At 43.7% G+C, this 101,996-nt stretch overlaps 1 protein-coding gene across 2 annotated transcripts; it reads right to left on the reverse strand.

Annotated features, from left to right (window-relative positions):
• Positions 1-827: 827 nt before the first annotated feature.
• CEP72 (centrosomal protein 72) lies at positions 828-69,710 on the reverse strand. 2 transcript variants are annotated; one of them, XM_061589743.1, is made up of 14 exons: positions 69,470-69,710; positions 62,094-62,221; positions 59,523-59,715; positions 52,744-52,858; positions 50,549-50,727; positions 49,598-49,701; positions 42,639-42,690; positions 36,575-36,790; positions 31,658-31,755; positions 27,859-27,976; positions 26,678-26,880; positions 17,023-17,149; positions 11,767-11,878; positions 828-2,276 (listed from the first exon to the last, which is right to left on the reverse strand). In XM_061589743.1, exons 1-14 carry the CDS (start codon positions 69,540-69,542, stop codon positions 2,126-2,128), a joined length of 1,869 nt encoding a protein of 622 aa, XP_061445727.1. In that variant the 5' UTR covers positions 69,543-69,710; the 3' UTR covers positions 828-2,125. The 2 variants fall into 2 exon arrangements, with proteins under 2 accessions (XP_061445727.1, XP_061445728.1); XM_061589744.1 differs by lacking the exon at positions 69,470-69,710 and adding an exon at positions 64,857-65,138.
• Between the last annotated feature and the right edge of the window lie 32,286 nt (positions 69,711-101,996).

The following is a 101,996-nucleotide window of genomic DNA, read 5'->3' on the forward strand; positions in this document are numbered from 1 at the left end:
TGCAGCTGGATTATCCAGCCTCTTCTTGCCTTCAAGATACTTGGCCTACACAAGGCATTCAAGAAATACTGTGGGACACTTCACCCACTCTCACATTTTACTTATTTCACATCAGGCCAGTTCCCCACAATTTGCAATGAAACCAGTATAATACTACAGAACTTGCACTTACAGCATTAAACTCTGGGTGGTTTAAGAAAGCCTTGTCTGAGGCCTGTCTGTGAAAACTCTTAGGAGTTTCTTTGTCAACAATTAAGAACAATGTGCTCTTTTGAAAATGGTTTAAGAGCACCCACATGACCATTAAACCTCTTTCACTCAGACAGGGTGGGGGAAAAGGAGGAAAGAACACAACATTGGTGCTTGACGTCAGCATCCGCCCAAATCCTGGCTTAGATCAGAACCCACAATCTACCGTATCTACTTGTAAAATTTTGGGTAGAGAGAAACTTCTGCTATAAATTGTAAGGGGGTGTAAGGACTGCTCTTCCTAGCACAGGACTTAACAGAGCCTATATGGGTTTTCCTATCCTTGGCTGAGACAGCACTGGCCTAGGATGTCTGCCATCTGTGGCAGGATTGTTGTGGCAACAGAGGGCCCCTGTCCACAGCTAATAGCTAAGGAATTAGCATAAAACTGGTGTTTGCCCATTCCTGTATTTCCAAGTTACTTTATATTCTTTATGATCCAAAAGACCTCTTGCAAAAGTACCACAGCAAACGTCTGTTGTTTAAACCTGACTTGAGCACAGAACCTTTCATTAGGAGGCCCAGCAGAGAAAGATCTTTATTTTTAAAACCAGGATATAATTGTAAGATGATCACTTCTTTAAAAAGTGTTTCAGTATAATTACAATACCTCAACTGGAAAACAAGGTGGGGAAAACCCTGTAGGGATTTTTAAAATGAAGAACATTTAGAGAGGCTTTTATCTGGTCCACTTACATTTCTCAAGTAGGAAAAGCACATATTGCATGGTTTCATTTTAAAAGACACATGCGTACACGGCATAATTAGTTGTCTGTGCTACATGCAAGATGGCAACGTGTTATTCCAACAGGAAACAGTACCATAGGATATACTTTTAAAAAAAGCAATAGCAACCAATGTGGGGGGTAATGGAGCTGTGGATGTAGCCCCACAGGGTTCCACTGGATTTGGAAAGACACACTGGATGGCAAATCCTTTACTTGCCATTCCATCAGCAGATACAAAATTTCAGTACAATGAAACGTTTACAATTAGCACTGTCATGATAGTTGCATTTCTTTTTTCAAACAAGATTTCAGTGGTTTTGAAATCCAGAAATAATTGTGCAAAAGGTCAAAGAAAACAGAATGTCCTGTTAATAACACAGCATACACCCACCATGGCAGTTCCCATGGATCTCAGTGAAGAATCAACCCAATAGATTGATGAAATGATATCAGTGAAGATGTGGACACTTGCTGGGACACACGTCGACAGCATCTTTCTTTTTTTAATGGATTATGGGAATAGCAACTCCTGATCCCACATGCTCAAAGTAAATTCTTGGTCAACAGCTATTGTTTTCCAAGTGTTGAAGGACAGAAGAAGTGAAGGAATAAGCAAGAGGTTTTTTTAAAGCACCTGCAAAAGTATAAGAATCCCTCATCCCTTCTAAGGCTGCAGTTCAAATAAATATGCATAGGATTGCACTGTAACTCACATTATTGCTAAATTTACTAACATGAGCAGAAGTGCTCAAAGTTTAAGATGTCTCAATGCCACAATTCTTCAGCTGTTCTTAAAGTATCAGTGCAATTTCCTCCCAGAACAATACCTCAATCAATTATTAATATGGCCCATATTTGAATAAGTTTATGATGAGGGCAAAACTCATACTAGAAGAGATCAATTTTCTTTCACTTAAAAACTTGACTCTCCTTATAAATTGCCATTGATCAAATAATGCATTAAAATCATTCAATAATTTTATATATTCAGTCATATATGCATAAACTTAGGGGAGGAAGTCTTAAAAAAATAATTACTATACAATTTAAATCAGCCACAGTGTTAAAAGTTGTTTTGTTCATGTAAATAACCCCAATGGTTACTCATCATTTATAAACCATTTACAGTGACATTCCTTTCACTGTTACTAACATCTGTTGATGTTGCTGGGAGGAAGTGCGTCCGTTGTTTTCTTTAACTGATCATAGTTCCAGTGTAGCTGCTCCACTTCAGCCTTATGTCGCGACCGGGCCTCATCCACTTCTTTTAAAAGACGCTCATTAGTAGAAACCAATGTTCTGCAAGAAACCATCACACTTAAAGAAAAAATCGACTCTTATTCCATTACCAAATAAACTATGACACCTTCTGGTGTGAAAAGCAGCCCTGCACACGGAAGCCTCCTCATGTGGCCCACTAGTGCCCTCCTCTCTCTCCCATTGGTGAACACACCACTTTCAAAGCCATGGCGTTACTCACAGGGAGACTGCCGTGTGCACACCATACACCATAAGGAGGGAACGGGAAAAGGCTTGATTGGGACCTACAACAGCCCCTCTGTGCACACATAGCTGCACTCACACTTGGAGGGATCACTGGTCTCGGACACTTAGTCCCTTGAAAGCATGCATTACCTGCTGCACTGTCAAAATGGAGAGCATGAGTTGCACACGCACCCTGCTCACATGACTGGTCTACAATAGTGTACTCAAATGAGCTTCCCCTTCCTTTCTGTGAACTAAACAACGGAAAACGGCAGTTTTCTATTTCTGTTTCACGGAATGGAACAGCCAAACACTGCAATGCAGTGTTGAGTAGCTGCAGGGGAGGTTGGTCTGAAGGGCAAAGTGGGGTGTAGCCCTCCCAAGATTCTGTACCCCCAAACCCCCAAAAACCTCCAAAGCCATAGGCCAGTCTTTCACTGGCACCCACAGTAATATGAATACATTTCTACGGACTGACACATTGTGCTCTCTATCTGCTGGGAGGGAAACAGTTAAAAAAACCCAAGCATGATTAGAGACCACTTTGTCAGGCAGGGCGGAGGACAAAACGGGCTCATCCATGTCCCCCCTCCCCCATCTTTTTTCTAAGCAGCTAATGGACCCAGTATCAAAAGACCCAGAAAATAAACAGAGGGAAAGGTGGGCTTGTATCTGCCCTTCCATAGCCAATCATTCTTCCTGTTCCCAAGTCTGCACCTTGCCAGTCATTCCCTTCCCTCATTTTTGGAAAGCTTGCAGCTGAGCTAAAAGATTTGATATGGCAGCAACCATTGATTTTACTCAATTTGTGTGTATGAGAAAGGAGAGAACTGACTGAGACAAATCAACTACAGGTTCCCTTGGATGAGGAGGTAAGCCCTTTGTTTTCCTTCCTTCTTGGTTCTTTCTTGAGGTCTGGGGACTGTAAGGGAGGGGAGAAACAGGTGTGTGTGTGTGCATATGTATCTGTGCATGCGCGCACACTGCTTTGTTTGGTGGGGAGAAGAGAGAATTCTTAAGGCATCTGTTGAATGCAAGTAGTGAGGTTACTTGGAGAGAGGGGGAAATTGTGGGGGAGGTTGGTGTTGCTGGGGGGGGAGTAATTTCCACTCTAGGAAGCAAGATGCTGGACTGGTTTGACCCTTGGCTTGATCCAGCATTATGTTCAAAGGGATTTCAACCCATGATTGCTTCTTTCTGGTTTGGTGGCTCTAGGTTTTTTTTATTTTTGCTAACCAGTGAACACAATGCATTGCTTCAAGAACCTAAGCAAACCCCACTATTCTGAAGCAGGACGATTAATTTTGCATACTATACAACTGACAGAAAAATAAACTATTTTACCCCACTCTTCAGCCTAAAAAAGTTTCCAGAGTTGCTTACCAAGATCAGCAATACTAGACAATCATAATCAGTAATACAACATTTAAAATCAAGCATCTCTTTTCCACACGCTTCTCACCACTGCATGTTAAGGTTGTACTTCTTTGTAAAGTGACAAAGTCTAACCCTGTTCATATAGGCAGAAACTATAAACTACTTCTCTACCCAATCTTCCAAACCTTTGGTACTGGTGAGGAAAGACCTAAAACATTTACAATAATTAAGGCTATACTATAATAGTTACAAACTTAAACAATTTTCTCCCTCAAACAAATTGTCTTGACAGGACCAGAAACCTCTTGGGGGTGGGAATGCAAAATGAAACATAAACGCACAACTGATGCCTGAAGAAAACCTTCTCTTACTGAATAAAGAGGACCCCCCCACACACACACAAAGACTGGTAGCTGAAAGAATAAAGAAACGTAAGGTTTATCACTACAAAGAGGTAAAGTCATACATATTGAAGCAGCCATGCAGCCTGCACTCAGGGAGTCATTGTTAACATAGAACAAAGACAGGAAGAGAAGGGAGGAAGCAGAAGAGCAAAGCCTGCAAAAACAACAAACACTTTAGAGGAGGAATCAGCAGAGAGAAGAATAGATTGCCTTTCTGTCTATTGCCCCTCACTTGGTCAGGTCACTTGCAACAAGCATTGGTGCTTTACTTCCAACAATAAGGAATGGAAAGACATAGCTGACTTTCCATGATAAACATTAGGTTGTCTGTGGGATTGTGTATGTGGAAAAGACTGCAACTGTGGCTGCAGGGATCCCTTCTGAACCAAGGTAAGACTTTTTTAGGTGTGATGTATTTGTAGAACTTCAGTGCCCACTGTTTCTTTGGAAGAATGGAGGATGGTGACCTCATAGGCATGACCTCATAGTGCCCCACCAGGTTTAAGTTCCACCAGCCTCCACTGAGTAGCTGGCTCACATGATCAGCATTTTTAGGGCAAACTGGCCTCAGCACAGCACCAAAACCACTTTTAGAATAGCGTTCCCCAAGCTGGTGCCATCCAGATGCTTTGGACTAGCCCCAGTCAGCATGGCCAATGTTCATGAATGAGACAGTTGTAGTCTAAAGCATCTGGAAAGCACCAAGTTGGGGAAGGATAGTTTAGAACAGCAGTTCCCAACTTTTTTGGTACTGCAATCCACAAGCCCATATTTACCTGGTATGGTGACGCATCGGTTTGTTGTCACATGAAGACCTTAGGTCTTCAACAGCTGTTGGGTTTCATGAATTTTAACTGCAGGTTTGCCTATTTAATAACCATTAGTTGAGGCATCCAAGCAAATAATTACGTAACCTATTAATGTGGAATTTGTTGAAATATTTATAATACTTACAAAATTACTCAATTTTTAATGGGTATGTAAGGACACCAATTATGTGACTGCAGGATGTTGCTTTATAAACTATGCAAATTATACAGCCACAAGAGTGGCTGTATACTATAGCCAGCATGGATTTTTCACATTCCTCCATGTTAAATTAAAAACACCCCCGTGCCATCCTGCTGCTTCCCATAAAATCCTTTCAAAACAAAAATTTTAAAAACATGTAGTCCTGAACTCAGAAACACCTGCTTAACAACCCTCTACGTTTTCATGGCGATACATAAAACTCTCAGAGAGAACTGAGAGTTCAAAGTGTGTATGTGGGGCTGCCCTTGAGGTTGGTCTGGAAGCTGCAGCTGGTGCAAAATGCAGCGGCGAGATTGCTCACTGGGGCAGGTCACTGCCAACATGTACCCCACTGCTGAATGAATTGCCCTGGCTACCAGTTAGCTATTGGGCCAAGTTCAAGGTGCTGGTTTTGGTGTACAAAGCCCTATATAGGACCAGGATACCTGAAAGACCGTCTTGCCCGTTATATACTCAGTCAATCGCTGCCCTCTGCAGGTGAGGGCCTCCTACAGATACCATCTTATCAGGAGGTCCGTTCCACACAACACAGGAAGCGGATCTTTAGTGTAGTGGCACCAAACCTTTGGAATTCCTTCCCCATAAATATTAGACAGGTGCCATCTCTGTTATCTTTTTGGCACCTACTGAAGACCTTCCTCTTTCAACAAGCCTTTAAGTAGAGACCTTATTCCAGTCTGTATCTGTGTTAGAATTGCTTTTAATATGTTTTTAAAGCTTTTTTAAATTAAAAAATATGTTTTTAAAGATGTTTTGTTTAATATGAAGGTTGAAGAGTTCTTTATTGTTTATAGCCATCGGCCACCACAATATAATACATTTAAAACAGAAAAAGAATAAAAACATAGCCAAATACTTAGACAGGTACAAATAATCAAAAGATATAAGGAGTTAAAATTAATTAAAACAATTTCTTCCAAATCTGAATAAAAATAGGAACCTAATACTGGACAGCTTCTAATTCCCCTTCCGGCGTTTTAGATATTTAACTCTAATCTTTTCCGCAGCCAAGGCAAAGGATGCTACTTGACAGATTAGACAGATATCATTGCCTGCTAATAGAATGCAAATTTGTTCCAGGGGGGGTCTGTATAATATAGGTTGAAGGATATGCGAGAGGTATTTAAACCTCATATCATTGTAGAGAGGACATCTCAAAAGATAATGCACAATGTCTTCTACTTCCCCGGTGTTACAAATACATAACCGGAGGTGAAATGGAGTCTTAGAATATCTTCCATTGACCAAAGCCGAGGGCATCGACTGGAAGCGGAGAGCCGTGAAAGATTTTTGCAATAGCGGGACGTTTAAAAAATTGAAGTATTGCTCCGTGGCAAAGGAGGTTTTAAATAAGGGGTACCACAATGAGAAGGCTGATTGAGTGGTGGCATGGTTTGGTATACCCATCGTTTGGTATACAGAAGAATTCTTTCTTTCAAAATCTGTTTCGCTCTCTTAGAGGGAGTGATGGGTAAGGAATCTATACTTATCCCATATGCGGCCAGCTTTAGTTTGGAACGACTAAGCCAGTTGTCGTGATTGACATTCCGGAGCTGTTCTATGAGGCATATTTTTGGTAAGCGGGAGTTGCTCATACAGGCAAGTCTAAGCCAATAATTGGCTAAGGCCGCATGGGCCAGGGACTCTATTGAGTATAGACCAGTCTCCATCCTCAAAAAGGAGACGGGAATGCCCTTTGGAATTGCCAGAATAGAACGGATAAAGGCATTTTGAATCTTCTCTAATGAGGTGATGTTTACATGTCCCCAGATCTCTGCACCGTAAAGGATCGTAGGAATTATTTTCCTACGAAACACTTCTAGGGCAGAGGAAACCAAGCTTCCTCCTTTAAGTTTGAAAAAACTGAGAAACACATGAATGGAGCGGGAGATTTTCAGCTTAGATGCTTCGAAATGAAGTCTCCAGGTAAAATTAGAACTAAAATTGAGACCCAAATATCAAAAATTACGGCTGTTTAATCAGTTTGTTATTTAACTTCCAGGCACGTGTTTTTTTCTTTTTCCCAAACACCACAACATTTGTCTTGGTGTAGTTAACCAACATATGTTCCCTATCACAAAATGCTCCCAGGTTATTTAACAATCTTCTCATGCTGATTTGAGTGACCGAGATTAGAGCTAGATCGTCGGCATATAGCAGCACCGAGAGCTTAACATTCAAGATCGAAGGGGGGAAGAAGGATGGCCCGGAGAGTTCCTATACTATGTTGTTAATATAGAAATTATGTTTTTAAGGATGTTTTGCAATACATTTTAAAGTTTCTTTTTATGAAGTTTTAGAGTGTTTTTGGTGCTTTAGTTTACTGCTCTGGGCTGCTGCTGGGAGGTAGGGTGGGATATAAATCTAATAAATAAATAATAAAATAAGAGAAAAAAATCCAGTTCCCTGTTGGACATTTTTTTAAATAGTCTCATAATTTGTTGAAATTAATTAAAAATCAGCCATGTTAACAAAGTACCTGTAATCCTATTACTGACCTTGCCCCATACTCTGACCTTCATCTTCTGCAGTTTAAAAGTTTTAAAAATGCATGGCTGATTTTTAATTAATTTAAAATCTATGGAGTCTATAATAGCACAGACATGCTCAGTAAGAACCTACTGTCAGTGTTCTAAAAGCCAGACTAAAAGCTGTTTGGCTTGGCTAACTAGGGGGTCACACCCTTGCCAGCCTTTTATTCCACTTTAAACAGTCATGGTTTTCCCCAAAGAATCCTGGGAAATGTAGTTTGTGAAGGGTGCTGAGAGATGTTAGGAGACTCCTATTGCCCTGACAGAGTTCCAGTGGCCAGAGTGGTTTAACAGTCAGCCCCTCTTCTGGTGATTGTATTATAATATAAAACAAACATTGTAATAGGTATTCATCATACCAGTTAAATACTAAAAGCAGTAATTATTTTGTGTTTAGATTGGGAAACACTGGTGTAGAAACATGTTTCTATGGAGAGCATGAAATTTGATTTTAAAATTCTAGAGAAATTCAAATGTTTCAATGATCTCATCAGAAACACCCCCTCTACTTAAATTAGATAGATAGTGAATAGAAATATTTTACATGAGCTGAAATGGGAGGTTCAATCTAGTCAATACACCCATGCTATTTAACACTGTCTCCTTTTTAAAAAAAACACACTCAGATGTGATCTATGGTCAATAAAGAAACAGCCCATAAATTAAAACAATGAAGAAGTACTGGACTCTCCACATTTACAGGCCTTTGATTACCAGATGCTTCAGAAAAACAAAAAAGGATTTCTATCCTCAAGCCTAGTTTGTGAACTTGTGAGATAGTGGAAGTCCCTGGTAAGTGCTGCAAGGACTGGGACCCCCTGCCTGACCCTGGCTCCAGAGAGAGGCTGCAGTGAATCTTGCAGCCTCTTGCACCAGCTCCTGGCTGGTCAGGAGGCATAAAAGCCCAGCTGCCCTTGGGCGGCGAGAGTGCCACTGGCGGGGTCACCACCGAGGGGGTGACACTAAGCCCGAGGGCTAGGGCGCTACCCTCTTCTATTTCTTTCTTCTTTCTTTTTTCCCCCTAACCAATCTGAGGGAGATTGGTAGTGGGGAGAGCGTATGGCCCATTTGTAGTTCCTGAGCAGGGTGAGAGCCTGTGCAGTGAACTGAATGAAAGTCACCAGATGCCTTCAGAGTGAGAGTCTGCAACTGGCAGAAGGCTGGCCCTTCCTGGGTGTGAGACAGGAGGGGAAGTAGATGTGCTCTGTGTGAAAAATATTGAGTGGGTCTGACTGTTCCCAATTCTTGCAGATAATTGGCTCAGCTAGGTTTTGTTGGTGGGCTCCTGTTGGGCCCATATCAGGTGCTTAGGAAGAGTCTTAGTAAGGAGAGATATGGGTGATACCACCCCAATTTCAGTGATCACGGGTAGAGGGAAGTATACCCATGGGGGGTGAATTACCATAGAAGACGAGGGCAACGTTATCTGTGCCTTCTTTCTCCCTCCCACTCCTCTCATGGATGGGTTCCTCGTTGTGCATCTGCTGTGCTCACTGGCCTGAGTGTGTTGTTGGTTAACACCAGATCGGTACACCATAACACCATACTCATCCATTATTTGATCGTGGATGAAGGTGCCGATTTGGTGTGCATTTCCGAGACCTGGGTGGGTGAGCTGGGAGGAGTTGAGCTGAACCACATTAGCCCACCTGGATACTCGGTGAAACACCAGCACAGGCTGCAGGGAGGGCGGAGAAGTTGCTGTGGTCTACAGAACTTCCATCTCTGTTACCAGGAAACCACTCTGTCTTGGAGCTGGCTGTGAGGGCCTGCACTTCGTGTCGGGCTAAGGAGACAGGAAACTAGGGTTGCTGCTGGTGTACCCTCCACCCTGCTGCCCAACAGTTTCTCTGACTGAGCTGGCAGAGGCCGTCTTGGCTGTGGTGTTGGAGGAGCCCAGAATAGTCCTGGGTGATTTTAATGTCCATGCTGAGGCTGCCTCTAGTGTTGCAGCTCGGGACTTCATGGCCTCCATGCTGACTGTGGGGCTGTCTCAAGTTGTCACTGGCCCAACACATAGGGCAGGGCACACCCTCGACTTGGTTTTTGCTCCAGATGGAGAAAGGTGTGTCTGGAGATGGGGGGGGGTGAATGTCACCCCATTGTAATGGTCAGATCACTTCCTGGTGAAGTTTAGACTGATGGCTCCGATCCTTCCCTGCAGGGGTGGTGGACAGATTAAGATGGTCTGCCCCCAGAGACAAATGGAATCCACTGGATTCCTGAATGCCTTGGAGGAGTTCCCAGTAGATAGAGCAGGTGACCCAGTTGAAGCCTTATCACGCTGTGGAACAACGAGGCATGTCGGACTCTTGACATGGTTGACCCCAAGCGTGCTCTCCGGCATTGTGGAGCCCAGTTTGCACCTTGGTACACCAGAGAGCTAAGGGCAATGAAACAGGCTGGATGATGGCTAGAGCGCAAGTGGTGAAAGACGTGCTGTGAGGCTGACTGGGCACAAGTAAAACATCATAACTGTGCCTACCGTGTGGTGGTGAGGGCAACGAAGAAGGCCCACTTCTCTGCCTCTATCACATCCTCAAGTAGCCATCCAGTGGATCTTTTCCATATTGTCAGGGGCCTGTTGACATCAACTCCAGGAAATGGAGTTTTAGACCCTTCAGAGGCCCACTGTTAATTGTTTGCCAGGCACTTTGAGGGTAAAGTTGCTTGCCTCCGTAGCAGTCTTCATGCCCCATCCACATCTACTGTAGTCCCCAATGAGGTGTCCAGTGCAATGTCTGCACTACAGTCCTCTCAATCACCTTCCCTAAGAAGTGGGTATTTGCAACTGGTCGGTAATTGTCACAGACCAATGGGTCCAGGGTGGGCTTTTTCAGGAGTGGTTGGATCACTGCCTCTTTCAGGGCGACTGGAACCACTCCCTCCCGCAATGATGCATTGACCACACCCTCGATCCACTTGGTCAGACCCCCTCGGCAAGCTTTAATAAGCCAAGTTCAAGGTTCTAGTTTTGGTGTACAAAGCCCTATACAGCTCAGGACCAGGATACCTGAAAGACCGTCTTACTCCTTACTCCTTACCCAGTCGATCACTGCGCTCTGCAGGTGAGGACTCCTGCAGATACCATCTTATCAGGAGGTCCATTCAGCACAACATAGGAAACAGACCTTTAGTGTGGCAGCACCAACCCTGTGGAATCCCCACCCTTTGAATATTAGGCAGGCGCCATCTCTGCTATCTTTTCAGCACCTACTGAAGATCTTCCTCTTTCAACAAGCCTTTTAGGTTGAGACCTATCCCAGTCTGCGTCTGTGTTAGAATTGCTCAATGTTTTTTAATAATGTTTTTAACCCTTTTTTAAAGTTGTTTTTTTTAAATGTTTTTAACGCTGTTTTGTTTTAATGTATTTTAAGATCTGTTTCTATGATGTTTTATAGTGTTTTTAGAGCTTTGTCTGCCACCCTGGGCTCCTGCTGGGAGGAAGGGCGGGATACAAATTAAATAATAAATAAATAAGAAGGGCAAGGGTCGAGAGGACACGTTTCTGGCTGCATCATCACAAGCACCTTGTCTACATCATCAGGCTGCATCAACTGAAACCATTCCCAAGAAGTTGCAGCAGACATTGCATTGGACATCTCAAGTTTCTGGAAGAAAGGTGGGGGGAGAGTTTGTGATTCAGACCCTACCTTGACCTTTTACTCAGTTTGTAATCTTGCACAATCATTTTTTTCCATTTAGGCCAGCACTTAATTTCCTCATTTCTCTCAATATCTAGCATTTAGCTGCTGAACATTGGAGGTTACATTTTGCTATGATGGCTGAGCAGAGCTTGGGGTGGACGAAGCTGAAAGGAGGTGTGGTGGAAGTAGCTTGGCAAGGTTAAATGGGACTTTTTGGAGTCACCACTGAATGTTACAAGAGCAAATTTTAAAATGGTTAAGCACCTGAAATCCCAGAGCTTTCCCTTGACTTTTAGTGCTAGCTCGCTTATACCTGTGGCTTTCCTGTAACATCTCTGTGAGCTGTTGCATCTTGTCAAAGTGCTGGAGACGTTGTTTCAAACTAGCATTTTCATCCGTTAACAGCTGGTTATGATTTTCAAGCTCTAAGAAGAGATATAACATAGTTAGGTAATGAAATGAATCTTTGCTCAGAGCCATAGGCTACCGCAATTAAACACATGTAAAAGGAAAATACAAAATACATATTAAAATACAAGTCATATTTCAACAAAACACAGTTCAACAACATACAGTAAAAGAATATATTTCAAATACAATTTCCTCTCCCAAGCGAAAGATACCCTGCCCCTACAGATGCTACAGTCATAATAGTGCTGGGGCACATCCCACTCACCCCACAAGGTGTTTTTGATACCTAGCTCTTACTTTTCCCGCAGCTAGATCAAATTAAATACAGGCATACCCCGCTTAACGTCGCTTCACTCAACGTTGCCTCGCTATAACGTACATGCTCCATACGTCCCCATACCTCGCTTAACGTTCGTGCGCTTTGCAATAACGTACACTTTATTGGCATGACGCCGCTGCCATCTAGTGGTGATTGTGTGCAGTACAAGTGAAGACAATTGCTTCACTTAAAGTTTATTTTCGCTTAAAGTATACTCTCCGGCCCCATTGCGAACATTAAAGCGGGGTATCCCTGTATAGTTAGGTAACTACCATACATAGAAAAGGTGTAACATTGTATGACAGGCAGGAATATCTAAAAAAGATGAGGAGAGATGGGAGTGCACAAGCAAATCCTATTTCCCTCTGAGCCATTTCAGACAGAGGGAATGGATTTTCCCAACTGAGCCAGGCTGTTGTGTGGGGCAGCTATGTGTCACTGGTCCTTACTAGTTGCTTGTGAGATGCCAGGCCCAATTCAGGGTTTTGGGAAAATATTTTGGGCCCTTACAGAAATGTAAAGAAACACCTCCCCCCATACCAACCAACCTATGCCTTGAGGTCTGCAGGGGAAACCCTGTTAGTAGTGCCACTGATGGGTATGGCCCATGGGGCAGGGATTTGGGACAGGGCCATCATCACTGTGGTGTCCTGACTTTGGAACTCCCTCCCCATGGAAGTGTGGCTGTCTCTCACACTGATGGCATTTAGACGTCATCTGGAAATTTATTTATTTGCCCAGGATTTTAAAATATGAATGTTGATATAAAATTGCAGCAGCTTTGAATCTGTATTTGTATAGGTCATAGTGATGTATTTGTAGGTGTTTTAATCTTTGCATGCATTGTACTTTAATTATGTTGTATACCACCCCAAGTTTCCATATCGGACCCCAGGGAGAGGGTGTGGGCTCCATAATCCAAATCAACTGATCACAGTTATCGTTTTCAAAGTCAATCAGCCACCCTAAGGGCATTTGAAATCTATTCAGCAGGCTTCTTCCAATACTACAGATGATCCAAGGGAAAAAAATTCTATGAAGGTGTTTCTGGACAGAAAAGGAAGGGTTCTTTTTACCCAGAAACAGCCATAGTATAGATTAAGTAATCATAATCAAAATAGGATGTTTAGCCAGCAAACAAATATTTTCAGAAAGTAATGTTAGAATAAAAATGGCCACCCCCACTCCCCATACTCATATTTAACATATTTCATATAGAGACTTACACCTGTCCATCTCCTGTACTGGCCAATCACAATCGTCACTACTGTTCCACCCCTCCTGTCTTTACGGGTGAAAAAGCCTGTTCCTTTTAAATAACAAATTGAAAACTCTTCCGGGAAGAGTGGCTTAGACTGGACACTGGACCCCTTTGTTCCTCCATCTCCTTTTCTTGATTGATGCATACGATTGTAATTTGTGCCAGTTGCTCTTCTGAGCCTGCACTGATTGTTCCCTGCTTTTGGAAGGATCAAGCTAAAAGAGCGGGCAGCATGACCCTTGCTAGAGGCACCCAGCTTCTAAAAATGTTACTATCATCAATGTCTCTGAATTTATTGCTCTAGTGTTCATCGCTTCAATATATTTTACTTTTTTAAAGGAGAGTGCAGGCAAACTGCCCCAAAAGCATGTTTAGCTGGCATCATCTTGTTCCAGGGTGTTGAAGAGGATCTGCTTTCTTTATTGGGGCAAAGGCTGGAAAGATTCTCGGCAGCCTACTCTTCTGTCTGACAGCAGCAGGCTGCCTTTGGGGGCCTTTGTTGCTGGGTTTAGCTCAATGGGGCTTTTGGTGTTGTCAGGGGTTGGGGAAGGAGGCTCTTGCCTGCTTGTCTGCCCGCAGGAAGCGGCAGCCATTTCTTAGCCCAGAGTGAGCTTTTGTTCTTGTCCTGAGGAATGGAGGCGGAAGAAAGATCTTTTCGGTGGTTGAGGGCATCTCTAGGCCCCAACTGGGCCTTTGTGTTGGGGATGTGAGAAGAAAAACATACTACTGCAGCCCACTAGTCCTTAAAGAAATATATTAGTGCCTCACTGGAGACCTATTTCACCTTTTGACTGGGGAGAGAAGCATAGAGGCTGGGAAAATGGTGCTGGGGCTTCCCAATGGTCCCGCTTGCATCCTCCTCATGGCAGTGGCACCAGGCATTCAACGGGGGCCATGAGGGCCTTCTTAATGAAGTAATTTGCACATGCACACATACTTAACACATACACTAACCCTGGGCGAGAGTGGAAAAGAGGAAGGATTTGCGTGTGCGAACCAGAGAGTGGGAACTTTAGAAGAGTAAGGGGTGGGGTTTTGAGGTTTTTTGTTTTTTTAGAATTCTTAAATTAGTGAAAATGCTTAGCTAGAGAGCTGAAGCGGAGAAAGAGTCTATGGGGAACCAAACGATATGTGAGATAAATACAAAAAAGCAAGAGGAAAGCATCTGTTAGCTTTTGGCACATTTGTTCTTGGTGGGAATTACACTTTCGGCACTACTGATAACCTCTCCTCTGCCTCTCTCTCTCTCTCTCTCTGTGTGTGTGTGTGTACTCGTGTGAGAGAAAGAGCCTCTCTTGCATGCTTATAACGCATGGGGGGGATTACTAGGAGCTTTGCTTTCATATTAGCTACAAATATATATGTATCCAAACTGCTTTTCCTGTTCCTATTGGGTTTCTGTGGAAAGTGTTATGTCAACACTGAGGTGGGTGAGTTGGGGGATAGAGAGGCAGGTCAGATGGTGGTTCTATTAGTTCAGGTTGCATGAAGGTATCCAGCCTCCTGCAGTACATTGTGGATGTTTGGATTTACTTCCTTTGTGCTTCCCACCTCTTCTGTTTTCTGCTGTAGGTTGTTGTTGTTTTACTCACTTTGAGAAAGTGAAATACCTTTTTTCATAGCAGCATAATAATTTCAGGAAGAATATTGGCTTATAGACCAGATGTGAGGAAAGCCGAGTAACACACGAGGCAAATAAAGAAACTGCAGGAGAAGAGCAAACATTTCACCCCCACTGTCTTCTGTTCTTTGCAATCTAAGCCAACGTATGCTAAGAGGTCCTGATGGGAGCAAGTTCCACTGAATTCAAGTACTTAAGCACGGGATTGCAACCTTACAGCGGAATCCAACCATGTCTACTCAGAAGTAAATTCTATTGACTTCAATGGGGCTTACTTTCAGATAATTGGGTTTAGGATTGCAGCCTTCATATAGCCTTGGGTTGCTGTTAGGCTATTCATCTGCTATTGGTCCTTCACTACAGATTTGTCTGTACCGCAACAATATGTTGGACAGTTAGCAAACCAGTTATGAATAAACTGTAGAGTGCAGCACCAATTTACCAGTATAACCAGTAGAGTCCAGTAGCGTTTTAGCTTGCTTATCAGTGCCAGTCGCCGACCGAAATAATAGACCATCAGCCACGTCTTTAAGAAAACGAAACTTTACTGGTTTCACACCGTGCTCCGTCTCTTGCTCACCAACCAACTCTATAATGCTTTCCTATTACCCCCACACCTCTGTGTGCTCATTGAAGCCTTTTCATTGCTGCTTCACTTATCAGTTACAGCCGCAGCCTGACCTTGGGCGTTTCTGCCAAGTGCTGTCAATTACCGGCTTCACTGTGTCTTTAACTCCTAACAGTCTTGTCTGGAACTGGCTGTGTTGCCCACCTAAGCCTGACATAAACTAGGTCTGATTTTATTGAAGCTGAACAGTAGAGTAATCTTGTTTGGATGTGCCGCTATTTGTTAACTCTATCACTGTAAGCAATATAGTAATAGGGAACTCTTATAAACATTTTTTATTGTGTATTTTTAATTGTGGCGGCTTTTGTTTTCTAGGCTCTCTTTATTTATTTATTTATTTGTTGCATTTATACCCCACCTTTCTTTTCATGATAGATACCCAAGGCGGCTTACGTATGGTTCCCAGATGGTCTCCCATCCAGGCACTGACCAGACCTGACCCTGCTTAGCTTCAGCAGGGCACTGGCCTCATGTGTCCTTAGACCATAGCCTGGGACCAGGGGAGGTAAGATACCAGCAGCATTGGGATGGAAAGCACTGGGATGGAAAGGCGTAGAATTGATAATTGCCACACAGAGAAAATTTAGGGAAAGCTGGTCGACATAACAAACATTTTATTCCCAAACTGAGGAAACAGCATCAAGTAAAACAATGGCATTAACGTATTCTTTACAAGAACCAACACTGATGTAATGTCATCGCTCTAATATCTACCTGAGAAAGTTGTACAAGAGCTGTGAGTTCTTCCCAGACATTTTTCAGGTACTTTTCGTGCATTCCCCAATTGGGCCTGGAGGAGTAACTAATTTACTCCACATATATTTTTCATGTGTGCAGAGTGGTTTGTAAACTGTACTTATGTGATTGTGTTCACTAATGGCAATGGGCTTGAATGTATGGTGTCAGTCCTGTTATTTGTTTTTTTAAAACAAAATCCAAATATGCAAGATAAAAGACATCACAGCACTACTTATGGTGACCCCCTTGGAGCCACTGCCACTTAGCTGCCTAGCCGCCCTACCGGGTTCAGTGGTCACCAGCTAGCACTGATTAAGAGGTTTTGCTCATTTCTCCCTGGAACTGTAGCAAATGCTACTCATAAGACTCTGCAGCAATTAGTGGAAAGCCCGGAAAGACCAAAATGTACATACACAGGTCCACATGTAATTCTTTGGATCTCAGCTCTAGATTTTGTTAATTTTTCAATGGCTATAAAATTACAAAGTTGTCATTTATTGGATTAAAAACGTATTTAATCTGTACCTGTTCAAACACACCTATGGATTGCTTTATTCAGATTTTTTTTTATAAAAAAAACACACAACTCACTGGTAATCTGTAATGGTACCACATCTGCAGTATCTGCACCCTGGATCTTTTGTTCCACTTTGGAATTGTGCACTATCAACGCTGCATTTTCTTCCAACAACTTGTCTAAACGTTGCTTCAATATATCCTAAAATGATGGGGGGTGGGGGAAGAGTGCGGAAGGAAAACCCAACAATAGAGACATGATTAGATTAACATAGTATTTCAGATTCTGTTAACTTGTTACCTGTTCCTATGAGCAGTTCACCAAGGCAGGCATTTATTGATTGCTCACTCAGATGAGGAGGATAAACTCATTCCCCTGCCCTGGTGCAGGGCACCATCTGACTTAGGTACAGGTAAAGTAGCTGTAGTAATAGGCAAACTTGCATGTTCCCTTGTAAAGGGAGATGTTCCCTTTAAGGGATATTTGGGGAAATATCCCATGTACCTGTTTACCATGATGTAACTTCCTAATGGGTGGGATTAGTTACCTGGCTTCCTCCTCCTTTGTCCTGGAGATTCCTGAATAATCTCCATTACTGATCTTTTTACCTCTGGGGGAGGCCGCATGGCAGATGCTCTCCTCAGAGCATCACTATCAAAGACTAAGATGGACTAAGACTTCTACTTTTTCTTTCATCTAAGCTAGAGGCTATGTTTCTGAACATATGAAAGGTCGTGAGTAAATATTCTTTATCTTTTACCTAAAAAGGTTGTGTCTGTTGTTATTTGTGCCTAGGGAAAGGTGTGGACTGGTTTACGTTCACTCTGCTGCTTGCATTTATATCTCTGCTAAGAAATAGGACCACGAAACTTAGTTCCTATTTCATTTTATATTTTTAAAATACCAAACAGTAGCACCCTCTTGATTCTGCAGTACTAGGGACTTTTGGAGGAGAAAGGAAGGCTTGGGGCATAGCCAAGTGAGGAAAAAGGAGTGGTGAGAAAGAAGAGAAAGCTGGACTTACTATGAAGTGTTGTTCTGAACAGAGGAGCATCAAGGAAAGAGTTAACTCCTCTTCAGAAAACAGGGCAAATTTCAAAGGAAAAACGTTTGCGGTAGCCAGCAAGAAAAGGAGGAAATGTCCCTCTAGTGGACAGCAGTGTGGCCTGGCCAAAACCACCCTACCAGTACAAAAATTCCCAATAAGGAATCTTTACATAAGATAGAACAAGGAAAACATTTGGAAGAAAACATATACAGTAAAAGAAAAAGTGGCATGGGAGGCCCTAACTGTGTTACCAGGAATAAACCATGTAAACGTGAGGCACACAGCCCACTTTATCCACTCTGGTCCTGGTTGAACTCAAAAGGATAGGGTTGCATGTTCCACTCTTTGCTGAGCAGAACACTTCACTCTAAGCCCAACTTTCCATTCTTGGTCAGCAGAGGAGCATACAGAAAATGGATTTACAGAAGCAGTAACCCTAGAATATAGGTGGGAGGAGAACTTCCAATCTCCTACAAAAGGCTGCTTCTGCTGAAGTGAATCCATCCACCGTGCAGTATCAAACAAAAGCGGGGGAGTCTATGTGGCCCTCAGCAGATGTCATAGCTCTTGTATGAAGGGCTGTCGTGGCAGGCACCCCTCTGACCAAATAAGCAGTGATGACTGAGGGAGGAATGAGATTCTTAGGTACATATACCATGGAGATGCATTCTCTGACTCATTTGCTAATGGTGGACCTGAACACCTGCTTGCCCTGCGCTCCCTGCTTGCAGGAGACAAAGAAAAATCTGTGCATCTCAGGTCCTTGGTGCAAGTCATGTACACTCACAGGGCCCTCCTTATGTCAAGATTGTGCCACCTTTTCTCCCTCCTGTGCATTGGGTTGGGCAGAAAGATTTCCTGTACCCTGTAGAAGGTGGAATTAACTGTGGGCACAAAGTCTGGTCTGAGGACCTCCCATACTGGATGGAAGAAGGGATCAAGGCAATAGTAAATGCATCCTTGGAAGAGGGTGCAATGCCATTAGCCTTCAAGGAGGTAGTCATAAAGCCCATCTTGAAAAAGTCCTCCTTGGATCCCCAAGAGTTGAATAACTTCCGCCCAGTCTCTAATTTACCATTTCTGGGCAAGGTGATTGAGAGAGTGGTGGCCAAACAGTTACAGACACACTTGGATGAAGCAGATTATCTAGATCCATTCCAATCGGGCTTCAGGACTGGACATGGAACTGAAACAGCCTTGGTCGCCCTGGTGGATGATATGAGGAGGGCGCTGGATAGGGGAGAATTCACCTTCCTCGTCCTCCTGGATCTCTCAGCGGCTTTCGATACCGTTGACCACGGTATCCTTTTAGATCGCCTGGAGGAATTAGGAATAGGGGGCACTGTTTTACGGTGGCTCTGTTCCTATCTCTCAGACAGGCACCAACGGGTGGCATTGGGGGATGAGGTTTCAGACCCTTGGCCTTTCAATTGTGGAGTGCCACAGGGTTCTATCCTCTCCCCCATGTTATTCAACATCTATGTAAAGCCACTGGGGGCCATCATCGGGAGATTTGGGCTGCGGTGCCACCAATATGCGGATGACACTCAGCTCTATCTCTCGTTTAAGTCCTCACCAGAGTTGGCTGTGGACACCATTTCCAAGTGCCTGGAATCCGTAAGTGGATGGATGGGAAGGAATAGGCTGAAACTAAATCCCGACAAGACCAAGGTGTTGCTCGTGGGAGACAGGGGCAGGTTGGGGGATATAGACCTGGTGTTCAATGGGGTAAAATTGCCCCTAAAAGACCAGGTCCGCAGCCTCGGGGTCATTCTTGACTCCCAGCTGTCCATGGAGGCTCAAGTCTCGGCAGTGAGCCAGGCAGCTTGGTATCAATTACATCTGATAAGGAGACTGCAACCCTACCTTCCTGCCCATCTGCTCCCATGGGTGATACATGCCCTGGTCTCCTCTCGCTTAGACTACTGTAATGCGCTCTACATGGGGTTACCCTTGAAAACGGTCTGGAAATTACAACTGATACAGAATGCGGCGGCACACTTGATTAAGAACTGCCGCCGCCGTGATCATATCACTCCGGTGTTAGTAGATCTACACTGGCTGCCAGTTGTTTACCGGGCCCAATTCAAGGTGTTGGTGTTGACCTTTAAAGCCCTATATGGTTTCAGCCCAGTTTATCTGAAGGAGCGCCTCCAGCATCACCAATTATGCCGCCTGACGAGATCAGCCACACAAGACCTTCTCTCGGTCCCACCAGTTAAGATAGCGAGGCTGGTGTGGACCAGAGAGAAGGCATTTTCGATTGTGGCCCCCACCCTCTGGAATTCCCTTCCTTTTGACCTTCGCCATGCCCCCTCCCTGATAGGTTTCCGCCGGGACTTGAAGACCTGGCTGTTCAGGCAGGCCTATGGGATATCTGGGGTGGGTTGTTTTTAATACCGGTATATTAATTATTGTTGTGGTTTTATCGATTCTTATTGTACTTTACCATGTAAATGTACGTCGACTAGAGTGGCCGTTAATTCGGCCAGATAGGCGACTCATAAATAAAATTTTATTATTATTATTAAGATGAAGAGCTCCTTGACTTCCGGGAAGGGTGACTTCGCCTGTGCCTGCTTTTGAGACGAGCTCTCGTCTCAGAAGAAGCTTTTTCAGTTTTAAAATCAGTCAGAACGTTCTTTTTGACTGGTAAAGATTTTCTCCCGAGCAGGGAGAAACGTAGAGATTAACCACAAAAGCCTGTGTTAGTTGGGAGGACTGGATTTCATTAATTTATGAGAGAAGGTTCAGCCAGCAATGCCGGACGGATTTTCAAACAAGCTCTAACTGATTAAGCGACACGTTTATCTTTTCCTCAAAGAAAAACGGATTCTAACAGGCAAGCACTCTTCTTTCTATTTTTTTCATCTGGTTTAAATTGTTGCAGCAAATAGAGATTTGTCAATGAATCAGCTATAAAGAATTTCTGGGTGAGTTATAACTCTTCTCTTTCATTCACGAAATTAAGGAGGAAAGAAATTGAAAAAGCTTATCTTTGTTTTGATTGCAAAAAGCTGACCTGGAATTGTGAATTTTAAAGATACAAACGGATGAGGGATTTCTATTCTGAGGAGATAAATAAATAAATTTGATTTATGAACTTTGGAGTATTTTATGTCTGGGACTATTTTTTTTTTGGTCTATTTCATTTTGACGAATCTGCTTGTTCACGACGCCACTAACTGTTCTGAAGCTGTGAACTAAATTTGTTTTGCATTCCTGAACATATAAGAGATAAGGCAGGCTGTGTTGTCTACACTGTGATGTCATCAGGCCTGAAATATTAACCCAATTGTTGCTGAAATAAGAAGTGGTTTTTCTTTTTTCTTCGTGGTTTTAAGAATGGCAATCAAGAAAGTGGCTGAGAATCTGGAAGTAATTATGTTTCAGAAAATAATGGATGAGATTGAGATAACGAAACAAACCCTGAGACAGGGTAGAATGGAGATGAAAATTGAATTTGGCAAAATGAACCAGGAGCTTAAAGAAATAGGGGATCTTGTGAGAGAGGAGATTGATGAGATCAGAGATGAGAAAAGAAAAAATAAAGAGAAGATGCAAGCCCTGGAGATTGGAACAAATGTGGAATCGGAAAAAGACCTGGATTTTATGGATATTAGAGATAAAGTTTACTGTCTGGAATTCAACGTTGTCTCTGAAGAAATTAATGAAGATATTAGAGATATTAATGTCTTGGATAAATTTTTGGACTGGAATGATGTGATGGAGCTTGACATAGAAAAAATCTATGGAATTAACTACAGACATGTGACAATGGACAAACTCTCAAGAGATGTGCCAGTGCATTATGTAAAAAAAAAAGAACACAGATATGACTTTACAACAATATTTCAGCAACATATTCAGAATTGATGGCAAGGAAATATTTGTGAGAAAGGAAATTCCCATTAGACTCTTATTATATGACTATGGCTATGACAGCAAGATTATTATGGGATACTGATAATGGAAGAATGGCTACTGAAATTACTGGATTTAACAGGATTATTGAAGATGGAAGATGGAATTAACATTGATAATGGAAGAATGGCTATTGAAATTATTGGACCTAACAAATTTGATGAGATGGATTAATCGATATGTTTATTTGGAGAAAAATTGATAGATATATTTCTCAAGGAAGTGAAACCTCTCTTTGACTTTTTGTGGAAAGAATAAAGTAATGTTTATGAGATTTGATGATTAACTAAGATAACTACTGGAGGAAAGTTATTTTGTAATATAATTTAAGAGACAGGATTGTTATATATTGTAGACCTATAACTGATCTGCGACAAATCGGAAGTCAACATTTTATTTTATTGTTTAATTATTTTTGTTTTGTTTTGTTATGTTTTTGAAAATTTGAATAAAAATTAATGATAAAAAAAAAGAGGAAGAGCTCCTTGCACACCGACAGAGCCTCCAGTCCTTCCACCCTCTTGGATGAGATGGCTTTGCACTAGGAAAACCACCTCCCACATGAGTTCTTTGAGACTAATGGCATGTACGAGTATGAAGGACGGCAACATGAGTATTAAGGTCAGATCCCAGGAGAGAAACTTATGGGTAACAGGTAACAATATCAGAGAGGCTCTTCTCAGGAAGCTCTCAACCTTCAGCAGACAAGATAGGAATCTGCCCCCCAGGACTGTGAACACACTGCTTAGGTCCACTGGCTATCTGTACTGCATGCTTGGTGCAAGCCCTAGGTCCAACCTGGCTTGGAGAAACTCTGTAACATCCAGGATGCCTGCAGGAGAAGACTGTAGGTGTGGTTCTTATACCTGCAATAGAAGGCCTTCCAAATCATTTCATACATTTGGTTAGCGGACACCCATCTGGATGCTAGAATGTTCTAGGTCGCTTTGGCAGACAGCCCTTCATCTAGGAATGCTGCCTGTTCAAGATCCAGACAGAGTTGAGGCCAGCCTGAGGCTAGATGTGGCATGGGTCCCTGGGACAGGAGATCCAGCTGCAAGGCTATGGCAACTGAGATCCACCAACTCTGAGAACCATGGCCAGCTGGGCCAGTGAGGTGCCACCACTAGGACCCAGGCATGAGTTACCATAGAAGCCTAAGGACCACGGGCTGACATGGGGTCAACTGCTTCCACTTCTGCATCCCAAAACTGCAACATTAATGTGTGAACTTTCCTGATCTGTCTGGTGGTGAAGAGGTCCATCTAGGTGGCTACCCACTCCCTCAAAATGGTCTGGAAGACTTCCTTGTATAGAGACTACTCTCTCTGGCTGATGAGGACTCCAGGGCATTGCATTCTTCCAGGGTGCAAGATCAGGTCTTGCAGAATTCCTGCAACCTGTCTCCACCCCACCTGCCCTGAGCTGGCATCACATGGATAGCTGCTTGTGATGTCCCTTGCCACCTCTGTGCAGTTGTGGGGCCCCTCCCTGGACTCAGAGTGTTGAGAGCTCCAGGCCCCCCAAAGGGTCTGGTTGTTCTCCACACAGAGGAGTAACTCTTGGACTGAAAGGGATGGTAAGTCGTTTTTGTTTCTGCAATCATCTTTTTTGATAGTGAAGAAAGGGCTTTTTTCTTTTCTTTGGTCTCCACCAGCACTGGATCCAAGGCTTTACCAAACGCCCCGTGACAGGAATGGCAGAGAGGTAGGATTTGGCTTGTTGGTCTACGTCCCAATGTTTCAGCCATAGGTTATACCTTGTAATCACCCCAGATTCCAGGTTCCTGACAATATATTGAACATAGAGGACTCTGCCATGAACTCAGCAGCCTTGACTAGTTTGTTTAATCTTTCCCTCAGGTGCTGTGCTTCAACCACACCCCTGGCATCAGGGCTATAGTATCGATGCTCTGGCCATGACTGAGTTGGCTGTAGCCGCTAATGGCCAAGGCCAAGGCTTTGTGCAGCCTCACTATTCTTGCCCCCCTGTTCTGACAGGGACTCCCCCACCCTGCAGGGAGCACTGATTTTGACATCAAAGCAGCTCCTTGACCATTCACTTATGGCAGCGGAAGCATGTCCACGACTGGAAAGGATATGCCTTCTTTTTGATAAGGTATGGCAGGCCCTAGGCTCGGTCGGCTCACCGCAGCCATCGCTTCAGACAATATACTGTTGAAGAACTCTTGGAAAGGAGTTCCAAGGCTAGGCCTCAAGGAACACTTCAGCGGATCCCTGACTCTGCACACCCTCCTGGTCAGGTTGTTCCTGCATAACATGATGGGGTACAAGGCAGGGCGACACCGGCATTTAAGCACTGGAGAGGAAAAGGAGCATCCTCTCCAGATAGGATCAGCGAGAGGGAGGGGGAGCTACTTCCCCCAATGAAGGATGCTGAACCCAGGAGTGTGCCTCCCCCAAAGTATGATGAAGCTGGGCACCCGGTATCTTCCCCCCTCTTGTGAAGTGTTGGGACTTAGGACGTCTCTTGATCTCCCCTCTATCTCCTCCCGCTGGGCTGCTAGACAAAGAGGTGAGAGAGGCAGACCAGGCCTTGGAGGAGGAGGTGGTGGAAAAGGGTTCTCTGCACCTACGCCTCCTGCTCTTTGGATGCCTGTCCTTGCCTCTGAGAAAGATGCTTAGCCAAAGGAGCAGCCGTTGCCCTTTCTACCTGCTTATTCTAAACCATCACCACAGGAAGGAAGGCTTCCTGATTCTTAGAGAGCCCAGGCCTGGGATCGGCTGGGGTCCCAGCATCCACCACCTCTCCCTTATGGCTTCCCACTCCCCTCAGAAAGGAACTAGAATGGCACCTGCCGCTCATGCCGGCATTTCCAGGGCTGCTCCGGTGCACTGGGATGCCCCCATATCCTCACCAAGAGACAGGAAGCTTCAAGGCAAAGTGTTTATAGGAGTCTGCGGAGGGCAGTGAGTGGAAGAATGGCCAGCAGAGGAAAACAAAATTAATTCTACAGGGCTGACCAATGGCTGATACAGGAAAAAATGTTGCACATCTTTACCCTCTTGTTATTATTGGTGGGGTCTGGGAGAAGGTCTGGCTGGAGCCTGGCTAAAAGTGTGCTTCCTGCCCCAAGGCCTTGCTGCTGGGGAGCAGGTGGTGCTCAAAGGCTTGGGATGTGGCTAGCTACCTCTTGCACTAGGAGGGGGTGTCCAGCCAGTCTGGGCTGCTTGATAGTGGTGGTGGGTGCGGGAGAACACTCCAGCTACCCCCCTTGATCTCCCTTGGACTCAGGTGGTGGAAGGAATAACGTCTTCATGGTCACTCAGTGAGTAATAATGACTAGGCAAGAGAAGTAATGCTTGAAAGGGCCCCTTTACCCTCCGTCCACCCCATGGAGCATACAGGAGCAAGGAATCAACCCTGTTCTCTTCTCAAAGACAAAGTTAAGACAGGAGGGTTGTTTCCTCCTCTTTTAGCTGGCTCCTGCAAACGTTTTTTCTTTGAAATTTGGCCCTGCCCTCTGAAGAAGAAGTAATCCTTTCCTGTATGCTCCACTCCTCTGCTGACGGTGAAAATGTAGTCTTGGGTGAGTGAGATAGAAGTACAACAACATGAGGAGGAAAGAGGGATTTGTAGTTACTAATTGGCTGGTTAGCCAAGATTATATTTCACCTAAGCTGCTGACCAGTAAATTGCAGTAAAATGAAGAACAAGGATTTCATGCATGTGTTACCCAGTATTTCAAGGTACTGATATCGGGTAAGTACATCAATAATTTTATATGGGGGCTATAAACCTTTCAATAACATGCCCCACAGAATTCTTAAGGAAGTAGGAAATCTATGTAAGTGAGCAAACGGTAACCTCATCCAGTTGGCAGTGTGAGTGCAACTGCTAAAGCATTTCTACTTTCAGATTCTCCCCAACAGCTGCTGCAACTACTGTGGGATCCCAGTGATCCTCAGAGCTAAAAGTAATCAGAATAGACCCCGAGAGTCAAGCAGCAGCTGCTGTAAAAATAACACCAGAGGACAATAACTAGAATGGGTCTGCATTTTTGTTCTGGCTTTATATTTTGAAGGGATTATAGAGATTCTAACAGTTCAGGCAGTTCTAAAAGAAAAGAAACCTGTAATTTACAAACAGGTTTAGAGAAATTGTGCCCTGCAAAACAAACCACTGCTGCCTGGAGAGATGAGATGTTTATTATGCAAGATTTGTACGTTCTATGCCCTATAATGTGGCTTTAAATTTTTTTAAAAATAAATGTTAAAAAATTCATTTTAAAAATAAAGCAACCTTCTAGCCCATTTAGACAAGCATAAAAGGATATGGGCAATGCTTGGTGAATCTTCAGAAACTAGAATGGATTCCCAGTAGTCACCGGAAGGTTTCTAGTACTCCTTGTTCCTCCCTGTGACTGGCAGAAGCAACACATTCATATGTGTTTTGGACGTACCGTAAGCTGCTGTTATTCAAACTGGCTTTTGATGAATAGGAATAGAGAAGAAATAGTATAGTGTCATGCACCTTAAGCCCTTGAGATGGGATGGACTGTAAGTCCAAATGAATTTTAAAAAAACACACAACGAATTTGATTCTTGCCACCTGGACAGTTACATGTTACCATTTCAAGATACAGCACTGTGTATATATATCATGCGTGCATATATATATATATACATATGGAAATGGAAATGGACTGCCTCCAAGTCGATTCCGACTTATGGCAACTCTACAAATACATATAGAAACACAGAAAAATCAGAGGTAGGAGGGTGCATTCTGCTCACCATATCTTTCTTGGTATTATTCAAATCTGACGTCAAACTACTGATCTTGGCACTGTACTGCTCCTGTTGCTCAGACAGATGCTTTTTCAAAGCTGCTTTCTCCAAAAGAAGGTTATTCAACTCTTGGTGCTCTGTAGGAGAAGGTTTCTGTTGATCTGTTGGCACGGGGTTCTGAATTGCAGACAAAACAGTTTCTGCCTGAGCTAGAAATTAAAAGAGATTAATCCAAGTCCATATTTAGTGAAGGAGAAGATGAATTATTGGGCACTGGGATCACCTACTTCCTCTCTTGCCCATTGTGCTTCATAGTGTGAAGAAAATGGATATGAAACAAAATGTGCAGGCCACAAGAGTGCCACAGCCACACACAACATGTCTATGGAATGCTCTCCCTAGGGAGATGTGCCCAGGGCCATTCCAGTCCGTCTTTAGGGGCCAGGCTAAGACCTTTTTGTTTACCCAAGCCCTTGGTCATTAAGTTGTCTCCTACAATGTGTTCATCTTTTAGCAGGGTGGGTAGGACTTGCCATATGTTGCTGGATGAGCATTTTATGTATTTTACATTATCCTGCTTTTAAATTGCTTTTATGTGCTCTATTTTACCCTGTCAAGTTACTTTGAGACTTTTATTGTATAAAGCAACTGGTAAATGTAATAAAAAAATAACAGTTTAGAAAGAAAATGCCTTTCCCCAGTAGAAGCTGTTTATATTGCTTCTCCTCTGGCTAACTCCTCCCATCAGCCTCTGGAGTTATCTACTGCTTCCCAGTGAAAGGGACATCTGTCAGGTGTATGAGAAGCAACAGCTTCCATATTGCTTCTCACATGAAGACAGGTGTTCATCCTAGCAGGAGTTGGGAGTTCTCAGGAAATGATACATGGAATGTCTCTTGCACAAAAACTGGCCAGTCTTCCCCTTGATCAAACTCAGAATGTCGTTAAGACCATGTGAGGTGACAATTTCTCAGGTATCTCTCCCAGTAAGAAATAAGAGCCTACCTCTAATTTCCCACTGATAATGCTTCTGCTGGGTGAAAAGTAGTGCACACCTATCACACCTGTTGCGAGAGCTGGAGAAGACAATTGGAGAAACCAGGCCATCATTACACCTGAGTCACCCAGGGGGGAAAGGGCCAAATCAGCATGGAGAAACACCCAGCCCAGACATTACCCACACTTACATAAAAACGTCTCATTGCAATGAAGCGATCTGCAACCATTCCAGTATTTATCCACCAAGTCTAGAAGACGTTCCATGGGTGCTGTTTCACATGGCTGAGCTGGCCCTTGAGGTATGTCCTTAAATATATAAATAAATTAGATTTACTTTGATGTGTTTTACATGTTTTTAGATGCTCTTAAATGTTTTTAATTGTTTTAAAAGTTTTTTTTTTAATACTATTGTTTTACCATGTTGGTGTCTGCCACCCTAGGTTCCTTTGGAAAGAAAATACAATAAAGGTTGTTTGTCATTTAAATAATGTACTGCACATAGAAAAATGTGAGCTGCCCCATCACTGTTGTACAAGATCTAGAAATAGCTCAATAGGAGTTGCATACAACTTTTGGCCTGGCACAGTGGGCAAGGACGTGCATTCCCATCTGCATGGCAAGATGGCTGTAACAATGTATTTTCACCTTAGTCAAAATGCATTGGGGTGGGAATTGTCCAGTACATCTTGCATGCAGATATGCACACGTCTTTCAATTTGCACATCTAGTTCCTAATTCAGCAAAGGATTCAAAGGACTCATCTTCAATGGATCAAGCAGTAGGCTATTTATAAGAAGTAAATGGCACGTATTAAAAGGCAACAGCTGAGATCCAAAGTGTTGTTTAACATTTTACTAGTTCTTCCTCTCTAGTTTGAGTACCTTGACCTCCATGCAAATTACAAACCATCAGCTTCAAATGCAGTTTGAAGAAAACAAGACCACATTCACACCATACATTTATTCTACTTTTGTACCACTTTAAACAGTCACAGCTTCCCCAAAAGAATCCCAGGAAGTGTAGTTTGCTAAGGACAGTGAGAATTGTTAGGAAATCCCTGTTCCCCACAGTTCCCACAGTTCCCAGGGAAGAGAGATTAATTGCTAAACCACACTGGGAATTGTTCTCTATGAGGGGAACAGGGGTTTCCTAACAACTTTCAGCATTCTTGACAAACTACACTTCCCAGGATTCTTTGGGGGAAGCCATGACTATTGTGGAATAAATGTACGGTGTCAATGGGGCCCAAGCATAAATCTTTAGGTTTATAGAACTAGTTTCACAGTTGAGTCCTGTCCAATGGAGTGTGCAGAATGTTTCCTTAGATGCATTCATTCTCTCTACCTTTTATGTTATTCTGGAATGACCTCCTCAGAGGCTCAGCAGGTGTGCATACTCTGGTCTTTTCAGAGCCAGGTCAAATCTTATTTTCCCAGGCTTTTAAATCTTAAAACTTTCTTAAGTTTTGTGAAATTTTAGGTCATTATTAGTTTTATTGTATTATCCTGTGTTGTTGGTTTTATGCTATTATCTAGATTTTATGGTTTAAATTTTGTATGTAATTGTTTTACTTTTATTGTAAGACACCTGGAGAACTGGGCAGCATGCTTGTGTTATAAATAACTATTTTTTTTAAAAAACCCTCAAGGGTTTTTTGTGGGTGTAGCCAATATGATTAACAGAGAATATTCTGAAGAACCATCTGACCCTGAGGAGATCAGATGAGAAACAGAAACATCTTGGGAACTGCCATCACTGAGCTTTCAGAATCGGTGCCCGAGTTTGCTTTTGTTCTCCTTCCTCCCTGACCCTTTCCCCTTGTGTGTTGTGTGGTTTAGACTGTAAATCTCTGGGCAGGGATTGCTTTGTATAAATTGATTGTATGTAAGCCACTCTGGAAGCCTTTTTGACTGAAGAGTGGGGTACAAATACAATAAGTATTTGGACTTTGAAAATGCCCTATCCCTAAAACTCAGGAAACAAAATATTCATTAAAAATTGAAATAAAAAGCAAACCAAAAGAACCTATGCTAAAAACCTACCCCCAATTAAGAGCTTTACCCTGAGTACTCAGACCCAGCCCATCACTCAGATCTTGCAACTTTTCAAAAAGGAGTTCTGCAATTCTGGGGCACCCACTAAGAATACCAGTCTATGAGCCGATGGTCAGCAGTGACTTCAAGCCTTGCTAGGATTGACTGGAATCTTCCTTTGCAGCACAGCTCAAGCTGAACTGCAAATGGGTCACCTGACATCATGGCAATGGAAGATAATAGACAAGTGAGGCTCTGCCCACTTATCAAAGTGGACCACCAGGAATGAGGGAGCTTAGGATCTAGCCCACCATTCTCTTTCTGGGCTGGCTTATTCTCTTCTCCTTTTGCTTTCTATTCCTAAATTAAAGTGTAATCTACTTCTTGTCCCCTTCCCTTATGGCAAGATGATTCCTCAGTAGCCTCCTAACTGTAAATTTCAAGTCCATCAATTTCAACGGGACTTGAAATTACTGCATCTTTGTTCCAGAGTGATCAACTACATAGGGCTGCCATGCATGACCATTTATGCCATTAGTTTGGAAATGATTATTCTTCTACCGAAAAGCTTGCAAATATAAAGACATCTACTACCTGGCCATTATCCCCTTAATCATCAAAAGTGTTAGGGTACATACAAATGAAGGAACATACAAAGCTGCTAGCAGGCAGGAACATTGGATCAGGGATCGTAGGAAAGTGACAAGGATGGAAGAAATGGACCAAAACAACAATGATGTGATTTATCAGTTAATTTTAAGTACATGGGGAGACTATAAGGAGGCAGATATCCAGCAGGCACAAACTTCAGGTTCACATTTGAGTCTTTGCTGATGGAAAAAGCAAAGGAGGGAGGTTAGATAAACTAAAAGGACTCAAACATCAGCATAATCCATAAAGCTGCAAGAAACAGAAGCAACTTGTTTTAGGGACTAAGACAAATGGAGCAAGATTATGAAAGAAAAATACCAGCACAAAATCCAAATGAGATGGAACCAAGGACCTTCACAGGCTAGGCTGAGTGTAGACCTAGTGTCAACCTGGGAAAGATGCCACACTAGTTAATTTAGATGCTTATTTTAAAGATCTCCCCCCCCCAAAATTATACAATGATCTCATTATTGTCTGCATTTGATATTTTACACACAAACACAAGAATGATACTGACAGTGCTTTTTTTTTTTAAAAAAGGTATGGTTGTCTGGCCTAGTGCCCCTTGTCAGAGATCTTTTCATAAACTCTTCCTGTTCCATTAGTAGCCCATGGCTAGTCAACTGTTCATTTATGGCAAATGAATCATGGAAGCTTTATGAAAATTCCTTCTTGCAGGTTACAAATTACTAACAATGTATGCATAAACTTGCACACTAATAAGCATTTTTCTGGGTTATTAACTTCTGAATAATTTGAAGATGACGAACTCGTGACTGGCTGTGGGCTTTTTTCACAATCATGTTGTATGTGTATAAATGTATCTGGGCACCCATGCATATCAAATAATTTTGAAATCAAGGAGAGGAATTTTCTGAAACATTTCATAAGATTACAAAGTAAGCAGGAATGGAAGAATAAGAAAGATACATCGTCTATGCCAAACTTTTTTGAAAAGAGAACAATTACTTCAACAAAGAGTTGCTGAATATGCACAGACACAGCTTAACTTGAAAAGAAGCTAGGATCCTGTTATGAAGGAGGAGCTGGCTACTAGGGTAAGGACATAGGAGGGAAAGTTAGTGCCTCTTTAAATAAAGTACTAACTGTCATTCAAAGAAACCAGGAAATGGAACGCTGATAAGGGGGAAAAAACCCATGCTATCTGTGAGCTCGTGCAGACACATAATCGTAGGAATATTAGGTGTTCTCAGTTTGTTACAACTAATCCACTAGAGAAGTTGGTTATATCTCAGATTGGCATATTTAAGACATTCCCCCATTCTTTAAGTCTGACACCTACACCATGGCTGGTTACCCCTTTAGGTTCTGGTCCCTTCCGATCGTGTTCCATTGTTGTCTTCTGAGAAGTAACTAATAGCTCATTTACTCCTGGTGGGGCTAGAAATGGAGAAACACGTAAGTATTTGAGCATAATGGCTTTAGTCTGGGTGGGAAAGACCCAAACCATGAAATTACATAGGCTCCTAGACATGTTATTTGGTGAAGACAGAAACACAGGCAGCAACTTTCATATTAATAAAGTAATCTCAATATAAGTTAAGCTATTTTCCTTTTCCAGATTTGTACATAATTTCTTGCAGTTACATTTGCTCCGTGGGTCTGTGGAAGCCACTTTCCTAACAAATAACAGAGAATTTTTCAATATGCATGTCCTCACAGGCCCAGTTCGCATGCAGTGCCAAACCAAATCATACATGAGCACAAAAGAACAAAGGCATTGGCTCCTGGAGAGGAGATCATGAGGACTTTGCTCCTACTTGGTTGTTTTGCTGCTACACTATGCCGCGCTAAGCCATGTTTTGGCTTAACATGTCACCAAAATCCAGGTTTGTGGTTGAGCTCTCTCCAGAGATACCATGGGCTGGTTTACAGCTCGTTCTTTATCTGTAGGGTCTACTGGTTAGCTTGCTGAGGAAGAAGAGATGGGTTTGGGTGACAGGATGGACCAGCTGTGAGGAGGCAGTAACATAACATGGCTTGAAGGCCAGCTGGCTGACAAGGAAACTCTGAGTATGCCCAAACCTGTCAGGCTTCCTTACTGCTGTACCTTCTCTTTGCACAGCTAGCCACAGGAACAGTGCAGGAACCACCCACAGAATTCATTGAGTTGATCTTCTTCCATCTCATCTCCATGTTCATTCAAGTTTGATGTTTCTTCACCAGGACTGAGATTTAGGAGTGCCACATCTTCCATGCTTCTTGCAAAAAACAGAGTGATCAACCATCAACTGCTGTGTGGGAAGGCAGTTGAAGACCACCTCAGCAACTGCCCCAGCTGGACTATCTCCTCACTAGTCACTACCATTAACCATGATATGGGAAGGATCCTGATTTGTTTTTGATATGTGAATATTTGTATTGTATTTTTAAAATATGTAACTGAAAACAGCTAGGTTGGTGGGGACTAGAGAGAGGGCATTTTCAGTGGCGGCCCCCACTCTCTACAACTCCCTCCCGTTCGATCTTCGCCATGCCCCTTCCCTGGATACATTTCGCCGAGCCTTAAAAACTTGGCTCTTTGGACAGGCCTTCGGGATCTCTGGGGTGGGCTAATTTTTCTGTGATTGTTTTATAATTGTTATGAATTGCCCTACATGGTTTTATACTGCTGCATTAATGTTGACTGCATTGTATTTTATTTTGTATTATATTGTATTTTATTGAATTTTAATGTGTACGTCGCCTAGAGTGGCTTTGGCCAGATAGGCGACACAAAAATTAAATTTATTATTATTATTAATATGACTTGTAAGCCCCCTTGGTAGGCATCCTGAAATGCGGGATATAAATAATTGTAATAAATAAAATAAATGGGCATGAGCCTGGATTGGAATGACACACTAAGTCAGAGGTGGTAACTGAATCCAGATCCCTAATTGTCCCACCCTCCACCTGATGTCAAGTGATTTGCACCTGTCAAAGTTCAAAGGAGGTTACTGTAACCATCAGTCAGATATCAGCAGTTATAAAGAGCCCCTTTGAAGAACATTTGGAGCAAGTAGCTTGGATTCAAAGTACTTTCTCCAACAAAGCATTTTTCTTCCTCTGCAGAGGAAAAAATTATCCACTCAGAGTAAGAGGTTTGGGAGAGAACATGCCCTCCTTGGCTGTACGACAGAGTTCCCAAAGGGAACTCCCTGGTGCAGCCAATTCCAGTGGGGCTCCCTGTCAGAGCTAATCAGCTGAGTGCCACTTGCAAAGGAAGAATCAGGAGCTCACTTTAAGTTCCCAATTGTTCCTTTGTAGTTGCATCTGTAACTATGTGTTAGATGTGGGCCAGGGGTGTGTGGTCTATGTGGAACGGTCTTGTGGGTCAAACTGGGATCTGTGGCCATGGGCCTTATTAGACCCAACAAAGATTCCTCCGCCATGGCTCAGCTCACTTCAGCTCAGTAGCGCAATGGCAAGAGGAGGAGGAGGAGGAGGAGGAGGAAAGCAGTTGCAATCTTCTCTCTGGGAGGCTGTACATTTGTTCATTCACACTAAGCCAGGCAAATGAGGGCACAGAATCAGAAAATGGTAGGGCTTGAAAGACTTAGAACTTATCTAGATGTGTGTTATTCAACTGATAACTTGTAGGTCCGATAGTGGTTGCCCCATCCAACAGGAATGAAAACATGGTTAAATGCAATTGGCCTATTCAAGAAGCACATTCATTGCTCAGAGTTTCTCCAACACATGACTTCATAGACTTCCACAACTCTTTTTTTCTTACTAGATTGTCTATGAGGGTCATAGACTTATGCCAGGGGTGGTGAACCTCTGGCCCACAGATCAAGCTGGACCCCCCCTCCGGCCTCTCCATTTAGTCGGCGAGGCTGTTTTGAGGAAGCCACGCCCACCCACCCTACACCTGATATCATACATGGGCTCTTTTTGCTGGAATGAGGCACGCTCCCAAGTAGGAGCATGCCTTGCTCAAGGAGATGGAAACCACGTCTTCCTTCCAGCACTGCTCTTTGAAGCTGCCCCACACTGATCCTTTGAACCTCCAATGTCTGCGGTTGAAAGGATCAGCTTCTTTCTTCCCTTCATTGCCCCCCTCCTGTTGCTGCTGATGCAGGAGGCCTGAAAAAGAAGCCTGCATTTTAAAATGAAATCTTCTTTCTTGGACTTCCCTTAGCAGCAGTGGGTACCTGGGAACCCCGCATGGGATTTCTGACAGGTGGGCAGGACAACCTGTCATTCATGTAATAACGACAGCATGTGATTGACAGGTGGTCCACCTGTCAAATTTGGCCCACGGAGCCAATCCCAATAAGGATCTGGCCTGTGGAGCCAAAACAGTTCCCCACCCCTCTGTTATGCAATCATAGCCCAATCCAGACAAACAGGCTGAATGGATAGTGGAAATATTGGAATCACGCCAGCTTACCTCACCCTGGAGGGCCCCGGCACCTGTTGGACATCTGCAAAACCGGTGTCTCATTTGCATGGTGGGGCCAACACACGTAGGTCCAAACCACACATACCATAAAAATTGTGTGGTTCTGGTTAACACATTGGATTCTATGCACACAGAGGCTCCACTGTGATGTCCAATGTGCAAGTGTTAGAGGGGCTCGAGTAGACAAACTGGAGGGAGTGGAGAAAATTGGTGCAATTCTAATTCCGCTCCCCTTTTGCATCCCTTCAAACACCTGCGTAGGGCTCCAGCAAGGAAAACCATCCTCCAGGATGACAATATGGAAACCCACGTAAATGGGCTTATCCCCCATTTAGAGCAGATCCCTGGAGCCAGATAAAGTCAAATGTTTCTGATAGATTACCCATGGCATAGATCAGGATAGCCAATGTGGTGCCCTCCCAATGATGTGGAATACACTCCCAACGTCCCTAAGCCCACTGGCCATGCTGGCTGGGGCTGAAGGGAGTTGTAGTCCACAACACTGGGAGGGCACCATGTTTGCTATCGAAGATATAGATAAATATAATTTGTCCAAGTCTTTGAGAAGAGCTGGAACCCAGAAGGAGAAAAATAAAGTAGAGGAATAAAAGACAATCTAGTTCTCCCACCCTGCACTGAAGGTGCCTGTGGAAAATTACAGCTTGGCAGGAAGAAAGATATAGCATGTTGGTTTGGAAGTACAGAGACAAGCAGAAGCTTGGAATGTAGCTGGGGGATGAAAGATGCAATACTGATACAAGCTGAAACTCTGGGTCTTATGAAAAACTTGTAAATGTATGGCCATAGGCGTAAGGAACTTTGGCACAGTGGAATCATACACAATGAACGGGAGAGGCACGCCAGAAATTCCTGGAGGACAAGGAAGAAATTTAGCATGACTAATCCAGATGATCCAAAGCAAGTTGGGCCATGTGTTACAAGAAGCAGCAAGGAAACATCTGAAAACATAACTTGTGCCTTGGACGGTCAGCCGATTATCTGTGGCAGTTGTTCAAGTAATATGAAAGGTATACGATGTTAACTGATTCTAAATTAATGTACTATTCCTTACCTCCAGTAAGAAAAAAATTAAACCCATTTTTTTTAGAGAAACAGGTTAAATTTAAGTTGGTTAAATGAAGAACATAAATAACAAGCGTCGTACTAAGATAAGCCACGTGGTGGCGCCATTATCATAAAAATTATTATAATAAATAAATAAATAAATCACCATTGAACACTCAGCAAAACACTTTCCAAGCTCTTTATATTTTGAGGCAGAGTCCTATGATTCAGCAAAACGCCTCAGCTTTACAAAGACTACTGCCTTAGCCAACACTGAACATTGAAACCTCGTTCACATTAAGAGACAGAAAGGGCAGAACCATTACAACTTTCAAATATTTGTGCACTGGGCTAGTAAAAACAGGTTCAGCTGCCAAGGTGGAGCTCATAACACATTGGGCCACACTAGATGCAATGAAAAATGTGTGGCTGCTGCTGCTGCTGCAAATAGCCGCCACACATCTAGCTCCCACATTCATCTCCATGCTATCTAGTAGAAGTCATTCATGTCCCAGCAGCGCAGTGTTCTGAGTTTCCCTGGCTGTGCTCCCTATCATTAGATGCCTCTGCTAGTGGGCAGGGAGTGCAGAGACATAGATATCGGGACACTAAGACACAGGGTAAGGTCTACAAGACGTTGCGGGGGGGAGTAGATGTGTGGCGGCTGCTTTTTGTGGCAGCCATACAATTAGTTTTACATCTAACATGGACTTTGGCAAGGCCATGACAACACTTAGAACACACCTTTATCTGGATGTGGTGTAAAAGTAGCGTGGGTTGTGATCTTTTCATACTTTTCAGCCTCGTTCTGGACCTTCAGATTAGGTTCTCTCTTGGACAGCTCTTGTGACGTAGGTCCTAAGAGTGCAACTTTAACACCAGTTTTCCTTTTCTCATGCCTTTGGCCAAGGGCACGGTAAGCAACTGGTAACGCTGGTGAAGTAGGCAAGTTTCTATATTCTGGGAGAGGGGGCAGGGAGGAATCACAAATTATTGCAACATATTCTGACATTTTTACTTTGTGATTTGCTATAGAGTAACACAAGTATATAAGCATGGAAACTAGAACATTTAGCATCCCGGTCTACAAACACATTCCTCAAGTCTAGTTTTATGTCCCTGAACGAAAGGGATCACACTGCCATCCAAACAGACTGACCAGTTCACATAAATCTGCAGAATCACATCGTAAGGCTTTTCCACTGAATCACTGCAGTCAGTAAGTGATTGCCAACAAAAAATTCCTTGCACATACAATATCTTATTTTGCAACATAAAATATATCTAGGGAAAGGATACAGGCACAATACGTACTTTACGCCATCATCCAACACAAATGCAGGCAAGATTAAGGTCATTTACTCCCAAAGTACTAAACTGTGAAGGCTACAATATTATACCATGGAATTAAGAACCACTGAAATCAATTATTATTATTAAAATTTATTACCCACTCCTCACCCAGAGGTCCCAGCAATTTTAAAACACATAATTCACTAATAGGCAAAAACCTTGCGGTTTAAGAATGTACCTATAGCCCACAGATATTTCTATCAAACTTTAAAAAGCAGGGAAATTGGGCAGCTATAATGAATGCACCACGGGAGCAGGAGACCTGACCTCCTCTCTGAGATACAATATAATAACAAGTGTAGTTAGTTAATGGTGCTGAGAGTTGCTAGGAGAGGCCCTGTTCCCCTCACAGAGCTTAAATCAGAGCGGCTGACTGTTAAACACCTCTGGCCACTGGAGCTCTGTCAGGGGACTAGGACTCTCCTCTCAGCACCCTTCACAAACTACACTTCCCAGGATTCTTTGGGAAGCCATGACTGTCTCAAGTGAAATAAAGGTCTGGCATTGGTGTGGCCCCCTGAATAGGCAAGCCCAGCAGCTGGGAGTCTGGCTTTTAGAACACTGACAGTTGGTTCTTACTGAGCATGCCCAACATTATATTAGACTTCAATGCTAAATTTCTTAAATTAATTAAAAATCAGCCAGGCATTTTTTAACTTTTAAACTGCAGAAGACGGAGGTCAGAGTATGGGGCAAGGTCAGTAATAGGATTCCAGGTACTCTGTGAACATGGCTGATTTTTAATTAATTTCAACAGATTATGAGAACTCTGACAGAAAGAAGTCCAAAACGGGGCTGGGTTTTTTCACTCTCTTTTTAGACTTTGCACTCTCGATTCTCTCTGAATGTTTTGTGTATTGCCATGAAAATTTAGAGGTTTGTTAAGCAAGCATTTCTGAGTTCAGGACTATAAGTCTTGTAAGGTTTTGTTTTGAAATGAGCCTATGGGAAGCATCAGAATGGCATGGGGGTATTTTCAATTTAACATTGCAGAATGCGAAAAATCCATGCTGACTATAGTATACAGCCACTCTTGTGGCTGTAAAATTAAAAGAGTTAAAAACAACTTAAAGAACATCACAGAAAATAGGGTGGATCCTAAAGATATACATCTTAGGTGTCAAAGGCCAGGGTAAAGAGATGCATCTTTAGCATTTGCCAAAAATGGTACACCGAAGTTGCCAGACGCACCTTGGTAGAGAGAGAGTTCCACAGCTTAGGGGCTGCCACAGAGAAGGCCCTCTCTTGGGCCACCACACCCAAACTTCCAAGGGTGGCAGAACTACCAAAAAGGCCCCCTCTGCTGATCTCAGCACCTGAGAAAGTCTGTGGGGAAGGAGACAGTCTTTCAGATATTTGGGACCTCAGTCGTTTAGGGGTTTAAACATGAGCACCTTTACCTGGGCCTGGAAATGAACTGGCAATGCAGCTCTTTTAAAACAGGTGCTATATGAGTTCTAAAAGGAAACCCTGACTGTAATTTGGCTGCTACATTTTGCATCAGTTGAAGTTTCCGAGTTTATTTATTTATTTCATTCAATTTATATACCGCCCACAGCCCGAGGGCTCTCAGGGCGGTGCACAACATGGATAAAATACAATAAAATCACAAAAACAGTAAAGTATACATTATTAAACAAGTAAACAACCTAATATACATTAAAACACAATAGATTAAAATGCCTGGGAGAATAAAAAGGTTTTGACCTGGCGCCGAAAAGATAGAAGTGTAGGCGCCAGGCGCACCTCATCAGGCAGACTGTTCCATAATTCGGGGGCAGCCACTGAAAAGGCCCTGGATCTTGTTACTACCCTCCGAGCTTCTCTGTGAGTCGGAGCTCGGAGGAGGGCCTTAGATGTTGAACGTAGTGAGCGGGTAGGTTCATATCGGGAGAGGCGTTCCGCTAGGTATTGTGGTCCCGCGCCGTGTAAGGCTTTATAAGTCAAAACTAGCACTTTGAATCTGGCCCGGAAACAGATAGGCAGCCAGTGCAAACGAGCCAGAACAGGTGTTATATGTGCAGACCACCTAGTCCTTGTCAGCAGTCTAGCAGCTGCGTTTTGCACTAGCTGTAGTTTCCAAACTGTCTTCAAAGGCAGCCCCACATAGAGCGCATTGCAGTAATCCAATCTAGAGGTTACAAGAGCATGCACAACTGAAGCGAGGTCGTCGCTTTCCAGATAGTGGCGAAGCTGGGCTACCAACCGAAGGTGGTAGAACGCATTCCGTGCCACCGAGGCCACCTGCGCCTCGAGAGACAGGAATGGATCGAAAAGAAGCCCCAAGCTACGAACCTGTTCCTTCAGGGGGAGTGTAACCCCATCTAGAACAGGTTGAAGATCCACCATCTGGTCAGAGAAGGCACTCACCAACAGCGTCTCGGTCTTGTCAGGATTGAGCTTCAGTTTATTAGCTCTCATCCAGTCCATTATCGCGGTCAGGCAACGGTTCAGCACATTAACAGCCTCACCTGAGGAAGATGAAAAGGAGAAATAGAGTTGCGTGTCATCAGCATGCTGATGACAACGCACTCCAAAGCTCCTGATGACCGCACCCAGTGGCTTCATGTAGATGTTAAAAAGCATAGGGGACAGAACCGATCCCTGCGAGACTCCACAATGGAGAGTCCAGGGTGTCGAACAATGTTCCCCAAGCCCTACCCTCTGGAGACGATCCACCAAGTAGGAGCGGAACCACTGCAAAGCAGTGCCTCCAACTCCCAACTCCGTGAGTCTCCCCAGAAGGATACCATGGTCGATGGTATCAAAAGCAGCTGAGAGATCAAGGAGAATCAACAGAGTTACACTCCCCCCATCCCTCTCCCGACATAGGTCATCATACAGGGCGACCAAGGCTGTTTCAGTGCCAAAACCGGGCCTAAAACCGGATTGAAACGGATCTAGATAATTGGTTTCATCCAAGAGCACCTGGAGCTGGCTGGCGACCACCCGTTCTAAGACCTTGCCCAGGAATGGAACATTCGCTACCAGTGTATAGTTGTTCAAATTATCTGGGTCCAGGGAAGGTTTCTTCAGGAGTGGTCTCACTACTGCCTCTTTTAAGCAACTAGGGACCACTCCATCTCTCAAGGAGGCATTTATCACTTCCCTAGCCGAGCCGGCTGTTCCAGCCCTGCCAGCTTTCACTAGCCAAGAGGGGCAAGGATCCAGTACGGAAGTGGTTGCACGCACCAGTCCAAGCACCTTGTCAACGTCCTCAAGCTGTACCAACTGAAACTCATACAATAAATAAGGACAAGACCGTGCTCCAGATACCTCATTAGGTTCAACTGCCATAATGCTGGAGTCTAAGTCCTGACGGATGCGTGAGATTTTATCTTGGAAGTGCCCAGTGAACTCGTTACAGCGGATGTCTGAAGTTGTCTTCAAGGGAAGCCCCATTTAGAGCACACTGCAATAATCCAGTCTGGAAGTTACCAGAGGATGGAGTACTGTGACCAAGTCATTTCTCTGTCCAAAAGGGGGTGAAGTTGGCAAACCAACCAAAGCTGGAAAAAGGCACTCCAGGCCACCTGAATCTCCAGTGACAGTGTTGGATCAAGGAGTATCCCCAGGCTGCAGACCTGCTCCTTCAAGGAAAGAGCAACCCCATCCAGAACAGGCCGTCTTCCCACCTCCTGGACATGAGAATTTCGGACATGTAACACCTCTGTCTTTTCAGGATTCAGCCTCAATTTATTGCTCCACATCCAATCCATCACTGCCTCCAAGCACCAGTTCAACACCTTAACTGCCTCTCCTGATTCAGATGGCATAGAGAGGTAGAGCTGGGTGTCATCTGCATACTGATGGCACCAAAGCTCCTGATGATAGCTCCCAGAGGGTTCATGTATATGTTAAATAGTACGGCAGACAAGATGGAACCCTGTGGAACACCAAAGGATAATTCCCATGATGCTGAACAGTAGCCTCCCATTAACTACTTTTTGGAAATGGCTCTGGAGGTATGAGTGGAAACAATGAAGCACAGTGCCGCCAACGTCGAGCATTGGCCCCCATAGTGGTGCGTTAGCAGCATACGAGCATGACGGCACAGCATACGACCATTCGTCTTCTTTTTTGGCTGAATAATGTTTCATGAGTGGAGGTGTTTCCATTACCTTTACTGACGAAACTGGTGGAGGGTCTTTCCTCCGGAGGAGTTTCAGGAGCACTATCCACAATGTCTTTTACTATGCTTCTTCGCTGTTCGGCGGTGCCTTTCCACTTTCCTTGTTTAATTAATTTACTTTTGATGGCAAAGTATTGCTTTCTGTTCCAAGGCATCTTGTTTACTCCCTTGCTTCTCCTTTCTTATATAGATCCCTTCTCCTGACACAGGAGCTTCTCCTTCCCTTGTGTGCGCCAATGGCTGTAAAGGGCACGGGTATAATTAGCCTGGTTGAGGTTGTTGAACGCCCGTACGGCTTTGCCGTTAAACGGGCGTACAACCACCGGGCTAATTATGTTCCAGAAGGATACCATGGTCAACAGTATCAAAAGCCACTGAGAGATCAAGGAAAATGAGCAGGGTTGCATTCCCATCTCTCTCCTGACAGATGTTATCAACTAGGGCAACGAAGACAGTTTCAGTACCATGGCCAGGCCTGAAGCCAGATTGGAATGGATCTAAGTAATCAGTCTCCTCCAAACATGCCTGAAGTTGGAACACCATCACCTTCTCAAGCACCATGCCCAAAAAAGGGATATTTGCCACCGGGCAATAGTTGTTTAACACTTCTGGGTCCAGGGAGGTCTTCTTAAGGAGGGGACACATCTCCCCCTCTTCCAGCAAAGCATTAATCACTCCCTGGACCCACCCAATCAAGTCCCCTACAGCTAGTTCTCAGCAGCCAGAATGGGCAAGGGTCAAAGGGGCAGGTGGTGGGCCACACTTCTTCAAGCAGCTTGTCCACATTCTTAGGCTGCAGTAACTGAATCTGTGGATCAGACAGTGCTCTGGACGCCTCCATTGGACTTGCTCTAACTGTGGCATCCAACTCTGTTTGAATCTGATCAATTTTGTCCCTAAAGTGCCTTGCAAAGTTCTTACAGCAGGCCTCCGAGGGTGTCAGAGCAGACTTACTTCTAAGTAGTCATACTGTAACTCTCTGTGTTGGATTCTGGTCATTAAGCAGGAAAAGATACAAACATAAAAACAAGTTATAGCGCAATTAATGGTACCTGTATTTGCCTGTACGATGGAGGAGTATTGCACATAAAAACAGAAAACTAAGGACGCTGCTGCTCATTGAAGCGTTTTGACTTCAATTGCTTTTCAGTAAAACCTGTCAGTCAGTATGGAAAACAGGAGCTGGAATCCTGAGTAACAAATGTGACTGAGAGACTCTCCCGTTTCTAAAATACTTTCACAAGTCTAAACACACAAAATCTTAAGTCTATGGTATTAATAACTGAGATATTTAATTAGCACAATTGTTTGTTATAAACATACCTTTATATGTTTCTGTGGCTTTCAACATATTTCTATTTTCTAACTGAGCAGCCTAGAAGAAAAATTAAGACTTTAAAGTATAGCTCTCTGAAAGGTCTCCTACAAATCTATGTATTTTAAAATACTAATTTCAAATGGCAGGTTTTACATAAGTAATCTTTCTGCTTTTGTTCAGTATTGCATTAAAAGTGGATTTTGAGCGCCTTGCAAAGGGCTTTCAAACAGCCCTGCATTGCAGTTTGAAGTTTAGACAATCAAGGGAGATCACTATGACACCAAGTGATTGGCAGGTGGATAGCCCTGGCCATCTGTCAAATTTGGCCTACCAAGGATGGGGAGATTACAACCTAGAATGCTTTAGTTGCTTTACAACCTAGAATGGTGCCTAATGCTGCCACTTGATTGTATTAGTACAAAAAAGGTGTGCCTTTTTTCCATAGTTCTTACACCAAGAAAGAAAGACTTTCCAGCCCATGCCATGCACTCTAATTAGTGGAATTCCTTCTTGAAGATAACATATTCAGTACCCCATCCAAGCATAGCAACCTCCATGGACAGTTCTCTTCTAGAGCATTTGTGCACTTTCCCTTCAAAGATGAGCAAGTAGGTTGTTATCCCTGAGGCTAACATGTCACAGATGTGCTACTAAGGCTGCAATGACTTCATGAACATTCTGGGTTTGTACTGTGAAAACAGAAATGATGGTATTTGCTGTGTCTTTTCCTGATCACGATAAAAAGGTATTACTTACAGTGGATTGTTCTATGGGGCTTGTTAATCTGTATCATTACAACTGAATTTCAGTGTTTCCATCTTGAGTTGTTTTATGCACAGTTGCTTGTTGATATCATTACTGTCCCACTCTCCATTGCTAATACCAAGAGCAGGTTTTATTGCTTGGATTACCAGCAGTTGTTGAATCACCTTGTGAAAAGCCTTATTTCACCACATTCGTAGATCATGGGGACACTATGACTTTGTTTCTTGATAGCCTTACTAACTCTAAGCAGCATCCTAAGGAGACTGTCTCACACCCCTCTATCTGTAGCGGTGGTCTTTCATTTGGGGCCTAGTGAAGTAGTCGCCCTCTGATAGCTACCTGGACAGGATAGTTCCTGGCATCATCATGCGAAGGCACTTTTCTTTATTCCTTTGTTTAATCGGGAGATACAGAATAAGAGGAAGCTGAGGACTGGGTGGATGACTTCTCTCATGTTTTGAAGATGCGGTTCCATTCAGGCTTGAAATGCACTCTAGGAGTGTACTTGCGGAATACTATATTTTCAGCCACCCTTCTTTGCTGGTAGGAGTGCCTTTTTTTGTCTCACATTTCCACCAGTGTGGCCTCTAGAGGATTTGTGAAATGTTAAGTTCCTGCAAAGGGTGTGCTAGCCAAGGATGCTTATCTGGGATCCCAAGTCAATGGCCCAGTTTCTCAGCCAGATGTTTTGTCTGACCTCTGTATTGGCTGCTATGGCACTTGCACCAAACTGGATGATGTCCAGAGTTAAAGCTGTCAGCAGCACCACTGTGTATGCAATATTCTTCATTTCCTCATTACCAGGCTTGGGCAGGACCAGCTAGATCTTCAGTTCAAAGGTTAAGTGAACATGGTGAAAACTGAGTAGCTGATGCTCTGAAAGCCACCCTCCTTCAAAACCTCTGGTAAGGCTGCCTCCAACCTCCTGTTGTAGGGACCTCTAGGTCCACTTTAGCAAGACTTTCCCATCCCCTTTTCTTAAGTTATCAAACAAGTCTAGAAAGGGATCTGTCATGGGTTTCAAGCAAGGGTGGAACTCTTGCCCATGGGCCTAACTGGGCAGCAAAACAGGCTCCAACTTGACCCATGAGGCTTTACCTCAAAATCATGCCCTCCTGCCCCACATCTAATGCCAGGACTGATTCTTACCACCTGTCCCTCTTTGGAGGGATACATAAGCCGGCTGGCTGAGGTGGCCTGGGAGACCCAGGCCCTGCAGGAGAAAGAAAGCATCGCCCAAGGGAAGGAGAGGCTGCTGCTCTTGCTGCTGCTCTTGCTGCTGCTCTTGCTGCTGCTGCCGCCGCCGCCGCCGCCGTGGGACCACCACCTCCACCACCCTTCCCAGAGGGACTTCTGCCTGGCAGGACCAGGCCCCGGCCTGATCCTGATCAGGGCGTGGACGTTTCTGTTGCTGCCGTTGGGCTGTCCTGGAATGTGAGTCTGAAGTGCTGCTGTTGCCTCTTCTGAGGTGTATGCCACCGTTGCTGCTGTCATTATCACCAGGTTGGGGGTCATTGCTGTCTATCGTTCTTGGGTCCCATTACATCAGCTACTACGGATTATCGGCTGCTGAAGCTCCTCGGATGCTGCTGTGTTGTCTGAATGTATGAGTGGGTTGTATGAGTGAGTGTGTGATTGTGTGTATATGCCATGAGTTTTATTATTTATTTTATTTTTATTATGTGCCTGGGCGAGAGGACAGTGTTGTGGGAGGGAGGACCAAAGGGGGCCCCTATTAGTGTAGTGACGGGTAATGGGAGGTATGGCGCTGTGAGTAGGACATGCCAGTTAAGGGGAACTCGCCCCAGACAACTGGTGGCTGTGACGTGTTCCGGTCCTCCTCACACCCACAGGATTGCTGGTAGTTCTATCAGCCAACCCTCGGATCTCCAGTTGCTGCTTTTTAATGCCAGATCGGTAAATAATAAAACCTCCCTCATCCATGACCTAATTGTGGATGAGGCGGCCGATCTGGCATGTATTACCGAGACCTGGGTGAGCGATCTGGGAGGTATTAATCTCTCCCAGTTGTGCCCACCTGGGTATTCGGTTCAGCATCTGGGTAGATCCGAGGGTCGGGGAGGGGGAATCGCTGTGGTCTATAGAAGTTCCATCCCTCTTGTTAGGCACCCTATCCAGATGGCTAATGGTCTAGAGTGTCTGCACATAACGTTGGGTCAGCGAGACAGACTGGGAATTCTGTTGGTGTACCGTCCACCCTTCTGCCCAACAGCCTCCCTAACTGAGCTGACAGAGGTGGTCTCGGATCTATTGTTGCGTTCCCCCAAACTTTTGGTATTGGGGGATCTCAACATTCATGCTGAGGCTGCTTTATCTGGAGCAGCTCAGGACTTCATGACCTCCATGACAGCCATGGGGCTGTCTCAATTTGTTACTGGCCCTACGCATGTGTTGGGGCACACTCTGGACTTGATTTTTGCCACTGGATTAGGGGATGGTGATCTGAGAGTGAGGGATTTTTCATCTATTCCTTTGTCATGGTCAGATCACCGCCTATTAAGGTTTAGACTTACACTGTTTTCTCCCCTCTGCAAGGGTGGAGGACCAATTAAGATGGTCCGTCCCCGGAGACTAATGAATCCTGAGGGTTTTCTGATGGCTCTAGGGAATTTTCCGGCTGATAGAATTGACGGTCCTGTCGAAACCCTGGCCATGCTGTGGAATACGGAAATGGCCCGGGCAGTTGACACGATCGCCCCGGTGCGCCCTCTCCGTTGCAGAGCTCAATTGGCTCCCTGGTTTACTCCGGAGCTAAGAGTGATGAAGCAAGAAAGGAGACGGCTTGAGTGCAAATGGAGGCGAACTCCCGACGGCTGTAATCATGCACTTGTGAAGCTCTCTACCAAACTCTATGTGAAGGCAGTGAGAGCAGCAAAGAAGCAATACTTTGCTGTCTCTATTCAGTCATCCCTTAACCGCCCAGCGGAACTTTATAAAGTTGTCCGGGGACTTTTACACTCTGGTCCCCAGGAAGCAATAACACCATCAATTGCCCGCTGTAATGAGTTTGCGCGACACTTTCGTGATAAGATCATGAACATCCGCCGGGACCTTGACTCCATTATTGTAGCAGTTGATCCTAATGAGGTATCCAGAGCACAGTCTTGTCCTGTTTTATTGGATGAGTTTCAGTTGGTACAGCTCGAGGATGTGGACAAGGTGCTTGGACAGGTGCGGGCGACCACTTCTGCTCTGGATCCTTGCCCCTCATGGCTAATAAAAGCTAGCAGGAATGGAACAGCCGGCTGGGCCAAGGAGGTGATTAATGCCTCTTTACGAGAGGGAGTGGTCCCACCCTGCCTGAAACAGGCGGTGGTGAGACCGCTCCTAAAAAAATCCTCCTTGGACCCTGATAATTTGGACAACTATAGGCCAGTAGCAAATGTCCCATTCCTGGGCAAGGTTCTAGAGCGTGTGGTCGCTCGCCAACTCCAGGCTCTCTTGGATGAAACTGATTATCTAGACCCATTTCAATCGGGCTTTCGGCCGGGGTTTGGTACAGAAACGGCCTTGGTCGCCCTGTATGATGACCTCTGTCGGGAGAAAGACAGAGGGAGTGTAACTCTGTTGGTTCTCCTTGATCTCTCAGCGGCGTTTGATACCATCGACCATGGTATCCTTCTGGAGCGACTTACGGATTTAGGAGTGGGAGGCACTGCTTGGCGGTGGCTCTGCTCCTATCTCGGGAATCGTCTCCAGAAGGTGATGCTGGGGGAACATTACTCGAGTCCCTGGGTACTCCAATATGGGGTCCCGCAGGGTTCAGTTCTGTCCCCCATGCTTTTTAATATCTATATGAAGCCGCTGGGTGAGGTCATCAGGAGTTTTGGAGTGCGTTTCCAGCAATATGCTGATGATACGCAGCTCTACTACTCCTTTTCATCTTCCTCAGGTGAGGCTGTTGATGTACTAGACCGCTGCCTGGCCGCGATAATGGGCTGGATGAGAGCTAATAAACTGAAACTCAATCCTAACAAGACTGAGATGCTGTTGGTGGGAGGACCCTCTGCCCAGATGGTTGACGTTCGACCTGTCCTAGATGGGGTTACACTCCCCCTAAAGGAACAGGTACGTAGTTTGGGGGTCTTATTAGATCCGCTTCTGTCACTTGAGGCTCAGGTAGCCTCGGTGGCACGGAATGCATTCTACCAGCTCCGGCTGGTAGCCCAACTACGACCCTATTTGAGCAAGGAGCATCTTGCCTCAGTTATCCATGCTATGGTAACCTCTAGATTGGACTACTGTAATGCACTCTACGTGGGGCTACCTATGAAGACGGTTCGGAAACTTCAGCTAGTGCAAAATGCTGCGGCCAGAGTTCTCACTGGGACAAAGAAATTTGACCATATAACACCTGTCCTGGCGCAGCTGCACTGGCTACCGATATGTTTCCGGGCCAGATTCAAAGTGTTGGTTCTTACCTATAAAGCCCTAAACGGCATCGGACCGCAATACCTGATGGAGCGCCTCTCTTGCTATGTACCTACCCGTTCACTACGCTCGACGTCGAAGGCCCTTCTCCGGGTCCCAACCCATAAAGAGGCCCGGAGATCAACAACTAGATCTAGGGCCTTCTCGGTGGTGGCCCCCGAACTATGGAATGCCCTCCCAGACGAGATACGTCTGGCGCCTTCTCTGTTATCTTTTCGGCGCCAGGTAAAAACTTACCTTTTCGCCCAGGCTTTTTAAATTTTGTAAATTTTTAAATATTTTAATTTAACATTTTAAACTTAATATGATCTTAATTTAATCTCAATGGCAATTTTATTAATGTTTTATAATTGTACTATATATATATATTTTTTCCACACTTGCTCATATTTTAATTGTGATTTTATTTGTTGTACACCGCCCTGAGAGCTTTCTGCTATAGGGCGGTCTAGAAATGTAATTAAATAAATAAAAATAAATAAATAATGTCATATGTGATCGGCCCCTGACAAAAGCAGAGTTTTAAGTCTGCATCTACCAGCTAATTGGCAGTGACTTCATGCCCCACCTGGTTCTTCCTTTGCATTGTGGCTTGCCATCTGGTGATTGGTAGGTGGGTGGCTCTGCCTATCTGTGAAAGTGGCCTATGGGGTTGGGGATACTCAGGATCTGGCCCACTGGCTGGAAAAGGTTTCCTACCCATTGTTTGGACTAGAGAGACCTTTTGGAAAAACATCCTAGATCTTTTAAGGGTAGCCTAGTTTGTAGAGCCTTCTGGCTTAGTTAGCTGAAGGGTATGATATGTCCTAGCGAGTAGGGTACGGAAAATATCTAACTGAAAGTTACCCTCAGTTGATTGAAATCTGAAAGTTTTTCTCCTTCCCTCTCATGTGAGTGAAGAGCTCAATCTCAGATAAAGGGCTGCCTGTTTTGCCAGTTTAGAGAAGCATCTGGAGCCCATTTTGCTCTCTTGTTGGCTTTGGGGCTAGTGGGGTGATATGTTCCCATGACAGGGATACTCATCCCTTCCTTACTCTGGCTCTGGTCCCCTGTTCACATGAAATCATACTCTGGAGCCTAGGTGTTTCTTGACCTTGCAACTCCAGATCACTCAACTTACTACACTCCAACTGGAGGTTCTGATGGCTGAACTCTGACGAGTCCCTGCAGCTAGCCATTTCTGGAGCTCTGTCTCATACCTATCCTCTATAGAGGGAAGAAAGTCTGAATGCTCCTGTGTGCTATGGAGGCTTCTATTGCCTCACACTCTCTCTTTCAGCTCTTCCCAGGTTGTTTGTAGCCAGGCAGACACCCATGCACCACCACATCTCATGCTGAGGTTACTATACCTCCAAAAATCTCCTGTGAGTCCTGCAGTCCCTACTGGATGTGTCAGGTGGAAAAACAACAGGGAAGAGAGAGGGATGCATAAAACAAAAGAACTTTTGTAATGAAGCTAAACAGCTGGGCTTTTAAGAGCTCCAGCTGAATCTGACCACTCTGCATGCCACAGGATCATTCTGGAAGGGGGTAGGGACCCAAAGATGTATCTGAAAAAGTGGATCATATCTATCTCTGCCAAAAGGGGGAGCCATCCAAAAGTAAAGCCCTCCCCACCCCCAGGAGCTTCAGAACATTAAAGGTAATCAGATCCCTATCTGGTTTGTTTCAAGAACTGCACACATCGTAGATAGTTTCGTAGCATGGGAAGAATGTATAATGTAGTCTCTTAATTTTTTTTATTTACCTTGGGCAAATTTTCTTGTTTCCATTTTTGCAATAAAACGAGCTGTGGAGGGGAAACTTCTGACTTCCAGTGCATCTTAGTTTTATGTTCTGTTTTGTAAATACCTCAAGAAATAACAGATTTAAATAGTTATTTGATCTATACAAACACGTATTATGTACTGAAGCATCACAGAAGACACCGATCTATAGAATCTATACATACTGCATGAAAATAAAGAGTTCCCAAGCTCAATTTTTTCCTACTCTCTTAATAATAATAATAATAATAATAAACATCCTGTGTGCTTAATTCACAAACTGTGTTTTAATAAAAGTGTTGTGAGTCAGGTTTTAAACGGTTACATTGTTGCTATTTTTAGTTTTTGTAATTAGATTGTTTTATTTATATTTTTAAAATTATTTTATAGTTTTAATTACCTTTAGTAACCTGCCTTCGGAGGGCTTTGCCCTGAAAGGCAGCATATAAGTATTTTAAATAAATAAGGGCTGTTCCTGCTGACAGGATTCCTAGAGGCATCTGGCGGGCTACTGTTGGAAACAGGATGCTGAACTAAAAAGACGTTTGACTTGATCCAGCAGGACTCTTCTTACGTCTAAATCTAAATCTTCTGACGTCTAAACCTTGAGCCAACACAATGCAACACACAATACAAAGGAGTTTTTTGTTTGGATGGCAGACTGCAAGAATGCATGTTCAGCTTATTGCAGCAGTATCACAGGATGACATAAGGCTCCGATGCTACCCTGTGATGTCATCACATAACATCACAATGCATATGAAAGAAGGGCTGTCTACCAAAGAAGAAATTAATTCCAACATATGCAATAGATAGGTCAGCATATAAGACAATGACACAACCCAGAAACCTAGGATAGTTTTCCACCCTGATATGAACTAGCCTGTTATTGAATACAGCATGAGAGAAGTCAAAATCCAAAAGCCACATACTGTTTAAATCGTGAAATTCAACCTCAGGGCCCCTTCTGGTTGATCCAGTTATTCCTGGAGATTTACTTAAATCCCATTCACACTTTGTAATGAGATTTAAGACTGCTTCATCATCTTCATCCATCATCAAGCACTTTTTTGACATGGAGTTAATGTATTCAACTCTTGGATGGGCAGAGCTGCAGCAAGAAAATATGGCGCCATTTGTATGCCTTGTGTTAATGCCACCTTTATTTGGTACCTGAAAAGTCGTATCTTAAAGAACAAAATAAGACATGAGCCCCCTTCAGGACTTTTTGCCCTAAAAGGTAACAGGTAACTGCGTGGATGTTAGGTTAGCCCTGCCCCCCAGGGCCATGTAAGAATCCAATGATTTGAGAGAGCTTCTGCAGTGGGGAGCCCTGTGTATCCATGAAGACTTCCATTATGATTGAGAAGCTAGGGTTCTCAATTGAGTGGGGAGTCTCCACAGATACAAGAGACCCTCCACCACAGAAGTTCAATCAAATCTCCCAAGTGGCTGGGATGACTTGCAAGGTCCAAGGGAACATGCTAAAGCTGTCTCCACAGCATGCTATACAGTGTTGCCTCTTAAGTTGGTACCACCTGAAGGAGGCTATGGAGAGCCCATAATCTAATCAACAAACTTTTGATAACAGACAGTAGATCAGTTAGCCTGATTAAGGATTAACTCAGAAGATCCAACTGCCATTTTAAGTTTTTCAAAGTCTTCCTATGTCACAGAAAGCAAAAACATGGTTGTAGCTGAAGCTGTAAATGAAATCCAAGTACTTGCATTTACACCATGTCTTCACAGCACAACACTACATTCCTGCTTTGCTTGAAGCAAGATAAACATGAGAAACGATTCCTGTTTAAACAGGAACAGCATAGGCTATAATGACTTGGTGCCACAGAACACTCAAGTGTTGCCAGATATGTTTAATTGCTGTAAACTGCCCAGGGAGCTTCAGCTATGGGGCGGTATATAAATGTAATAAATAAATAAATACTGTAGCTAACTTTGTCTACGGCACAGACAAACATGGGACAGGTCTGCTGCACAGTACGGGTTGCACATGAATCCAAGCACATCAGACTTGCACAAATCCACAGATGCATGTACTACCCGTGTTACCAATTATGCTTGGTTTTCAGAGGAGAACACACACAGAGCAGACAGCTTCTATTCTTTTGAATATTTATCTGCAGTTTAACTAAAATGCTTGGAAAACTATTCCCAATACAGTACTTCTTTCCCTTCTTGTCAGATGCTGCTAGTGGGCAGGTCGACTAAAAGGTAGAGAGGTTATGCATCCTCTCTCATGGCCATAAGCACCATAGAATGAGACCCTTTGCTGGACCCCTTTGGCCAGCCTTCCTCCAGTCTGGTATAGAGATGGAGAAATCCCAGCATGCGACAGGATTTGCTTCTGTCTAAGACAATCTTCCCTACCCAATGCCTTCCAGTTGTTTCAGATTACAACTCCCATCTAGCCAGCATGAATGATTGTCAGGGATGATGTGAGTTGTAGTAGAAAACATCTGGAAGGCACCAGGTTGGACAGACACAAGCAAATACGTTCACGTCTATGCTGAGATTTCTCTCGACCTTTGCACTGCAGCTCCTGTGACAGGGGCTACTCCCCAAAGTTTCCCCTGTCCTTCAATAGCTCGGGGTGGAGGGTACTACTTTCAGAAGGGGGAGCTTCAGAAGCTCCCCTGGACACATACCACTTCCTGTGCAGCCCTTGGAATTACTTTTCAAATTCAAACCATGGAGTTTCAAACTGGATGACGTCTGACCCTTACAAAGCCAGTTTGAGGCACTCTCTATACCTAAAATTATCCCAGACAGGGGCTCTTAACACTTAGGCAACTTCATGCATACTGCTCAGCCTTTCAAACTCAGGAGGTTAATTATTGAAAATACAGAGCCAAGATCCAAACCCAGAGCAGCACAAAGAGCTGCAGTCAGAAGCACTCACAGAAGCCCATTTTGTCTTCCAAAAATATCTCATCACACCATTATCAGATGCCATTCCAGAAGATCCTCTAGTCTGGAGTGGGTTTGGGGCAGCACAGCAATGGGAGGTGATATAAACTCCTCATGCAGCCCTTTGGACTACAATCAGTTTCCAGATATCTCCACAGTCATATGATTACAGCTGCATGAAGCCTTGTTCTGATCATACCTTTCTGCTTCAGTCCCTTTGGTTACAACTGCAGGCTTCTTGAATTTATAAGCATGATCCGTAGAGAAATGCAAAAGGGATGCTTTTCGCTCACTGTCTCTCACAGGACGATCATCTAAAAAAAAAATCCCCCCCAAAAGAGAAAACTTGTTTGCACACCATTGCAAATAGGATGAATATCTGCCAACCTAATTCTAGAATATTCCCAAATTTATAAGATGAACTTTTAAAAAAGAAAAATGTTTTAATTATAAGTGCAAAGTTCGACACCTAGGAAAAAGAAACCAAATGCACAGTTATAAGACGGGGAACACTTCACTCAGCAATACTATATGCAAGAAGGATTTTGGGATTATTGTTGATGACAAGCTGAATATGAGCCAACAGTGTGATGTGGCTGTAAAAAAAGGCAAATGTTATTTTAGGCTGCATTAATAGAAGTATAGTTTCCAAAGCACATGAACTATTAGTTCCCCCCAATTCACCAATGGTTAAGCCTCATCTTGTCCAAGTTCTGGACACTGCACTTTAAGAAGGATGCAGACAAACTGTAACAGGACAGAGAAGGACAACAAGGATGATCAGATGACTGGAAACATAGCCCTCAGGAGAGATTGAAAGAACTGGCATGTTTAGCCTTATGAAGAAAAGGCTGAGGGGAGATATGATGGCACTGTAAAGGTACTTGAAAGTTTGCCACACAGAGGAGGGCCAGGATTTCTTCTCAATCATCCCAGAGTGCAGGACTCGAAATAATGGGCTAAAGTTACAGGAAGCCAGATTGTGAACATGAGGAAAAACTTCCTAACTATTAGAACAGTGTGACAATGGAACCAATTACCTTGGGGGGGGGGGCTCTTCAAGACTGGAGGCATTCAACAGGCAGCTGGACAACAACCTGTTGGGTATGCCTTCACTTGGATTCCTGCATTGAGTAGGGGGTTGGACTCGATGGCCTTATAAGCCCCTTCCATCTCTATGAGTCTATTCACGAATACGCAAAAAACCCTTGCAGTTTAAGAACCAACAAATATTTCTGTCAAACTTTAAAAAGCAGGGAACCCCCTCACCACATTAAGGTGTGCATCCTAGAGGAGGCTTTGTTAGGAGACTCCTATTACCCTGACAGAGCTCCTGTAGCTAGAGTGGTTTAACAGTCAGCTCCTGTTCTGGGGATTGTAGCTCTGTGAAGGGAATAGGGCACTTCTGAGCATAATGGTGAATGGTGGCAATCAGGAGTGTAGCTCCAAAGATGGAGAACTACATTTTTTGTATGTTTGTTGGTATTCTTCTTACTTTGCTTCTTTCCTGTGTTACTGGTGATTCTACAGTGAATCTAACCTAGAAAATTATACTTCACTCGTTATTCATCCTAGAAGTCTGTGTCAAATTTATTTTTATTAATTTCAAAGCCTTTTTATTGGACCCAGCTGAAACAGTGAACAGGTTGATTGTGAGTGAGGGGAGGGACTTCAAGACCTGCAACACAGAGGCAGTGGTGTGCAAAGTGCCATGCTTAAGACTGCACTTTGAGTGGCAGAGTGAAGGAGCCAAAACTCTGCAGGTTAACCCAATATTTGAGCAGCACTTTACTCAACAACAAAAAAGGGAACCAACAGTGAAGCTTAAAAAGAGATGATAGATTATTAGAAGCAGAAGTGTGATGAGCTAATCTTACCCATGACACTGATTTAAGTCCCATGGTCAAAATAATACTTAGTTGTTTCCAATCATACCGATCAGACTTCATTAACTATGTTTGATTGGACCTTTGGATTGTTTCTTTAAGTAATGCTATCACTCTGACAAATCAATTAAAAAAACTTCCTGAATTATTCTCCTCAACTCCTCAAGACAGAAATGATAACCTCTTTTGTGATATAAGATATATGAACTGTGTAATAATATGAGAAAATCAATCACAACAATGTGCTCTCATCACCTCTAAAAGTCGACAGAGTGACCTAAAGATATTACAGCTGCGACATAGATTAGTACTGGCCTTCTTAGCGGAACTAACTGAACTATCCAAACTGAAAGATCAAACAAACATATATATGCAGCTAACAGTGTAGTTAATTAGATAGTCAGTGAATGTTGGTGCATTAGGGCTACTGGGGCACAGCCCTCCCAGGGAGAATATCAAGCAATTTTTAAAATCCCACCTCCATTGCACTCTTTCCTCTCCCACACTCATTTTGTATTTCTATTTGAACTCAGAGCAACTCTGCAAACATGTTTGTCAATCTGCTATTCCCTGGCCAGTCGGCTCTCTGTAACACCCAGTCAATCCTAATCCAAACGGTTAGCTGTGGCAAAGTGGTTTTTCCCATGTGTCTCTGGGCAGAAAAAAATATGAAAAATTGATTAGCAGGACTGCCTACTTTCCAGCCCAGTTGTGAAAGTTCCCCCTTCCTCCTGTTATGAAGCCTCAGTCAAGCAATATCTCAGTTAACAAAGTACATGTATTCATGGACATTATTTCTTTAACAACAGCTTTGGTACCAGAGGTAGGAATAACATGGAAAGAATAGGGATAGGTTCCTACACCACAAAAAATAAGAGAAGTTCAACGTATTTCAGCAAATGTGTTATTCAAAACTAACAATATGTATATCTGAAATGAAACAACCAGGTCAGGTAAGCCTTGCATACAGACCAGTTCAAGACCTCTTCCAAAATGCATCCAGGGATGCCTGCCTTGCCATTTTTCTTTTATCATGCAACATCTTGCTATAGCAATCTAATGCTTTGGGCACAGTTCTCCTCTGCATACACTAGAGCAGGCAGGCAAGGGGCAGCCCCACCCTGTGCCTGGTCTTTCTCTCTCTCTCTGCCATCCTCACCTACACTCAAGCAGATGCATCTGCAGAAGCACTGTTTACTGCAGAGGACCCTGCACCACCTGGCAAGGAGTGCCGTTCCAGCCACGTGTGAGGGAGCTGCCTGCAGCAGCCACAATCCAGTAGAAAAGGAGCCACATTTTGACGATGTCAGAGTGTGCACCTCCCACCTCCCAAAAAGACTTTGTTAAAAGTTAAAATGCCCAAAAAGACTTTGTTAAAAGGCGCCCCGGGCTCCTGCTGGGAGGAAGGGCGGGATATAGATCAAATAATAAATAAAAAGGGTTTCTTTCCTGGAGGATTTGTTAACTGCGGTATTACTGTATAGGCCTAGCAGAGCCTATACTGCCTCATGGGGCTGCCTCGAATGCCAGCATGCTCAGAGCTACTTCCTTGAATGTCACACCTCAAAGCACATTCTTTGTAGCCAACAAGAAAAATGTGGTTGCTTGTTTTTAAAATAATATTTGTTAAGAGATTGCAGTGGTGGACAGAGTGTGGGAGCATTTGCATTTATTCATATGAACAGGGGAGGAGGATTATAAGAGGAAAAATGGTGGGTGGCTTCTGTGTGTGTTGCAACTTTTAACACCTGTGTGTTATTGGAACTGCAGGGTTTATGTGTGTCTCTAAATTTGAGACAAGTACGGAGGTTTTGCATTCCTGTTTTTCTTTAGGTTTAAAAATGCTCTGTGCACCTGTGTGTTATATACATTTGGAACTGCAGGCATAAATGTATGTGTGTCTTTGGTTATATTTGAGAGAAGTATGGAGGTTATGTAGTCCTCTTTTTCTTTAGGTTTTTAAAAATGCTGTGTGTGTTTGGTTGGCTACTGTGAGAACAGGATGCAGGACTAGATGGGCTTTTGGCCTGATCCATTAGACTTTTCTAATGTGGTGACTATAAGATGTACTGTTTATAAAAATGATTCCTGTTGTGGGATCACCTTGTTAAATACAAGATGTAGTTCACTGGTGAGGCAGGTGCACTCTGTGCATGCTCAGGTCATTTATTTCTGAGGCTTATAGTTCCTAATCATGCCTCCCCTGCTCAAGTTTGTGAGAGGCTATGGTTTGCAGGGAGGAATAGGTGGTGCTAATAGTTAAACCCCTTAGGCTGTTTCACACACTGACTGTGGGGAATATTGCCTGCACATTTTTCTTCTCAGTAAGCCAATTGGCAAGAACCTCCTTGTCTTCTACTCTCAAAAAAAAAAAGCAGCGTACCAGATGATCTGGAGACTTAAGGTGGCGGACTCTTCTTCGTGAAGAGGTTTTTAAGCAGAGACTGGATAGCAGCTCATCAGGCATGTTGTAACAGTGGGTTTCCTGCATGGGCAAGGGGTTGGACTACATGATCTTTGAATCTTACTATTCTCTCCCCTCCCCCTGCATTCCTATGCAGAATTGCAGGCTGATCATTTCCAGTTAGGTATGCCTTAGCCCAATGAAATCAATTGGATTAGGTGCATTGTGATACTGCACACAACATGTAAATTACACACACTTACCTATTTTGAATATTATTTGGGACTTAATATGTTACTTTTGAATTTATTCTGCTTTACAGCTGTATTCTTTTAACTATCAATATAATTTCAAGTGTGGTACTATAACTCATGTGTAAAAGCAGAGCATAAAATAATCCTAAAAATTCAAAAACCTTTCCTCACGGTTGGGGAGCAGGGCTAGGGAGAATGGTACAACAAACAAGAGGATACAAATTTGCTCTCTTCATGGCAGAAGTCTATAAAATTCAAAAGATACACGTCAAAACAATCCCATGGTTTCCCTTCTGGATAATTATGAAAATAAACATTCCAAGGTAGCTCTTATAACACTGTGAACCATGAAACAGGGGATGGCAATGAGAGAAAGATGGGAGACTAATTGCATTTTTTAAAACTTTCACACCACAAAACAGGCATATGAGAAGCCTGCTCCACAGGGACTCGGAGCAGGACTTTCAGTGTGATTGCACCTGTTCAGTGGAACAGCATCCCTGTTAAGATACACAGGTACCCACTACCTATACTTTCCAGAAACAGCTGAAAGCTTTTCCAGCTGGATGCAAAGGTCTCTGCATTAGCTGTTCATTTTGTACTGTTTTTAAAACTATTTTAGCTGTTTTTTATATTTGTAAATCATCTTGGGACACGCGTAAGGGGTGATACATAAATACATTACTACTACTACTACTGTGCCTGCCACTCATTTGCTTATTCAGAGCAAAGTGCCGTTGTCCTTTGTGAAGACCCAGCCACACAGTTGGGGTGGGTGGAAAGAGAAAGAGGGACTGATCATCCTCACATCAAGTTGCTCAAAGGGTTTGGTTTCTGCTTCCCTTTTGCTTTACGGGAGCTGGCAGGACAGATTGATTCCTGTGCTTAATTTTCTCCTGAAGTTGTAGGCACAGCACAATAATGGCTGTGATGTTGCCAACATATCAAGTTCTGTGTGTCTCTCTGACTTCCAGCTCTCTTAAAGAGTCAATAAGACTGGATAAGCAAATGAGTCCTTTACATCCAGCTGGAAGAGCTTTCAGTTGTTTCTGCCATTTGCCTAGGAACTTCTCAAAATGGGAAGAGAGAACTGATTGTTTAAGGCAGCAAGCAATTGGAGAAGGGTCTCAGAGACTATCCCTAAGTAATTACTTGCAAGATTGCCAAGAACTACATGGGTTGGTGTAAGTGTAGATAAGTATCCCGTCAAGAGAAATTAAGCAGGAAACAAAGAAGAAAAAGCTATTTTCTTATCAAAGTATTTATGTATCTAGCTACCATGTAGAGTAAGGTGTATGCATTATGAGGGCATCTAATGAAATCACATTTGCAGAAAACTTTGAAATACAAATGTCAAATAGAACAAAGCTCCCGTTCATACGCAAACTACTATTATTGTGAAACTGTTCAAATGATTGTTTTATGGGCATGGTATGACTCTTTAATCATTCAAAATCAAGACTCTGTAAACTGAAGTCACCTTTCCCTTCCCATCCAATCCAGCTGTGCTAGCTTTTTCTCTTTCAAATGAATGGTGGAACTCACAGGGACTTTGATAGAAGAACCATGAGAGATTCCCCTACTCCCTTTTCCCCCCAGTCAAGTGTTTTTGCCATTTTTCACATGTGCACACTGTGTAACACAGAAAGTTAATCTCTAATTCTTGATGTTTTTCAAAGCTTATATGATCAGCAATTATCGGCTTGCAAGGGAAAAGGAACTAGGCTCTTTGTCAACATTCACCAGCCATCAAGGCTATCTGTTTCCACTTGGGATCTGGATTTCTGCCTCTTAGCCACCTCTCCTCTCTATTTCATGACTGGCAGTTACCAAATCCACCTTCAGTTGACAAATGTGGCAGAATGGTTTAAAGGCACTGAAGTATTGTGGGATGTGTCAGGACAGGGCAATAGAGATTAGGAAACAGGAATGGCCCCTTTAAGGGAATGCAAAAGTATTTGGATACAATTTACAAACTTCCCTATAAAAAGACAAAAATAGTACAAATGGATTTGGCAGGAGGTCTATTGGTTTTTCATAAAATGTATAGGATAAGAAGATACCGCACTTAAGAGAATTACTACAATTTGTTTACTTTAAAACAGACTTCGGGTTGTTTCACACAACAAAAAAACAAACAAACCCAGGTTGGCCACCAAAGATATACTCAACAAGGACAAGCAGCCAATCCTGGTTCTCAAATGAGTGTATGTGTATGATAAATGTGCTTTCAAACCACATTCACATTCCACATTTAGTTCTTTGCCTAAAAATGTGAACATGTGAAGAAGCCTTTGGGGACAATAAATACTTCCCATCTTTCGGGATGGTGGGCTACAATCTAAACTAATTCAGCCACTGAAAGAAAAATTCTTCTGAACACAAAGTTTCTGCAATTTATACTGGAATGGCTCTGCTGTGCCAGTCTACTTACCCAACCTCCTGAGATTAGGGAGCATGTGTACAACAAAAAGACGATAATCAGATTCATTTTTAACAACAGGATTCAGCCGGAGATCCACATCCTTGAGAGCAGTTAAGCTATGGAGTCGAAACACTTCTGACAACGAGGAAATGCAATTGAAGTAAAGATTGAGCTTTTCTAAATATGTAAGATGTTGAAGGCCCTGTTAACAGATAAAAGGTCAGAAAAGAGTTGTGCTTTTATTCCCACCTTCTAACTCCAAAAAACCTGTGTTTAAATCAATAACTATCTATTGCTTGTACCCATAGACCATTCCAAACAGAAGAAAACAAGTAAAAAGACTGAAGCACATTACACAACATGAACCACTAAGCTCCCCAATTCTTATTGAACATAAAAAAGCATTGCTAAAATAAATATTTTCAGTGACTACTCTCAGCTTACTAAGATTAGTGAATCACCTTTGCAATCCACTAACACTTTCATCAAGGCATTTCCTCAGATTTTCCTAGCTTCTGCTGCTGCAAAAAAATACACTACTTGTTAGAATATAAAAAAATGAAAAATGGAAATGGACTGCCTTCAAGTGATCCCTACTTATGGCGACTCTACGAATAGGGTTTTCATGGTAAGTGGTATTCAGAGGGGGTTTACCATTGCCTTCCTCTGAGGCTGAGAGGCAGTGACTGGCCCAAGGTCATGCAGTGAGCTTCCTGGCTGTGTGGGGATTCGAACCCTGGTCTCCCAAGTCATAGTCCAACACCTTAACCACTACACCACACTGGTTCTCTGTTAGAATATACATTCATATTAATCTAAAAGCAAGTATCCCACAGTATTCTGTATTGACAACCCAATCCATTGACACATATAGCAGCGATGGAAATTTCACTCCCCGCGTTATATAATGGACCAAACAATAAATAATGGACTAAGTCCTCTATGCAACCACCTCCACACATATATAATCTATTCCTTATATGAATATGTTGGTACATGCCTTCCAAATAAGCAGGTTTAATCTGAATAAGAGACCTTAAATAACCGTTGTAATTCTTACTTTTCTAGTAAGCCAACTGAGGCTCAACCCAGACAAGACTCAAATACTAGTGGTCTGCAGGCCTCACTGCATAGTGGCAATAGAGATACACATCACCAGTGAGGGTCCAAACTCCCAAGGTCATCCAGATTCACAGCCTTAAAGTGCTCTTGGGTCCATGGCTATACATAAGCCTTAGCTAAGATAGAATTTCAGGCAGGAGAGCTTTTATGTTTGTTGACTACATTGCAATGAATCCCTCTCTCTTCATTCACCAACCTCCCACTCCCAAACACACACACAAACACGGACTCCAAAACACACACTCAGAAATGTGCCCCCCAGGCACTTGTAATCACCCCCAGGTATCCCATCCCCTCACCAACCCCCCTTGCAATTCTCCCCAGTGTCTCCAAGTGTTGGGGTGCGCTCGCTGGCATGGGTCCACTAAGGCCTATTCCTGCGCTGCATCACTGCCCTGCACTGCTGCTTCCCCTTTGTCAAACAGCATCGCCACGCAGCTCCACACAGTGCGCCTAGGCCACCTCCACACCTAGGGTGTTTACCTGCGTTTTACCCAGGCTGCTGCCACCACCATTTACCCCACAGTCGCTCACCTTCCCCCAGCTGCTTGCCTGCTCATCTCACACCTTCCCACTCACCTTGCTCGCTTGCCCACCCCAGCCCCCAACTTGCCTCACTTGCCCTACACCTGGCTGTCCCACTCACTCAGTTGCCCAACCCCGTCAGCCATCCTTGCTTTTCTCACGTCCTCACCTCACTTGCCGCCATGATGCTGCATGACAGCTTAGAAAAATATTAAATAGTTAGACTTACACTGCGGAAACCAGGGTCCAATTCCCCAGTCAGCTATTAAGTTCACTGGATGGCTTTGAGCCACTCGCTACCTGTCAGCTAACCTACCTCACAATTTTATTTTGAGGATAAACTAGTACTGTGCATGCTGCTGTGAGATTCTTTAAAGAAAGAGGAATTAAATGTATCACAAATAAATATCATAAATCCAGAGACAAAAATAAGCATTCGGAGTGACTTCACCAAACTTATGGAAATAACTTATCTCAATGACTCCTCAAGCCCAAGCCTGAGCCTTTTGTGGCAGATTTTTAATTTGGTCAGTGTTTGCCAGCTAGTCAAAAACATATGAAGCTGCCTTATTATAAGGTCACGCTACTGATCCATCTAGCTCAACACGTCTAATCTGAATGGCAATGGCATCTTTCCTAACTCTGGGCCCTGAAAACCTAAGTGGAGATGCCATGGGATTGAACCTATGACTTCTGCATCCAAAGCATACGCTATGCCACTGAAATATGGCGCCTTCTTGAAGGATTTAAATATTATGGGTGTGCTTCTGTCTTTTTACAGATTTAAAGTTGTGAGCCACTCCAGGATATGGTAGAATAGCCAATCTTATGAGCAAATCAGGTGAACCATGTCTGAAATGTTAATTTGCTTATAAAATCATCTACTTCAATACATTTACACTGTAGATCTATAAAACCCAAAGGATAACATACCTCCAAGGTAGTCAATACGTTGCGGGAAAGGTCGAGAGATTTTAGACGAATAAAATTTTTCAAGGAATTTCCTAAATGACTAATCTTTTCATGGTAAGTTCCAGGAAGAGACAATGACCGGACATCAGCTAGAACGAGAACATTGTTGGGAGTTTAACACACAAAAATTGTTCCAATGGCACTCAAAGGATAATTTATTTCATGATAATGGCATGGATCAAAGTGTTTGGAAGAACAGCCCTTCGGAAAAAGGGATGGGGAGGGAGGGAAACAGCCATACACAGTGTGGACAAAATATTTAAGAGTGGAAACTGTATTTCAGCCTGCAATTGAACGTGGGTCCCAGTTCTGAAAAGGCTGAAGACAGATAATTGTTTTTCTGTTGGCTCCAGAGAATGAGACAGAAAATTGGTAAAGTGCGATCTACAACTAGACCAGATTTTTATTGAGGAAAGAGTATGCAAACTTTGAAGTTGTACAGAATCTTCTGTCCAATTCAAGAGCTGGAGCACTGATACCAGAAGAGATGCTACCAATAACAGCCTCTCCATGGTGACCAATCGTCCTCTCAACCAAACACAGATGCACAATATATGGAGCTCCATCGTCACAATGTACATTTCCACACTTGTTCCAGTATCCACTATGTGGAGGGTTGAGATTCACAACACAATGGTACAGGTATACGTAGCAAGTGCTTCCGATATTTATTATTATTATTTATAGAAATATTTGTATTTATTTATTTATTTTATTCAATTTTTATACCGCCCACAGCCAGAAGGCTCTCTGGGCGGTGCACAACAGTAAGTAAAATACAATAAAATCACATAAAAAACACTAAAAGGCAAACATATTAAACAATTAAACAATCTGGTACATATTAAAAGCTAATAAAATATATTAAAATGCCTGGGAAAATAAAAAGGTTTTGACCTGGCGCCGAAAAGATAGAAGTGTAGGCGCCAGGCGTACCTCGTCGGGGAGACTGTTCCATAATTCGGGGGCAACCACTGAAAAGGCCCTAGATCTTGTTACAACCCTCCGAGCCTCTCTATGGGTCAGAACTCGGAGGAGGACCTTTGATGTTGAACGTAGTGAACGGGTAGGTTCGTATCGGGAGAGGCGTTCCGCCAGGTACTGTGGTCCCGCACCGTGTAAGACTTTATAAGTCAAAACTAGCACTTTGAATCTGGCCCGGAAATGAACAGGTAGCCAGTGCAAACGAGCCAGAACAGGTGTTATGTGTGCGGACCGTCTCGTCCTCGTCAACAGTCTGGCTGCCGCGTTTTGCACTAGCTGTAGTTTCTGAACTGTCTTCAAAGGCAGCCCCACGTAGAGTGCATTGCAGTAGTCCAATCTAGAGGTTACCAGAGCATGCACAACTGAGGCGAGGTCGTCGCTGTCCAGGTAGGGGCGTAGCTGGGCTACCATCCGAAGATGGTAGAACGCATTCCGTGCCACCGAGGCTACCTGAGCCTCGAGGGGCAGGAATGGATCGAAAAGAACCCCCAGACTACGAACCTGTTCCTTCAGGGGGAGTGTAACCCCATTCAGAACAGGTTGGACATCCACCATCTGGGCCGAGAAGGCATTCACCAACAGCGTCTCGGTCTTGTCAGGACTGAGCCTAAGTTTGTTAGCTCTCATCCAGTCCATTATCGCGGTCAGGCAACGGTTCAGCACATTAACAGCCTCACCTGAAGAAGATGAAAAGGAGAAATAGAGTTGCGTGTCATCAGCATACTGGTGACAACGCACTCCAAAACTCCTGATGACCGCACCCAGCAGCTTCATGTAGATGTTAAAAAGCATAGGGGACAGAACCGATCCCTGCGGGACTCCACAATGGAGAGTCCAGGGTATCGAGCACTGCTCCCCAAGCCCTACCTTCTGGAGACGATCCACCAAGTAAGAGCGGAGTCACTGCCAAGCAGTACCTCCAACTCCCAACTCCATGATTCTCCCCAGAAGGATACCATGGTCGATGGTATAAAAAGCAGCTGAGAGATCAAGGAGAATCAACAGAGTTACACTCCCCCCATCCCTCTCCCGACATAGGTCATCATACAGGGCGACCAAGGCTGTTTCAGTGCCAAAACTGGGCCTAAAACCGGATTGAAATGGATCAAGATAATCGGTTTCATCCAAGAGCTCCTGGAGCTGGCCGGCAACCACACGTTCTAAGACCTTGCCCAGGAATGGAACGTTCGCCACCGGTCTATAGTTGTTCAAATTATCTGGGTCCAAGGAAGGTTTCTTCAGGAGTGGTCTCACTACCGCCTCTTTCAAACAGCTAGGGACCACTCCCATTCTCAAGGAGGCATTTATCACTTCCCTGGCCCAACCGGCTGTTCCAGCCCTGCCAGCTTTCACTAGCCAAGAGGGGCAAGGATTCAGAACAGAAGTGGTTGCACGGACCAGTCCAAGCACCTTGTCAACATCCTCAAGCTGTACCAACTGAAACTCATCCAATAAATGAGGACAAGACCATGCTCTGGATACCTCATTTGGTTCAACTGCCATAATATTGGAGTCTAAGTCCTGGCGGATGCACAAGATTTTATCTTGGAAGTGCCAGGCGAACTCATTACAGCGGGTTTCTGATGGTTCTATGATGTCCTGAGGACTAGAGTGTAAAAGCCCTCAGACAATTTTAAAAAGCTCCGCTGGGCGGTTGAGAGATGAATTAATGGTGGCAGCAAAATATCGCTTTTTCGCTGCCCTCACTGCTTCTATATACGACTTAGTAGAGGCACTTACCAAGGCATAATTGCATCCGTCAGGAGTACGTCTCCATCTGCACTCAAGCCTCCTCCTCTCTTGCTTCATCGCTCTCACCTCCGGGGTATACCACGGGGCTGCATGAGCTCTGCACGGGATAGGGCGCGCAGGAGCGATCGTGTCCATGGCCCAGGTCATTTCCGTATTCCACAGTTCGACCAGGGCTTCGACAGGAGCGCCAGTCCTATCAGCCGGAAAATCCCCCAGAGCCCTTTGAAAATCCTGAGGATCCATTCGTCTCCGAGGTCGGACCAACTTAATAGGTCCCCCACCCTTGCGGAGGGAAAGGGCCGCTGTAAGCCTAAACTTCAACAAGCGGTGATCTGTCCATGACAATGGAGTCGATGAAAAACTCCCCACCTCCAGGTCCAGTGGCGAAGATCAAATCAAGAGTATGCCCCGACACATGTGTTGGGCCAGTGGCAAATTGAGACAGCCCCATGGTTGCCATGGAGGCCATGAAGTCCTGAGCCGCCCCAGATAAAGGAGCCTCGGCATGGATGTTGAAGTCTCCCAGTACCAGTAGTCTGGGGGACCTCAACAATACCTCCGAGACTACCTCTGTCAGCTCAGTTAGGGAAGCTGTTGGGCAGCAGGGTGGCCGGTACACCAACAAGATTCCCAGTCTGTCTCCTTGACCCAGCACAAGGTGGAGGCACTCCAAACCAGTCGTCACCTGGACAGGGTGCTTGATGAGCGAAAGAGAACTCCTATAGACCACAGCTACCCCACCTCCCCGACCCTCGGATCTACCACAGTGTTGAACCATGTACCCAGGTGGGCAAAGCTGGGAAAGAGTAACACCTCCCTGATCACCCACCCAGGTCTCGGTTACACATACCAGGTCGGCACCCTCATCAACAATTAGATCATGGACGAGGGAGGTTTTATTATGTACCGACCTGGCATTCAGAAGCAACACTTGGAGATCCGAGAGCTGGCTGATAGGACAACCACCAGTCCTGCGGATGTGAGGAGGACCGGAACAGGGCACAGACACAACCTGTCTGGGACGAGTTCCCCTTATCTGGCAAGTTCTACGTTAATTGGGGCCCCCGAAAATCTCCCCGCTCAGCACGAAGTCCTCTCTCGCAGGCACATAATAACATGCACATAAATTCACACTCACGTACTCATATACTCACTCAGACTCATTCACACTCAACACAATCCACAGATTGACTACACATAAATTCAAATTAACACATTCATATACACACTCAAATTTCATTCACACTAAACACAATCCACAGTTAAAACAATAAACAGCAGGCGTGGAAACATTCAGCACTCGATAGGCGGGAGCAGCAGCGATCTGGCTTGGCCAAGATGGTATTAAGGCCAAAATGATGGCAACAGCCGGGGGTTGCAGCATTGACAGCAGCAACGCCCACATGCGCAATGTCAACAGCAGCAGCCTGTCCCACACGGGATGATAATGAGCAACAACAATGGTAGCGCACGCCCCGAAAGGGGGACCCTGCTGATCCACCCCCAAGCAGCAACAGTGGCGACGACTCGAACAGCAGCAGATGACAGCAGCGGCGACGACGGCGCGCACCCCAAAAGGAAACGACAACAGCGACCAGCCCCGCCGATCCACACACAAACAGCAACGGAAACAGCGACAGCGACGCCCGCACCCGGGCAAACGGCAGATGATGACAGCGGCCGCAATGATGACGAACAGCATCCAGGCAAACAGCAGCGCCCACCCAAACAGCAACAGTCACAGCAGCAGTCCCATGCCCCAGGGCGCTCCGGAGGCGGCCACGACAGTGCCCACGTGGCGACTCGTCCTGGCCTGCAATGCCGCGGCAACCAGCCGCAGCAGCAGCCGCACCCAGGCCGACAACCACTGCGGCAGCCCGAAACCGAAGCCTCGGCACTGAGGCCACGATGATAACAACAGCAGCAGCGCCCACACCTGGGCCCGGACAAGCAACAGCAGTGGGAACAACGCCAGCCCGACCCAGCCCGAACACAGCGGCAGCTGGCAGCATGAATGCTATTGCATTAAAAATATCAAAGTGGTTTACAACATGTTTAAAACAACAACCATAGAATTTATATAAAAAATTAAAAAAAAAAAAGGTCAATTGTTGTGAAAAAACCATGTTCTTAACTGCCTGCATAAGCCTGGCAAAACAAAAAGGTTTTCAGCAGGTACCTAACAGTTAAAACAGAAAGCACCTGTTGAATCTCTGTTGGCAGAGCATTCCAGAGAACTGGGCCAATGACACTGAAGGCTCAATTTCGTGTGGATGTTAAACGAGCTTCACCAACTTGGGGAACAACAGAGCTGCTCCTGCAGAAGATCTCAGGGATCAAGCTGGGATATAAGGGTTCAGGCAGTCCCTAAGATACCCCGGACCTAAGTTGTTTAGGGCTTGGTAAATTAATACAAGCACCTTGAACCTGGCTCGGTAGCAGATGGGCAGCCAGTGCAGATGTTTTAAAAGTGGTGTTGCATGTTGTTGGCTATATGCTTCCATCAGCAATCTGGCCGCCACATTTTGTACCAGCTGGAGCTTTCGAACCAGGGCCAAGGACAGCCCCACATAGAATGCACTACAGTAATCCGGCCTCAAGGTTACCAATGCATGGACTACAGAGGTCAGGTTATCCCTGTCCAGGAATGGCTACAGCTGATGAACCAGACAAAGGTGATAAAAGCCACACAGGATACTTGGGCCTCTAGTGACAAAATGAATCCAGGAGTACCCCAAGGCTAGAGACATGGTCCTTCAGAGGGAGTGCGACCCCATCCAGAATCCCCCTGTTGTAATCCTATGGCATTATTCAGTAGTTACTTCTGAATATGCAAGTAAAGTAATGCTGAAGATGCTACCACAAAGGCTCTTACCACATATGGAGCGAGAAATGCCAGATGTCCAAGCTGGATTTAGAAAAGGAAGAGTTACCAGAGATCATATTGCAAACATACATTGGATAATGGAACGGATCAAGGAATTTCTGAAGAAAATCACCCTGTGCTTTATAGATTACAGCAAAGCCTTTGATTGTGTAGAGATCATATAAAACTATGGAATGCTTTAAAAGAATTGGGGGTGCCACAGCATCTGATTGTCCTGATGTACAACCTATACTCTGCACAAGAGGCTACTGTAAGGACAGAATATGGAGAAACCAATTGATTCCCAATAGGAAAGGGTGTGAGACAGGGGTGTATTTTATCACCCTATTTGTTTAATCTATACACAGAACATATCATACGGAAAGCGGGATTGGACTAAGTTGGAGGTGTGAAAATTGAGGAAGAAATATCAATTATTTAAGATGTGCAGATGATACCATACTACTAGCAGAAACCAGTAATGATTTGAAACGAATGCTGATGAAAGTTAAAGAGGAAAGCACAAAAGCAGGATTACAGCTGAATGTCAAAAAGAGTAAAGTAATGACAACAGAAGATTTATGTAACTTTACAGTTGACAATGAGGACATTGAACTTGTCAAAGATTACCAATACCTTGGCACAGTCATTAACCAAAATGGAAACAATAGTCAAGAAATCAGAAGAAGGCTGGGACTGGGGAGGGCAGCTGTGAGAGAACTAGAAAAGGTCCTCAAATGCAAAGATGTATCACTGAACATTAAAGTCAGGATCATTCAGACCATGGTATTCCTGATCTCTATGTATGGATGTGGAGGAACGCTTTGTGCATGCCATGGACTGCGAAAAAGACAAATAATTGGGTGTTAGAACAAATTAAACCAGAATTGTCACTAGAAGCTAAAATGATGAAACTGAGGTTATCAAACTTTGGACACATCATGAGACGACATGATTCACTAGAAAAGACTATAATGCTGGGAAAAACAGAAGGGAGTAGAAAAAGAGGAAGATCAAACAAGAGATAGATTAATTCCATTAAGGAAGCCACAGACCTGAATTTACAAGATCTGAGCAGGGTGGTTCATGACAGATGCTATTGGAGGTCACTGATTCATAGGGTCGCCATAAGTTGTAATCGACTTGAAGGCACATAACAACTTTCAGAGAATATGGCTTTCATGTTCCAACAGTGACAGATGATACAAATGTTAATGCACTCTAAGGGGTGCCCTTTTGAACTCTAGTAAAAGAGTGTGCCTCCCCAGCCCCTGTATTTCCCAAAGATATAAAGGCAGTTTCTGCACCACCAAGGTATTTCCTAAGCCAGGGACAGCCAATGTGGTGCTCTCCAGATGTCACTAGTCTACAACTTCCATCACCCCTGACTATTGCCATACAGGCTTGGGCTGGTGAGAGGTGGAGTCCAATAACATCTGGAGGGCGCCACAACAGCTTTCTGTTCAAACCCGCTCTTTCCAATAACCACAGTCCCCTATTTATTGGAAAGAGTAATCCGTCAGTCAACGACCTCCTGCCTCTCCGATTGGACCCTGCATCTCTCTTGTCCAGCCCCTCCATATGTATGAACCAACCCGCCTATTTTACCGCCTGATTAACGGATTTAACAGCCAAATCAACAACGCTGAGTAAGGTTTGAAGGGTACGGCTGCGTGTCGTCGTACTCCTCGCCTTTCCTTTCCACCCCCCCCTCTGCCAGCAGCCAGTTGGTCACCGAGATTCTGGTGCGTCAGGTTGACTCTCCCTCGAACATCTTCCTCGGTCAGTGGTGCTCCGTCTGTGGCCATTGTTTTCAAAGCGGGTTCCTGCCCTCCACTTTATACGCTATCGCTCTGCGTGAGGGAAACCAAACCAATGGAACTACCCTCAGAGCTGTGCCTGTAGCTGCTGCCGTGATGAGAAAAACGAAGGCGGGTGGGAAGGAGGAAGAGAGCGCGTGCGCTGGATCATGCTAATCTCGTGCCACAAAAGCCAATCAGAATCTGCCTAAAGCAGAGCTTTCTTGAGAAGTTGCGGCCGCTCGAGAGCTTAGGACGCCTCAAGGCGGAAGTTGTAGCTCCTAGGCAACAGCCCGCAGAGATGTCTGCGGCGCGTGAAACGTAATTTGTCTTCAGAGCTCTCAACTCTTTGTCATTCAGAGTCAAGGCATTTTGGAGCCAGAACCCAAAAAAGGACCAGTAAGGAGAAATACTGCCCAATATTAATGCGCATGTGTTAATTTTAATAAACTTCTGCAAATTTAAAGTAGCTCCACTATCTATACAAATCAGTAAGGGCAACATAAAAGCCATAATCAAACACTTGATTACAGTCCTATGCTCATGTTGCATATAGCGGACTTATTTCTGAGTAAATACCCATACAGTTTTGCACATTTACACAATCTATCTTTACGGGTGTAAATCCCATTGAATTCAACAAAGGCTAAGACGGGTTTGTAAGTCTCATTAATTTAAATGAAATTGATCCAAGCACATTAACTTTTGTACTTAAACCAATGGGACTTAAAAGTGCTCAGCTTTGGCTAGAGTGTGACTAAACAACTGCATTAATTTATACTTAGATTAATCTATACTTTTAACTGCATTAATTATACTTTTAGACAAAAATTTAAATTATTGGTTTGATCTCTGTAATAAGAGGATTTACTGAATTTTTGTTTTTTACCATTGTGGTAAAATAATAATTTATGCTTATAATATTTGCATTTTCTCCTGACTTTTGCCTTTTTAAATTTAAATTTTTAGTATTTCAAAACTTTATTACCATAAAAATGCTCAAAACATAAAAATCACCTATACAAAAATGCAGTAAAATGACAGTCTAGAAATTAACACAGGAAAACAGATAAAGGACTGAACCACGATCAGAAATACATTACATCTAACACCTGCTTATATGAAATACATTTACCTTCTCACAAGTCTCCATGTTTACAATTATGATGTCAGGCAGTTGAATAATTGAGTTAAAATATAAATACATTAACATGGAGTAGCTGGTGTGAAGCTGATATAGTACAGTAGCTCCCAAGACTGATTTCCAAATGAGGAAATTCTTAGATTTGTTTGAATCTTGCCTCCTGCCATAAGGTCACTAGATGCCAAGGGAGACTTGTTTATGGTCCAACCTTTGAAACACAAAGAGTCTGATTCAAGTGTTCATAAACATTTTGCAGCAAGTACCTTTGCTTATGTCAGAAATCTCCAGTTGTATAAGATTAGCATTGAATGAATGAAACCCAAGAAGGCCCTTGGTGTTTTGGGCATAGCTGTAGGTAGCAATCCACCAACAGCAAGAGAACATTGATGTTGGATAAACCATAAGCTGTAAACAAATATATATACAACTTTCCTAAAGTGAAATTTTTACTGGCAGTGATGGCATGAAGAACAATCATATCACCGTTCTCCTGGTTGTGTTGATGAAGATAGTCTGTCATAGTTGCAAAGTTCTGTTGTTCCTGACACAACCACAAACTTGAGAAAAATACTAATAGACTTTGTTCAGCTTTTGTTTTGATGTGTGGGAGAAACTGATTCAACTGAATGTTATTGAAAATTGTGTTGTCAGCCATATAGTGCCGTCATTCCTTTCAGAGATACATACCTATCAAATATCACTTCATGATAGCCATTTTTTACCTGGACAAGACTTGCTAGAAAATATTTCAGCAAAATCCTTGCATGTTTTCATGTGATAGTTTTTTTGTGTTGTATTTTCTAGTGCCATTCCATCTAACAGTATGATCCTTTTCTAAGATGCACAGGTATTGGGGCATATTGAATAGCTGATGATTGGTAAGTGGGTAGTTTTCACTAATTATTCTAGGACGTTCACAACCATTGACTCGTACCATGCAAGGAACATGTTGCTATTGGGAGTCAAGAGGGATCTTGGGAGAGCTGAGAACTATAGGAATAGCTTCAAGGAGACTTTTTTCCACTGGGGTCCAACCTAGCTGCTCTGCTGTGCAGATTCTTTCATAAAGTAATGTTTCCTTTCAGCATTGCTCCAAGTAAATCCCTGTTAAGAATGTGATGTTGGATATTTCATGACATCACCACCTGTGTCGTTGACAACGTCACATGACTTGTAATGAAAGGGGTCTCCATGTTCTAGAATTATTTCCCTCATTCTTGAAACATTGGTGGATACCCCTGGGAATTTATGGTGCTTTTTATTTGTTTCTTGTACACTACTAACCTGTTCAATTTTTTCACCATTCTGGAGAACTTTGGAGCTATGAGAAAAAAGCTATCAGGGATAGCTTCTCATTGGGTAATGCCAGTTATTCCAGCTCTTTCCTGTCTCTTGTTGTGTTCTATTCTGGTGTTTTGGAGCACGTTGTTACCAATATGCAGATGACACTCAGCTCTATTTCTCCATATCACCTGAATCAGGAGAAGCTGTGCAAGTCTGTGGGGGGACAGTGATGATCTGGAAGAAGGCTAATAAACTGAGGCTGAATCCTGATAAGACAAAGGTTCTGTGGGTAGATGGTTCTGTTATGGAAATATGCAGAGATACTCAGTGATCTGAGCTGCATGTGTGCCAGTGTGTGTATTTACCTTGTTGTTGTTGTTGTCAGGGCCAGCTCCAGGCATGACGGGGCTCTTGTGCACCAGCGTGCCCTGGGCCCCTCCGCTCCCCTTCCGTGATCTGTGGAAACAGCTGTGGGAGGGATCGCAGGACAGGAGTTTCTGAGCCACCCGCCATCCCGTCCCATCCCATCCCCTCTGCTTCACCTACCTTTCCGCTTATTTTGCGACTGCGCGCACAGATTTGCCATCAATCAAGATGGCGGCCGAGGTTTCCCTAAGGAGCTGAAGCCTCTGCCGCCATCTTGATTGATGGCAGCAATGTGCGCGTGTAGCACGCATGCGTGCCATCAACCAAGATGGCGGCAGAGGCTTCAGCCCCTTAGGGAAACCTCGGCCGCCATCTTGATTGATGGCAAACCACAAAAAACAGCGGAGAAAAAGGTAAGTGAAGCAGGGGGATGGCGGGCAGTTTGGAAGCTCTTGTCCCGTGATCCACGGCTCCTGTCCTGCTTCCACAGATCGCAGAAGGAGAGCAGAGGGCCCTCTGTAGCTCCAGGGGCCCTTGGGCCAGTGCCCAACCTGACCACCCTTTAGAACCGGCCCTGGACTTAAAACGAGCAGCACACTCTGAATAGTCTGTAAAGGAAATCTGGATCCCGTGGACAAGAATCTAAGGGATGGATTATAAATGCATTTATAGTAGCACTTGATTATTCAGTTCTTCTTGACTGTGAGGCCTGATCTTCCCATACAGCAGAATAAAGCTGTACAATCCTGAGAGAGAGTACCATTTTTGAATGCTTATTTGAATGCACACCTTCAATTGTCCACTCCCTGCAGATGAGTGCTTCTTTCTAGATGTGGTAAACAGACACGAGGTGCCCTCTCATGACATCAGTTACATAGGCCTTTTAATATTTTTGGTGAATCCTCACTTCCTCAAAACACTTCCTTAGGCAAATCTTACATATAATAAAAAAGTAAAATGTCATCACTCCACTGTCCTCCACTGGAGGATTTGCAGTGCCACATCACAATCCCAGAGTTGCATGAAGCCACAGCACAGCCCCCATTGGAGATTTTCTAGTGCCCCATCACAATCCTGTAGTGGCATGAAGTCAGGGTGGGGTAGGGGAGCAAAAGAGGAGGCAGGTGGCACAACAGCAGTGGCCATGGCATGGGAGCAAGAAGGGAGGGACATTGACGGGGGAAAGTGGTGAGAGAGACAACAAGAGAGATCTCAATAGACTGGCAAGGGAGGAGGTTTTCACAAGGAGAAATAGCAGAGATGGGCACAACACAGAAGCTAACACAACAGAGCCTTTCCTAACTCCCTTCTTGCTATATTCAAACCCCTATATACTCTGTTCAAACCCCTGCCATCCTTTAAAACCACAATTTTCTCTGTTTCTCAATCCTTGCCTCATTTAAACTTCTGCCATCATTTGAAACAGCCATTTCCCCCCTTTAGTGTCCCTCCTTTCTCCCTGTACTCGGACGTCTCCCTCTTTCATTCCTTGGTTGCCTCGTGTGAGAGAGATAAAGGATGTGGGGCCCTCAAACATTCCACAGTACCTTCACACAATGTATTCCACTTCTGGTACCATATGTTGTCTTCAGCATGAAGTTCCAGATTTAATGTACTAATTTAGAACAGGCATTTTATTAACAAGCAAACAGCCATATAAGTACAACATCCATCGCCTGAACTTAACCTTCTCTAACTGAAGAAGCTAAATGACAGGCTTGCTCTTAAGAGTCTATTCATCTTAAAGATATAGTAACATATATCATTACGGGATGGGTGCAAAGGGAGCTGCAGCATAAGAGAGAGGGGAGGAGGCATGGGAATGGGGGTGGTCTGTGTGCCAGGGGATTTGAGAGAAGGGAGGAGGAAAGGGGGTGATCGTGAAAATGGGGGTTCAGATGGGGGTTGCAAAAAAGGAGGGAGGAGGCATGGGAATGGGGTAAAGATGAAAGCAGAGGTATGAAATGGGCTGCAGGATGGGAGGGGCTGATGGCGTCATAATTGGACAAAAGGTGGGAAAGGATGCTTAGTAGTTGCAATGTGTGGGAGAAGGAAGATGCAGGAGGTTACCCTGCGGGTAGTTCTGTGTGCAAGGGGGAGTTGCACAAAAGGAGGAGGAGGCAGGGACATGGGGGTAAATATAAAAACATGGGCACCAAGCAGGGCTGCAGAAGAGGAGAGAAGTGGCTTCAGAAATGGGATTGGGAGGATGAAAAGGAAGCTTAGTAGCAGGAAAGGGAAGCTCTGTGGGGTAACTGGTTAATTTGGGGGTTGGTGAGCGGAGTAATCTGGCACAGCCCTTAATCATTCATATTATGCCAGGGCCATCAGCCAGTTAAACATGTTTAACTAATACATTTTCAGTGCATTAAATCAAACTGATCAAATTTAAACATATTTGTACACTACCAAAACCTAATTATAGAGTCCTCTTTGTAGGTACTGAAGCAAGGGCATGATTTCTCACCAGTATAATACTTTACCATTTGACAAACAAAAGCTACTGTGCTATGTTAATATAATAGGTCACCTTTAAAGTTTTCTTTTTCATCAGTCTGAAATATGTAATGTTCCTATTGAAGAAGTACACCAGATTGTCAAAACGGCTTAAAAATGAACAAGCAGTCCTCATTGGCATTTTGGAAGATACAGATTTATCTACACTGGTTTTAACTGAGCAGTTAATCTCAGCTGCCCATGGCTCTTTTTGCTGGAAATATAACTAGGGAACAGCTGCAGCACTAGGGGACTGAAGAAGACCTGCCCTGGGAGTGAGTCTCTGAGCATCTGGGTGCAGGCTGTTCCCTTCTTTGGGTTGCTGTCCCTTGAGACAGCTGACGACCCTGGTAAGTGCTGCAAGGACTGGGACCCCTGCCTGACCCTGGCTCCAGAGAGAGGCTGCAGCTAATCTTGCAGCCTCTTGCATCAGTTGCTGGCTGGGTCAGGAGGCATAAAAGCCCAGCTGCCCTTGGGCGGCAAGTCTGCTGCCAACAGGGTCGCCACCAAAGGGGTTGCCTTTTCTTTTTTCTTTTTAATTTGTTTTCTTTTAGACCAATCTAGAGGAGATTGGTGGTGGGGAGGGTGTGTGGTGCATGTGTAGTTCCTGCACACGGTGGGAGCCTGTGCAGTGAACTGAATGATAGGAGAAAGTCACCAAATGCCTTCAGTGAGAGTCTGTAACTGACAGAAGGCTGGCCATCTCTGGGTGTGAGACAGGAGGGGAAGTAGATGGGCCCTGTGTGAAAAAGTTTGAATGGGTCTGACTGTTCCCAATTCTCGCAGAGGCCACTGGGATAATTGGCTCCAACAGGCTTTTTTAGTGGGCTCGTGTTGGGTCCATATCAGGTGTTTAGGAGGAGTATTAGTACGGAGGAACATGGGTGATGCCACCCCAATTTCATTGATTACGGGCAGAGGGAAATATAGCCATGGGGAGGTGGTGAATTACCATAGAAGATGACGGCAAGGCTATCTGTGCCTTGTTCCTTCCTGCCACTTCTCTCATGGATGGGTTCCTTGTTGCTCATCTGCTGTGCCCACTGGCCTGTGTGTGTTATTGTTTAATGCCAGATCGGTACACAATAAGACCACTCTCATCCATAATTTGATTGTGGATGAAGGTGCCGATTTGGTGTGCATTACCGAGACCTGGGTGAGTGAGCTTGGAGGAGTTGATCTGACCCAACTTTGCCCACCTGGATACTCGGTGCAACACCAGCAAAGGCTGCAGGGAGGGCGGAGGAGTTGCTGTGGTCTACAGAACTTCCATCTCTGTTACCAGGAAACCACTCTGTCTTGGAGCTGGCTGTGAGGGCCTGCACCTCGTGTCGGGCCAAGGAGACAGTAAAGTAGGGTTGCTGCTGGTGTATCATCCACCCTGCTGCCCGACAGTTTCTCTGACTGAGCTGGCAGAGGCCGTCTCGGCTGTGGTGTTGGAGGAGCCCAGAACGATAGTGCTGGGTGATTTCAGTGTCCATGCTGAGGCTGCCTCTAGTGTTCCGGCTCGGGACTTCATGGCCTCCATGACAACCATGGGGCTGTCTCAAGTTGTTACTGGCCCAACACATAGGGCAGGGCACACCCTCGACTTGGTTTTTTCTCCAGATGGAGGAAGGGGTGGTCTGGAGATGGGGGGGTGAATGTCACCCCATTGTCATGGTCAGATCACTTCCTGGTGAAGTTTAGACTTATGGCTCCAATCCTTCCCTGCAGGGATGGTGGACAGATTAAGATGGTTCACCCCTGGAGCCTAATGGAATCCACAGGATTCCTGAATGCCCTGGGGGAGTTCTCAGTAGATAAAGCAGGTGACCCTGTTGAAGCCCTTGTCACTCTGTGGAACCGTGAGGCGTGTCGGGCTCTTGACACGGTTGCCCCCAAGCGCCTCTCTGGCATTGTGGAGCCCGGTTTGCACCTTAGTATACCAGAGAACTAAGGGCAATGAAACAGGCTGGATGATGCCTAGAGCGCAAGTGGCAAAAGACGTGCTGTGAGGCTGATCGGGCACGAGTAAAACATCATAACCATGCCTACCGTGTGGCAGTGAGGGCAGTGAAGAAGGTCCACTTCTCTGCTTCCATCGCATCCTTAAGTAGCCGTCCAGCGGAGCTTTCCGTATTGTCAGGGGTCTGTTGACATCAACTCCAGGAAATGGAGTTTTAGCCCCTTCGGAGGCCCACTGTGAATTGTTTGCAAGGCACTTTGAGGGTAAAGTTGCTCACCTCCGTAGCAGTCTTGATGCCCCGTCCACACCTACTGTAGTCCCCAATGAGGTGTCCAGTGCAACATCTGCTGCAACTTCCTGGGAACGGTTTCAGTTGATGCGGCCTGATGACGTGGACAAGTTGCGGTGATGCAGCCAGCAACGTTTCCTCTCCACCCTTGCCCTTCTTGGCTTACTAAAGCTTGCCGAGGGGGTCTGACCGAGTGGATCCAGGGGGTGGTCGACGCATCATTGTGGGAGGGAGTGGTTCCAGGTGCCTTGAAAGAGACGGTGATCCAACCACTCCTGAAAAAGTCCACCCTGGACCCATTGGTTTGCGACAACTACCGACCGGTCGCAAATACCCCCTTTTTAGGGAAGGTGATTGAGAGGGTTGTGGTGCAGCAATTGCAAGTACTCTTGGATGAAACAGATTATCTTGACCCATCCCAGTCTGGGTTCAGGCCTGGTTATGGGACTGAATTGGCCTTGGTCACCCTGATGGATGACCTTTATCGGGAGAAGGACAGGGGGAGTGCGACCCTGTTATTCTTCCTTGATCTCTCAGCGGCTTTTGATACCATTGACCATGGTATCCTTCTGGGCCAACTTGGTGAGATGGGTATTGGAGGCACTGTTTTACAGTGGTTCCGATCCTATCTCCAGGGTCGCTCTCAGAGAATAGCATTGGGTGACTGTCTTTCAGCCCCCTGGCAGTTGTGCTGTGGGGTGCTGCAGGGTACCATCTTGTCCCCCATGCTGTTTAACATCTATATGAAGCCCTTGGGAGCAGTCATCAGGAGCTTTGGGGCAAGGTGTCAGCAGTATGCTGATGATACCCAGCTCTATTTCTCTGTAACATCTGAATCAGGAGAGGCTGTGCAAGCCCTGGACCGCTGCCTAGGCTTGGTGGTGGGCTGGATGAGGGTCAATAAACTGAGTCTGTATCCTAGCAAGACGGAGGTGCTGTGGGTTGGTGGTTCCCAAGTTCGGATAATTGGTCAGTTGCCTGCTTTGGATGCAGTTGTACTCCCTCTGAAAGAACAGGTCAGTTTGGGGGTGCTCCTGGATCCATCTTTGTCGCTAGAGGCCCAGGCGACCTCAGTGGCTAGGAGTGCCTTTTACCAGCTTCAGCTGGTAAGACAGCTGCGGCCATTTCTGGACCAGGATAGCCTGACCACTGTCCATGCACTGGTAACCTCCAGGCTGGACTACTGTAATGCGCTCTATGTGGGCTGCCCTTGAGGTTGGTCCAGAAGCTGCAGCTGGTGCAAAATACAGTGGCGAGACTGCTCACTGGGGCAGGGTATCGCCAACATGTCACCCCACTGCTGAAAGAATTGCACTGGCTGCCCATTTGTTCCTGGGCCAAGTTCAAGGTTCTAGTTTTGCTGTACAAAGCCCTATACAGACTGGGACCAGGATACCTGAAAGACCGTCTTACCCCTTATATGCCCTGTCAATCACTGCGCTCTGCAGGTGAGGGCCTCCTGCAGATACCATCTTATCAGGAGGTTCGTTCTGCACAATACAGGAAACGGACCTTTAGTGTGGCGGCACCTACCCCGTGGAATTCCCTCGCGTTGAATATTAGGCAGGCGCCATCTCTGCTATCTTTTCGGCGCCTTTTGAAGACTTTCCTCTTCCAACAAGCCTTTTAAGTTGAAACCTATCCCAGTCTGCGTCTGTGTTAGAATTGCTTGTTAATATGTATTTTTAATGTTTTTAACCCTTTTTTAAAGATGTTTTTAAAAAATATTTTTAACTTTTTTTGTTTTAATTTGTTTTGAGGTCAGTTTTTATGGTGTTTAAAAGTGTTTTTAGCATTTCTGTTTTCTGCCCTGGGCTCCTGCTGGGAGGAAGGGCGGGATATAAATCAAATAATAAATAAAATAAATAAATAAACTCAGATATTTGCTCCATCTTTATCCTTCTTCCAAGAATGTCACCCACCCTGTGGTTAGACTAAGAGGTGGTAACGGGCCAAATGTTACCTGGTGAGCTTTGTGGCTGACTGACGGTTTGAACCTGGTGCTAGTTCAACACGCTAACCACTACACTATGCTAACTTTCGGTTCGATGAAAAAAAGATCTGCTAGTTTTTTTACAAGCTGAAATGAAAGGTTTTTTTATATAATTATCTTTTATTTTATTTTTCAGGATATACAGAAAAATGAACAGTTAATCAACAAACATGGAGTACATGGTATACACAAATGATGTTGACAATCCAATCTTGTATCCAAACCTTAATAAAAACAAAATGGTGTTTTATAATTACTTTTCACCCATTGACTTTATTCTCTGTGCCGTTCTGTAAGTTTCTCTGTGTTAGTGTGAAAGATAGACCCTCTCCATAGCGAGACCTGGGATAATGGGGGAGAGAGTTTTGTTAATATAAACTATGAATGGAAACCACACATCGTCAAATTTGACTGTTTTTGCTATGCTGCAAACTTTTCTATCGTGTCGCATTAGTTTTTCAGAAAGTGCTATTTCCCACACTCGGCCCATCCATCATTCAGTTGAAAGGTTGTCTGCTAATTTCCGTTGAAGTGAGATTTATTTATTTATTTATTTATTTATTATGAGATTTGTTAGTCGCCCATCTGGCTGGTTGGCCTGGGCGACGTACACGTTAAAACAGTATAAAACAGTTAAAAGTTTAAGAACACAGTAAAACTAGCCAGTTCCAAAAGCCTGCTTAAAAAACTAAGTCTTCAGGGTCCGGCGGAAGCTCATTATAGACGGGGCATGGCGTAGATCATTTGGGAGAGAATTCCATAGGGTGGGGGCCACAATTGAGAAGGCCCTCTCTCGAGTCCTCACCAGTCTAGCTGTTTTGACTGGTGGGATCCAGAGAAGGTCTTCTGAGGCTGATCTTGTTGAGTAGCATCCCTGTTGATGCTGGAGGCGCTCCTTCAGATAAGCTGGGCCACAACCGTATAGGGTTTTAAAGGTTAAGACCAACACCTTGAATTGGGCTCGGTACACAACTGGTAACCAATGTAACTCCTTCAACACAGGAGTGATGTGATCTCTACGGTGGCCGCCTGTAATCAGACGCGCCGCTGTATTTTGTACCAGCTGTAACTTCCGAACCGTTTTCAAGGGTAACCCCACGTAGAGCGCATTACAGTAGTCTAAGCGAGTGGTGATCAGGGCATGTACCACCGGTGGGAGCAGATGATTGGGAAGGTAGGGGCGTAGCCTCCGTATCAGATGGAGTTGATACAGAGCTGCCCGGCTCACAGCCAAAACTTGAGCCTCCATGGACAGCTGGGAGTCAAGAACGACCCCCAGGCTACGAACCTGGTCTTTCAGGGGCAGTCGTACCCCGTTAAGCACCAGGTCTATATCTCCCAACCCTCCCTTGTCTCCCACAAACAGCACCTTGGTTTTGTTAGGGTTCAGCTTCAGCTTATTCCTTCCCATCCAGCCACTCACCGACTCCAGACATTTGGACAGGGTTTCCACAGCCAACCTTGGTGAAGATTTAAATGAGAGATAGAGATTTCCATGCAATTGCCCTGTAATATCCGAGATTTTCCCAAAAACCACATTCCAGGACTTCAGCGATTTTTGCACATCGGAGGAGGAGCTGGTGATGCACCCATAAGCTCTTTGCCCTGATCCAGCTGGGAACATACACTTCTTCCAGACGTAATATATCCTAAGTATACCCTAAGCGTGATGAAGGGGCCATGTGCAAAATGAATAGTACATAAGAGGGCTCAGACACTAAAAAGCAAACTAAAAAGTTACTGAACATCTCTTTGTGAAGAAACAACCTACTCCATGTGATTTATAGGGACTATTGCCCATGATCTGAGCAGGGTTACTGAATTAAACTCTTATGTGCCAGGAACTTCTGCACATATTCCTCGTTGTCACGATCCATAGAGATACCCATCACAGAGGATTTCCTGGTTTTCAGGGAAGGTTAGTACCTTGGAGGAAGATCAAGGTATGAGTTCAGGACAAAATATAGTACTCCTGCAACTGAGACCAAACATCCAAGTTATCTCAGCAGGGTGCTGGAACAACTGGCTGAGTAATATAGCAGGCCTAGCTGGTGATTGACTGGATGCCCCATCCCCTGAGAGCTACCTCCTGGTGAGTTAAAAGGTCGGTACCTTCTTTTGCTAGTGTTGGCTCCTTCAGGGTAATTGAACTTCCAGTTGTGGGAATCTCTCCTAAGGACACTCTTGATCCTCTGTGGACCAGCCATCAGTCTGGTGGCAGAGGTCTCTCCTCAGGCGAAGGGAGGTGGGCTCTGGTGCCTTTGGGCCCACATGAAACAGACCAGTAAGTGGATCTGTCTCCTCAGAGCTGCAGCAAGAGAAAATGAATTGCTCAAGCCCCCCCCCCCCCGAATCCTGGTATTTGAACTAATATTAATCAAATTTGTACCCTAAACTTTAGCAACTGGAACGCTAGACTGCATATGAAGTGCACTTGTAAATCCCAACAAAATATATGCAACAAAATATTACTTGAACTTCCTTTGACAAGAGTTAAATGTGCATCTCACCAAGATCAGTACGTTTTTACAGTAAAAGTACAAAATGGTGTCCCTTGTATTAAACAGTTAAATACTTTTATCTGAAGTATGTTCTATGGCTTTTGGCAAAGTAACAGAGTAATCATAGTTTTAGAATAATGTACGTTTTGAAAGAATGAGGATGAATCTTATTATGTGAAGCAAGCACAGAATAAAGTATTTGGATGTTCTGCCAGTTTTTAGAATGATCTTCCTTACCTTTAATTTTAACATAATAATAGTGTTCATAGACTGTTTACACTGCTTTTGTTAGGGTTTTACAGCAAATACGTGCAAGCCAAAAAGGCAAATCATTAAATTAAAAACTGAGACAGTAATTTCAGTAGAGCAGATTTTTCCTAACAGTAGTATTATATAACAAAAGTATATGGCAGTTCTTTCCAGCAGGTTGTAACTTTTCAAAGCTCTCTCCCCTTTGCGACAGTTCTCGTCCCTCTCCAGTTATTTTCAAAGCTCTGAATGCTTTGCATTTTGTTTGATTGCTTTACATACAAATGTGCACTATTTAAACTGCCTATTTTTAGGATAGGCAACTGGCAGGCAGCCCTTTGATTCAGTCTCTGAAGGGGTTCCTGTCCTACCTCCAAAATAGGCCTTATACCTTCTCTCCTGACCTTTTATGCACATCAACCATCTTTTCCAGTATGAAGTGAGACATAGACAAAAGGCTTTTTTTTATTCCTCTCCTCCTGCAACAGAGAATCTGCTAGTTCTCCCCTTATGCATCTCAGTTGCTGAACCACATGTGCAAAGAAGACACAGGCAAATGGGAGTGGGCAAATGAAATACCAATGCCTCCATTATTCACATAAATTTGGGGACTAAAGAATCCTTTTGGCCTGCATGGTAGAGTAAGCAGGAGGTACATAATGACAGGAGGGCTCTGTCTAAAGCCTTTTGGTGCTCCCATTGAGTTGAGGGACATGAAGAGCCCTTTGCCTGTGTACCATCAGCTCATGGCTGGGTGATCCAGTTTGCGGAGCCAAAGCTGCTAGCCCTGTAGCCCTCACTCAATTCAAAATTTAAAATTATGTGTTTGCTGGGGTAGTTCAGCAAGCTCATATGGGTCATATTAATAGCATCTGTGGAGGTAGTTCTGCAGTTTAGAGAGCAAAACTTGTAGAGCACCAAATGATTCTTTCCTTTTTAGGCTTAAGAAGAGATGTAAGACAAACACACAGATACAGTACTTAGAACTTCGCACACCGACATTTGAGCAGTGAAAGATGACATTGAAAGTATGACTGTGTTTGGAAGGGAACTAAAGACAGAGGAATTAGGAAGCATTAAGCAAGCTAAAACAGGATCCAAAGATAAATGGCTACAAATAATCTGCTCTGAATTGGGGGGGGGGCAGAAGATGATAAAACAGTTTTGGAATCATGCCCCCCAGGGTTCCTGGAAGCACAGTTATCAGTCATGACTCAGCAGGGGGCAAGGGTAGACAAGACAGAAAGATTAAGGGGGCCTAAAAATAGCTTCCACCAAGGAACATAGTGAATGATAAACACCAAATTGCTCCAGAACACTAGAAGAACTAATATAGGTGTTTGGAAAAAGGAATGGAATTTTCCCCCGTTCCTGTAAATTGGAGTTTATGAGTTCTTCTGTTCTCAGCCTGGAGTTCAGCTGTTCTATACACAGAGTGATTGTCTGTAGTTCATTCAGTTTCTCTAATGATGGGTTTTAGTTTGTAACAGCATTTAAAGTAGGGAGTTCTACAACAATTTTTGAGTGTGTTTGATCTACTCCCTTTGCATTTTTAACTAAATTGAGGAAGTTCAGCAGGCAGATTTAATTGGATTGTGATATTTTATAGAATCATAGAATAGTAGAGTTGGAAGGGGCCTATAAGGCCATCAAGTCCAACTCCCTGCTTGATGCAGGAATCCAAATCAAAGCATTCCCAACAGATAGCTGTCCAGCTGCCTCTTGAATGTCCCCAGTGTCGGAGAGCCCACTACCTCTCTAGGTAATTGGTTCCATTGTCGTATGGCTCTAACGGTTAGGTTAGTTGCTTCCTGCAACTTGAGCCCATTATTCTGTGTCCTGCACTCTGGGATGACCAAGAAGAGATCCCGGCCCTCCTCTGTGTGGCAACCTTTCATGTACTTGAAGAGTGCTATCATATCTCCCCTCAGTCCTCTCTTCTCCAGCCTAAACATGCCCAGTTCTTTCCATCTCTCCTCATAGGGCTTTGTTTCCAGTCCTCTGATCATCCTGGTTGCCCTCCTCTGAACCTGTTCCAGTTTGTTTGCATCCTTCTTGAAGTGCGGAGACCAGAACTGGACACAGAATTCAAGATGAGGCCTAACCAGTGCTGAATAGAGGGGAACTAATACTTCATGCGATTTGAAACTATACTTCTGTTAATGCAGCCTAATATAGCGTTTGCCTTTTTTGCAGCCACATCACACTGTTGACTCATATTCAGCTTGTGATCAATGACAATTCCAAGATCTCACGTCGTATTGGTGAGCCAAGTATCCCCCATCTTATAACTGTGCATTTGGTTTCTTTTTCCTAAGTGTAGAACTTTGCATTTATCCCTGTTGAATTTCATTCTGTTGTTTTCAGCCCAATGCTCCAGCCTATCAAGGTCCCTTTCAATTTTGTTTCTGCCTTCCACGGTATTAGCTATGCCCCCCAATTTTGTATCATCTGCAGATTTGATAACCATGCTCTGTACCTCCTCATCCAAATCGTTAATAAAAATGTTGAAGAGCACTGGGCCCAGGACCAAGCCCTGTGGTACTCCACACATTACTTCCGCCCAGTTTGAGAAGGAACCATTGATAAGCACTCTATGAGTATGATTCTGGAGCCAACTGTGGATCCACCTGATAGTTGTTCCATCCAGCCCACATTTAGCTAGCTTGCTAATCAGAATATCATGGGGCGCTTTGTCAAAAGCTTTGCTGAAGCTGAGATATATTATTTATTTATTTATTTATTTATTTATTTATTTATTTATTGGATTTTTATACCGCCCCACTAGCATAGCTCTCTGGGCGGTGTACAACAAATATAAATAAATACAAGAAAATCACATAAGCAATACAAAAACAGATATATATAGAAATCCACAATCTAAAACCAGATTAAAAACATATATAGAAAAAATTTAAAATGCCTGATAAAATAGGAAGGTTTTAACTTGGCGCCGAAAAGATAGCAGCGTCGGCGCCATTCGTATCTCTTCGGGAAGACTATTCCACAGTTCGGGGGCCACCACTGAGAAGGCCCTAGTTCTTGTTACCATCCTCCGAGCTTCCTATGGGTTGGAGCCCGGAGGAGGGCCTTCGATGTTGAGCGCAGTGTACGGGCAGGTTCATATCGGGAGAGGCGTTCCAATAGGTATTGTGGTCCCGCGCCGTATAAGGCTTTAAAAGTTAAAACCAGCACTTTGAATCTGGCCCGGAAGCATATAGGTAGCCAGTGCAAGCGGGCCAGAACAGGTGTTATGTGTTCGGACCGCCTGGTCCTCGTTATTAGTCTGGCCGCTGCATTTTGCACCAGCTGTAGCTTCCGGACCGTCTTCAAAGGCAGCCCCATGTAAAGCGCATTGCAGTAGTCCAATTGAGAGGTTACCAGAGCGTGAACAACTGAGGTGAGATCCTCTCTGTCCAAATAGGGACGTAGCTGGGCTACCAACCGAAGTTGGTAGAACGCATTTCGTGCCACCGAGGCTACTTGAGCCTCAAGTTACAGAAAAGGATCTAAAAGTATTCCCAGGCTACGAACCTGTTCTTTCAGGGGGAGTGTAACCCCATCTAGAACAGGATGAATATCCACCATCTGATCAGAGAAACCACCCACCAACAGCATCTCAGTCTTGTCTGGATTGAGCCTCAGTTTGTTAGCTCTCATCCAGTCCATTATCGCAGCCAGGCAACGGTTCAGCACATTGACAGCCTCACCTGAAGAAGATGAAAAGGAGAAGTAGAGCTGCGTGTCATCAGCATACTGATGACAACGCACTCCAAAACTCCTGATGACCGCACCAAACGGCTTCATGTAGATGTTAAAAAGCATGGGGGACAGAACTGACCCTGCGGGACTCCATATTGGAGAACCCACGGTGTCGAGCAATGTTCCCCAAGCACTACCCTCTGGAGACGACCCGCCAAGTAGGAGCGGAACCACTGCAAAGCAGTACCTCCAACACCCAACTCCACAAGTCTCTCCAGAAGGATACCATGGTCGATGGTATCAAAAGCCGCGGAGAGATCAAGGAGAATCAACAGAGTTACACTCCCTCTGTCTCTCTCCCGACATAGGTCATCATACAGGGCGACCAAGGCTGTCTCAGTGCCGAAACCGGGCCTAAATCCCAATTGAAATGGATCTAGATAATTGGTTTCATCCAATAGCGCCTGGAGCTGGCCAGCAACCACTCGTTCCAAGATCTTGCCCAGGAATGGAACATTCGCTACTGGTCAGTAGCTATCAAGATTTTCTGGGTCCAAGGAAGGTTTTTTCAGGAGTGGTCTCACTACTGCCTCTTTCAGACAGCCAGAGACCACTCGCTCTCGTAGAGGCATTTATCACTTCCCTGGCCCAGGTGGCTGTTCCATCCCTGCTAGTTTTTATAAGCCAAGAGGGGCAAGGATCCAGTACAGAAGTGGTTGCACGTACCTGTCCAAGCACCTTGTCCACGTCCTCGAGCTGAACCAACTGAAATTCATCCAACAAAACATGGCAAGACTGTGCTCCAGACACCTCACTTGGATCAACTGCCATAAACTGGGAGTCTAAGTCCCAACGAATGCATGAGATCTTGTTCTGGAAGTTCCCAGCAAACTCATTACAGTGGGCCACCGATGGTACTATCGTGTCCTTAGGGCCCGAGTGAAGTAGCCCTCAGACAACTCTAAAAAGCTTCGCTGGGTGGGAAAGAGATGACTTAATGGTGGTAGCAAAATATTATTTTTTCGCCACCCTCACTGCTTCTAAATATAGTTTTGTAGAGGCACTTACCAGTGCATAATTGCATCCATCGGGAGTTCGCCTCCGCCTCCGCTCAAGCCGCCTCCTATCTTGTTTCATCACTCTCAGCTCTGGAGTATACCAAGGAGCTGTATGAGCCCTACACAGGAGAGGGCGCGCAGGAGCGATCGTGTCAACAGCCCGAGCCATCTCCGTATTCCACAGTTCAACTAGGGCTTCGACAGGAGCGCCAGTCTTTTCAGCCGGAAAATCCCCAAGAGCCTTTTGAAACCCCTCAGGATCCATTAGTCTCTGGGGGCGGACCAATTTAATAGGTCCCCCACCCTCGCAGAGGGGAAAAGCCATTGTGAGTCTAAACTTCAACAAGCGGTGATCTGTCCATGACAAAGGAAAAGATGTAAAATTCCCCACATACAGATCACCATCTCCATGTCCAGTAGCAAAAATAAGGTCAAGGGTATGTCCTGCCACATGCGTTGGGCCATTAACATATTGGGACAGCCCCATGGTTGTCATGGAGTCCATGAAGTCCTGAGCCGCCCCAGACAAAGTAGCCTCAGCATGGATGTTGACATCCCCCAGTACTAAAAGTCTGGGGGATCTCAGCAGTACCTCCGAGACCACTTCCGTCAGCTCAGTTAGGGAAGCCGTTGGGCAGCAGGGTGGGCGGTACACCAACAAGATTCCCAGTCTGTCCCTCTGACCCAACACTAGGTGCAAACACTCCAGACCCATTGTTGTATGGACATGGTGCTTGATAAGTGAGATGGAACTCACAGCATTCCCACAGTCTACAAGGGAGGTTACCTGATCAAAAAATGAGATAAGATTAGTTTGGCAGGATTTGTTCTTCATAAATCCATGTTGGCTCCTAGTAATCACTGCATTGTTTTCAGGGTGCTTACAGATTGACTGCTTTATAATCTGCTCCAGAGTTTTTCCAGGGATTGATGTTAGGCTGACTGGTCTGTAGTTCTCCAGTTCCTCCTTTTTGCCCTTTTTGAAGATAGGGACAACATTAGCTCTCCTCCAGTCATCCGGCACTTCACCAGTCCTCCACGATTTCGCAAAGATAATAGACAGCATTTCTGAGAGTTCTTCAGCCAGTTCCTTCAATACTCTAGGATGCAGTTTATTGGGCCCTGCCAATTTGAACTCGTTCAACGTAATTAGGTATTCCTTGACCATTTGTCAAGCTCAAGGTCCAATCCTGCCCCTTCAACTTTACGTTTCCCAGGAGAGTCATAAACCCTCTTTTGGGAGAAGACTGAGCCAAAGTAGGAATTGAGCACTTCTGCCTTTTCTTTGTCATCTGTTATCATTTTGCCATCCTCATTGAGTAGCTGTGCCACTATTTCTTTTCTCTGTCTTTTACTATGGACGTACTTGAAGAAAGCTTTTTTTGTTGCTTTTAGCATCCCTCGCTAACCTCAGCTCATTCTCAACTTTAGCCTGCCTGATACCATCCCGGCAATTCCATGATACCTGCCTGTACTCTACCTTTGTGGCCTGGCCTTCTTTCCACTTCCTGTATGTGTCCTTTCTTGTTTTCAGGTCATCGCTACTCTTTTTGTGAAGCCATATTGGCTTCTTCTGCTGTTTCCCCCCTTTTTTCCTTGTTGGAATTGCTTGCCATTGCACTTTTAGAATTTCCTTTTTTAGAAACTCCCACCCATCTTGGACTCCTTTTCTCTTTAGGGTGGCTTCCCATGGAACCATACTTAAAGTTGTTCTGAGTTTATTGAAATCAGCTTTCCTGAAGTCCAGGGTGCGCTTATGGCTACTCTCAAGGACTCACATCTTATACAGAGGACTGCAGGAATTTATTCTAGTTATTAGAATGGGGGTCATTTAAGGAGGATGGGGCTCAACCATCTCTCTCCTCTCCCCCTCCCCCCCCGGGTTTCAGACCACGTATGCTTATTCCTCAGGAGCATCTATATCTCTGGCCATCTTGCTACTATTGTTTTAAATGGGACTGATACTAAGTATATGCACTGACAACACATATCTTTTGCTTCAAAAACTAAGGGGCTGGACCGGTTTTCCTTCAATAACATTCCTATACTACTTATGATAATGAAAAAGAAAATAGTCTAGACTTCCGGGAAGGGTTGCTTTGCCTGTGCTGCCTCTGAGCCGAGCTCTTGTCTCAGAAGAAGCTTTTTCAGCTTTAAAATCAGTCACAACTGACTGGTAAAGATTTCTCCCGGGCAGGGAGAAACGTAAGAGATTAACCACAAAGCCTGTTTTTGTGGGGAGGACTGGATTTCATTTATTTATGAGAGAAGGTTCAAACTGCAATGCCGGATGGACTTTCATCAAGCTCTAGCTGATTACAGCGACACGTTTATCTTTTCTTTAAAGAATAACGGACTTTAACAGGCAGATAAGCATCCTTCTTTCTTTTTTCTTTTTTCACTTGATTTAAATTGGTGCAGCAAAAAAAGAGATTTGTCAATGAATCAGCTGTGAAGAACTTTTTAGGTGAGTTATGGCTTTTCTCTTTCACTAACGAAATTAAGGAGGAAAGAAATCGAAAAAGCTTATCTTTGTTTATTGCAAAAAGCTGTCCTGGAGGTGCATTCTAAAGATACCAACGGAAGAGGGATTTCTATTTCGAGGAGGGGGGGGAAATTTTTTTAAATTTTATTTTGGTCTATTTCATTTTGACGAATCTGCTTGTTCACGACACCACTAATTGTTTTGATGTTGGGAACTAAGTTTTTTTTGTATTCCTGAACACATAGAGATAAGGCAGGCTGTATTGTCTACACTGATATAAGCAAGCCTGGAATATTAACCCAATTGTGGCTGAAATAATCTTTGTTTCTGTGGTTTTAAGAATGGCAGCCAGGAAAGTGATTGAGACCATGGAAGAAATTATGTTTCAGAAAATAATGGATGAGATTGAGATAACGAAACAAACCCTGAGACAGAGTAGACAGGAGATGAAAATTGAGTTTAATAAAATGACGCAGGAGCTTAAAGAAATAGTGGATTCTGTGAGAGAGGAGTTTGATGGGATAGGGAAGCTACAAGCCCTGGAGATTGGAACAAATGTGAAATTGGAAAAAGATTTGGAGTTTATGGATGTTAGAAATAAAGTTTACTGTTTGGAATTCAACGTTGTCTCTGAAGAAATTAATGAAGATTTTGGTGGTAAAGTCATCAATGTCTTGGATAATTTTCTGGACTGGAATGATGTGATGGAGCTTGACATAGAAAAAATCTATGGAGTTGGCTACAGATATGTGACAGTGGAGAAACTCTTAAGAGATGAGCCAGTGCATTTCGTAAAAAAGAAGAACAGAGATATGACTTTGCAGCAATATTTCAGCAACATATTCAGAATTCTTGACTGGAATGATGTGATGGGGCTTGATATAGAAAAAAATTATGGAATTAACTACAAATATGTGACAGAGCAGAGATGCACCCAGAGCAGAGATGTGACCTTACAACAATATTTCAACAACATATTCAGAATTGATGGCAAGGACATATTTGTGATGGGGGAAATTCCCATCAGACTATTGTTATATGACTATGGCTATGACAGCAAGATCATCATGGGATACTGATTATGGATGAATGGATACTGAAACCACTGGATTTAACAGGACTATTGAAGATGGAAGATGGAATTAATATTGATAATGGAAGAATGGTTATGGAAATTATTGGACTTAACAGATTTGACTAAATGGATTAATTGATATGTTTACTTGGACTATGGCTATTTATTTATTTATTTATTTATTTAAAATATTTCTAGCCCGCTCTATTTTTTCCCCAGAAACTCAGAGCGGCGAACAACCTAAAACCAGTACATAAAAAAGAATAAAACAATAAGATACCAAATCTACATAGATCGAATACAGTTAAAAAATACAATAATTATATACTCGTTACCATGATTTATTAAAATTCCTATTCTACGTATAGTTAAATGCAACCCGAAAAAAGAACGTCTTCACCTGACGGCGGAATGCCGCAAGTGAAGGAGCCAACCGAACCTCAATCGGTAAAGCATTCCAGAGACTAGGAGCTATAACCGAGAATGCCCTATTTCTGGTTCCTGACAAGTGAACTTGTGAGACTGGAGGGATCGTAAGAAGTATTTCTTCCGAGGACCTCAAAGAACGGGAAGGTTCATAACGAGACAACCGGTCAGACAACCGGTCAGCCTGGAGCTGACACATAGGTTGCGCCTGATTTGGGCCCAGTGCCATCAAGTGATATCAGTGGTTCTAGCTTATCTCCAGAAAGCCCTCAGGGAGTTCCATGCCAGAGGAGCGATGGAGGCCGAGGCCAGCAGGGCTTGGCAGAGGGACACCTGCTCAATCCATAGACCTCCCAGTGCAAAGGGTGTTTGGCCTGCAGCCTAAGAAAGGATGAAAGAGTGATTGTAATATATATTTCTGAAAGTGCAAAATATGTCATCTCAGTGCCACTTTACAACACTGAACTTGCATATGAATACTAGAACAAGCTGAAGATTTTCTAGTTCAGCTCTGAAATGATGTAGTGCTCTAAAATGTCAGAGATAAGAATGAAAAGATTTTTTTTCAAATTTCGTGTAAATAATTTGGGGGGAAATGCTTCATGATAATGTAGGGGAAAAAAGGGGAGTACAAAACAATCCATTACAGTGATTTCTTATTATCTTGTCATTTGTAGTAAAGACAAATCCAAGTTCAAATACACTTTTCAACCTCTATAATAACTTTATTGTTTGGAAGTGGACAGCTTATATAAAATACTTAAAACATATTGCGTTGATATAGAACAGAAACTGAATAATGAGAGGAAAAAACTATGACAACAAGATTATTATGGGATACTGATAATGGAAGAATGGCTACTGAAATTACTGGACTTCACAGGATTATTGAAGATGGAAGATGGAATTAATATAGATAATGGAAGAATGGCTATTGAAATTATTGGGCCTAACAGATTTGAATTAGATGGATTAAGCGACATGTTTATTTGGAGAAAAATTGAAAGATATCTCTCTCAAGGAATTGAAACCTCTCTTTGACTTTTTGTGGAAAGAATAAAATAATGTTTATGAGATTTGAGGATTAATTAAGATAAGTACTGGAGGAAAGTGATTTTATAATATAATTTTAGAGATAGGATTGTTATATATTGTAGACTTATAACTGATCTGCGACAAATCGGAAGTCAACATTTTATTTTATTGTTTAATTGTTTTTGTTTTGTTTTGTTTTGTTTTGTTTTTTTGTCTTTGAAAATTTGAATAAAAATTAATGAAAAAAAAAAGATAATGAAAAAGAAAATAGTCTAAAGAAATATGCTGCTTTTTTACAATTTGACTTTCAGTGTACACAAGAGTAGACTGATGGGCTGTTCTGAATCTTATTGTTCAAGAATGTGGGCTGTTCAACACTGGAGGCCTTCAAGAGGCAGCTGGACAGCTATCTGTCTGGTATGCTTTAACTTGGATTCCTGCATTGAACAAGAGGTTGGACTTGATGGCCTTATAGGTCCCTTCCAATTCTACTATTCTCTGATCCTATTATTCTGTGCCCTCCCTCCCCCAAATATCTTTGCCGCTTTGCCTATTGCAAACCAAAGTGGTATCCCTATCTTTGCATTAAATTACTACCTTCTGAATGACATTGCCAGCTGCTGTCTCATTTGATGGCACATGAGAGGAACCAATATATTCTTCCTGGGGCAGTGTTTCTTATACTTTTTGAACTCAGCATACACACACCAGTCTAGGACCAAGCACCTGTTCTACAGCCATCACATGCAGCCATGTGCAGCATCCTGCCATTAAATGGACCTCTAATGCAACGAGGCCTTGGAATGAATAGAAGAGAACACCTCCAACACCATGCACAGGTAAATGTCATTCTTTCTGAGTTTCTTCTTCTCATACATCTTGCCATGTAAGCTGCGCCTGCTGAAATGTCCTCTTCTGCACAACTATTAAAAGTGCAGGAGCCCTGTGTTCTTTTTCATCTGGCCACCCTGTATCCCCATCATGGTTAATGTCTAAACCAGCTCTGAAGGTGTTATATTGGAGCTAATCAGCAGAAGTAGAGCTTTGACCGACCAGCTCCAGAACAGCAAGGCCTTGAACTGCGATTGTAGCATAATAGCCTAAGGAAGAAAGGACACTTCTACAGCACTGTCTTGGCAAGTGTCTGGCAGCCAAGATAATTAAGCCTTCACCTACTAATGATAAAGCCTTGCCCAGCACAAAGACCACATTTGCAGTATATCAGAAACAGGAGAAAAGGGGGTGTCTTGTTTCTTCCATACAGTTTGGCCCTTTGATCAAACAAATAGTTCTTTTTTAAACAGATAGTTGTTTTAATGTTTGTCCCAGGATATAAAAGATACGAATTATTAAAGTCTTGTTTTCATTAGACCACATCTGTTGGCATAAAAGAATGCCAGCCGCTTACAAGATCTCTTGATGAAGAGTCATTGTGTAATTCAATAGCTGGCACATTCTTACAGCACAAAAATAGCCCAATGAAATCATAATCCTTTAACTATTTTGTATAATTTCCCCCAAATAACTTCTCTAGTGCCTCACATAACCTCATAAGATTTTTCATAAGCCTGTGCCCTATGTTCTTTTCCAAACTCTCTTCATTGTGATATGAAATTTCGTGTAGGCCTACAATGGTTTTTTTATTCTAGATAACTTTATGTGACCTAAATTCTTCTGCTCAGTAGACAAGGAAAGAAGAGCCAAGACTCCAAGGTATGTTGCTGATTTAGATGGTTCCCCTGCAGGTTTTTATCTACTACAACTATGTAGGAAATTTGCATTAAAATGCTGTACTTATCTCACTGATTATTGAGTTTCTAGCAAATGAGTTCTTTCACCAAGTTTGAGTGTTTCGCTGAGTCTAAAACATTTTCTTTTATTTTCTTTTTCAAAAAAACTTTCTTATGATTCCCATATTTCAACATCTCTTGGCTACTTTAGTTAGTTTTAGTTTAGCTTCCTTAGTTTTAGTTAGTCTTTATAAAATATCATTAATGGATTCAGATTTCTGCATAAATTAAATACAGACAAATCAAGGAACTCACAAAATCTTGTGACGCTTAAAAGGAACTGGAAAAGTGATCAAAGGGCACTTGGGAATAAAAGGGTACCTGCATGTTTAACATGTGAAGTAAAAAACTTTGTAATTAGTCAAAAGTCAAACTTTTATCCCTATGTGAATTTTACTCTAGCATTTGGGATCATGTGAATTATTTTTTTCATTGATTAATATGGGGTATTTTTTCAGTTCTCAAGTGTTTAATTTTAGCCAACAACAATAATCTCACAGTCCTGAGAAAATCATGCTTAATCCCACTGACATGAATGATCAAATTAATAACTCACTTAAATCTGGAAAACAGTGATTTACCACCACCACCAGAGATTTGAAGATGATTTGAAAGAAGGATCACTGCTCATAGTGTGTGAACCACTCATCTGTACTTCCACCCAGTGAAGGCTGGTCCATTAAGGCTACTGAGGCACAACCCTCCCAATAAGAATGTCAAGCAATATTTAAAAAAACCTCCTCCAAAATCTCAAAGCCACACTCTCTTTCTTGTCCATGCACATTTTATACTTCTATTTGAACTCAGAGAAGCTGTAGAAACATTTCTGTCAATCTTTTGTTCTCTGGCCAATCAGACGTCTGCACCACTCAGCCAGTCCTAATCCAAAGTGTAGCTATGGCAAAGATGTCCCTCCCCTTGGTCTGCTTGCTTGTCAGCTCTCTTAGGAAAGCTCCTGCTCCCTTGTTGTGAGGCCTGTCTAATGCAGCCACTATAGCAAATTAAGGAGGAGTCAGGAAGGAGGCCAGGCTGCTTCAAGAGCAGTCCACTTACCCTATATCAGAATCACACATTGGTTCTGAGCATGCTCAGACCTGTGAGAGTCAAACACTGGACACAGTGTAAATGCTCATCTACACAGTGATTTACTGTGTGTTTGGTGCTACTCACATCTCCTTTAAATTTGCATAGTTCACATGGCGTTACCAGCAAACAGAAGCTGTCAGGCAGTTTCCCCCCTGTAAATTCATACCAACTCAACCCGCTGATAATGCGAAAAGGGGAGAAAAAAGTCTCCACTCCATTTCTCTAATGGTTGCAGACACTTTACACCAATATTCTTTTAGGTGGGTATGTCAATTGTCCCCCTTTCCATGCCCACTGTCTTCTCCTTTCCTTTTATTTCCTGTGGGCTGACAAGCAAATTGCGGCTGCTCTCCTCTGTTGTGCTGGCCTTTTTTATGTTGCTGCAAACAGTGCCATGTGACATTGCTCCAACAAATATTTGTATTTCAGCTGTATCCTACCAGCCATAAGCAGGGAAAACAGATATTTGCATGTGGGGTTTTTTAAAGGAACCTACTGCAGCTAGTAGAACAGATTAAGCATGCTTGGTCACCTAGCAACCAGAAGGAGTGGAAATGTAAATTAGAGGGTGGGGCCACAAGGATATAGCAAGACTAATCCTTTCCAGAGGAATGTCTACTTGTGTGAATGGGAAAAAGCAATTGGCAGCTAACATTAAGCAAGAACTGCAGGCGGTGAAAATGAATAGCAAAGGTAAAAGCAGTGTATTTGCAGTGAAGAAATGCTTCCATGTAGATGAGCCCTGAGTATCTTAGTCTTGGCTTTCTGTAGTAAATATGAGATTTTAAAAGTTTTTATTTGCATTTATTTTGGGGAATGGATAGGGAAACAATTGAGAGGAGGAATGTCACCCTGCCACTCTGTGTGTGTGCTTTGCTGCAACAGCTTGTTTTGCTTGCAGAACTGGGGTGGGGAGGGAGGGTTTTGTTTTTTATTTTAAAGTAAAGCTGAAAGTTAGTAACTGGCCCAAGGCAGGAAGCGAGCAAAAACAATGAGTTAAGTGAGTTTAAAATGTTAAACTGCATATGCTTAGAGTATCTTTAGTAGCCCAAGAAAGCTTATACAATAAGAAATTTTTTAGTCTTGAAAATAGAATAAGATATATTTTGGGGTAGCTTATTTCATGTGTTCCTTAGTAGGAGAAAAGGGGTCTATTTTGGAAACTACTAGGGCTTGTTTTTTTAGATTAGCTTTTTTCATGATTCTCAACCTGCATCCCCATCCCTCCCCCCATTCAAAATTGGGGACAAGCAGGCTGGAAATAGATTTATTTTGATTATTCCTAATCTCTCTCTCTCTCTCTCTCTCTGTGTGTGTGTACACTGGTACTTTGTTCTGATGAGCACCATCACAAAAAAACCACTGGGTTTTTGTATTATTTTTAAAACCTGTTTGACAAGAAGTTCCATTAAGACAAAATTAATATGCATATACATAATGGGAAGCAAACATTTTGCTTAAATCACTCCACTCTCTTAACAACTATTGTCTCTCTCAAGTTTAAATCCCATTGATCTCAACAGATCTTAAGTACTACTAGCGCTCTTTGAATTTGAAACTGTATCTTTGTGCAAGTACACAGTATGTAATAGGAAAGGGACAGTTACAGTTGTCAGTACTGATATGTGTGATCTTTTTTCTTTTTTTATTCACAGCTTTCGTACAGTTCTGACTGACGTAGACCGAAGCAGACTGTATACAAGACCAACTTCCCCTTATGGTTTCCACCTGACTGGGGAGTAGAGCCAGGCCTGTTCCTGTGCCCTGAACAACTTTAACAGCTTTTAACAAGGTTAAGCATTTCATGGCACTGAGGTAGCAGTTATTATCCGCTAATGTCTGCAGACCAGATCACTAGGTTGGCCAGATGAAAAGAGGATGGGGCTCCTGCGCCTTTTATAGTTATGTAAAAGAGGGAAATTCAGCAAGTGTAGCTTGCGTTACAAGCTGCAAGTGCTGAAATTCCCTCTTCTACAAATATATTTAAGGTGCAGGAGCCCCATCCTTTTTTTTTTTTCCAGCTGGCCACCCTACTGTGAAAGGCTCAAAAGTGCGATTTTCTACAGTGCTGAAAGTAGACATTATGTACAGTATATGCAGCTGCCACCAAAAACGTCACCTGCATGCCAACTTTAGGGTGACCAGGTGTAGCTTGTTATGCAATCTATTCCTGCTGAAGTTTCCTCTTTTACAAAGCTATTACAAGTACAAGAGCCTTTCCCACTTTTTCACCTGGGCTCTCTAGCCTAATTTCCTCCTTCCCCTCCATAATGTTTGATACAATGTACCGATGTTCTGACATCCTGGAATTTTACCTGCCCATAATCTACATCATTGCACGCTGCTCCCATGAAGAAGGGAGATGCACAAAGTTGAGTTGTGGCTTAAGGACAAGGTAAACTTTACTAACGGTGCCCTACTAACAGGACAAGGGCTGCAGCACAGTGGTAGAGCATCTGCTTTGTGTGCAGAAGGTTCCACGTTCAAACCCTGGCATCTCGGGACACACACACACACACACAAACACACTGGTCTGATATCCTGGTGAACCCACTGCCAGTCAGTGTAGACCAGGCTACTTGCAGGTACTAGTGTGCCAACCAATACCTCCTATGGTGCCTGTGAAAAGTTTCAGTAAACGTTCCCTCAAATCTGCAATGCACAAGACTGCTTACTCTTCCTGCTCATTTCCTGTGTGCAATGGCTCATCCTCTCCTACGTTAAGCACCCTCGTCAAACATGCCCAAATTTAATCAGGTTTGGACGCCCACCCTCCCATCCATTCTTAACAGAGCTCTCTCTGGGAATACAGCTCTTTGCATCTCTCCTCTGATAAGAATGGATGGGAGGGTGGGTATCCAATCCTGCCATCCACTTAAATTTGGTTGCTCATGCAGGTGTATTTTTCCCACTAATGGGGGACCATACCTGCACCATTCTGTGATCTAGTCTCATGTTCTGCTTTTTAAAATGTCAGCCATTTTTCTGTGTTATGCCATGCCCCAATGGCAGCCATTTTGTGCTATTACACATGCCAACAGCAGCTATTCTGTGACTGGCACTCACAACCTTTTTCAAAATTCCAAATGTGCCCACCATCCAAAAAGGCTGGCAATCCTTGGTGTTGACAGAACAATAGTCTGACTTGGTACAAGGCAGCTTCCTATGTTCAGCAAGCCTACGTCCTAAAATATCTGTGTAGATTTGTCACACCATGAGGTTTACTCTAAGGTAAGCAGAGGTTGAAGTATTGGCGGGGGGAGATCCGAGATGCACAGATTGCAGAATTTAGCTTTTCATGACATAGAATTTGGATTGCCTGTACACAGTATTTTAATTTTTAATTTTGTAGTGCTTGTATGTGAACATAGTCCTGTCCATAGCCAACTCTGGGAAGCTGCACTCTCAGTACTCATTGAGTGGAAAGCCTGCCATGACTTGTTTTCGATTCAGGTTGGTGCATAACGTACATTTTATACTCATCACCTTGCAATCAGTATCTCACCTTTACTTCATGAATTCATAAACGGACTTTTTGCTGAAGAGCATTGACTGGGGAGGTGTTTCTTTTCTTATGCCTCTGTCAGCTTTTTATTGCATGCTTACATTTTCAGGTAGGCTAGAGACGTCATCATTGATTTTCATGCAACTTAATGCCATTTTTATATCATCTATCATTCTACAAATAGATGCTGAGTACATGGTTCCAAAGTACAATAGCTGTTATCAGAATAAATGTCCTATTAAGAATGGGACTGTCTATGTGAAAGAGTTCAGATACCTTTCTGGCTCACAGCCTTTTAATATTTGACGCATTAAAAGAGGGCTGAGCCCAGCAGGCTAGATCTTTTGTCTTCCCCTCCCCTGTGGCCCAACGTAGAGAGGTGGGCAGAACAACCTACCTGTCAATCTTCTGACATCGTAATGACATCAGGTGATTCTCAGGTTGGTTGGCCCCACCCACCTTTCAAAGTTGGCCTACAGGGGTTGGGGAAAATACTGCCTAAGCAGGATTGAACTCCCTGAAGATCAGCTGATATGTGGGGAATTCAATCCTACTTGGGTAGTATTGAAACAACAATTTTTGTGCAATGGAATGCTGATGATATAGTTCCATTTCAGAAAGAACCAACATGCAACTATTTTATTTTTGGGATGATTCTTGCATTTAATTTGTAACTTGACATGTGCTCTATGTGACTGGATAATAATATATGATGGCAGGGTTGCCAACTGATCAGAAAAGATCCTGGCCTGCTCCTGTGCTTTCTGAACGGCATGGCATGGAGCTAATGACTGTAGATGAAGTGCTGTTGAAACAGGAACCCACAAAAAAAAATTAGCAACTATGCATGTAGATGCTGGATGACTGCTCACTGTATTGTAACTCGTGGGCATCCTTCTTCATGCAGCCACTCTAACTATACAGCTGATGGAATTCCCATCCTTGACCACTGGAAGTCCTTTTCAGCACTTCTCCTGACTTTTGCAATGTCGAGCATGTTGCTGCAATTATGCAAGGTAGAAAGATTGCTTTTATTTTTAAAGAAAAGCTGGATTTTTCAGGTAGCTAAAATTCTGCATCCACTACCACATTGTGTAGCTTTCCGACATACACTTGCATCATGGCATACACATCGCCTTGTATACAAATCCACTTTTAATATAGTCTGTTTTCTTCTAGAGATCATTAATTTGAAATAGTAGGTTCAAAGTTTTCTTATAAAAGTAAGAACTTTATTTTTAACATTTTACATTTAAAAAATCCACCTTTCTATTTAAAGAATAAGAAATCAAGGCAAAACAGACATATATAGCCAATAAAAATAACACATGCAAGATGAAATTTTACTACTTCAAGAGATCAGTTGCACACTGTAAAGTTGTTAGGCCAAGAGCTGGTCAAAAGACAAAGTTTTTGCCATCTTATGGAAGATCAACAGAGAGGGGGCAAGAGGAGCCCTGTTAGGTAAGAAATGTCAGAGTCTAGATGCCACAAGGAAGACTCTCCCCAAGTCCCAGTCTGTCTGGCTTCAGCTACTGGTGAGAGTTGAACCATTCCAAAAAACTTCTATGAGCGGTAAATTTTACATGCAAAGAGGGCTTCCTGCCTTCTCTTTTTCTAAATGAAACAAGCTAAGTTCTTTTGATCACTGTTTGTAAACTAGATTCTCCATTCCTAATCCAGGTTTAATTAATCCTTCTTTAGCTTGGTTGATGGACATTGCTTTTCTAAAATTGAATTGCTTTTTTTGGCAGTGCCATTTATTTGTAAGAGTTTTTCACTGCTAATTGTATCCTTGTCATTACCTTAGATGTTGTAGACATAAATCAATGATGATTGGCTCATCATGTAAGTTACAGTTGGCTGTATGCACTCCAACTGTCTGTAATATCTATCTACCTCTTATCTATCTGTCTGTCTATAACTAGTTATAGGATTGGGGGATTGGTCTGGATGATGTCCGTTGGTATCCTCCAAACATGTAATTCTGTATCTGGAATGAAACTTGCTGAATTAGTTAAGTTGGCTTCTTTGGTAAATTAACTGGTCCAGCCAAGTCTGTCAAGTGCCCACCTTGACATATCTAAAGATTTGGTCAACAGAAGATGTGTTTTCATAGGAACAAATGGCCAATGATTCTCCTTGAGGACAATAGCCCTCCCCTCTCACCTGGCTGGGGCCAGGAGGCAGCTTTTGTGTGTGTTTGTGTGTGTGTGTTTAGTTAGTCTAATGTGGAAAGACAGAGAGAAGTTCACTGCTCTCTCTATCTGAATCCAAAGCCATGACTTTGGGGTGCCTCCCTGGAAGCAAGATCTGTTGGGGAGTTAATGTTGTGAACCCCTCCATCTTATGCTCAAGTTGTATATATGTGTAAATAAAACCCTATATCCTAAAGACACGATAGTCTCCGCTGATCTTCATTCCAAGAAAACCCTGGGTAAACCCTGGAACCCCTGGAAGTCTCTCACCACTTACAGACTGGAGTGCACAGTAATGTTAATTTATAGATTCATCAGGTTTCAGTTTGCTGATTATCCATCCCCAAGGCTACTTCCTTCAGAGTTTGCATTTTACCTGAAGGGCTTGCTGATGCATTTTATTCTTGCTTTAAGCTGCACTTTGTCCAAGTGAGAGCGAAGTCCGTGGTAATGTACTTTCTCCAAAAGAACCTGAAACACCCACCTTTCTATAATTATTAAGAAGCAATGTCATTAATCTTTTGCACTTATTTACAAATCTACAGGTAGGAACTAAAGGGGAAAGTAGCTGTCATAAACCTGTCTGGAGGTTTATCTGACCCCTCCTTCCAATTAAACACTCTCACTTTATAATAAGCACTCCTTCTTCCAAAGTCAGGAAGCAGGTTAAGAAGCTCTCCTGGAGTAAGCAGGATCCACGTGCCCAGTGCCGCACGGTCAAAGGCTAGGTTTGCCAAGAACAAGTAATCTAAGGGATAGTGTCTGTCACTGGCAGGACAGCAGGCAGCAAAATATGAAACGAAGAACCTGCTATTTATACTGTTTCTAAAAGTTCTCATCTGGATATCCAAAAAATACAAGCAAAAGTGGGAACCCCCCTTTGACTTCTAAGTTAAACCATTGTAAAACAAAAGAAAGGAAATTTAGAGGAAGGAGACAATTAGACTGTACCTCTTTTATAATGAAGAAAAGGATATTCATTTTGTCTTTCCTTAATTTGCTGTTATTATTGACGTGCACTGCAGCAGGGCTTACTGAAAGAGTTGATCTTAATCTTGGCGCTGCAAATGAAACCATCATAGCAAGCAGCGACAGTGGAGGCTTCCAGGTAATCACCTTTGATTGGCAACATGTGCATGTGCAGTTCATCATTACGTTCTGGATCCTAGTGGCTTTCTCAGCTCGGATTGGTAAGTAATGGTGACTAATGAAAAATTATGTCTGCTCATAGAATATTTCAACCAAGTTTTTGCTCATGTTCAAAGAAGATTGGGATGTCTTTCTTCTTTTAGATCTCCATGAGTAGATGTTCATAGCCGGCACTTTCTGAAATTTCAGACTATTCTGACCCATTAAAAGTTAGAACAAAATGAAATTGTTAGTTTAAGGTATTGCTGGACTCTTGTTTTTTCTGCAATGGGCTATGTTGGAAACCCCTCTGAAATCCCTCTTAAAATCTCTGCAGTTTCAGCTTCAGATTTGTTTATTTGTCTGCAGCCCAAGAGCACAAAACACATTTTATATTTTCTTAAAGTCCAAATGAAATCAATAGAACAAGGATATTCACCAAAAATACTCTATGCTTTATTGTAAATTAAAATTCCTCTATATTGGCTGCATGATGCCAGATGCTAAAAGAAAACTCAACGTTGAAGTTGAACCATGGAACCGCTCTCGATGATACTGTCCCTGGTTTTGTGCACTCTGTCTCTGCCAACATTTATCGGTCCCTCTGTGATACTCTCCACCTCTGGTAAATGCAACAGTGCAGGTGAGTGATAGAGACAACTGCTGAACCAGTGTCTGGAGTCAGTGACAGATTAGATGAGGGCC

Source organism: Rhineura floridana, chromosome 11, assembly GCF_030035675.1.
Source record: "Rhineura floridana isolate rRhiFlo1 chromosome 11, rRhiFlo1.hap2, whole genome shotgun sequence".
NCBI lineage: Eukaryota > Metazoa > Chordata > Lepidosauria > Squamata > Rhineuridae > Rhineura > Rhineura floridana.

Excerpts from the sequence above, each read along its gene's own strand:
- CEP72 (XM_061589743.1), bottom strand. The coding sequence starts at position 69,542 with ATGGCCACAGACGGAGCACCACTGACCGAGGAAGATGTTCGAGGGAGA. Across the intron at positions 49,702-50,548 it reads TGAATTTCACGATTTAAACA|GTATTTACAAAACAGAACAT; the intron begins GTATGTGGCTTT and ends TTATTTCTTGAG. Across the intron at positions 31,756-36,574 it reads TACACCACATCCAGATAAAG|CCCCACCAGGAGTAAATGAG; the intron begins GTGTGTTCTAAG and ends CTCCATTTCTAG.